Source organism: Arvicola amphibius, chromosome 8 (genome assembly GCF_903992535.2).
Source record: "Arvicola amphibius chromosome 8, mArvAmp1.2, whole genome shotgun sequence".
NCBI classification, from domain to species: domain Eukaryota; kingdom Metazoa; phylum Chordata; class Mammalia; order Rodentia; family Cricetidae; genus Arvicola; species Arvicola amphibius.
In genome coordinates this window covers 366,605-490,375 of record NC_052054.1, presented here as the reverse complement: position 1 = coordinate 490,375, position 123,771 = coordinate 366,605, and the positions used below count along the sequence as shown (strand labels likewise).

Sequence of the window (123,771 nt, the reverse complement as noted above, 5' to 3'; positions counted from 1 at the left end):
GCATTTTCTTGTGTCCCCTTTCTGGTTAAGCTGTTGGGCAACTGGACACACTACAATGGACATCCTGCTTTAATTTTCTCAGAGTGAGAAATTATTTTGAAGTTCTGGTAATAGCTCTTGTGAAACAGAATTCAAGAAAAAAACACACATGGGCAAATGCGTAAATCTATGAAAACCCAACATACAGTAAAATGAAAATAAACTCCAGAAGACAACAAAAAATTCCAAGCAATTTAGTTCTATGTTGATAAAGGATCAATATCTTTGAAGAGAAAAAGTTCACTCTATAAAGACAGTATTGCCCTATTATCTGGACTCCTTTCATAACCATGGGGTAGATCCGAAGACAATCTTTTTCTTTCTATGACAGTAATATCCATAGCCAGACATTAAAATGCCTCACTGTCCAATATTCCTTATGATTCCTTGAAGCTAAAAGAGGGCAATAAGTTTAGTCTATATTCTTTTATCAGCACATTACTCTAACTATAGGAACTTTTAAAGATTGTCTTAGTAGCCAGATAATTGAACTTAATGTGATTAATGCAGTGTCTTTATCACATTAAGCTAATGCTCAATATTTTCTCGGTGTTTCATTTTTTAATATTTATGAATACAAAGAAAATTGAATCAGAAAATATAATGTGTGAGTTAGCAGAAATTTGGAATTTAGTATGTTTTTAAAATTTATAATCATTCCTTCTTGGTAGGCAGAATACAGGATGCTCTTGAGCCTGATATCATTTTTAAATTCAGATATATTTTTTAAAGTATATTTCAACTTCTCTGTCTTCCTTCTATAACTAGGACTTAGTTATTATTACCAGATCACTTTCTTTTGTTTTGTGACAGGGTGTCATGCAGCCAAGACTGACTGGCTTCAATTTCACTATACAACTGAGAAGATAACAACTTTGAACTTCTGTTCTTCCTGCTTCCACATCTTAACCACTGGGTTAACCGGTATGCACTATCACACCTGGTTTATATAGTGCTGAGGGTCAAACCAGGGTTTCATGAATGAGAGGCACATATTTTATCAACTGAGGTGCATCTCCATCTAAGTCTCTTTTTTTCCCATATATGGTACGGGGAGTATTAGCAGGGTGGTTAAAGGACTTATGGGAGTTGGCTCTCCTTCATCTTGTCCACCCCACCTAAATCATTTGACCTTACTAGATCAATACCTAACATTTGTGAGATTTGGAGCCAAGTATACATCATTTTGTCAATATGCTTGAGTCATGAATCAAGCTAATAAACATAAAATAAAATTGAGCTATTTCAAAAGCTGGGTTTTAGCCGGGTGGTGGTGGCGCACGCCTTTAATCCCAGCACTCGGGAGGCAGAGGCAGGCGGATCTCTGAGTTCGAGGCCAGCCTGGTCTACAAGAGCTAGATCCAGGACAGGCTCTAGAAACTACAAGGAAACCCTGTCTTGAAAAACAAACAAACAAAAAAAAAAAAAAAAAAAAAAAAAAAAAAAAGCTGAGTTTTGGTGTGCCAAAAATTCTACAACAGAATGCTTAGCCAAGGAAGTGCTCACTTCTGATCTTCATCCTTTGATCCTATGATCTCATCTCTCCTTTTATCAACTTGGTAACATACCCCACATGGACATGTAAGCACCATGGTCAAGTGCTGTCATTCACACCCAAAGCATGTAGGTATCCACTATTCTCCACCAAGAGTAAAAATGTGTAACATGGACCATCCTTAGGAGGACATACCTTATGGACTCTAAAAGTATGTTTTGGACCTTCTGAGCTAAATATCTGGTGGTCCTGAGAGCTGGAACTATAAGGTAAGTGAATACAATCCGTTGTCCCAGGGAAGAACACAATTGGAAGCAGCCCAAAGATATTCCTTCAATGCACAGGGAGCCGGACAAGGGGTGTTGTGCTGTTAATTATTGGTAAAACTGGGTCTTTCTTATTACTCTGTTGTCTTTGATTCATTAAGCTTATAAATGATAAGTCCAAATTATGGTACTATTAGTTCATTCTTCAACTTAGAATGAAAGCATCGCAATCTAAGTACTTCTTTAACATAAAAACTTTTGGACCACGTTAGATTCTTCTCCTAACTCACTATTTCCATTTGATTCATTAACTAAAACACCTCTATCACCAATAATCTCGTTCTAATTCAAATAGCTGTTATACAAGGTAAACTACTCTTTGTCACCCTAGATTATAATAACAATAGTTTCTTAACTCCATTTTCTACATATGCTATGCCCTGCCTCAATTCATTCCTTGCCATTTTAAGGATATATTGTGATGAAAATAATGTTATTTTTAAATAGTTTTATGCCCACTCGCTGCAGAAATAATAAACTGAGCATGTGAGTTCACCATAGACAGTTTCTTTTGCCATTCCTCCAGTATCTTCATTGAGATGGAGAAGGTCCTTCATCTTGACCTTCTTCATGTCTTTTTCTTTTACCACACTGGACTACACACCATTTTCAGAATAGTTCATTCCTTTTCACTTTTATTAATTATCCATGCTATTTCATCTACCTGGAATGCTATTCTTCAGTTCTAGTACATGTGAACTTTCTCATTTTCTAAGTCCTGTCTAGAATTTAATTATTCATGTGTCACTTATCTTTAGCTCCACTGGATTGTGTCTAACATTACATAGCATTTATGAAATTAGCATAATTCATTTTGGGTTTAATTTACATTAACATTCTTTTAATTTAGATTGCCCACAGAGGCACACCATGAGAAAAAGATTTGTATGGAAATAATTCATTTGATGCAGGAATCATAAATACAGAGTAAAAAGATATGGGAAGAAAACAATTCAGCCAATTTAAATCAAGCTAGTCAACAGTGTAGGCAAGTTTGAGATATCTACCCTCTAAAATGACATAAGGCAAAAACTCTAGATGATTAGAACTATCTAGGAAAAGCTAATTTATTTTTTATTTTAATAAGAAAAACAAAACAAAATTATTTATGGTGTAGTTCAAAAATAATATTTTCCAGTCAAAGGTCTGGTGTGCATAATCATTTATCATGTTCAAAATAAATAAATGAAAGAGGAAAGGGAAAAAATAAACTTAAGGAAGCTGTAAGAATATTAGGGAGATAGAAAAAGCTAAACAATAAATCCACCATTAAGTCATATGATAAAGACACTCCCAATGTTTTTTACTGAAAATAGATTCTTCTATCATCTGGTACATCCCACCAGTTTTCCCTTTCTCCACTCCTCCTAGCTCCCTACCACCTGCCTCCCACTCACATCCATTTCCCTTCCATCTCCCATCAGAAAAAAAGCAGGCTCTTAAGAGACAACTAAACACTACAAAACAAGATACAATAGAACAGACAAAAACCCTGATATTGAGGCTGGACAAGGCAACCTAATAATAGGAAAAGAGTCCAAAGAGCAAGCAAAAGAGTCAGAGACACACTCTCTCCCACAGTTAGGAGTCCTACAAAAACACCAAGCTGTTAAACCACAATACATATCCAGAGGACCTGGTGCAGACCTGTGGAGGCCTGGTATGTGCTGCTTCAGTCTCTGAACCATACATATGTATACTGCTTAATTGCTTTGGTGGGCCATGTTCTCCTGGTGTCCTCCATCCCCTCTGACTGCTACAATCTTTCCACCTCCTTTCCCTGAGATTCTAGCTCTAAGGGGAGGGACCCAATGAATATCTCTGATTTAAACTATCTTTGGATAATGTGTAGCTGTGGGTCTCTGAATCTGCTCCCATTTGCTGCTAGAGAAAGCCTCTCTAAGAATGACTGGACAAGGAAGGCACCAATCTATGAGTATAGTAAAATACCACTAAAAATAATTCCATTGATATTCTCTTACTTAGTGTTACAATTGGTCCTGAGAAATACCATAACCAAAAAGAAAGATGGGGAGGAAACAGTTTATCTGGCTTACACTTCCACATTGTTATCCACCACTGAAGGAGGAAGTCATAACAGAACTCAAATAGGGCAGGATCCTGGAGCAGGAGTTGATATAGAATCCATGGAGGAGAGCTGCTTACTGGCTTGCTTACCTTGACTTGCTCAAACACACCTTCTTCAAGAATTCAGAACCAATAGCCCAGGGATAGCACCACCCACCATGGGCTGGGCCCTCCCCCATTGATCACCAAATCCCCCATTAATCACCGAATGAGAAAATACCTTACAGCTGGATTCATCAAGGCATTTCCTCAAGTGAAGCTCCTTGCTCTGATGATTCCAGCTTTTGTCAAGTTGACACACAAAGCCAGCCAGTATGTTGTTTTTCTTTCCACCAGACAATCTTGGTTCTACCATAGGTCTCTGGGTTATCCAGTCTTCAGATCCCTACTATCCTTCTGTGTTGGGCATGGGCTTCCTCTTGTGGAGTGGATCTCCAGTTGAATCAGATATTGGCTGGCCACTCCCACAAGTTCTGTGCCACCATTGCCCCAGAACATCTTGCAGGCAGGAGAGATTATTGATCAAAGGTTTTGTGGCTTGTTGGTGTCCACATTTCTCTTTTGGTAGCCTTCCTGCATCAAAGAGAATAGAACACATGAGTGACGATTCCATGTAAGCAAGCAGCTTGACCTCTCCGATGAGTCATGTAAATGTTGTCCTTGGCAATGAGGTCTGGCTATAAGTTTGCAGAGATTAACCCTGTCCTATCACCAGCCTGGGTTGTTTAGGGATCTCCATAGGACCTCCTTGGCCAAGAACTCAACCAAATGCAAGACAGGCCCACAAGTGGAATTCTTGCTGGGCTACAAGAGATGGCCACTTAAGACTCCGTATCCCCCATTATTAGGAGTCCTCACTAGGATCACCTTCATAGATTCTAGGAAGTTTCCACTGCCTTAGGTTGCTGCACCACCCCTCAAATGCACCCCAGTTCCAGTTATTTTCTCTGACTCTCTCCTTCCATCCCATCCCCCTCCACCCCAATCTGGTCCTTCCCACTCTTACCCCAACCTGGCCCCATTCTGCTCACAAAATCAATTCTATTTCACCTTCCCAGGGAGCTTCATGAATCCTACCTAGACCTCTCTTTTTCCATCTCTGGCCTGTTTGGATAGTCTGTTGACAGGGAATGCCTGCTGATATTGAATATAGCTACAAATGGGGAAGAGAGGCAAGGAAGAAATGTTCTGTGGAATACACAGAATTTGTAGGCAGGGGAGAAGGAAGTCTGCAACTGATGTTCTGTTTCAGCCCTAGGGAAGAGTCTGATGGAGATTGGTCTGATGGAACAGAGAGAGTGGTGAAGGTATATGCACAGGATACCTTGTCTTCTGGCAGGTGTGGCTTGTAGTTGAACAAGAGATGTCCACCCAAGTTAGGGACTTGGATACCAGGAAAGGATGGTCTATGGATCTCCAGGAGACATGGACTGGGAAGGAGAGAGGATGCTGCTGGATTCTGTTGCAATGCTGGGGAAAAGCTGGAAGGATTGGATCTGGGAACAGAGAGGAGACATTCCTCTTTTTATCTTGTATGGTGCTACACTTTGCATTCAGAAGGCTGAGGCAGGAACAAACTAAAACAAGAAAACATTTATATAGCTATTTAAATTACGGTGCAATCTGAAGTATCCATAAAATTTCTCTGACCCATTTGTTGACATGTAAATCCTATCTGGAGTGCTATAACCAGCTGGGAACAACATTTGTCAACTTTTATACAGATTGTTTTAATTGTCTCATATTCTTAAATCTTTCTGTTGGATTTAATCTTTCTTTGGATAAGAAATGGAAGTTAAACATCATGAGGGTCTTTACTCATTTGAAATGGGCTAAGACATTTCTGGGGCACATGCATGTTTCCTAGAAGCCTGCTCTATATGAATGAAACACATAGGCATGCAAGTCATTTTATTTTTACACTAGAAAAACACAAAATCATTATCAGCTTTATTAAGCCATTATAAATATTTCTGCTTAAATGAAAAATGACAATTGAAAATCGTTAAAAATAAAATGAAGTAAAATAAAAAAAAGTTTCTGAACTTTCTCCATTCCCAACCATGGTAACAATCCAAAAGAAATGTTAGAAATATATAATTCAATATTTTTAAATGGAGAATTCCCAAAAGCCCATGAGTTATCATATTTAGTTGACCAGTTTAGGCCTTAATTTTTCTAGCAGTCTGTTCACTCATTGAACAAATATTTATGAAGCTTTGTTATTGATACGCCCTTGAGTTGAGCATCAGTGGCACAGTTTAGCATCCACTCACTGATGCATTTATTCTCATCATCCTAGATCAAAACTAGGATGATGGTTAATATCGTCAACTTACTAGAATGTACAGTCACAGAAGAGACAAATACCTGTGTGTGTCAGTGAAGACTTGGCTGGATTAGGTTAATTAAGGTAGGAAAATCCTCCCTAAAACTGAGTGATATCATTAGCTGAGCACCAATGGCCTGCATCATATCAAACTAAGACCAAATAAACCCTTCCTCTCCTATATTGCATTTGTCAAATGTTATGATAACAAGGAAGGTAACTAATATACTTAGTATCTAATTCAAGAAGACTTGATGCATAGCACAAAGTCCTATAAGTAGATATTATTTTACCTTTTATGGAACCTTTTCCATAAATGAATAAAACTCATAACAATGTTGAAACTGAGTTTATTATACTTCAGCTGACTAAATTCACATCACCACAGTAAAGAACATATTCTACTCCTGACATCATGAACTCCATTATCTTGTGGGGGCATCATTTTACTTCTCATTATATTTTCAGCACAAGTATCATTCCATATTATCAAAATCCTCCAGTCCTTAGTCTACTTTTTCACAATTGCAGTATGTTTGTTTATTTTCTCCACTGAACAGCCTATGATGCCTCTTTGTCAACTACTGCATTCCACCATAAACTAACATTTCAAAGATATTTGTTCACACTGTGAAGCAGAAGACTGTGTTAATAAAATCACCCTGGGATCGGGAGGCAGAGTCATCAACTAGTTGATAGGAATTAGCCATAGAGAGAACAGAGGAGCCAGAAAGATGGATAGAGAGATGCAAAGAAAGGAGCAGGAAGGACTTTGAGTTCCTTGATCATGTTTGTTCCCAATTGTTGAAGTGACACTCTTTTGCTGGTTCTCCAGCCAAAAACGAAGGTCGTCTGGCTGCTTCTAGGACTACCTGAAGTAGCAAATTTTCACCCCATCAGACTCCCAAGTTTTTATTTGTGAATAGAACATAGAGATTTAGTATAAAATTGCATTCAGTCCGAGTGGCTAAGTCAGTGCCAGTGGAACTTGAGGTACTGCCAGGTCGCAGCCTGAACAGTGGAGCTCTGACTGAAGGGCCTCAGGCCCACAGCAGGTAGTTGAAATATCAGTAAATTCAGCAGCGCCCTCTAAGCCAGTGGAAAAACTGAATAGATAAATAGATAGATAAATTAGTAAATAAATAAATAAATACAGTGATTTGAGTCCTAAATCCCAGTGAGGCTCCTAACTACTGAGAGGGAGAATCACATAAGCGGTTTTGTCCAGAGACAGCAGACTTCATACCTGGGTCAGATACAGCTCTCAGTTCCCTGTCATTACTGCAAATATTTTATAATGTATCAGAGTCCAATAATGTCAGACTCTTACCACTGACCACATTCACAACTTTAATCTATTTGACAATATTATTAGTTTCTAATCCTTTTCCTTTATCTACACAGTTTATCAGATCTGCTCAAAACTAAACTTCTGCCCTCCTCCTTAGAAGGTACTCCACTGGCTTCCTTCCCTTTCCATCTTCTACTTCCCAAATCTACTACATGCCCAAATCTCTACCATCTAATAATAGTCTTCAGACTTATAGGTGCCACAAGTCTTCTTAATTTGCTTTAACATTTCATCCCTTTATCTTCTTTTAGTTTTTGAAATGATGGATGTCAAACAATATATAAGAACATAAAACTGCAATCATTAGGTAATTTGTACTACTGTATTTGTTGTATAAACATATGATATATATATGTGTATCTTTAAAGATATAAATATCTTTCAAATATTTTTCAGCCTTGTAATGAAAACATTCAAATTCATAAACAGCAACCCATTATAATATATTTCCTCATACTTTTTACAATCTAAATTCTCAGGATTATCATCAACCTATAACTATCTACTTAAACCCATTTTCAATGACATTATCACAGTGACCTCTGGCAACCAAAGTTTATTTAATAACTTTTGTTTATTACACAGTTTGACATTGCTGAAAAGAATTCCTTCTTCCTTAATGCTCATAAATCCACTAAGCAGTGATTTTTCAAGTATTCCTATGAGACCATTCTTTTTTTAAAAACTGGGCTTGGAATCCAGGCCTTGTTCATGCTAGGCAAATGTTCTGACACTGAGTTACACCCTTCACTCTCAGACTATTATTTAATAGTGTCCTTTCAAGGTTCTATTTCTTTCATCCAAACCTCTATATTTCTGCTTACTTTGGCTCTGACTTTATTATTCTTTTTATATTAGATATTACATGTGACTGATTTTGTTCATATCATGAAAACCACCTGGCAGACTAATGCTGCTGACCACTAGTTTATAGACGGATGTTATAAAGTAGTACCACACTAGCTCAGAACTGAGTATAAAAAAAAATAAATGGTTCTTTATTTAGGAGTAGACTCACAGATGACAGCCCTTTGAACAAGTGGGGAACAGAAACCAAATCTAACAGTAGCCGGAGAGAAAGAGAGAGAGAGAGAGAGAGAGAGAGAGAGAGAGAGAGAGAGAGAGAGAGAGAGAGAGAGAGAGAGAACATGCAAGCTTTACAGCTATGTAGTGGGGAGCTGCAGGCTGGCTTCCCGCCGCCCTATGCCCCAAAATAACAACACACAAATTGTATTCTTTTAAACACTGCTTGGCCCATTAGTTCCAGCCTCTTATTAGCTAATTCTCACATCTCTTGCTTTAACCCATATCTAATAATCTATGTAACCGGGAAAAGATTCAGCACGTCTGACCTGGTGGCTGGCTTCATCGCATCTGGTTGCAGAGGCGGGGCAATTGTCTGAGCCATCTACCTCACTTCCTTTTTCCTGTTCTGTCTACTTCACCTATCTAAATCTTGCCCTATCAAAAAGCCAATGCAGTTTGTTTATTAGCCAATAAGAATCCTCCATCACAGCTGCATTTAAAGTATAAGAGACCATGCCCAAGTGGACTGGTATCTTAAATGCTATTGTCTGAAGAAGTTCCCATAGCACTAGTCTACCTAATTATGTCTCCTATACCAAAAGACTCCTACTATTCTACTACCTAATGGTCAAACAAGCTCCAGATAAGTAAATAATATTAAGAATTCACTGTGTGAAAACTACTTAAAGTAGGCACTGCTCTAAGCAAATGTTTAAATGTTGATTCATTCATTTTTTAAAATAATAATTCAATGAAGAAGTGCTATCATTATCCTCATTCTGAAGATGACTCAGCTAGAATAAGAGTGCTTACCCTGGGGAACATTACTCAGAACACAATTTTAACCAATATATTAAATAATCTCTTTAGAAGTCTTGCAAGGAATAAAAGCTAGAGACATGGAAATCCTCAGAACCTTCTCTGCTTCCCTCTACAGAATTATATGTGCATTTCCCTGCCTTCTTACCTAGAAACTTCTGTCTGTCTCCCACTCACTACCCCTCTTATTATCTGCTTAAGGCCCAGCTAAGACCCTTTACTTGTAAGCACCACTGAATACTGCAGTGCTTCAGATATAATAGGCATTTGATTTCAACAAACTTATTTTTAAATATTTACTGTAATACTTGAACAATAGTGTTACCAACCTATATAAGAAATATTCTTATTATAATGTGAATTAACACTAAAATGGCTTTTTTCTTTGCTTTGCAAAAAAAATTATTTGCATTTCGTCTTGCCATGAACAATAACTTTCAGTTTTATAAGTTTAAATCTTTTGATATGCAAATTTTCAAAAGGAAATTTTCAACACTTTTATTTTAGTCAGAAAAGGCATGTACATGTAAACTTGCACATATTACATATAGAGAGAAGTGGGGCTAACTCTCCACCAGTGTGGTAATGGTGGTAATTTTGTAGAATAAGATGGGAAGTTATTTTCCTTCATTACAAACATAAACATTATTTGCATGCTCTAAAAGAAGTATGTGTTCCCATAAACTTTGAGAGCAATTTCGCATGTTTTAAAACTTAGTAAGAAGCAAAACTTCGTTTTGTAAGGAACAAAAATATTTCAGAAGAGAATTTCAGCATTACACTGTGAATATTACAAGAGTTACCACCTAAATGAGGGATTAAATTTCCTCAGAGTGAGTCCGAAATGAGCCTGCTGGTGTCAAAGTCTGAAAAGTAATCATACATTTTAAATACATTTTAAAGAAACTGCTTCTTTTAACCTGTTGCTCACACACACTAAGGTCAAACAATAGCATTAAAACAATACACTTAATTTTGTTTTGTTTCATTTAAAAAGTGTTAGTGAAAAGCCTCCTGAGATAATTTTCTTCCAAGAAATTTCCAAAGCATTTGTTTCTATAATCCAAATGGAGTTTTAGAGTTCCAAATGAACAATAGTGTGTGTGTGTGTGTGTGTGTGTGTGTGTGTGTTTAGGCTATATACATATATATGTGTGTGTGTGAGTGTGTGTGTATGTATATATATATATATATATATATATATATATATATATATTAATTTTTTTTTTTTCTCATCAATTCTCCAGTTCTGGGCTCTATGTTTTCCTGAAGCCATCCAGGGGTTTGCTTTAGGTATTGAATGGGAAGATTTTTCTTCCCAAGGGCTCATATTTTGTTCAGTGCTCTGTCATGACTGCCCCAAGCCCTTCAGAATAGTATTGTGCAATGACCGCTTGAGGAAGAAGGGGTGTTTGCAATCGTGAAGAAACCTCAGAGCTGTGGTTCACCCCATAAGCATCTGAACACAGCTATGACAAGTCGTTTTGTCTTGTTACACATGAATGTCACTTGATATTCTGGTAAAAGGGAATGACTATCCGTTCACTTGTCTGAGGATGTTTTTATTACTTATGCCTCACTAGAAGTGGCCTGTGCAGTTATGTCACACCTTATGTAGCTTTCACCACTTATTTTATGAATTATTACTGATATTTATAATCAAACTATAAATAAAAACAGTTCCATTTATTATTTTACCAAGTTTTAGACAAACAACAATTCTATCCTACTAATGTCCCAAAATAATCATCTTCTATTCCAGTTTCTAAAGTCTTTAAACATAGTCTTAGAGAGCTTAACATAATATCTAAGAAGTTTATTGCTGTGAAGAGACCACAACAACTCCTATAAGAGAAACATTTAACTGGAGCTGGTTTATAGGATCAGAGGTTTAGTTCATTATCATCATGGTGGGAAGCATGGTGGCACACTGGCAGACATGGTACTAGAGAAGGAGTCATGAGTTCTACATGCAGATCAGCAAGCAGGAAGGAGAGGTACTGGACCCGGCTTGAGCATTTGAAATCTCAAAGCCTACTCCCAGTAGCACACTTCCTCCAACAACGTCACACCTTCCAATGGTACCACTCCCTGTTGACCAAGCATTCAAACACATGAGTCTATGGAGGCCATTCCTATTCAGAAGACCACATATAGTATGAATGAAGTTCACATGCAATGAGAATGCAGTGAATAGGAAGAGTAATCAAATTCAGTATGGAAAAAAGTAAGGAAACGACCCAATAAACAGCTGGAAAAATTACAAAGAAATTAGTCACAGCCTCTGGCAGAAAGAAATATACTGAGCACATGTCTTTCCTCTGGTAGAATTCCTTCTTCTCTAAAAAAAAATCAAAACCTGTTTAACCTCAGATACATACTTTTGAAGTGAAAATAACATTAAGGCTGGGTTACCTGACCTTTTCTTACATGCTTTTTAAATATGAAGTCAGCTTTTTAGGCCAGCATTGGACTGGAAACAGAGAGGAACAACACATTCTTGTAGTTTAGACTTTTCCCAGAAAAAAAATCAGATAATCCTAAATCAGGCTTCTGCCACTGTACTTCCTGTCATGACACAAGCTCCTGGCTTTGTACAGAGAATGCTTGCTTCTCCCCTTGTATTGTACCAACTATGGGACTGACACTTGCCATGTATCTTCCAGAAAGCCTAACAGATCTTATAAACACTCACTGTTTTGTGAGAAATGCATCAACATAAAAAGCCATGTTTTTAAAAGTTCATATTTTAGTACATGAAATTACTACTTCAAAATATAAACTATCCAGTAATACATGTAAATCATAATTCATGGCAGTCATAAAGTATGGAATAATAATAGTATCCGAAAGCCTACATAGGACATAGCTAAGAGGTAAGGTTCACTCCTTGAAATCAAAAGGACCCATTTTAAAAAGGATGAGCGAGGTTATCTCTACAAGTGCTAATCCTTTAAAGTTCCTTGTAGACATGTCTACAGATAAGACTGAAAGGGTGTAGGAGGTCCATCTGTCTTTGTGTTGCTTTCGTTGCTTAATAATAATAGGGCAGAACTTAGGTAGGTAGAGAAGACAGAACAGAATTCTGGAAGGAAGAAAGCAGAGTAGGGGAGAGACACCATGGAGCCACCAGAGACAGACATGCCAAATCTTTTCCAGTAAGCCACTGCCACGTGGTGATACACAGATTAATAAAAATGGGTTAAATTAAGATGTAAGAATTAGCCAAAAAGAAACTAGATCTAATGGGCCAAGCAGTGATTTAATTAATACAGTTTCTGTGTGGTTATTTTGGGGCTAAGCTAGCCGGGCGGCCAGGACAAACAAGCAGGCATGTTCTCTCCAACACATGTCTCCAGTGAGAAGTCTAGACTAGACTGCCCTTTCTACTCAGTCATGTTGACACAATGCCTTTCAATTCTAATCAGTCAGTCGACAAATGTAAAAAAAAAAAGTTAAGAACTTAACAACTTTACCATAGCATGTCTAAGAGAATTATTGCTTTGCTTGTTATTACATAAAGCTATGAGTCTAGAGAAAAACATGGGTGGTAGTAATTTATGTCTGCTGTTTTCTGTGTATCTAAAAGATGCAGAATTTGATGATAGCAGGAATATTGTTTAGGCTTTAGGTATTTGTCACCAAGAAAATAATTTCTTTAAAATTTTTCTAAGTTGAGTCATACTTTCCAAACCATTTCCACCTCTTTGGATATATTTCACAGTGTGTATTTATACTTATTAATTTTGTTTAATAGCTTCCTCCACACAGTTCAGCAACAGAATATGTTTATCCCCATATAAACATCTCAGTCTTATAGCTTGTAAAACCTCTAAAGACTTCAGGTAATATATATTGGATGATTCAGCAATACCCATGGAAAAACAAACACCACAATTTCCTAAACTATAAATCATATGTCATAAGAGGATTCCAAAAGTACCCTATGCATCCTAGGGGCTATGAATATGCATCATCTCATAAAGCTACTCTGAATCCAGAGCTATCAAGACAGAGGGTTAACTCTCAGGTTGGTCAAAGCCTGGTGGAAGAATTAAAGGGATATATTTCATTGTATTCTAAAGGAATGAATGTTTAGACTATCACCCATATCCAAGGAGATTACATTTTACTAATGGGATATAAAATCTTAACAAAATAAATTGGTCAAAAACTATTTTTCAGGTATGATATTGAGTCAAGGTTTTAATTTTATTAGAGTAGAAAATGCTGGCATAAAATAAAAAGAATTTCATAAATAAAATATTATATAGAGATAATTAATTCAGAGATGGTACTTTAAGTGATAATATGCTAAGTAATAAAGATGTAGAGAGCCAGTTGCTTTGCATCTGAGTCTATATGTTGTTTTCTTACCATATCAAGCTAAGTAGTTGTAATTTTATTTTATGAACACCTAGAACAAAAAAAAAATGTTTCTGAACATGTTAGGCCTTGTCTGAACTTCTATAAAAGCATTCTGGCAGACTATAAGAACCACACATGGTATACAAGAGGCAAAAAGTGGGTGAGATTTATTTTGAGAATTTGTTAATGACTATAAGAACATAGATCATTATAAAGTTTAAAAAAATAACCCAGTGGTCTTATAGATGAACCTATAAACTCAAATCTTCAAAACAAATTATAAATTTCTTTTACAAATATCAGAAGGCAGTATTAATCAAACTGATTTGATGCTGTGAATATTGACTATGTAGTGTATATTTCAGTAACTAAATAAAAACTTCTCATTATGTGTGTGATTGCATAAGAGATTACTAACCTTCCTTGTTTTATAAAGATGTAGTTTAAATCAAACTAACTTTATTTTTCCTCTCAACTTAGAACGTTAATAACAAGTCAGAATTAAGGCCTATGAAGGGATAAATAAGATAATATACAGATGGTATTGTAGCCAGGCGGTTTCTCCTGTAGCCTTTCATGGCAGTGAAGGAAGATTTACAAAGAGAGTGAAGCACAAAGCATGCTTTCTTTGGAGTGACTGTTAACTCTCACTGCCACTCACTTATTTGGCCATAAGTTATTGAGACTCACTTTGTACCAGACAGAGTGTGAAGTTCTGGTGAATACAGACCTCAAAGAGTTGAGCATGGAACTGAATAGAGGGCTCAGAAATGAAGAGCATGCATCGCTCTTTCAGAGGATCTAAGTTAGCTTCCTAGCATCCACAGCTGTTACTCCAGCTCCAGGAATGTTCAGCTACTGACTGCTCTGTTACAACAGAATAAGAGGCACGTTGAGTCAGAGGATAAAGATGTCACAAATAGCAGGAAGGAGTGGAACAACAGGAAACAGGTACCCACAAAAAAGGGGGTCACCTGAGACATGGTTAAGGAGAAGCAATTCTCAGAGAGAGAGAAGGATATTCAAAAAGGGGAGCGATGGGCTTGGTCTCTACGACAAGGACGGGCTCTGTGTGGGCCTTGTCAGCTTGGTTGATCACCTTCCTGGACCTGGAGGGAGTTGGGAGGACTTTGGACTCAACATAGTGTAGAGAACCCTGATGGCTCTTTGGCCTAGAGAGGGAGGGAATGGGGGTATGGGTGGAGGGGAGGGGAGGGAAGGGGGAGAAGGAGGGGAGGAGATGGCAATTTTTAATAAAAAATAAATAAACTGGAAAAAAGGGGGAGCTATGCCATATGGAAACACAGACAAGCAAGATAGAGACTGGCCCTTCCAGCAAGCTTCAACATTTCAGAAAGTTTGGAGTGAAAGGAAATACTAGGGAAAAGAAAGATAAAGCTATTAAGGGAAGACATCTGATATAGGGCACTAGGCAGCACTGGAGATTCTTCGGCGCATGCAGTGGAAATGCAAGTCAAGAAGTCTCTGCACTAAAGCATTAATAGAATTTTGACAGCTTTGCATTTAAAAGGGACCAAGTTTCACTATCCCAAAGTTGACTCACCTTCAATAATATATGAATACTGCCACAGTTTAAAAGGAATTCCAAAACCTTCATGTTTCTTAGAGTAATGAAACCCCTTCCTAAGTGTAGAGAACTTCAAACTCTTGGTGCTCATATTTGGAGCTGACTTATAAAAGAATTTAATACAGCTATGTAGCTAAATATACATACAAATACATTTTTTTCAATGATATACTAAAATTTTTGTTTCATTATACTAAAATACTCTCTAATTAAATGAGTAAAAAATACTCATTATTAAAGCATCGTACCTTCAGACAAAAGTGAAGCCACTAATTTTTCTATAGTGTGTTGTAAGTAAAAGAACTTTGCTTTAGTGCGATGCAAGGACAGAGGACACACAGTCTCTTCCCCATCCCTGATCTTTTTAACTTTGCCACAAATTGTGGGTTTTTTTTGGGGGGGGAGGATTATTCAGGAGTGAAAATGTATTTTATTAAGAATCAAAATTCTAGTGCTGAAGTATTTTCATTATCTATATAGAGCAACTTAGCATGTCTAGCAGTTGAAACTAAATTGAAGCTCTGAGTAACTAAATGAACTATATATTCACACAGTCAGCCCTTCTAAGTACTAGAAATAAAATCCAATATCCTCAAAGATCAGTATTTTCTTTACTGTTTAATTTGCTTTTGGTACTACTATCTTATAATACTATATAATTGCTTGACAAAATCTTGGCACAACTTAATTTTGAAAGCATCTTGAGCAAATCTACTATCTATGCTGCCAATATTTCTTTATATTTTGAGTCTGGGTAGTTATAGGTTATATTATTTCCTTTTACAAATAGGTTACAGATCTGTCTCCTTATTACTACTCTACCCTGCTGTGACCTAAGTTGAGCAGCATATTTGACCCTTATACGATTGACATCCTCCTGCTCCTGGTCTCTTTTTCCTCCTCCTTCAGTCTGTATTGCCTATACCCATTAGAATGATCCTTTAAAACTAAATCTCTGGACCAGTGAGACTGTTCAGCAAGTAAAGAAATATGTTTGCTGCACAAGCTGGGCTCCCTGAGTTCTATCCACACAGTGGAAGAGGAGATCAGACTCCTGCAATTAATCCTCTGGTTCTACAGTAATACAAACATACACATAAATAATTCCAGATTTTTAATCTATAATCTGGTCAAGGCCTGAAGTCACAAATCACTGCCTTCGAGTAAGAATCCAATACTTCATGACCTTACAGAATCTGGTCCTGATGATGTCTCCCACCTCCGTGCTCTTGGCACTCTGGTTCCTGAACTGGACATGCTGTTTCTTGCCACTTTAGTTATCTTTCCTTAGAACAGTTTTCTCCCCTTATATAATTAACTGACTCTCACCTCTCCATGTGCCCTTGGGTAAACTTTCTTTGGCACTCCTCCAACCCCTGAAGTAGTGAGATGCCTTACTTCTAAGATCCCAAAGCACCTTGGGCACAAATCAATCATGGCAGTTTTCCAGCTGCAATACAAATGCAAATGTGCATTCCTATCTCTGTCACTATTCTTGAACTTTCCAGCAGTAGGAGCCCACTTTCATCTCTGCGTCCATGGGGCTTTCAAGCACAACAACTGAGACTTATGACTGAATACATGAAGAAATGGTTTTAAGTGAATCCATGAAAGAATGAATACACTGGAAGGACTTCTATCTTCTACTAAATTTGTTCTTTGAGAAATTCATACATGCATATAATGTGTTCTGATTACTGTCACCCTCATACTCTCTGGCCTCCTTCCTACCCCAATGACTTACTCCCTCATCACAAGACCCCTTCCCACATTTGTGTCTTTTTCTCCAATAGAGTAGAAGTTCTATAGAACTAATACATAAAAGTATAATTAGTATATGACAAGCCACAGAAAAGGGTTCTGTTACAGATAAAAAGCCTAACAGATAAAAGGAATATGTACAACATTCTGTCTATGCAATTGCTAAAGAAAAGTCTGAATCAGCATTGTTCTATTTTTCAGTTGTATGTTACAGTGAACTTCACCTGCATTTTGGCTGCTTTGCTTCTGTTTTTATAGATTTTTATTGAGCTCTACATTTTTCTGTGCTCCCCTCCCAGCATCTCTCCTCCTCTTCAACCCTCTCACAAGGTCCCCATGCTCCCAATTTACTCAGGAGATCTTGTCTTTTTCTACTTTCCATGTAGATTAGATCTATGTATGTCTCTCTTAGTATCCTCATTGTTGTCTAGGTTCTCTGGGATTGTGATTTGTGGGCTGGTTTTTTTTTTTGCTTTATGTTTAAAAACCACTTATGAGTGAGTCCATGTGGTAATTATCATTCTGTGTCTGGGTTACCTCACTCAAAATGATGTTTTCTAGCAAAATTCAAGATGTCATTATTTTTTTTTCTGCTGTGTAATACTCCATTGTGTAAATGTACCACATTTTCCTTATTCATTATTTGGTCGAGAGGCATTTAGGTTGTTTCCAGGTTCTGGCAAACAATGCTGTTATGAACATAGTTGAGCACATGTCCTTGTTATGATTGAGCATCCTTTGGATATATATGCAAAAGTAGTATTACTGGGTCTTGAGGAAGGTTGTTTCCTAATTTTCTGAAAAATTGCCACACTGGCATCCAAAGGGGCTGTACCAGCTTGCATTCCCACCAGCAATGCAGAAGTGTTCCCTTTACCCCACAACCTCTTGAGCATATGTTGTCATTAGTGTTTTTGATCTTGGCCATTCTTAGAGGTGTAAGATGGAATCTCAGAGTTGTTTTGATTTGCATTTCTCTGATGACTAAGAATGTTGAGCATTTCCTTAACTATCTCTCAGCCATTTTAGATTATTCTGTTGAGAGTTCTCTGTTTAGGTTTATACTCCATTTTTATTGGATTATTTGTTCTTTTGATGACCAATTTCTCGAGTTCTTACATAAAGAACTCGAGAAATTGCTTTGCTTCTTTTGATGGTATTGTAATCCTCAACATAAAATGGAGTGGGAAGTCCTTCTATCCATGTGTTGCTTTTATTTGTTAATGTATAAAGAAGCTGTTTGGGACTATGGCAAGGCAGAATGGAGCAAAGTGGATTCCAAGCAGAGATAAAGGAGAAAAGAAGGTGGAGTCAGAGAGATGCCATGTAACTGCCAAAGGAGACAGACATCCTGGAACCTTACCAGTAAACCATGAGTCTCATGGTAAAACACAAAATAGTAAGAATGGGTTAATTTAAGATTGAGAGTTGTTAATAAGAAGCCGGAGCTAATTGACCAAGCAGTGTTGCGATTAATATGGTTTCTGTGTAATTATTTCGGGTCTAGGAGGCTGGGAAATGAACAAATAGCCTCTTACTACAATAAAAACGTTCAGTTTTTTTTAACATGTAGTCATGAGATCTGACTTCCATCCTAGTGATTAAATAGTGAAATTCCTGCTCCAGCCAAACATCATATAAAGAGACACTGGGGGAGGTTGTCTTCTGTGGCTGTTGCTCTGTACAAGAGCGATGACATTCTTGCATAGAAAGTATGAAGTATTTCTAATAGATACTATGAGAATATGACTGCAGTGCATAAGATATTCAGTCAAGAGGAAAGCAAGTGTCCTGTGCCACTTCAGTCTGTGGCTAAATGCGACAGAAAGCCTTCCTCTGATCTTTTCGGTGACCTTTTCAAATACTAACTATTTTTTTAATGTTCTATGAATACAAATACATTTGTCATTGCCCTTCTTATGATGCATTATAAGACATTAGCAAAGCAAAATAAATTTAATAGTGAAGGTTTAATTGCACAGCTTGTGCACACACTTCAATAGGCATAGCAAACCCTTCTCAGCAGGTGCACTATGAAATGAAGTGATTTTTCATGAATAATTCATTTTTATTACAAAAAAGCACTTCTGGTAAGATACAATTTGCAATAATGTCTTCCAAGATAGATCAGTGAAAATCTGAAGCTGTCATTGTCAATTTGTTTTAGCTCAGATTCGAAAGGTCACCTGCTTGGCACAGAGCAAACAAAAAATGCCCTTTTCCATTTTTCCATGTCAGCATGTTATGTTCCTTATTTTTCCTTTTGAGGTATTTTTAAAACCATAACAGTAAACAATTTTGCATTACCCAGTAAAAAATGTATGTTACCTCAAACAAAATAGAAATTTATAAAACTTTACCCATAAGTCATATTCAATACAATTTTCTGAGGAAATAGAAATCCTCCCAGGACCTCCTGCCATGAAGTAACCAGAAGATTTATATAAAACTGCATCTGACTCTTCTATGGGCCAGGTAGCTGTGATTCAAATTATGGCATGTAGAATGCTATCTTTAAGGATGTTGTAACTATGCATGCTTGAAATCCCAGCATTCAGAAGGTTGGGACAGGAGGTTTTTCCATTTCTATGTCAGCTTGAAACTACACAATAAGACCCAAAACAAAAACAAACAAGAATGAATAACCTTATAGTAGTTTTTTCTGAAAGAAACATAATAATCTTCTATAGGAATTTTTGCACGCAACAGACTTAAGTACCCTGATTATTGTTTAAGGAAGGTAGAACAAATAATAATGTAATTGTGCAGATGAGGAAACTGGCAGAAGAAAGATTCTGGACAATGCACTTAGAGCTTTCCACTGAGCAAAGTTCTAAACTCAAGAACTGCATCTGAAGTGCCTCCACCTACTGCTGGTAGTTGACTCAGACATCAGGGTGACTACCCTGTCATGTTTCCTTTCTTACAAAATACATTTGAATTTCAGGCAATAGTTTTTCAAGACAGGGTTTCTCTGTAGCTTTGGAGCCTGTTTGGACTAGACTTTCTATCTTTTCTCTAGGAGTCTGCTTAGCCTTATGTCTGATGACAGGTTTAGAGGCAACTATTGAATGGTCCTGAGGGACATCAGTTTTGCCTTTCCCGGCATCTCTTTCAGGGAAAGTCGCTGCTGGTTTAGTAAATGATGAACTATTTTTCTCAGTCAAAGGATGCAAAGGTAGTATTTTAGAGGGTGGGAGTATATCTTCTGCTAATGGTGGGAAGGTGACTTCCTTAGGTGTGATAAGACCTTGAGAATCTGAGGGTTCAAAGTTCTCAGGCTCAGTGGTGTCCTCCCACACATCTCCATTCCAAGCTATAAGATTCCATTCTTTACCAATTAATGACATTACTTTAACTGCTGGACACCTTCTGAGGCCTGGACTTAAATTTTCTTTGTAATTCGGTCAACCTTACAATGAAGGGCTTTGGATCAAATTTTTTTCATGACTTGAAATTTGTGGCTACTAGAGAGAAGATTCTCTTCAAGGACACACCTAGAAACCTTTAGACTACTTAAGCACATCTGGAGCTGGTCAATTGTAGTGGCATATTATTTTATTTTGATAAATAAATCTTGCCTGAAGACCAGAGGCAAAGCTAAATCACTAGCGGTCAGGCAGTGGTGAAACACCTTTAATCCCAGGTTTGTGGGACACAGGCAGATGGATCTCTATGATTGCAAGGCCACCCTGGGCTCCACAAGATCAATGCAGAAACAAATCCAGGAGGTGGTGCCTTACTTTTAATCCCAGTACTAGGGGGTTATACCTTTAATTCCAGCACTAGAAGGAATATAAAATGAGAGGAGAAAGAGGCTGGCTGCGTAGTTTATGGTCACCCAGTCTTAGTAGAGGTAAGACTTCTCTAGTGCTTGGCTGCTTTGCTTTTCTTGTTTTCAGGTTGAACCCCAATACCTGTCTCTGGGATTTTATTTCTTGTGATATGCTCATTCTAATCACAAAGTTCATTGTTTTCCTTCACCATATTCTGAGATGCTACAAGTTGGTTAATTTCTTTTCATGGAGCTCATTCTTTTCCTATGTCAACTTACCTAGGATCAACCAACTAGCATCACTATTTTTCTGTTTTCTATTTTTTAAAACCCTAGGATGTTTATTACAAAGGTAAACCCTGATCCTTGAGTTGGGCTTATCGGTAGGATTTCTGGTATCGAGCACGAGCACCAGGACCTCCGAACTTTTTGGATTCACAGCGCCGAGGATCAGCTACAAGCAGGGTCTGATCATACTGGATGAGGATATCTTTGATCTTCTTCTTAGAGGCCTCATCCACATACTTTTGGTAATAGACCACCAGGGCTTTGGATATGGACTGTCAGATAGCATAAATTTGGGCCACATGACCATCACCCTTCACACGGACCGGATATCCACACCAGCGAATCGCTCCCTGCCCAGCAGCAGAACAGGCTCCAGTAAGTTGTACTGTAGCATGCACGGCTCGATCATCTCCAGGGAACTTCCGTTCACCTTGATGAGTTCGTTTCCCCATTTGCAGTGCGCCATGGCTGTGGCTGTCTTCTTGCGTCCGAAGACTTGCACGGACTGCAGCTGACCCTTGGACTGCACAGCTGTGAGTATGAACACGAGGTCCTCACTGTGCGGCGCTATTTTTCTTATTATCACACAAATTATCAAAAGTTTTATATACGGAGTCACCAAATTCCTTACCTCTCATAATTGGTAAATCAGGGTAATCAAAAACATTTGTCTTGGTAAGTTTGTAAAATAGTTCATGTCATAGGCTTTCAGTACTCTTTTAGCTTTTAGGAGCGACTTCTATAACTGTGGTGGTTGGCCAATTGAAAAACCAATTCTAGATAATTAAAAATTCGTCTTTATACTTCTGTGGCTCTAAAACTACTTCCTGAACCAAAATCTGTATTAGTCAAGGTTCTTTAGAGAAACAGAACTGACACAATGAATATATTTATATAAAGGTATAAGAGGGACATACTAGAGTAGTTTATAGACTGTGGTCCTGCCAGTCCAACCATGGCTGTCTACCAACAAAAAGTCCAATAATTCAGTAGTTATTCATCCCTCGGGCTGTAGGACTTAGATGGTCTTCAGTAAAACATAGAATCCTAAAGAAGCTGAAGAAGAAGTCTCTACTACAAGGGAATGAATGGGCTTGTCAGAGTGTAGTGAGGAGCTGTTGGGCCGCTTCCCACCGCCCAGCTCCTGGCCGCCCAGCTCCTGCACGGCTAGCTTTACACGCGAAATAACATCACACAAATTGTATTCTTTTAAACACTGCCTGGCCCATTATTTTCAGCCTCTTACTCACATCTTGACTAACCCATATCTAATAATCTGTGTAGCACCACAAAGTGGTGTCTTACCAGGTAGATTCTAGCGTGCGTCCATCTTGGGCTGGAGCTTCATCGCATCTGGCCTCTCTCTCAGGAGAGGCACAGTGGTCTGACTAACTTAGGAGAGGCGTGGCATCTAACTGATCCTTCTACCTCACTTCCTCTTCCTGTTCTGTCTACTCCACCCACCTAAGGGGCGGTCTATCAAATGGGCCAGGCAGTTTCTTTATTAGCCAATGAAATCAACTCAAACAGAAGACTCTCCCACATCAGAGAAAGTGAAAAGGAAGCAAAAAGCAAAAGCTTCCTTCATCAATGTCCTCTTTGTACACTGCCTCCAAAAGGTATGATCCAGATTTAAGGTGGATTTTCCCAACTCAAATTTCTGGATTAAAGGTGAACAATCCCATTTCAAATGATTTAATTATGAAAAAACCCTTTATAGTTATACACAGCTGCTTAAGTTTTAGTTAATTCCAGATGCAGTCAAATTTACAACCAAAAATAGCCAACATACCAAAGCAAGTAATGTTATGTGAACTCAGTGAAGCCATGATTTAGGCATAGTGCTGCCTGGTTCAAAATAACTACTTCGTATATAATTGCTAATTTAATGAATGAACCAAGACAATAACATTTGCATTTTGTCATTCACCATTGTACTGGCTGGTTTTGTGCCAACTTGACCCAAACTAGAGTCATCAGAGAGGAAGGAGTCTCATAGTCTCATCTATGAGACCAGCTATAAGACATTTTCTTAATTAGTGATTAATGGGGGAGGATCCAGCATATTGTGGGTGGTGTCATCCTGAGGCTGGTAGTCCTGGGCTCTAGAAGAAAACAGGTTGAGAAAGTCATGTGCATGTAAAGCAAGCCAGTGAGCAGCACTGTTGTGAGATTCCCCTCTGTATGCTATGAATATGTTTTATTACCATTGGTTAATAAAGAAACTGCTTTGGCCTATAACAATGCAGAATGTAGCTAGGCATGAAAACTAAACTGAATGCAGGGAGAAAGAAGGCAGAGTCAGGCAGCTGCCATGTAGCCACCCAAGAAGCAAGATGTGAGGTAACAAACCACAAGCCTCATGGTAAAATATAAAATAATGGAACTAGATTAATTTAATATGAAAGAGTTAGTTAATAAGAAGCTTGAGCTAATAGGTCAAAAAGCATGTAACTAATTTTAAGCCACAGAGTGGTTATTTTATGTGACTTTGGGAACAGGCGAGTGAAGAAAACCCCAGCCAGGGGGACCAACAGTATGGAGAATATTTGTAGAAACACAGCACCCCTTCATGGCTTCTGCATCAGCCCCTGCCTCCAGAAGGCTGTCATGTTTGAGTTCCTGTCATGACTCCTTCAATAATAAAAGCAATATGGAAGTGTAAGCCAAATAAACTTTTTTCTCCCCAACTTGCTTTTTTTGTCCTGGCGTTTTGTTGTAGCAATAGAAACCCTGACTAAGACAGTCATCAGGTGTATTTTTCATAGAACAATTATATTTAGAAACCGTCAAGTAAGGGGTTCTTGCACAGCATGTGGAAGACACGTCCCCATCCTCAGATAATTCTGATGGATTGTAACTCCATCAGGATCCTCAAAAGAGGCTCAGAAAATACTCCGTGACCCCTCACTGATTTTCATTACTTAACACATCCAGTCCTAGGGTGACTGTGTCATGGAAATTTTTACACAGTGATGAAAGAAAAGTTGAAATAGTTTAATAATTGGTCTTGAAATGATTCTCCAAGAAGACAGTACTGTAAAATAAAGTATTTTTGAAAAGATTCTTTTTATTCAGTTCACTATATCTATGTTGCCAAAGCAAATATAGTTCTTAGGTATTTGCAGCAGAATGATATTTGCTCTTTACTAACAAATACGTTTTCCACCTGACAATTTTGGTGTGAAATTTTAATTTTTATCTCAAACTGTCATTTATGCTCTTAAAAAATTCACCTGAAATATTGGTTTCTATCTGCTAAAATAAAATCAGATTAACATTTGCCTATATCAGTGTGACCCTTTAAAATTTAAATTCCTTAGAAAATGACAATGTAAGTTTATATAACATGCCTACAAGAACACATTACCAAGCAATTGAGAGCAATTTAAAATACAAACGAATTCTGGTTGGGACACACGCTAGACAAGGGTTCGATCATTGAGCTCTACTCTCAACTCTAAGTAGAAGTTTTGAACTAAAAAAGCATATCCAACGTTTGAAGCATCTGCTGATATAACTACATTTTACCTTTGTAAAGAAAGGCAACATATACAAAGACCAAATGATAATAGAAACTCAAGACAACATGTAAAAATTATCTTATTACTAAGATAAATAAAATAATAAGATAATAAAACTTTAATTTTATGAATGAAATTTCTTACATTTCAATTTCACCTAACAGGAAATATATATAAAATCTCTAAACAAAAGAGTGGAATATTTAAGTCATTTCTAGGTAATATTATTAATCTTCTTTAACAGGAAAAATATGGTGACACCATATAGGCACAATGTGATGCTACTGATAATAGTCTTTTCTTATTTCATTTGGATACCAACATCTTGCTATGGGCTTCAAATCTGAAGGTATCCATAGCTAAATTCATTATTTGTATTAAGTCTTTAACCCATTATCTTGTGATATCTGTCAGAGTTAATTATATGACTACATACTATTCTCCTAACCTTCTCAAGAGTCCCACAAACTAGTATACCCTTTTCATTCTATGTCATTTCTCTCCTGCCTGGCCAAGCTTGCCTCTGTGTTCTCTGAATTTGTTTTATTGTCTCTCAAGTGGAGTGATGCATAGATTGAATAAACTACAAACCTCATCCCCACCAGTTTTCACTTTGGTAAAATACTTATACTGCTCGAAGAATTGTCTCCATAAGAGGGATTAGGCTTACGTGGATAGAAGAATGGGAAGGAAGGTAGGGTAAAGGAGGGAGCAAAGGGGATAATTAGAACTAAAAATGTTTGGGAAAAGCTATATAGAAACTTACTATTTTATAAGCTTCCTAAAGATACATTTTTCATATGAAAGAATTTATTACACTACATAGGGCATGGTGCTCCTCTCAGAAGCCATAGGCTTACCAATAACAGATATAGAATTCTTGGAACTGTTTGTCGGGGTGAACAGAAGACCCCATAACAACACCGGTTATTGTCACTTCTAATGGTTGCCCACCAGAACTTGACGGAAAGACTTTATTATGGAAGATATCACATACTTTGGTCATGGGACATGAATAAATCAAGTTGATACTAACCAGGAATCTAACTTCCCATGGTCTAGCTTTTTTATAATACCTGAAGATACTGTTCAGTCTCCTGGGGGAGAAAACTCCCTCATCACGTTAGCCTGTAGGCAAGCCTTTGGGAACATTTTTTTTATTAATAATTAATGTGTGGATACTAATCAACATTAGGTTGTGCAACTCCTGGGCAAAGGTCCAATTTATTTAAAAAGCAAGCTGAACAGGTTATATAACACAAGCTAGTAAGAATTTGGCCTGTGCTTCAAATCCTTGAACTCCTGCCCTAACTTCCCTTCATGATTTTATGCAAATTGTAAAATGAAATAAACTATTTCCTTCCCATGTTTTTTATCATATTATTTATTACAACAATAGAGAAACAAACTAGGACACCAACTCATGAAAGAAGAATTGAATAGGCATGGTACAGAATCACCTGTCCACTTCCTGCTGCTTTCTGATCAAGATGTAGCCAATACCATACCTACCTGCACAATGCCATGTTCCCCACCCGCTGGAGAACCTCCTTCAGCTAATAGCCTTTGAGATGCTGGACCACATTGGACATGGCTTTGGGTACGATAAATGTGTGTGCTCACACACCTGCTCTCTCTTTCTCTTTCCTTTCTCACCTGGCTTCTGGATTCAGTTCCTGCTCCCCATTCATGCAGAGTGATGTGATCTGTGAATCCCTCATGCTGTAGAAAATACTTCAGCCAGTAGCCTTTAAGTTACCCATCCACTTGGGCATGGCCTCTTATACTATAAATGCCAATGGAAAATGCACTCCTGCTATCTCTCTTCCAGCTGCTGGATTTGGTTTCTGTTCCCTGTTCAAGAGAGGACTGTGATCTTGGAGTCTACTCTCAAATAAATAACCCTTTTTATACTCAATTCTGAGCTAGTGTGAGATTCCTTTTTAGCATCTGTCTTCATCTGGTGCCCAACATGGATCCCAACTCCACACCTACCAGATTTCCCCTACAAGATTTTTAATGCAAAGGGAACATATTATCTCAGAATGGATCTTTTTGCCACATAAATCAAGTAAAAAATTAAAAACTTATGGGGTCTCTGAATTAATCATAAAAGGAAAACTGAGACTTCATCAACTAGCGGAAATCGACCCAGCAGAGATTATAGTGCCTTTTACTACTGATGAAATTAAAAATTATGAGAAGACAATGAACCTTGGAAACGAGCTTGTGTTAATTTTTAGGAGAAATTAATAGCATGTATTTCAAAAGTGAATTAACCTTATAGAGAGAACTACTTAGATTCTTCACCACATTGTACATGATACACCGATAACAAGAGCCCATACATTCTGTACTGATGAAAATAAAAAAAGGAAAGACAGGTTACAAATAAGAAAATATAAGTAAGGTAAAACAAAGCCCTTATAGGTCTGTGCAAAAGGCAGAATTATATGCTATTCTCGTGGTACTAAGGGATTTTAAAGGACCTTTCAATATAGTTACTGATTCACAATATGCAGAAGGAGTTGTCTTACATATTGAAACCATTGAATTTATACTAGATGATACAGAATTGACTTCATTATTCATACAGGCTCAAGTTATAATCAGGAATAAGCTTTGTCCCATATACATAACACACATCTGATCCCATATGAGTCTGCCAGGTCCTCTAGCACAAGGTAATACAGAAATTGATAAATTATTGATTGGAAGTGTGTTGAAGTCCTCAGAATTTCATAAGAAACATCAAGTCAATAGCAAAGGTTTAAAGAAAGAGTTTTCTATTACATAGCAACAAATTAAACAACTTTTAAATAGATGCCTACTTGTTTTTTCTATAACCAAACACCACTACCTGCAGAGACTAACTCAAAGTGTACTGAAAGGAATAAAATCTGGCAGGTGGATGTGTTCCACTTTGCAGATTTTGGAAAATTAAAATATGTACACCACACCATTGACACTTTCAATAGGAAACTGCTTTGATCTCAGAAAAGGATGGTTCAGCAATCACTCATTTATTAGAAGTTATGGTCATTATGGGTATACCTGCACAAATAAAGACAGATAATGGTCCAGCATATGTCTCTAAGAAAATGAAACAATATTTTGCTTATTATAATATAAAGCACACTACAGGTATACCAAATAATCCTACAGGTTAGGCAGTTATAGAAAAATCAAATCAAAATATAAAGGATATGTTAAACAAACAGAAAGGGATTGAAAATACCTCAGAAATGTATTACATAATGCTTTATTAACATTGAATTTTCTTAGTGCTAATGAGAAAGGAACAACAGCAGCAGAGAGGCATTGGAAAACAAAAAAAAGTCTTCTAAATTAAATCAGCCAGTGTATTTCAAGGATGTGTTGCCCTCACAATGGAAATCAGGTGATGTGTTATATTGGGGAAGGGGTTTTGATCTTGTTTCAACAGAAAAATAAAAGCTATGGATACCATAAAAATTAATAAAGATATGGTTTGAAAAAGAGAAAGCTCCTAACAAAGAGAAACGATAACTCATCCACAGAGGTGACCATAATTACAGGTGGTAAGAAAACCTCATAAGGTTTGGGACAGGGTTCTGTTCTTGACTCTGCAGGAAAATACTCATCTTCAAAAAGTCAAGAGACTCTGGACATCTAGATGCCTAAATAAGAAAAGTTAATTATCCAGATAGGATCACCAAGAAAAAAGAATTATGATTTATGAGGTCATCTGAGGATAAGAATCACTGAAAAAATATAAATATTATGTATTTATATATTATATATTTATATATTATATATTTATATATTATATATTTATATATTATATATAATGTATAAACATATATATGCTACCTACAATAATAATAGTCATGACTCACTTAAAAATCAAAGCTGGCTTTGGAGTTGGAAAATGGCTCTGTCCTTCTCTAAATCCAAGCATGTTGTTAAAAGAAAAATTCAGAGCTTCTGTCTCATGCTAGGAGCCATCTGATATGGTACAGAAAAAAGAAAGAATTTAGAAAAAAATTTACTTTTCTTCATAACTATTTTGTCTCTATTGTACCTTTCATTGAATATATGTCTGAAAAATAATGTTTAAGTTTTCCACAGTGAATAATGATTTTCCTGCATTAACCTTTGAAGTCTCCAGGATGAAGATGGGCCCTCAGAACAAAACTCCACCTGGTTGATATGATGATGTCACAATACTGATAGCACTATTATGAAACCTTTTTTAGGTATCAGCTGCTCAAGATGGTTCCAACTTGGTTAGCTGAAATGGTGCACCTCTTTACAATGTTCTGGCCAAAACCATACTAAATACTCAGAGACTTTGCAATCATAACAGACAGTAATCTTGAAACTTAAACATCATTTTACTTTAACAGGATCCCATAGAAAGAACATAGCCCCCATAACAGCTGGAAGTAATTCTAGAAGATGATGTCCCCTCTCCCAACAAAGTTTAGGGTTAGGGACATAAGTTAGGGGTTGATTATAATTGGTATAGGGTTGGGAGTTGGGGTCGAAATTATATAGGCTCAGGGATCTCTTTGGGAAAAAAAGAGGGAAATTGGATGGGATAATAGATTAGTGTGAGCTTACACTAATAATAATAGTAAGTAATAAAGTGATTACTTGTGAGCTATTATTTATAGGCAATTTACATGCTTCTACCTCTGCTTAAGACATCTTATATATTCATACAATTTTAGGATTTATTTATCATATTGCAATATACATTTCTAGCTCTGATCAAGATACTTATGCATTGTTTACATTTTGAGTCATTATCCTTATTTGTTCACAGTTGTTTAAAGATTATTCAGTATTCTAATATGAAGTCTTCGTCTTTAAGCTATATAGGTATTAAAATTATTGGTCAATAGTCATCCATGTTTTTCATACTAACTATTAGACTAATCAGGTTCTTTAGATACATAGAGAGTATATTCTGCATAGATAGGTAATCTTCAACCACTTCAAAGAGCTGTACAATATGGCATTTAAATAATTTAGGGTTCTCTTGACATGAGACACAATTGTTCCTGGCAGCACTGATCTATTCCTGAGAGAATTTTGAGCACCCAAGGCACTTGGAGCTTGTAGAACTGGCCTTTGGGCAAGGCACTTCCCATGAATGGACCACTGACAAAATGCATGATGTCCAGACAGGACCAGCAGGATTTAAAAAAAAAAAAAAAAGGCTGTCAAATCTTGCCAAGACAGGGTAAGACAGTTTTGAAAAGTTTCCTTTCTCTGAAAATGGTCTGTTAGTTACTCTAGGCCTTAGCCAAAATTGGTTGTTCCAATGTTGCAAATGAGACTTCGGGTGATTGCCCAGTAGCCAGTTGTCTCTGTCATTTGTTGCATATTTTGGAAGTTGCTTGATGGCACTTCCTGCTTATTCAAATAATATTATTTCCCTTCTTGGGTCTTCAATGGCATTGAAGACTAAATAGTTATAGTTACTTTCCTCTCATGCCCAAGTTATTTATAATACTAGACTTAGACTCCTTAGAATAGGATAATTATTGAAACATTTATAACATGTTTCTTGCTTCATATTGTTTATGCTGGCTGTAATTCTAATTTTTATACCTGATATTTGTTCTTATTGTATATCATTTGTATTATGCTTAGAACTCTCTTGTTTAAACAAAAGGAAATCCTTTGGCCAGTAGCCTTTAAGTTACTGCCCACTTGGGCATGTTCTCTTGTACTATAAATGCCAATTGTAAAGCACGCTCCCACTATCTCTCTTCCGGCTGCTGGATTCAGTGGCTGTTCCCCATTTGATCAGAGAACTGTGATCTGTGAGTCGACTCCTAAATAAATAACCCTTTTATACTCAATTCTGAGCTAGTGTGGGATTTTTATTTAGCATTGGTCTTTACCTCCCTAAATGAAGAACCCTTTATTATACTCAATTCTAAACTTCTGTGTGACTACATTTTTTTTGCATTCTCCTATACCCACCATGATGAAATGGACTAAACCTCTGAAATTGTAAGTTACCACCTCAATTAAATATTTCCCTTTATAAGAGTTGTCATGGTCAGAGTGTCTCTTCACAGCAATAGAAACCCTCAATGAATATTTTTACCACACATTATGTTAAATATGTTCTAGTCGTTTTGCAGATCATTATACACTCACATGTTTGAGATTCACTCCCTGAAAAGTACAGAGCTAATTGTTTTAATAAGCTAAACTCTTCCATGTCTAGTATTATTGGTGGAGCCAAATGGCAACATGTCTATAATCATCACTCAAGAGACTCAGCCATGTCCCAACAAAATAATTAACAGGTAAAACTACTAGCTCCCAAGTTTGATTATATGAGTTCAATCCCTAGGACCTATATGGTGAAAAAAAGAGGTCCAGTTCTGCAAGTTTTCCTCTACCTCAAATATGCATTATATTACATATTCTCCACACATACATTCATGCAGGCATGCAAAAGGCATACACACATACATACTTACAAGTGTATGTATCAAAAAAAGATTATAAAACTAGGTGCCATGAATGAGACATTTTAAAAGGAGTAAATAAGAAAAACCAATAAAAGATGGAAACATACCCCAAAAGAATCAAGGTTATAAGAATACCGTTGTCCCTAGACTGGAGAAACAGAAATAGTTCTTGGTTCCTGATAAAATTCTACCTCCTAGAGGAAGTTGTGTAAGACTATCCTTTTATATAATTTATAAATTTTTATATAGACACACAAAGTCATACAATTATATGATATGACATAAAAGTAGAAGTAAAACTGTTTGAAGATTTAAAAGTACAGTTGAGAATGGGGAGGACCAAGAAAAGTGAAGGTAGGGAGGTATGGGAATATATGTACATATATAGGCATGAAAGCTTGAACATATAGCTAAAAGTATAATAACTTCAAAAGTCACATTCATGTATCTGATTTATTAGACACAAATTACTATAACTTATCCATTTATGTCATTGGTAAATTTTCTACCAAATTACTCCAGATGCAAAAGTTTATTCCTCTAGAGACTCAATTAACTGAGTTAACATATTAACTAATATAAAATGGATACAATCATTGCAATTAATTAAGAGATATAATTTATAATTAAATATTTTTGGGAAATATTAACAAATAATGACCAAAAAGCTATTTATCCTGCTTGCAAAATTATATCAATTCAAACTTTTAGTTTGAAATATAATTAATAATAAGACTTCCAGTGCCTTCCCTTTAAATATGTTAATACCAAGACATGGAGCTACCAGTCAATGAAAATCAATTTTAAGAACTATAAGTTGATTTAAATAATTTTAATAGCTGAGTTAAAACTGTCTTTTTTCAGAGGTTTTCATTCTTTACATGTAAAATTCAACAAAATTAACACATAAAACATTATTGCTATAATGCAAGTTTATCCGGATTGGTCAGATAATTGTCAGATTATTATGAAGTAAAAATAGTGCAATATCAACTTATGAATATGTGGAAAGCCCATAGATGCTGGAGTTGTACTTCATACTATGGGCACTGTGCTAAATAAGAGATAAAACCCCTGCTTTCCTGAAATGTGCATTCTGGTGGAAGGAGTGACAGGGTTAGTGTATGAAAAAAAAATATCTAATCCATTGTAGCAACAAAAATGGGGTATCTCGACAGACCAAAGAGTATATTTGTAAAATTTTGTTGATGAAAGTTATGGAATGCTATTAGAAACCACAGCATCTAAATAAAGAACTGCTGCAATAGATTGATACTTTATAATAAAGTCAGTTCATCTTAAATGAAATGCAGCTACAACTAATAAATGATAAAGGAAACACCAGTAAAAATTAATATTAACATTTCTAAGGGGCCAGGATCTGAAGAAAGAGTACACCTTAAGAAATCAAGACTTTGGGGCCAGAGCAGCCCTCAGGCAGTGAACTCCATGAGAGAGGAGTGGATCCAGACCAGGGTCATTTGCAGAAGCAAGACTGGGCAGGTGACACAGGCCAAAGCAGGCCTGAGGGGGTAAGCTCCACAAGAGCGAGACTGAACCAGCTACCTAGGCCAAAGTGAGCCTGAGAAAGCGAGCTTCATGGGAGCTGGAGCAGATCCAGTTCAAGGACATTTGTGGACCAGGACTGAGCCAGCTACCTGGGCCAGAGCAGACTTGAGACAGCAAACTCCACAGGAACAGATAGAGGGGAGCTACCACGGAGCTAGTGAGCTACAGACAGAGACTGCTGTGGGTCCAGATCTGAATCTGGGACCTTCAAGGGAGTAGATCTAAGCCAAGACCTCTGTGGGGCTGGGTGTGCATCTGGGGCCTCCTAGGAACTAGGCCTGAGCCAGGACCTCTTCAGGTCTGAGCATGAATCTGGGTCCTCCGAGGAAGTAGGAAGGAACCAGAGATCGCTGGGGGTCCAAGCATGAGTCTGGGACCTCGGAGGGAGTAGGCCTGAGCCAGGACCTCTATGGGTCCAGATGTTGGTCTGGGACATCAAAGGGAATAAACAGGAACCAGAAACATCTCTAAGTCCAAGCGTGTGTCTGGGACCTCTGAAGGAGTAAGCTTGAGCCAGGTCCTCTGATGCACCTGAGTCTGGGAACTCTGAGGGAGTAGATCCAGAGTCCTTTACAGGACCAACCCCAAGCTAGGGACTTCTGCAGGAACCAGTCCATACAAGGGACATTTACAGAAAGAGATCTGAGCCCTAGAGCAGTCCTAAAACATCAAACTCCAAAGGAGTGGTGTGAAGCCTGGGAACCCTGAGCATTCTCCAGGAACGCAGACTGACCAACAGGGTAACTAGAACCGTGGCACTGACTGTACCACAAGGAACAACAATCCGAGCCTTGGATTCACTGGCACCTAGATTAATCAACAGAATCACAGAGCCCCGACCACACTTATTAGATAAAAAAGATGAGTAAAACAGGTAAGAACACACGCAACACCACACCAGTAAAATCTAAAGACTTACAACAGGCAGACTTGAACAACCAATAAGTGGCTTTTAGACATAAAACAAAGAAAACCAGCCTAAAATTCACAATCCCAGAGAACCTAGACAACAATGAGGACCCTATGAGAGAGATAAATGAATCTAATCTACATGGGAAGTAGAAAAGGACAAGGTCTCCTGAGTAAATTGGGAGCATGAGGACCTTGGGAGAATGTTGAAGGGGAGGAGAAAGTGAGGGAGCGGAGCAGAGATAAATGTATATCTCAATAAAATCAATAAAAAGGTTATACCCAAAAGGGTTACATTTGAAAAAAAAGTGGTTGTGAGCTGTCTTGTGTGGTGCTAGTAGCCAAACCCCAATCCTTCGTGAGAAAAGCAAACACACAACCACCAAGCCATCTCTGCAGCATTATAATCTGAGTCTTAAAATGTCAAGGACTTACTGACAGTGTCTATCAGCAGTAGTTTTTTTCTTTGCAGTCCTGGGTATCAAACTCAGGGCCTCACCCATACTAGAGAAGTACTCTACCACTGAGCTAAAAAATCAAACACTTTTTAATTTTTAAATTTACTTGTGTTTTGGTTTTTGAGGTGGGGTTTTACTCTGTACCCCGCATTGGCTTGGAATTCACCATATGAGCACAGGCTGCACTGACACTCATAGGCCTCTTAGTCTCCCAAGTCACTGTAACACAGGCCTGACCACTAACTGTAACTTATTTGGAAGTAGAAAAAGCATAGATTTGAAACATCAAGGCAGATAAGGCACCTGAACAACATAATGTCTCCATTTCACAAAGAGAAAACAGAAGGTCAAGTGAAAAAAAAAACCACACCTGCATTTCATCCCAGTTGATGACACGCCAGGTCTTCACTGGGCATTTGTGTCAAATTTGATGCTGGATGGTGAAAAGTGAAAAGAACCATAGTCTGGTTCTTAGGAAACACAAGAGCCCACACAAGCCATGGACTCTAGTTGTGCATTATCAAAGCTAGGAGACTTGTTACAGCAGTTCCTGGGGAAGCATAAGCATTGTTCACTAAAGTGGCCCACTGAATAATCTAGCTGTCTAGATAGAATTCACAAAGGTGAAAGAAATATTCTAACTTCTAAAATAGATATACCAATCTTTGTTCCAAAATACATGAAATACCTGAATTGTATATAGTTCATGTATGAATTAGTGAAATAATTTTAAATTAAAACTCTCACTTTTGTCTGTATTTGAGCCCTTTGTGATTAGTACAATCTTACCCTTTATAAATTAGTACCAAAACTTATGTAAGATCACTACATTTTTCCACCTTACTTTTAGAAATAAATTTCAACCACATAAAATTTTACTTGTATCTCTAATTCTGAGATTTCTTGAAAGCAAGACTCTGATTTTATTGTCTTAATTATTTTTATTGTTAATAACATATTTATGATAAAAGTAGACATTGTTATTGAGTACAATTCCTGTCTTTATATTCTTCAGTTTGATTTTGCAAAAAGAAAGACAGCAACATAAAAATAAACTTTAAAATAGTACATGAACCTATCATAGCTGGAATCTGTGTTGGTATCCTCTGCCCATTTTGCCAGCAAGGGCCATTTGTACACCCGTGATCTAGGCTGCCACCTAAGGCCATGTTGATTTCCAAGGGCCATGCTGTTTCCACGACCATTTTAATCTAAGTGGCCTGCACTGCCACTGGGATGAGCTTCCATGTCTGGATCCATCGTACTACTCCAGCTAGGGTCTGTATTAATGTCCCTGGCCTGTATTAGCATCAGTGGTCATGGTAGAGCTGACCCGGGTGTCCTGGGCATTATAGAACTCATCCCTCCCACCCCACTGGTACCTCAGTGGAAGAAATGGCATACCCCCAGCCCCCATACCCTGTCCAGGGTGAACTGGTCCCAATGGCATGGTCATGGGAGAGCTGGCCCAACCTTTTCTGGCCCTGGGAGAACTGCCCATCCTGCTCACCAGCAGTCACAAAGGAAGAAAACTCAGCTACCATCTAGGCACACATTGAGGACTATGAGTTGGCCCACCCCAACATCTACACCATCTATGACCTACTAGAGTGCAAGAAGGAACTGGTCCTGAAGAACCATAGCCACAAGATTTCCATGACTCAGGGCAACAGCAAGATATTGGGGAGAAGTTTTGGTGAGATTCTAGTATGGATGGTATACCAGAAGCTAGAGGTCTTAAACCAGACCAACAACTCATTGCAATGAATATTTGCATATAAAGCTATTTGTGTAAAAGGATATACAGTATGACACACCACAGCTCCTAAGGCCACTATGACAAATGAATATGTGATGGAAAGGCAGGAAAGATGGAGAAGTGAAACATTTTTTTCTTTTCTTCTTTTTTTTGTGGGGGGAGCTACAAGGGTGGAGGGTAGACATGAAAGGACTGGAAATTAGAGGGATTAGGGTATACGGTATGACGTTCCCAAGGAATCAATAAAAAGAATTATGTTGATTTTAAAAAGAGAGAAATAATCACTACATACAAGAAAACCCAGCATAATTGGAGAATGAGATCTAACACATAACTTCCAGGATAAAGCAGGAGACCATCTTTCTGGGTAGAGAGAGATGCTCCTTGTTAGCAGGGACCTGGAGTCATGCTGGTGGCATGCTGGTGACATTCTGGAGTTCCTTGAGAGAGCATAAAAACAGCTGAGCTGGACAGACTCCAACAGCCACCACTGTCGACACCCTGACTGTGGAAGAGGCACACAGCTGGCACCAGTGTCCCAGAGTCCTGTGGTCTCCTGCACAGACTAATGACACAGTGTAGCTTCAGTCTGAAACTCTTGAAATGTGCTCAGCATTTGTTGGGAATGCAGGGAAGTGTATTTGCTGTTAATAAAAGACAAACACTATTCTCTTTTTTTAAAGTAACATATGATTATAGAAAATATACCCAGAAATCTGGGCACAGTGGCACATACCTGTCATCCCAACACTGGGGAAGCTGGAACAGGAATCCAAAGTTTGAGGTCAACCTAGACTACAGTGCAAGATCTTTTCTGGAAAACAAAAAGCAAAAGCAAAGAAAGGAGGGGAGAGCGATAGTGAAAGCAAAAGATGGAAAGAAAATATACCACAAAAATATAATAATGTGTCATATGCTAATGATTATTTGTAGAACTATGGCATGGTTTTTAATATGCCTTTGTCATGTGTTCAGATGTTAATGTAGTCACAGCAGAACTATAAATAACGAACTGAAGCAGACAGTGAGACAAGCGGCTCCAACCATGTAAGGGGCTCAAGTGGGCAGCTTTCATAAAGAGATCCTGGGCTTGAGGCAAGAAAAATACATCATTATTTAAGATGGAAGTATAACTTTTTTGTCCTGGTTTGAAGCTAGTTGGTGGTTTTTGCCTTTGACAACTTCAGCTTCACATTCCTAAAATATAAGTTCAGTTCCTACTCTGAGTTAAACTGGTTTCAGCTTGCTTAGGAAGAGCACAGGGTATTAGAACCCCTTGGGCTAATGTACTCTAATTAATTTCAATAAGAGCTTGACTAAGAAAACTGTCAAGCTACATACAAAGAAATTGTTAGAATATTTTGAAAGTCAAATCATGAAAAGTCATTAAAAATTCTCCCCAAAATACAAAATAAGATACTTAATATCACCAATCATAATATACTTAAAATATTATTGTAAAAATGATAGAAATTTTAACATGCTTCTAATAATGATATCTTACATTAAAATCAATTTTCTCAAAATAAAATTGATCAAAAATATAATCACAGTAGCCACCAAGTGGACAAATCTTGGTATTGCATCTCAATCTCTTCACACTAGCTATACCTTCTGTGGGTATCATGAAAAGATGTACCTGAGAGCTTAACAACTAAATAGCACACCTTACATAATTAGCAAATATACTGTCACTGAAGAATAGAGAAAATAGCTATCAATATGGAACCTATCAAAGTTCAGGACCTAAATGAATGGACTTAAAAAACATTATGAAATAAATACTTTATAAATCAGGAGTTCTCAACTTGTGGGTTGCTACTCATTTGGCAAACCCCTCTTTAAAAATATTTAAATTAATACTCATAACAGTAGCAAAATTGTAGTTACAAAGTAACAACAAAAATAATTTTATGGTTGAAAATCACCACAGCATTAACTGTATTAAAGGGTAGCAGCAGAAGAAAGGTTGAGACCACTGCCTTAAACCAATTGAATAAATATAAAATCAATTTAAAGAAGAACACAGGTAAATGTCAATCCCTAATCCTATAATAATTTCCAATATTCATAGCTAATAAATTATTAAAAGGAAACAGTAAAGTACAATATCACAAATTCTATACACTGAAATATCCAACATCAAAGAGAATGTCTGTGATACCTCTGCACACAAAGCACCAAACATGGTAAGTACTGCCCAAAATAGGGTGCAGGTGCATCCCAGCTGTATCCATCCAGGTGGGCCTCTTTAGAATCCTGTCATTCAAGGAAGTAAGTTGTGTCTCGTCCAGGAAGTATATCCTGTCCAAAAGAATAATCACACCAATAACAGTATCCAATATCTAACAGCGTTTCTAAATATTTCGTACAAATTAATTAGTCCTCACAATAAGCAACTGTGATAAACTTAATAATATCCAACAAATGATATCACATCCTGGACCTTGTAAACTTTATATTATGTGCATAAAGAGTCTTTGCAGATGTGATTAAAAAAACCTGATATGATGAAGTTATCCCAAATAGATCTACATATAATCAAACTGTCTCTACAGGAGAAGGGCAACAGGAGATAGATACACAGAGAAAAAAAGATGCATAAAAAGGAAGGTAAGTGACAGAAGACAAAGGCATAGGCTGTCCCTTGCTTCAAGTCATCCTCCAACTTATTTTGTTCTGGAAAGTGGAGTTTCAATCAGTACTGGACAGAATAAAATAATGCCAGCTTATAGAGTGTTCCCTTTGATTGCCAATAACTTCACATTGTTTTATGCAACTTATTTACATAATAACCGAATTCTTTTCTGGAATAGACAAAATTTTCATTGGTTTCTTTAATAAAATGTATTTGCCAGTAAATCATCAGATAAAAACTAATTTGCTCCAAACTACTATAATTTCTCTTCATTAAGGATGTATCTATATGAATGAAAAACATTTGTTTTAAAAACTTATCATTTCTGCCACCTTGAATCACTCCAGGATTTAAGTAGGAGGACCATTAAAATGGCAAATTCAAGAGAAGGGTTAGACAGTTTATTCTTTATTTTACTTTTTTCCTGCTTCTGAACATTAACTACAACTGAGCCACTCTAAACTCCTTCCCTCTATGTCAATAGACAATTGAGTTAGGATGTTGGTTGGGGCACATGATCTAGACTAAGGGAGAACTAAACTACTCCAAAACTAGATGCTATCACCCCACCACTCTTGTGTTTGCCTGCTTGCCTGCCTGCTTGCTCGCTCACTCACTCACTCGCTTGCTTGTTCACTCACTCACTTGCTCACCCACTTGCTTGTTGGCCTACTTTTAGGTCAAGATCTTGTCAGAAAACTCACTATGTACCCCATCAGACTTCAATCTTGCTGACTTACCTTGCCAGAGACTGGAATTTAAAATGTGTACCATCATAGCTGACACTGTACTACTTTTCTAAGGAAGAATACCCTAAAATGCAGTAGACTCCTTTTGTTACAATGTGCTGAAATAGGTTACAATGAAAAACTGACCATATAGGCCTGATAAAGCCACATTTGGCCCAAATTCCTCAATAATGAAGGGTTGTACCATGCCATAAGCAGTCAAACCATCTTGGGTGCTTGTTAATGACAAAGAAGATATAAGCTGGTAATAGAAGGTACTTAGAAATAACACCTATGATCACATAAATATTCACAGAATAAGAACTATAATCCTTATAGAATTGTCATAGTTTTGTTATGAGTGTGTACATATATTAAGCAAGTGTCTGTTTTCCCTTAATTTTATCATATAACAAAAGATAGTGATGTCATATTGATATTTAATTACTACTAATTTTCATTATAATGTCTAAATTGCAGACTATCATAAGAGTCAACATCATTAAAGGATTTTCTAATTACTTTATTAGGGAAGGGATTGATGCAGTCTACTGAACACAGAACAGTTACATCACAATATGTAAAACTGTAACCTTGCTATTTGTGTCATTTATTTGCATGTTTTTTGAGCATGGTTTCACTCATAGCTCTTCCTAGTGTGGAGCTCTCCATGTAGGCTAAGCTGGCCTCCAACTCAAAAAAAAATCTACTTCAGTTTTTTGATTGCTAGAATTACAAGTTTAAAATGACATACTTGACTACTGAGGCTTGAGTTTTTCTTTTTCCAAGAAATTTTTATTGCAATATTTATTTCTTCCCTTTCCTTCCTTCAAACTCTTACATATACCCCCTACTCGCCTTCAAATTTATGACCTCTTTCTAATTGACTGTTATTACATGTATATATGTATATACATACATATGTATGTGTGTGTGTATATATATATATATAATCCTAAATATAACCTACTTAGTCCATATAGTACTTCTGTGTATTTTTTCAAATACACAAGTTGACCATTTGTCATTGACAAGCAATACAAGCAATAGGTATGCGCTTTCCTGGTGAAAACCACTTCTCCTGCTCCCAGCTTTCCTCAGTTGCCTGCAGTTCTTTATACTATAGGGATAAGTCCTGTGAACTTGTCTTGTCTACTTTGATGTGTCCATTGTTGTCATCTTTGTTCAGCTCACATACTTTTATTTAAAGGCTAAGTGTGACTTAAGAAAGTACACATGACAGACCAGTTAACTAGGGATGGACTTAAAATGGTTAATTTCATGTACCAGTATGATTAGACTAATATACACCTACATGTTAAAACATTAATCTGAAATTGTGCTTACATAACCACTGCAATCTAACCCTTGGGAGTCTGGGGCAAGAGAATCAAGAGCTCAAGGTCAACCTAGGCTACCGAAGTTGTATGATCTAGGCTTGTATGAAATACATGATACCTTGTATCAAAAAAAAAACAAACAGAAAATACATTTCCATTTGAATTGTTAGACCAAGTAAATAAGATCTGTCCTCATCATTGTGGATAACATCAAAGATGCCAGAAAAAAAAAAAAAAACAAAATTATAGAGGAACTCCCACTCTTCTTGACCTGAGACATCTATCTTCTCATGGCCATATACATCAGTGCTCTGCTTCTCTGAATATCAGTCTGCCAACAACTTTTGTCATTAGCTCCCTGGTTTGGGGACCTTCAGGCTTGGACTGAAATTTTGTCATAGATTTTTCTGCCCATTTCTCTGTCTGTTGTGACAGACAAAACTCTTTTCAGCCAGTGTAGTACTTTGAGCCAGTCCAGCATTAAAAAGTTATTTCTATTTATCACACAATTGTATATTTGTCTGTCTGTCTACCTGTCTATCTTTTTGTCTACATATCTCTCTACCACATTTCCATTTACCTCTTTATCTATCTTTCTATCCACCCATCTATCTTCTATTGCTTCTGTTTTCCTGGGAGCCTTGGCCAACATATTTACAAATATAAAAAATAAAACAAACATTTTTCTTTTAATTGTTGCACATTTTCATTACACCTCAATAATGAAAATAGACTAGAAAAATGTTTACAATGCTATCTTCTCATACTCTTCTAGTTAATCTTTTCTTTTTCTTAAAATTTAATATAAATGTTCTTCTAAGTACTATGATATGCTGAAGGGATATAATGCACTAGAATTACCAATTCATACTTTCTAGGTAAATCTTTTCTTAAATTTCTATGAAAAAAGGAAAGAAGGAACAAAGGAAGGAAGGAAGGGAGGGAGGGAGGGAAGGAGAGAGGGAGGAAGGAAGGAAGGAAGAGAAAAGGGAAATAGAAAACAAAAAATTTAGCAGACTAATTTTTAGATAATCAACTATTGCAAACTGCCATTTTACATTTAAATATAGAAACTTTTAATGTCTAATAATATTTTCAATTTTTAGAGTGAAATTTTAGCTGCACAATACTTGACTCTCTCTCTGATAATAACCTAACTTTGAGCTAAGTGTAGCTCCTGATCAGTCATACATTTGCAATGGTTTTTGCAAGTAAGCCAACAAAAGATGTCAAAGACAATATCCATAATTTGAGTGGTGATCACAGAGTGTAGCAAACACAACCTAAGAATATGACCAACTTGGCTAACTAGATTGGTTAAGCACCAAAGTAGAAGAGAATCCAGAGCTAGACTCTCAGGTCAGAAGAGTCATATTAGGTGTAAGGGAGACAGACTGGAGGCTCAAGGTGATATTAGTAGTTCTGAATAACCCTCCTCTCTGTCTAAGAAGGGATGTTTTTTCCATCCACAGATAAATTCAGGTTAGAATACAGGCATGAGTCATTTATACCTTATATTGTCTAACTGCTAGTCAACCTCCTGTAGAAAGAATGGTATGTTTTTGGTAATTCCAAAACTATTAAAAATACTTCACTAATTCTAAAAAATCATATAAGAGTTAAAGTTAAACCATTTCATCGTTAGTAACATCTTCACATCTGTCTTCTATGTACTTCCCATCAAAATGATTTATGATTTAAAGTTATTTTCCCCTAGTACAATGGCTTAATTATGCCACATAAATCTCACACTAATTTCAGCTACATATCTTTGTAGAACATAAAGGCAAGTTCCAATTCATATGGAATACAAACACAATATTGAATTAAGAGTTTAACTTCAAGAAGTGTCAAATAGTATTTTCATATCAAAATTATATTTCAAATATGGCCACTGGCAGCAATACTGTTTGGTGTTGAAGTATATTCGGCACCACTGTGAAACCTGAGACTATTAATAAAGTTAATCTTGAATCAGGGGGTGGAGCCAGCAACTAGTCAACAGGAATAAGTCATAGAGAGTATGAAGGAACCAGGAGACTAGATAAAGAGATGTGCAAGAAGTAGGGAGGGAATTGGAATTTTGCAGTCCTTTGGTTTGGGACCACTAGAAAGATGCTCTCTTGTTGGGTCTCTAGTCAGGAAGGAAAGTCAGCTGGTTGCTTCTCAACCACTTTGAGCTGGTAGATTTTTACCCAAACATCTGATTCCTGAGTCTTGTTTTTTTTTTTTTGATGAATAGAACAATGGAGACTTAGTTTGATATAGATATGAATAATTTTCATTGGTATGGATTTTGCTTTATTGATAGAGATTTTAGGTCAATTTCATTATATGTATATGTATTTCTGTTCTTAAGGTATTGTGATTGTGTAGCTCATTTAAAAATGTAATGTATAATTAGAAATATAGGTTAATGGATAATCATTGATAATAGTCAAGCTTGTAGTCATATTAGTTAGATTTTCTAGATATATAGAGATATATTTCAGTTAGATATGCATTCTTCATATCTTTCAAAGACCGCAGAATATGGCATTTTAAATGTTTTAATAACTTAGGGTTTTCATGACAATGAGACACGTCTGCTCCTGGCAGCACCGATCTACTTCAAGAGGAAGATGGGCATCGAAGAGGCTGCTTATGGAGTTGGTTAGCCATTTGGGCAAGAAACTGCTCTTGCCTGGACTGATGCATAGACTGGACATAAAGAACCCACAGAGAGAGGACTGCTGAACTTGCCTAAAGGTGAGATGGTCTTTTGGGGTTCCTGATTCATTAAATAGTCTACGAGACATCCTGTAGGACACAGCAGATAGTGACTGAACTGTCTTTGAAATTTCCTGCTTCATGAAAATGTCTGCTGGATATTTGTGGGCCTGTAGACCGAAGATGGATGCCCCAACGGTACAAAAGAACTTTGGGTGATTGTCCAGGTAGTGAGATGTCTCTGTCATTTCTAGACTGTTGGAAGTTGCATATGACTTGTTTACTTAGGTAATGTTATATTCTTCTGGAGTCTTTGATGGAGTTGAAGAATAAATAGATAGTTATAGTTTTCCATTATTATGATAAAGATAAAATAGATATAAATATTGTAACTGTAATTCTTACTTGATAACTGTTTTGTTATATGTAATTTTACTATGTTAAAGTTAAAGCCTTTCTTTTTTGTTTAAATAGAAAAGGGAAATGATGGAGGAGGGTCAACTGTCTATGTTACTTTTATTGGTTAATAAAGAAATTGCCTTGGCCCATTGATAGGATATAAAATTAGGTAGGTGGAGTAGACCAAACAGAATGCTGGGAAGAAGGGCAGTGAGGTCGATGCCTCAGTCAGATTCCATAGCTCTTCTCTCCGAGATGGATGCAGGCTAAGATCCTTCCCGGTAAGCCACCACCTCGTGGTGCTACACACATTAATAGAAATGGGTTAGTCAAGAGGTGAGAGTTAGCCAGGAAGAGGCTAGAGCTAATGGTCCAAGCAGTGTTTAAAAGAATACAGTTTGTGTGTTATTATTTCGGGTGTAAAGCTTGCCATGCGGGAGCCGGGCAGGACAAAAAGCAGGCCAACTCGCCTCATCACTACATTAGTTAAAAAACTAGAGAGATGGCTCAGAGGTTAAGAGCACTGCCTGCTCTTCCAAAGGTCCTGAGTTCAATTCCCAGCAACCACATGGTGGCTCACAACCATCTGTAATGGGGTCTGGTGCCCTCTTCTGGTCTGCAGGTATACACACAGACAGAATATTGTATACATAATAAATAAATAAATATTTAAAAAAAATAAAATTAAAAACTACATTTGGCAGCAGCAACCAAGCTGCAGCCAGCAGGTCTGGAAATCTCACCAGACCATGGTCTGAACAGCAGGGTACTGACTATGGGGCCTCAGGGTCACAGACAGTTGTCTGTCATTTCTAGAGTTTTGGAAGTTTCTTATGATGCACTCCCTGTCAACTTAGGTAATATTATATCCTTCTGGGTTCTTTTATGGAGTTGAAGACTAGATAGCATAACTATAGTTTTCCTTAGTTATGATAAAAGATAAATTAGATATGAAACTCTAGACTTGCAAAGATAAGATAGATGATGGAGTATTTTCTTTAATTTTGTCAAATATAAATAGATTAAATATTGTAACTGTAATTCTTGTAAAGCAGAGTTAGGAAGATACCAGAAGCTACTGGATAAGCAATATGTGAACCACAAGCCTTGTTTGTGGTAAAATATAGAATAATAGAAATGGGTTAAGTTATAAAAGTTAGTTAATAATAAGCTTGAGCTAATAGGCCAAAAAGTTTGTAATTAATATTAAGCCTTAGAGCTGTTATTCAGGAACTGGTGGTCAGGAGAGAAACTTTCAGTTATAGATGGTAGCTAATAGCAGCAGATTCACGTGTAGCTGCTAAGCCAATGGAAAAGCAACATCTGGCACCCAACATGGAATGCTAAATGGAGTCAGCCTTTCTTTGGAATGCCAGCTCCCAGATAATGACATGGAGACTTCTTATTAGGTGTGAAAGCTTGGCCTTAGCTTAGGCTTGTTCCAAACTAACTCTCATAAACTTGAATTAACCTAATCATATTAATCTATGTTTTGCCATGAGGCTTGTTACCTCTCCTCCATAATGTACATCTGACTTCTCCATGTCTCACTGGCAAAACCCACCTTCCTGATTCTTCCCGAACTTTCTCTCTCCCCTGAAATCCCACCTAGCCTCTCCTGCTAGCTATTGGTCATTTATTACTTTAGTAAACGGGTCAGAAGGTGCCTTAGAAAGGTGAGGTAAAACAAAGACATGATTACACAGAGTGATCAAATCTCCTGCAACACAGATGGGAGGTGATGATACCTCCAGTGCATCTTTTCTCATTCATTATTCTATTAGTGAGCCTGGGTTTCTGGTGTTTCCATATGAAATTGAAAATTGTCTTTTTAATTTCTGGGAAGAATTGTGTTGGAATTTTGATGAGAATTGCATTGAATCTGTAAATTGCTTCTGGTTGGATGGTCATTTTCACTACATTAATCTTACTAATCTATGAGCATATGGTAGATTTTTCTATCTCCTGTATCTTCTTCAATTTTTTTTTTTTTTTTTTTTTGGTTTTTCGAGACAGGGTTTCCCTGTAGTTCCTAGAGCCTGTCCTGGAACTAGCTCTTGTAGACCAGGCTGGCCTCAAACTCACAGAGATCCGCCTGCCTCTGCCTCCCGAGTGCTGGGATTAAAGGTGTGCGCCACCACCGCCCGGCTTCAATTTTTTTCTTCAAAGTCTTAAAGTTTTTATTATACAAGTATTTCACTGGCTTGACTAGAGTTACCCTAGTATATTTTTGAGGTTATTGTGAAAACTATTTTCCCTGATTTCTTCTCAGTTTGTTTGTTATTTATATATGTTTATTTTATATCTTTATATGTTTATTTGATTGTGTATGTTAATTTTGTATCCTAATACTTATGTAGAATTGTTTATCAGCTGTAGAAGTTTCTGCGTGGAGTTTTTAACACCCTAGCATTCATGGGGCTAAGGTAAGAAGATCATGAGTTTGAGGCCAGCATGAATTATAGAGTAAGAACTTGCAAAATAAATAAATGTTAATTACATTGGACTTTAAAATCAAAGACAGGTGGTGGAGAAATGGCTCAGTGTTTAAGAGTACATACTGACATTATGTAAGACCCAAGTTTTATTACTAAAATATGCCCCATAGCTCAAAAATACATAATCTCATCTCCAGGGAAATCTGATACTCACCTGAACACACACACACACACACACACACACACACACACACTTGAAATAAAAATAAATCTTTAATGTTTGACACACAGTATTTGAATTTTAACTCTAACAATCTGAGTTTAGGTAAATTACCTATCTTCTAAGTTATGTCTTTTATCTATCAAGTTGGAATAATAACAAAATCCCTCATAGTTTATTGTGAAGATTAAAGACTAACTTGAGGACTTAGTGGAATTCCTAGCACATAGTTAATGCTCAGTTAATGTGTGCTAATAGTACTAATATTCTCTTCTGGTTTACAGCATGGGGTTGACAAGGGGGGATCCTGAGAAACCTCTCTGGGTGCCTCATTTATGTTGGTGCCTGTGAGATAGGATCTATGTGAGAGTGTGTTGGAAAAGACAGCATATAACTCAGACTTTTACATACACATGCACACACAGAAAGATGCACACGTACACACACACACAAACACACACACACTTACACACTCAGCTCTGAAAATCTAAGCAGATTTCAAATGTGCTTAAATGGCTTTCTTGGCCAAGAGTCACATAAGTTGCCAACTGGCAATAAAATGATTTTCTATTCAAATTTGGCAGCAAAAAGATTTTTTAAAAAGCTAGGGAAAGGGCAGAGGAAAAGGAAGCATTATGCTTCCTTCCTCAAGGGCAGTTTTTAGACTATTTGGCATCAAAGAGAAAAAAATGTAAATGAGTAAATTCTGTATAAACATATTTATTTTTATCAAAAATAAGAAATTGTTAGTTAACATCAGTAAAAAATATGTCCTTTCTACCACCGTTTTTACATGCTGTGAAGTCCCTTTTTAAGTTATCAGGGTTTCTTCATTTGGGTACTCTCCTGCAAAGAAAGTGAATCTTGGGGCTGTAGGCAAGACATTTGACTTCAGTGAAACCATTAGAAGTTCTCTCTTTAGCATACAAAACATAAATCATCATCAAAAATATTTGATATTCTCCTCACTCTTGAGAGTCAAAGGAGAGAAACTGAGGCAATTTTGAATGGATTTTTTAAAAAAAAAATCTTCCCTGAGCAGAACCACAACTGAAAGTATTCTGATAATTTTTAACCAAACTAAGAAACTTGCAGGGATGAAGATATCATATGCCTATTGACTGAGACTTTTGTCCTGCCCGGTCATTAAGTCCCAAAGAAATCCCATAGAGGTCTACAATAATTATAAACTGATTGGCCTATTAGCTCAGGCTTCTTATTGACTCTTATAACTTATATTAGCCCATAATTCTTGTCTATGTTAGCCACATGGTTTGGTACCTTTTTCAGAGTGCCAGTCACATCTTGCTTGCTCTGTGTCTGACTTCCTCTGTGTCTGAGTGATGACTTCAGACTGACTGTTTCCTCTTCCCCAAATTCTCATTTTTCTGCCTCTACTTCTTGCCTGGTCACACCACCTATACTCCTGCCTGGCTACTGACCAATCTGTGCTTATTTAAAATTCAAGTGTCAGGGTACAGACCATTGTCCCACAGAATATGCTTCATCAGAAAAATAATACTCAAAAGCACTAACAGGAAATGTTTTCTTATTTATGTAAATATGGCTTAATTCCTAAACAGATTTTATATATCCTAAAATACACTAAAATTGGTTTCTTTGTGTCAGCCAACAATATGTGGGAAAACTCTCAACATGAACTGCTGGTCACAGTAGCCTGGGAATCAGGATGTTGATTTATACTCTTTCCTGTCCTCCACTGAAAATTCCTTCTCTCATCTCCAGGTCTGTAGCAGACCTCTTGCACGGGGTTGTCCTCCATTAGCCTCACAGTTAACAAAACTCTCCTCCTTCCATGGACCCTATGATCATCCTCTTCTAGACCATTCCTATGTCTTTCCACCAGACACCAAGACCTAGAAACACTTTGTACCTGGGATCCCCATTGACCACACCACATCTGGACTCAGGTAGTTGATTTCCACTCTCCTTCTTGCCCTCCAGTATAATTTAGTCGCCCCCCTCCCCCGCCAACTCTTTAGGAGACCACATGCAGGGCTTTATTCTCCCTGCCTACTTCCAATCCCTGGAAACCCTCCAAACCTTCTTGCTGACGAAGATTGTCTTTATCCTAGGACCCTCTCAGTTACCACTTCTAGTCCATCTACATTTTGTGTTAGCCTCAAATACATAAAAGTACATTCTACCTCAGACACCAAGTAACCACACATGGAAATGACTCACAAGCACTCTCTACCAGACCACCCAAGTCACTACACATTCCTAAGATACAGAGATGGCAAAAGAAACCAAAAAATGGAACACCCACCCAATAAAGACAAAACCAGATATCAACACCTACAATCACAATCATCCCAAATCCAGATGACTAGACACCAGCAAAACACACACACACACACACACACACACATTCTTTAACACTCAAGAAAGTACATCTCCGCCAAAACCCAACAACCCTACAGTAAGCCCTGGGAAAATACAATATAGTTGACACACACGACTAAGACTTAAAAATAAACTATCATGAATATGCTCAGGAACCTTAAAGAGGATAAGATAGTAAAGTCCGAGAAACACATATACAAAAATATTAAATGAAATGACAAAAACACTTTAAAACATAAAGATACAAATAGAGTCACTAAAGAAAACACAAACAGATAAAACTGGAAATGAAACATTTAGTAAGTCAAACAAACAAATGAACAAACAAACCCTTAGAGGTCAGCCTCACAAACAGAGTATAATGATGGAGGAGTGTCTATGTGTTACTTTCATTATTAATAAAGAAACTGCCTTGGCCCTTTAAGAGACAGAAAATTAGGTAGGCGGAGTAGACAGAACAAAATTGTGGGAGAAAAGAAGGCAGTGGGGAGATGCTTCAGGCAGTCGCCACGTCTCTGCTCTCCGAGATGGACGCAGGTTAAGATCTCTCCTGGTAAGCGACCACCTCGTGGTGCTACACAGATAACTAAATATGGGTCAAAACAAGATGTGAAAAATTAGCCAATAAGAGGCTGAAACTAATGGGCCAGGCAGTGTTTAAAAGAATACAGTTTCCATTTAATTATTTTGGGTAAAGCTAGCCGGGTGGCAGAACGCAGCCCTGCGGCTCCTTCTACAGTATAAGACACAGAAGAAATAATCGCAGACATTAAAGGTAAGATGAAAGAAATGGGTAACTCGATGAAAGAAAAACTGAAATCTAAAAGCATCCAGAAAAAAGGAACAGTACAAAAAGGAAAAATCTATGGATAATAATAGCAGAAGGAGAAGAAAATGAGGTCAAAGATACAATAATATTTTCAACAAAATCATACAAGAAAATTTCCCTAACCTAAAGAAGGAAGTGCCTATCACTTTTTGGGAGCATAGTCTGCTTGAATGCACACCTTCCTAGGCCTGGATGGAGGGTGGAGGGCCTTGGACTTCCCACAGGGCAGGATACCCTGCCTCTCTTAGGACTGGAGGAGGAGAGGGGAGGGTGAGTAGGAGAGTGGGAGGGAAATAGAAGGAGGGGAGGAGGTGGAAATTTTGAATGGTATTATTTATAAAGCAATAAAAAAGATAAAAAAGAAGTGCCTATCAAAGTACAAGAAGCTTATAAAACATCAAACAGACTGAACAAGAAAAGAAATCCCCCATAGTACATGATAATCAAAACATAAAAATTATGGAAGAAAGAATATTAAAAACTATAAGGGGAAATGACAAAGTACAAATAAAGATATGGCCATTAAAATAGCACTTGATTTCCAAGATGGAGGAAGGATTGTAGGCACCAGAGGGTCATGGACATCACAAGAAAAACAAGAAACATTGCAAGAAACAACTAACCAGGCTAATAGGAACTCACAGAACTCACAGAACCAATAGCCAGAGAGCTTGCATCAGACAGACCCTCTACATATATGTGACAGCTGTGTGGTTTGACCTATATGTGAGTCTTCAACAATGGGATCAGTGGCTGCCCCTAGTGCTTGACTGACTCTTGAGAACCTAGTCCTCATACTGGATTAGCCTTACTCCAATTTAATATGCCATGTTTTGTTGATACCCATGGGAGGTCTGCCCCTTTCTGAACAGAAACAGAGGAAGAGTGAATGGAGTGGGGATGAGGGGAAGGAAGGGAATGGGAGTAGAGAAGGGATAGGAAACTGTGGCTGAATATAAAATTAAAATTTGAATATTAAATTATTAAAAAAGGAATACCACAACTTCTCCATGCAAACTCTAAAATCCAGAATGGTCTAGACAGATGTAATTTACAAACTGTAAGAAACAAAGATGCCAGCCCAGATAAAAATATAAAAAAAATTCAGTTACAATAGATGAAGAAAGAAAAAAATTCCATGATCAAACCAAATTTAAGAAGTATCTATCTACAAATTGAACACTATAGAAGCTACTAGAAAGAAAACTTCAATATGAAAAGGTTGACCATTCCCAAGAAAATCCAAGGAATAAACAATTTTCAGCCAAGCAAATCAAAAGAGGGAGAAAAAGTCCACACCATAACAACAAAATAACAGGAATCTATGAGCAGTGTTCTGTTGTGGGAGGACGCTCATTTGTCCCCAGTTGCCCAGACCATGTAAAGTAGTTCTGTCCCCGGTGTCTGTCTCTGGCGGACAGCTATGTGGCATCTCTCTGACTCTGCTTTCTCTATATACATATATCTTTTAGCCTGGCTTTATTCTGCTAAGCCATTGGCTAAATGTAGCTTCTTTATAAATCAATGGCAATAAAACATATTCACCACATACATCACCTCCCATATCACTGTTCATCGATAACTCTCTACATCCATGGTCTCAATTCCCATATAAAATGAAAAGACTAACAGATTGGATTTGAAAACATAATCTGTTATTCTGCTCAACTCAAGAAACACACCCTAACATCAATGATAGCCATTACCTCAGAGAAAACAAGATAGTAAAAGAGATTTCAACAAATGAATCCAAGAACCAAGCGGTATAGTCATTTCAATATCTGAGAAAATAGACTTCAAACCAAAACTAATCAAAGAAACAAGGAAGGAGACTACATATTTATAAGATGAAAAATCCACCCACAAGATATTGCTATCTTAAATGTTGAAACACCAAATACAAGAGCACCCAAATTCATGTGTGTTTCTCATACTTTGGTGCTTTTTATCCTGTTTGTTAGTTTTATTTCATTCCGGTTTGATTTATTATTATTTGTCTGTTTCCTAAAAAGACAGAGAAAAAAGTAATGGCGTTGGAAGGGTGGGAAGGTGAGGAAGATCTAGGAAGGAATGAGGGAGGGGAAATCATGATCAGAATACACTGAGTAAAAAATTATTTTTTAAAATAAGGTTTATTTTCAACTGAAAAATATTTACAAAATAGACTTTTGAAAAAAAATCAGAGCACATCACCTATATACAAGCTTTTATCTCAAGTGAGATATCTGACTTTGGTAATCAAGATGATGAAATTTATTTTGAAACAGGCGATAAGTCCAACACACACACACACACACAGGGGGGAAAGGGGGGAAGGGAGGGAGGAAGAGAGGAATATTAAAAAACTAATATATTAACATATCACAGTAATATACTTTGTAACTAAAATCAATTCACTTATCCAGCAGATATTTACTGAAAGCATAGAGTTAATAATAATGACTATCATATGTCTATCTCATAATTTTATGTTTTTAAATCTTTTCTTCACAAATATAAAGGTTCTGGTGGCCCCCAAAAAATGTATTGTGTAAGTACACATTATAGTGTCTGTAGATACTGTAAAAGAAAGATACATCTTTAAATTCCTAAATGGGAGCCTCTAAGGTACCTCATTGATGTAGGATTCCCCTCTGTATGCTGTGAATACCATTGGTTAATAAAGGACTGCTTTGAGCCTATCCTTTGAGAAGAGCAGGGCAGAAAGAGCTAGGTGAAGAAAACTAAAGAGAATGCTGGGAGAAAGAAGGGTGGAGTCAGGAAGAAGCCATGGAGCAGAGACAGATGCGCTGAAACTTTGCTGGTAGGCCATGACCTCATGGTGATGCGCGGATTAATGGAGATGGGTTAAATTAAGATGTAAGAAGTAGCCAATAAGGGGGCTGGAGAGATGGCTCAGCGGTTAAGAGCATTGCCTGCTCTTCCAAAGGTCCTGAGTTCAATCCCCGGCAACCACATGGTGGCTCACAACCATCTGTAATGAGGTCTGGCGCCCTCTTCTGGCCTGCAGACATACACACAGACAGAATATTGTATACATAATAAATAAATAAATATTTTTTTAAAAAAGAAGTAGCCAATAAGAAGCTAGAGCTAATGGGCCAAGCAATGATTTAATTAATACAGTTTCTGTGTGATTATTTTAGGGCTAAGTTTCCGGGAACCAACAAGCAGCCTGCTGCTGTAGCTCATGAAATAAAGGCACTTACCACCAAGCCCAATGACCTTACTTCAATACTAGGGACCCACAAGTTGTCCTCTGATTCTACATGCACACTGTGGCACTCAGCATCCCCTTCCCCTCAGAAACAAACAGAATCAGAAACAGAGAAAGAATGAATAAATAAACAAGCAAACAAAACAGGGGAAGAAGAGAAAAGATAGAAATCTTCAATTTCTAAACTGAAACAATTCTTTAAATTTCTACATTATTGAAAGCATATGATAATTCTAAATAATTCCAGGCAACACTTTTTTATATAACAGTGAATTAATCTACATTCATCTCCAGGTTTATGAATAATACACAATTTGGAGAAGTATTTTGTCACCAAATAAAAAGTTATAACTATATGCTTTCGTATAGCCCCTTCCTAGTCTGCTTTCTGTTACTTTGATAAAGAACTGACTGAAACCAACTTGGAGAGGAAAGGGTTTCTACGGCTTACAGGTCACAATCCCTCATCAAGGTAAACCAAAGAGGAACCTAGAGTCAAGAACTGAAGCTGTGACCACTGAGGAACACTGCTTACTGGCTTGTCCCAGGCTTGTTCAGCTACCTCAGACAACCCAGGACCTCCTACCCAGAGGTGGCACCACCCAGAGTGCACTGATCCCTCTATAAATTAACAATCGGGAATGCCCCACAGACATGCCGACAGGCCAGCCTGAGAGGGCAATTCTTCACCTGAGATTTCCCTCTTCCTGGGTGTCTCCAGTTGTGGAAAGTTAACAAAAACTAGCCAGCACAGCCTCTCAACTTAAAAGTTAGCTACCAAATAACTATAAGTAATCAGACTAAATATACACCAATTTTATTTTGTTTAAAAGCATACTTAATTTCACCACTTAGTATCATTGTTTAAAAGCATTTCCATTTGATACAAGGTTTGAATAGAAACACAATAACAACAGCCCTGGAAAAAAAACAGCCCTGGAAACTCAAATGATATACTGCAACTTGGAATATTTTAAAAGAAAATTACCTAAACAAAAGACTTTTTATATACAGCTAGACAAGCAAGTGTATTTGTGAAAAGAAAGATACAGGAAATTAAATAAAAGGATTGAACTCTATTACAATTGCAAATTACTTTTCCAAAAGTATTGTAGTCATGATGCTGAATTAGTGATTAGATGGTTTCAATAAAAAATACTATAATTGTTAGTTTAATAGAATTATGTTTCTTACGACCAGTTTTGCTTTAAAGTCACATCTTATATTGCATTAGTTATCTTAGTAAACAAAGAGGAAGCGCTGCCACCGATTATGGAAGCTGTTAAAAGATAATATCATGTAATTTAATCATCATTTTCAGAAGAATCTATTAGCAACCAACACTGTTACTTCTCACTGTGTAATTGGTATTGTACTAAAGATGAAAAATTTATTCCTATTCCTGGATACCTTGAGTATTGAGGAGCTAAATAATGTTGCCAAACTTTAATTGTGTTTTTTAATATGCTCATTTGAAGGAAACTATTCATGTTTTAAATTTTAGGCCAACAAAATTATATTAATTCCAAACTACTCACTGGAAAAAAATGGGAACATTACGCACAATTTCCTCAAAACTAAAGGTTTTAAAGAAAGTTGATCATATCTACAAATCTTCTGATTTCAATGTGTTCTATAAATAAATTAAAACCTAAGGATACAGACCATGAACTTTCCTTGGGTAGGTCCCTCTACCTCCCAGCTGTTCTCATGGAGGGAAATCTCAGGCGCTATATCAAACAGACCTTTCTTGAATAAAATCCTTTGGTAACGTTTTAAATTGAAAACATATATGCAAGGAATAACTTTGCTTCCTTTCTATTCAGACACGTGCTATGCTGATTCCCACCACTAATCAGACATTCTCACTTGTCTTAGGGTTTCTATTGCTGTGATGAAACACCATGACCAAAATGCAAGTTGGGGAGGAAAGAGTTTATTTGGCCTACTGCTGCTTATCACTGAAGGAAATTAGGACAAGAACTCAAATGGAACAGGATCCTGGAGGCAGGAGCTGATCAAAGGCCATAGAGGGGTGGTTGTTTACTTGCTTGCTTCCCATGGCTTGCTCAGCCTGCTTTCTTATAGAACCCAAGACCACCAACATAGGGATGGCACCACCCATCATGAGCTGTGCCCTCCCCAGTTGATCACTAATTGAGAAAAATACCTTGCAGCTGGACATCATGGAGGCATTTCTTCAATTGAAGCTCCTTCCTCTCTGATGGCTTTAGCTTGGATTAAGTTGACACACAAAACTAGTCAGAGCATCTTTGGACAGGAGAGGGAGGGGGAGTGGAGGGGGAGGGGGGTAAATGGGAGGCGGGGAGGAGGCAGAAATTTTTAATAAAAAAAAAACTAGTCAGAGCACAACTATAAAAATATTTAGGGTTAAGTTCAATTTTTGTTTGGCTTTTGTAATCTGTATTCAGGTATTTTCCAGATCCTCAAACAACTAAAATTCATTCTTAAACCAATTACCCTATTTTACACTGAAAGATAAAGAAACTCCACCTGCTTACAAAATGAGAATTACCTTCATTAACAAAGCTTTTTGAACAAATTAAACTTAATTGTATTGCTCTAGTAATTCTAAAACTGATAATAGAGTGCTTAAATTTCTGTGCTATGTAATGTAAACATTAGTGAGAGCTCATCAAACTACCACAGGGGTTAGATTCTCCTCTTTCCTATAAATGAGCTTCTCATCACTGCCCAAAGGCCTTGAGATACTCCAGTTTGAATTACTGTGTCACAATCTGCCACCACCACGATGCCTACAAAATAGTGCTGTAATAACACTGTAATGTCCACTGGCTTATTTGTGCTTCTAGAATGTCAGTCCCTGAAAGACAAGAACCTTATTTGTCGCTTAACTGTATTTAGTAAGAAGATTTGGGATAAAGGGAGAGAAAATCAACAGCAGCTCTATCTCTTATGCTTTTTTTCTTTCTCCTATTTTGAATAATTCAGGCCATTATTTGTGACATGGTAGGAGAGCTAGATGTCTAGATACAACACCAGAAGAATGAGGATGTGTCCAGCATGCTTTGTAAGTACTTCAGGGGAGAAAGTAGAGATTTATGTAAGACGCCAATCTAATACAGGAAGTCAAAATCCAAGTAAGCATGATGCAGAGGATACCAGAGCCAGAGCAGGGAGTAAGAAATCCAGGGGAGTCAAAAGAAAGTCATCTCCAGACATGGAGATGACTCAAGCTAATGATTCCAGAGCCCTAGTTAACTGTGAAAAAAATCCAATGTGGAAAGTGCCTAAAATAGGAAGATAGAATCCACAATCTAAGGTGATTGTCGATATGGGAAGACAACCTATCACAAGGTATGTGAGCTCAGCCATAATGTGATAACATCCCCATAGAAGATCTGAGGGTTTGTGCATCAGTCTCAGCATACAAGCAAGACAGGTAGCCCCTTGTGAGATAAAAGGCTCAGTTGCTAGGAACAGCAAGACTGATAGCGATTAGATACAGGCAGTTTGAGCATAAGCAAAGTGAGAAATGACTTCCAAGAAGCTGGGAGCCTGATGCAAGGGACTGACTGAGTTCAGTGACTGAGCTGTGCAATAAGCAAGTCCTAAAATGTTGACACATCGACAGCAAAGCACCACAGAGACAACAGTAGCACTGATTACAGCTGGTGACGTAGAACAAACAACTAACTTAAGCAAAGATAGAACGCTCCAAAAGACTCAATTAGAAAGGGGGCAATATCACCTATAGAGATTGGTTCTTCCTTCTTTCAATTACCTTTACACTGGCCCACTCTTTATAATAAAAACAAAATTTATTAGAAGGGCTTACAGGCAATGGTCTGACTATTCTAACACTTACTGTCTCTTGACAGAAAGTCTAAGAATAAAATAGTTGTTTGGTCCATAGGACTGGATGTCTCAGCTTGTATTTAAATTGATAGGGAGCAGATGAAAATTCCTTTGTATAAACTCCAGTCTATTCTTGCAGCACTTCCCAATTCCTATCAAGTAATTCATTTTACTCTCAATAATTTACCTAGAAATCAATATATATTTTCCCTAACCCTGATCTCTCTTTTCTCCCTCCCTCCTTGCCATACTCTTATACCTTTGTGGTGGCTAACACACACACACACACACACACACACACACACGCACACGCACACGCACATGCACACACACACGCACACACACACACGCAATCTTTAAAAACATAAAATATATCTTTAAAAAAAAGACAGCCATCTTATAACTAGGCTTTCTCCTCTCAGAAAAGCATGAACATGTTTGTAGGCCAGAATTATGTCTTAATGTTGGTAAAATTTGTGGATAAAATTATGTAAACTCAAGGATATGGAGAAATGACTCATCACTTAAGAGAAATCACAGCTCAGTTCACAGCACCCATGTCAAGCAAATCACAACAATTCTCATCTTCTTGAAGGAGGTATATTTCATAAGGGATTTCACGTTTCAGGACCATAATGAATATACTGAAATATCATCATGTTGATTGACATTTTAGTTGTAGAATTTATTATATCTTTGGTTTTGGTGCCCTGTGTTCTCAAATACAAATTGATCTACAATTCCAGCTCTAAGGAATGGGGTACCCTATTCTGGCCTCCACAGGCATTAACACACATGTAAAGGCACAAATTCAGACATATATCCACATATGTAAATCATTAAAACAACAACAACTTAGGCATTATGGGGTATGAATATAGTTCCAGCATTTGATGGACTGAAGCAAGAAGATTCCAAGTCACTGATAAGTTTGAACTACATAGTTTGATTCTAAAAATAAAGGAAGGAAGAAAGGAAGAAAGAAAGGAAGGAAAGAAGGAAGGAAGGAAGGAAGGAAGGAAGGAAGGAAGGAAGGAAGGAAGGAAAGAACTTCAAAGAAAACTAAAAGTAAATATAAAAACTCAGACCCTGTTAATAAAACAGCTTTAGCAATCTTATAGCTTATCATTTGCTTCTTTTTTAAAAAAAGTTTAAATGACTCCTTAACAAACAAAATTTTCAAGAAATATCAACATAAATTTTAAAATGTTTAAGTATGTAACTACTTTATTTCATGTCATTTAGAAGCAATCTTTCTTTTGTGTGTGTATGTTTGTGTGTATGTGTCTAAGTGTGGATGTGGGCTGGAGAATGCATGTCTGCTTTCAGAAGGAAGCATACTAAAAATATTAATGAAAAATAAAATTTTTCTTCTGGAATTCAATAATTCTGACATTTAACATAATTATTTTTTAAATTTTGAGACAATATCTACTTTACTCATGTTCAATCAATTTATTTGAGAACACAGGCCACCATAACCAAAGATATCATAAATTCCACAACTAAAATGTCAATCAACATGATGCTATTTCAGTATATTCATAATGGTCCTGAAACGTGAAATTCCTTATGAAATATACCTCCTTTAAGAGGATGAGAATTGTATATTTGTTTAAAATTTTAAAATATATTTTCAAAAAGAAAAAAATACAGTAAACTCGTAGTACTAGCCTATGTCTAAAACTAACCTGTGAATCAACCAGTCAAATGCATGAATATGGTCTATAGACAGATAGACAGACAGACAAAGATGATAGATATAGGTAGATGATACATAGATAGATACAGATATATAGATCCATGCTCAATTCTTCATTAACAAAACAAGACTCTTCATCATCTCTGCCAACCCCCTGCTCTAAATGAAGAAAGCAAAGAGGAGGCTGCAATCAAACTGCAATCAAGGAATGGTTTATATATAATATAATAGGTGAATCCTAAATTACTCCCACATGAAATTTCTTTGAAAATTCAAGAACACAAGGTCTGCCAATTGATTTAACCTTTCTTTTCTTATAGTTGTGTAACAAACTGTCAACCTGAAAAGGAGCTACAAATACTATCCCTTAAGCAAAGAAGAAAAACTCACATGATGTGATGTAGTTTAATAGCTTAAGCCAACTTTGGGTTACCCTCATAAATTAAATAAAAAGAAAATGGAATTATTTTTCTTACAAGATTCTCTTTCACAAAAGCGAAGTTTAATTATGTTGGCAAGTATTATTTATTAAAATTGTTCTTGGACATTTTTAAAGAGTTTGAAATTTTACTATTTTTTTTTCATTATGTTTGTTAAATTATCCTAGCATGGGAAGTAATGGGTTAGTAGTAAGTGAAATACTAAAAAAGTGCTAAGTATCTCTCATCCTGTCCTACTTAAAGCCCCTTAAAGGTGAGCTGTCTGTGTAGTAAGCTAAAAGTTCACCACACAGAAATGGTAATCAGCACCTTATTCTTAGTTGTGGTCCTTGCACAGCTAATGCTAATGAGAAGAATGCCTCAGATCACAGCAGGAAGGCTCTTGGACAGGACAATCTCAGGGACAAAGCAGAGTCTCTAATTAGCAAATGTTTCTGGTCTGAAAGTAAAGAATTTGCTCAGGAAATAGAAACAGGCAGATAAATATGTAAAGCCTCCCTGGATGGTTTCAAGCACAATGTGGTTGCTGAAAGCTCCCTTCCATCTGCAAACTGACAGACGCAGGTGACAAAACAGTGACCTGTAAACTTGGCAAAGAATGAAAACATTTGATATATGATAGCATTCTCCAAAGCAGCATTCCTCTTTTGTCCCTGAATTAAGATGAAGCAATTTCATAGGCCATATTATTTAGTTGAGTTGCTTAAACAACAATAAAAAGATCTGAAAAGTTTTGTTTTGTTTTGTTTTGAAAACTTTCTTACATATTAGTTTTGTGTTAAGGAAACATATGGAAACTTAAGTAAACATCAGAGACGAAGCTCATATTAAAGGTTACAGTTTAGTAGAAGACACAAACATTCAATGGTGATAATTGTCTAGAATTACATATAAAGAATCTAAAATTGAAATTAATGAAAATTTAGCCTTTTTGCCTCCTGATGCAAAAAGGTTACTAGTGCTCCCAAGTTGTTTGCTTACATACATAAATCTTCTTTCTTCCTTCTTTACTTTCTCTCTTTAAATTCTACGATCTCATGTGATGGAGAAGTGTCTATGTGTTACTTTCATTATTAATAAAGAAACTGCCCTGGCCCTTTAAGAGACAGAAAATTAGGTAGGTGGAGTAGACAGAACAGAATTGTGGGAGAAAGGAAGCAGAGTTATGGAGACAATTCAGGCAGTCGCCATAGGCAGTTGCCATGCTTCTCCTCTCCGAGATGGATGCAGGTTAAGATCTCTCCTGGTAAGCCACACCTCATGGTGCTACACAGATTACTAAATATGGGTTAAAAGAAGATGTGAGAAGTAGCCAATAAGAGGCTGAAACTATGGGCCAGGCAGTGTTTTAAAAGAATACAGTTTCCGTGTAATTATTTTGGGTAAAACTAGCCGGGTGGCAGGACACAGCCCCACCGCTCCATCTACACTCATGAGGAAGAAAGGAAATAAACTCTTTTTTATTAAATTTAATTGAATTTGGAAAAGTACTTATTTTTGATTGTTTATCAAAATAATATACATTCTTTAACAAATAAAGTAGATAAATATTAATTGTTCATTTTCTCTACTTCACCCATTCAATGTGTTTAACCACACTAACTATTTTCTAGAATATTTATAAATAAAATAACATATATACTATTGTAAAAATACTATGCTTTTAAACATTCTGGTGATGCAGACTTGCCATCCAATATTTGTTTATGAACAATAAAAATTCTTGCCTCTGCAATAAAATAGTAGTTGTGTTTGTTGAATTACCCATATTCAGAATTATAAACCTCAAGTAAAACAAGTTAGTAGGTGACCAAAAACAGTCTTCAAGTGTAAGGGTTGGGGTTCAAATTTCAAGTGAAGATTACTATAAAACAAACATCTGATTTAAGTATTATCAAGCATCACCCATATAAATGCTAAAAAGTCCTGGATTATGAAAGGTGTCTGTCCTCCAATATTTTATCATAATGGAAATGAGAGGCTGTGAAGTTGCATATTCATATTAACAGACAGGACACCAAGAATTGAGCTTGTTATTCTCTCTTATATAAATATTTGAAACATAATGTGTGCCGCACCAGCATTGCAACTGTAGTTCTGAGCAAGGGACGTCGGGATTAATACACAACACAATTTCTGGTTCTGCAGACAAGCCTTTATTCCACTTTCTCACACAGTATATATAGCCCTCAGCAGGGGAGGCCTAGCCAGCAAAAGCAGGAAGCTCATCACTGTAACTCAATGGCTTATGGGTAACCATCTTTAGAAACATTGCTGGAAACAACAGATTGTTCCTGTTTTTGTTCCTGTTTTCAACCAACCACAGATCAAGTGGGGGTGTGAAGGCCTGTCCTCTAGGGACCCAACAAATGTGCAGTTTAAAAATATACTATTTCCTTTCCTTCCCTTGTAACAGGCAACACTCTCCTCTTGCAGTAGAACAGTGAAACTCTGCTATACTGAACTCCAGTAAAAGCAAAGGCATTTTATCTGCCACATCTCTTATAAGGTGGTAGATAAATTACATGCCGATACATGTTCAACAGTACCCTGAGACTTCCAGCAAGGAAAACATGTTCAACACAGAACACAGGTTCTGATTAACCAAAGTGTTAGGTAAATAACCTGGCTATTTAAAAAAAAATAAGCTAATGGAGGTAAGCTTCATTATCCAGGAGGAAATTACTAAATTTGAAAACCAACTGCTTACAGATACTAAATATAACCATTGAAGAGCATCACCAAGCTTCAGTTCTTTGTGATTACATAGCAACAAATGGTTGCTATGTCTTAGTCCGTGCACTTTATTTGCTAACATATCCTCAAAACAAGTTATACATCTGAAAGCTAATAATTGTATCTGATTTTGACCCAAGAATGGTGCTAGCCTTTATTACATTACTTCTTACCCAAATGTGTGTGTGTATGTTCCTGTGGTGTGTGCATATGAGGGAGATGCATGGGTGAAGGCCAGGAGCCACTACAGGTATCATCCTCAAGAACACTGTCCACCTCCTTTGAGACAGATTCTCTCATTGACCAGAAGACACACATCCCTGAGTCTTCCGTCAGCCAGCCTCAACCCTCAACCTTCAATTACCAATTATGGATAATAATTCCATATTCATCTGATACTTTTCCTTTATATCAACCTCACAATGAAATTTATATTGCCAGATATTCAAGGGAAAAACAAGGGTTAACTATGAAAGGCCATAGAAAATGGATTGAGACCAAAGATTTCTATTATTCTCTCTGCTTACCCGGAATTGGATTCTGGAGTATGCACTAAGAAGCACAAATGCATTTCTTGCATGATTGCAATTTGATCTTTACAGCATGAACTAAAGCTTACTGAAATCTGATGATTGTTCAAAATGTTTGCTAAAACACACATCTAAATGAGTACTGCACTTAAGGCTCTCGTTACTTTCTGAGGGCTGATACCAGACTTTTTCTTCCTAATTATATCCCTTCAGTTAAAAACACATTACTGTGACTCCCATCATCCTCTAGCACAGCACAAGGAAGTGGTAGTGTTTTCTTATTGTGTCTTTTCTGTCACCACAAGTGTTTTTAAATGTACCTCCTTTATAATCCAAAATACCAATTGCAATGAATCTTATTGTTCTATCTAGTCGTTTCTCTATTCATAGCCACCTTAGCAAACTAGGTTTGTAGAAAAATTAAAGGGACATACATTATTGCTGAAGTGCATCTTTAAAACTTAAATGTTAAAGTCCTACCCCTAATACCTGAAATAATACCTAATGCTGACAGTGAAGCATGGTCAATATGGTAGACCTTAACCAATATGAATTATAAAAAATTAGAACACAGTAATACATAGATGGAAAAAGTAGGAAGAAAACATATTTGTAAGTCAAAGTGGAAAGCCCTCAGTAAAAAACAGCCTGGGAATTCCTTGTTCTTGTTCTTTATTATGGATTTCTAACTCCTAGAACAAAATCATTTTTTTCTCAAGCAATAGTATGTACTTTGGTGTTATAGTAGCCTTTACAAATTATAATTAATATGGCATCCATACTATTATTTGCTCCATTAGCTTAACCAATAATCTTGACCTCTGGCCACAGTATATAAAATTTATTTTCTTTTGTTTTAAGATTTGTATAAGTTACTTTTCTTGTTGCTGTGACTAGATACCTTATAAGAAGCAACTTAAAGAAAGATGGATTTGTTCAGGTTTACAATTGAAAGCAATAGAGCCTGTTATGGTAGGAGAAGCATGAAAGAAGGAGCTTGAGGCAACTGGTCACATTGCTTCTGTAGCCAAGAATGTGAGAGCCAGCTATGAAATCTTAAGACCTACTCTTAGTGACCCATTTCTTCCAATTAGACTCTACCTCCAAAAGGTTATGCAACCTTCCAAAACATTGTCACTAGATGGCACCAATTCTCCAAACCCATGAGCCTGTGGGGGATATTTTATTTCAAGTACTGGTATCATAGATTCACATCCATCTTATAATGCAAAATGTACTAATTCCAAAATTAAAAATCCCCATATTCTTTAACAATTCAAATAGTATTCAAAAGTACAAAGTACAAGTATCTTCTGAGATTTTAAGCAACTTGTCAATCATGATTATAAAAATAAAAACAACTTCTAAGATACAATGGCATAAAATGAACATTCCAATTTAAAACATGAGTGACAAGATCTAGCAATAAAAGGTTGAGCCATGGAAGGAGTGATGGCTCAGAGCTTGCTATACTTTCAGAGGTCTGGAGTTAAATTTCTACCTCCCATATTAGGTGACAACTACCTGAAACTCCAACTCTAAAGAATCCAACACTCTCTTTTGGGTTCTGCAAGACCCTTCACATGTATGACATTCAATAACAGAGACACACATGCGCTTCGATCAAATAAAATATTTTAACAAAGTATTGAACTAAACTAAGGCAGAAATACAGCAGAGCAAGTATCAAACCTGCCAGTTTGTTTCCAGCATCTGCAGCTCATGTTGAAATCATCTGGACTTCAGTAATTTGGGGTAGTTTCAGATCTTCATCTCTCCTATCTGTAAAACATAGGATCTCTCAGTGACATCTTTGGAGGGTCTTTTTCTCATAGTGTTGTGTCAGTTTTTTTTAAACCTTACAAATCTTGTATGTATATATTATTCTTTCCAGTTTTGTGCTTTTATGGGATTCTTGAATGTGTGAACACGTGTGTCTCTGCATCTATATGTGTTTCTTGTGTTTTTTTCTTTGACTCTTTTTCTTCTGTTTTTTCATATTCTGATCTTTTTGTTTCTGTTTTATCTTATTTTACTTTATTTTATTATTGTTTCTTAAATGCCTATATGTTTTCTAATTAAAGACAAAAAGGGCTGTCTATCCCAATTTTCAATAGAGTCCTTTTTCCTTTCTGAAACATTATGAGCCAGGCCTAATGTCTGCACTTCTCTCAGCATTCTGTCTTATAAAAGCTATGCTCACAACATTCAACGAGTTTTCTTATTCATTCTTTAAATTATCCACTTAAAAAATAGTTCAAAGGTCTATGGACCACACTGTCAGATTTATAAAAGAAAAAAAAAAAAAACAATCCTGGTACCCATTTTCTGATTAGTTAAATTTCTTATTACTGTAACCAAATAACTGACAAAAAGCAACTTTTTATGATATGGGATTCTCCTCTGTATACTGTGATTATGTTTTATTGCCATTGGTTAATAAATGAGCTGCTTTCGGCCAATGGCTTAACAGAATATAGCCAGGCTGAAAAAGATATAGAGAGGGAGAAAGTCAAAGAGATACCATGTAGCTGCGGAAGGAGAAGCCACCTGCTGAAGTATGCCAGAATTTTGCAAGTAGGCCACAACCTTGTGATGATGCACAGATTAATATAGATAGGTTAATTTAAGATGTAAGGGCTAGCTAAAAATATGCATAAGCTAATAGGCCAAGCAGTGTTTTAATTAATACAGTTTCTGTGTGAAATTTCAGGTCTGGGCAGCCGGGAAACAAAGAAGCAGCCTATGACTACATTGATGTAAGAAGAGGGGTTTTTTTTGTTGTTTTATTTTGTCTTATTTGAGGGTATATACTTCAACAAGTTGAGGAAGGTATGACAAAAGCAGTAGAGGTTGTTGGTCACGTTGAGCCTGATGTCAAGAAGAAAAATGGACAGCACTTCAAGCTAATCTCTAGGGCCTCAAGAACTGAACCCAGTGGACAATATCTTTCATAGAGGATCTATGATTCTAACGATTCCCCTTTCAAAATAGTTCCACAATCTTGATAACAAGTATTCAAACACAAAAACCTATGCAAAGTATTTCATATTCAAACCAAATAACAATTTTTAATTCTTATACACATTTTCCTGAACTGAAAACACACATTTGGTGCCATTTATTCTCAGCCTCTTCCTACCTTTACATTGACATCCATTTGCTCAACATATTTTGCACATATTCCCCTTCAATCATGCCACTTAAATCAATAGATTTTATATTTAAGTTAAAAAATGTTGCAATTAAAAATATGTTTTATTTTATTTTGTAACTTAAAAATCCTTTTCAGTCAACTTGTATTCTACTTCCTTTTTTTTTCCTTTTTTTTTTTTTTTTTGGTTTTTCGAGACAGGGTTTCTCTGCAGCTTTTTTTTTTTTTTTTTAGAGCCTGTCCTCATATAGGAATAGTCAAACTTCATTTTGAAAATTATAAGCCGGGCGGTGGTGGCGCATGCCTTTAATCCCAGCACTTGGGAGGCAGAGGCAGGCGGATCTCTGGGAGTTCGAGGCCAGCCTGGTCTACAAGAGCTAGTTCCAGGACAGGCTCTAAAAAAGCTGCAGAGAAACCCTGTCTCGAAAAACCAAAAAAAAAAGAAAGAAAGAAAATTATATACAGAAAATATTTTGAAAGTTATATACAGAAAACATATTTATTATACTGGGCATTCTCTCTGTATTCTTTTTTTCAGAAATCTCAACATACGTGAATATGTCATAAGGAAATCCATTATTTTATATAGCTAGCCTATCCAAATAAAAAATAAATCTCAAGAAAACTCTAAATCATCCATATTAATGCCCTACTTTTAAATTTTATAGACATCGAAATATTTTTCTGTGCATTAATTTCAGGTAAACTCTAATATTCCAAGGTACTATTATTTAAGATAATATTTTAAAAGGGTTATCCCAAATAGAACAAACAGTAGGCCAGTCAGGTCTGTTATTATGACATTTGGGAAAACATATATGTCTATAGGTAAAAGAAAAATCCTTTGAGCTAAAATAAACAAACAGAAATAAACTTTTAATACAAACACGCAAACATACAATTTAAACTCATTTTAAAGGTATTTTACAATGTTTAAAAGGCTTTTTTGAGTTGGGGAAATGGACTCAATGGTTATCAATTGCTCTTCTAGAAAACCTGAGTTTGGTTCCCAGCACCCATGTCAAATAGCTTACAACCAATGTAACTCAACTTCCCCAGAAATCAGACACTTCTAGCCTCTGCAGGCACCTTCTCTCAAGTGCAGACAGGCACACCCATACATATAGACATAATTAAAAATAACGAAAATATTTTAAAGGTGTATTATGGACTATTAATCTCTACTGATAAGATTATTATTATAAATAAAGACGCAAACAAAAAATTAGCAAAACAAATTGTTTTTATCTTTACACAAGACAAAACTTAGTTTTACATGTTACTAACTCCAGCATGTCTCCATTGACAGAATTATAGGCAATTACAGTGTCGATTACTGAAAATTGGATAATTTATGTTTTTATTATCTTGAAACAAATCTTTAAACAAAATAATTTACACTCTATTGACAGCATTTCAAATAAATGAATAAATACTAATTTCAAAGGCATTTCAGCAGATGTAGGGACTGTTAGGGGGAGAAAGAGGAACCAGCAAGGAGCATAAGAGAAGGCAAATAAAAACAAACTATGAGGTGGGGGTAAAAAACAACAAATTATGCTGGCATATTCATATGAAAAATATATCAAAGTCTGTAACTTTGTATACAACTTTTAAAAATAAATTGCAAAACAGAAAAAAGAAAAATGTCAAAAACCAATAACAAATGTTCTTCAAAGATATGTCATGAAAACCATAATTTAGATTTTCCTGGATTGCTCCATCATGTTGTACAAATAATAAATATTATAACATTCATTACAATTATTTTACCAATTTCTATATGTAGAGTTAAAATATTAGGCAAAAACTAAAGGAAATATATAAGTAGCAAAAGTCACAACTTACTGAGAAAATATTCTCCTACTAAAAGATGAAGAAAGGTATCATGCAAGTCAAGGAGACCATGGCTAGCCTATAAGTTTATTTATTCTTTAGTTGTAAAAAATAAATTCAATGCAAGAATCAAGTGTTTTTAAAGTAAGAGAAAGATTTATTGTCAAGAATAACTGAACTATCAGGGAGCACATTTATCCTAATCTGGGACTGAATGGAATGTAGAAGCATTTTAATACTTTTGGTCTTTATGTATTCACTTAATTTTCTTTTATAAAAGAAATAGGTTTTGAATAATATAATTACATTTTTTCCTTTTCATTTCCTCTATCCAAACCCTTCCATGTACCCTCCTTGATCTTCCCAAGTCCATGACCTCTTTTTCTTTAATGGTTGTTAAATACATAAATACAACTAGCTCAATTTATATAAAGCTATTTATGTTTGTTTTCAGAGTAACCATTTGGTAACCAACTGGCATGCTCTTCCCTAGGGAAGACTATTTCTCCCACTCTCAACATTTTTTAGTTGCCTGTATGTATCACTAAATCTTCAAGTACAACCCAGAAATCTCTGAGAAACTTTAGAATTGCCTTTGAATCTTTACGACCCATAAGCCTCAGTATTCACATCAATGAGCTCAGAAGAAAAGGAAAGCATATACCCCAACACTCCTACCCAAATGACCCAAGGTTTATTCAGTTTTGGTCACATCTTATTGGAGTGGTGTGCTCTAAATGGTGGGACCTCACTGAGTCTTACCTGTGGAGTTCAGCATGAGATCAACCCAATAACAAATACTGTAGGAGGAGGGAGCGGCACATTGGCAAACTACCATAACTGTTGAGATATAATCATGTGACAGCTTGCACTTTTCAAGAAACCCCTTACACATGATATTAAAGAACTTTACTTTTCTACTGGGCTTCTCCCACTGCATAACAACTTTATATTCTTAAAATATTACCTAGTCATTATACCTACATATTATCTTACAGTTGTTATAGGTCCAAAGTGTAAGTGTAACTAAAGTTTGTTCGGTGTATCACAAAACTGAAATAAAGGTTCTATCTGAGATTCATTCTCATCTGGAGCTTGGGTCTATTTCCACGATTACTGGTTTGGGCAGAACTCAGTTTCTTGTGTTTATAGAACTGGGCAGTTTTTCTGTTCTACTAAGGACTGCTCTCAACCACTAGAGGCCACTGTAAGGTCATTGCCTCAAGGTTCCTCTCAAAACCATCAATGAAGACTCTCTCTTAAATAGAAAACCCATTACTTTTTCAATATACTTACCGAGCTTCTGGCTCTGATTACAAGACACAGATTTTAAATCGTTCTTGTGGCTAAGTGAGTTCCTTTAGAAAAACAGTCTAAAGAATCCCTTTGCAGCAAACATAAAGGCCCAGAAATCTTTAGGATGATTATAGATTTCTGCCTGTCACACTAATAAATTCTATTTGTTTTAAAGAGAATGAAGTAAACAGGCTAGATAAAAGAGATTGATATTTTGTATAAGAAATCTATTTGTTTCAAGAAAAATTTTAAAAGAAGAGGTGGAAGATGAAGAAAGAGGAAGACACAAGGTGGAAGAAAAAGAAGAGAAAGAAAGAAGATGGCTATGGCACAAGAGGAATCATCTAAAATGTAATAATAATAAATATAATGTTTATTGCAATTATTTCACCAGTGTCTATATCTAGATTTAAAAGGCTAAGGGAAACTATAAATAACAAGAGTTATGGGGATAAAATATAAAATTGAAACCAGAAGACACACAAAATTCTCTGTGGTTTTATTTTAGTTGGATTTTTAATTTTTTGTTTGATGTCTAGTGGCAAATACGAAACCTTAAGTGAAATAGATTTTAGAGGTAGAGAAAATTTATTTTGCAGAAAATAGAGCTCAGTTATAAAATAATGAGAATAGGTTAAGCACCTACTACATATTCTTAGAAAACAAGAAGAAAAACCAAAAATATTGTCCTTAAAATTCCAAATCAAATATTAGCTTATGGAGGTTGTAATCATATTGATTATTTTCTTGTTCAAAATCTATCTTATTAAATGACTGTTTTGAAATGAGAAGTGATGAGAGGCTACAGGAACCACATCCAGCCTTTCAGGAAGGCAGCCCTCATTCCAAGGATTTGGGATGCAGAAGTGGAGCACTGCCCTCTAGAGGGACAAGCATTTCCTAAAGCGGGTAGCTATGTTGTAGCAACCAATGCAGCTTTCTTCACACCACATCCAAATTTCAAATAAAAGACTTTCTATGTGTTAATAATGGGAATTGTAATACTTTTAATAAGACTTTTTTTTCACTGTTAAAATTTATTTATTTCACATACCAACCACAGTTTCCCCTCCCTCCTCTCATCCTGTTCCCTCCCCCACCTTCCTTTTACACCCCTGCCCCCATTCACTCCTTTACTTTTAATAAGACTTTAAAGAAAATATGTACAGTAAAAACCTATCTATGTGGGGAACCCTGATGGCTCCTTGGCCTTGAGAGGGAGGGAGGGGAGGTATGGGTGGAGGGGAGGGGAGGGAAGGGGGAGAAGGAGGGGAGAGAAAGGGGAGAAGGAGGGGAGGGAGGGGGGAGGAGGAGGGAAGGAGATGGAAATTTTTAAATATAAAAAAAAAATAAACCATGAGGAAAAAAAAAAAAAAAAAAACAAAAAAAACCTATAAAGGGCAATCTATAGGATACGGAAGATTTCTTCACATGCCATGAAAATTACTCCTTCAACATATCAACCACCTTATGCTGACTTACATAATTAAGCAGGGCACTTCTTACTTCTGTCTCACCCAGAGCACCATGCTATATTTGCAAACCTACACATGTGTTTCAAAATATAAGAGTGAGAATCTTTAATGATCTACTAAGGAAAATTACTAACAAAAGTTCTGGTTTGCTGTGTTGTTTTTCCATGTGCAAAGAATTAAATTAGTCTTTTACAAAATGGTGATCTGTCAAGCCTCAGCTCTTCCTCATCTAGTAATAATTTTGTTCATACAATATATTTTGATCCTAGTTTCCCCTCCCTCATCTCCTTTTAGATCCTTCTCACCTCTACACCCATACAGCTCCATACCTTCCTTCTCTGTCTCTTACTAAAAAACAAACAGGCAAACAAAAAAAAAAAATAAAAGAAGTACTAGAAACAGACACACATAAACACACACATGCACACAGACACATCCACATACACACAAAACTCATAAAAGCACAAAATCAGAAGCAATATAAAAAGCAAAAGGCCAGCAATATTTTTAATGCCCAAACAATATGAAGGAACAATATTTTAAAATACCATTGAGTTCATTTTACTGTGAGTTCATATGAATCAGTCCTGTTGTATGGGAAAGGCACTGTTTCTTTGGTACCATCCATCCTCTCTGGCTCATATATATATATATATATATATATATATATATATATATATATATATATATTCTTTCTGCCTCTTCTTCTGCATAATTCCCTGACCCCTGAGGGGTAGGATTTGATGGAGACATCCCATTTAGGACTACAGATTTAAGAGAAAAGAACATTATATCAACTGCCATTATTACAGTCACATAGGCAAACTATGGGGCAAATTAAATATATTACAACAGAAATGCCAAAATTTAATCAAGTCTCTGTAAATGAAAATAACAATATCTAAACTGAAAAACACACTGGAAAGAATTAACAGCAGGTCAGATAGTATCAGAAAAAATTTCTGAAGAACATGTGATAGACACCATTAAAAATGAAAAGATAAAAATAATGAGATCTGGTGCCCTCTTCTTGTGCATACATACATAATAAATAAAGAAATCTTTTTTAAAAAGAAATGAAAAAACTTTGAAATAAATCCTGAAATATTTTTAAAATTATAAACTATAAACTCAGAGATTCAAGAGCCTTTTAATCCCAAAACAAATGAGACTTGAGGATACTACTTGTAAGTATATCAAAGAATGTAAACCAAACAATAAAGAGAAACTCTTTGGTCCTTCCTGAACATAAATGTTCAATAAAATAATTTTTGTCATGGTCCTAGTTCCTTAAAAAAGTTTTATTATTGTCATATTAATTCTGAATTAGCAACAGTATAAAACCTCTTTTATACACACCATTCAAAAGTGAGGAAAAGTATGTGCAGAGACAAGAAGTGCTTCAGTGATATAAAATTCAGGAAAACACAGTCTTACCTTGTTTTGGGCTTTTGCCACACTCAGTAGAAAATCCTGTTGATGAAGTCACTGATAACACCAGTAGTTCTCCATGACCTGGCTTTTCTTACTGATCTGCTTTGTGTTCTAGAAGCTCTTTTCTTTTGTAGATTTATTTACTTATGTCATGGGAATGCACATGTATGTGAATGCCAACAGAAGTCAGGAGATGGCAATGGATCTCTTAGAGCTGGAGTTAGTTATAGGTAGTTGTGAATGCCTAACACCAGTGATGGGAACTCTGGTCTTCTGCACAAGCAGGAAGCCCTCTTAACCAATGAGACATTTCTGCAACCCAGAATCTGTGCTTTTCAAAGAACATTTAAAGCTTATATCAATCATTGATCAACAATAAATTCAATGGGAGGGTGGATCATGTGTTCTCCCTTTTATGTAGCCTAGACTGGTCTCAATTTCAAAATTATCTTCCCTCAGCCACCTTAAATACTGAGATAGCAGATAAACACCACCATGCTAACTAAATTCAACACAAAGTTTAGACACTATTGAATCGCATAAGAATCCAACCTAGTACATATACAGAATCCTTCCTTCAAAGTACTCATGTCTAGCAAGGAAAGTTAAACACTGAACAATTACCATTAAAAGTGCTATGTTCTAAGCAACAAAGACCAGATGTTGTAAAAAATATATAAACCTTTAGGCAAGATTCATCAAACAAACTGGCTATCTAAAATCTACCCTTTATTTCTCCTTGACCCCCGTATAAATTTAGGAATTCAGAATCCAAATACTCAGATAAATACAGTTCCCAAATATCTGAAATGTTTGGCTTTACTTCTTTGAACTGTGACTTTCACAAGAGGAAGAAACATGATACAAACTCAAAGAAACTCCTCACTTCATTCCATAGTTTTTCCTTCCTATCATGTGGTTCTAAGGAACACTAGATGACAAATACTTCTAACCTTAAACTACACTGAAATGGAAAAGATATACTCTATTAGAAACACCCCATCAAAGATGAGTGCCATATTTATGTCAAAATATGAATGATCAAAATATCTAATGTAACGTTTACACTTTTATGAGATTGTTTTGAAGTGCTTTTAAAAACCATAATTTCTAAAAATAAGTAAAACTTGAAAGAGTTATAATTATGGAAACATAGGAAGAAAAGAAAAGTGGGGAAGCCGGGCAGTGGTGGTGCACACCTTTAATCCCAGCCCTCAGAAGGCAGAGGCAGGTGGATCTGGATGAGTTCGAGAGCAAATGCCAGGACAGGTTCTAAAAGCTACAGAGAAACCCTGTCTCACGACAAAAAAAAAAAAAAGAAAGAAAGAAAAATGGGAAAGCCTCAGTTATTCAAGAGTTAATAATGAATGCTTTCATTTACCATCCTGTTAACTTTCATTCATCACAAAATAAGTAGATATAGATTTATGAATAAGAAAATATAAGTATATTCTAAAAATACAAGGTTATAATTTAGCACTTGTTGGGAATAGCATTGCAATGATTATCAAAAATCTCTATTAAATACTACCTTAGCTGGAGAAATCATAAACTTGAGACAAAAACCTACTACTTCCATTTTCCTAAACCAATACAATGTCTAACTGTACTTTCAATGCATACCCTGATAGTGTAGCTCTACCCCTTCAAAGAATCTTCTTTTTTCAATAGATAGAGACCCACAACTGGTCAAAAGGCAGAAAGTAAGGGACTCTGGGATGCCAAACACCAACTGTTACATGTGTAACACAACCCTTACACCTAACTCTCAGAGAAAAACATGGAAGAGGGGACACAATAAATTAAGGGCAGGGGTTCTGGACACCTGTTACTAGATACTTCCCCTGTGCATTTCCCTATTAAGTGGAATTATCTACATATGAAATCTTAACAATACATTGTCTGAACAAGTATAATGACAATCATAGACAACATGTGTCAACATAGAAAAGAGAAACTCCATGTGTTTCCACATCCGGATAAAGAGTTAGCAATAGTCAGTGGCTTCTGAGAAAGAATCTCCAGGGGTGAATTCCAGTATAAGATGTTGGATCCTAGGTGGTTACAAACTTCATTTACATCATAAAAGAAATTTTAAGTCATTGAAATAAAAACTATTTTGTGGATCTCCTAGACTGCTTAAACCCAAGAGTATATGAAGTCTTGAGAAAGCGGGCTGGAGAAATGGCTCAGTGGTTAAGAACCCTGGTTGTTTTCCAGAGTACTTCAGTACAATTCGCAGTACATGGTGGCTCACAACCATCAGTAAGTCCAGAGAATCCAGTATTCTCTTCTGGGTCTCCACAGGCACCAAGTTTACATACAGATTACAAGCACCTATACACATTGAATAAATAAATAGATAGGTAGATAGATAGATGATAGATAGATAGATAGATAGATAGATAGATAGATAGATAGATAGATGATAGATAGATAGATGATAGATGACAGATAGATGATAGATAGATAGATGATAGATAGATAGATGATGATGAAGATAGGTAGCTAGATAGATCTATAGATGATACGATTGCTAGATAGATAGATATAGATAGGAAGAAAGATCGATAGATGATATAGATAGATGATTAGACAGACTAGATAGATAGATATATGATTAGATAGAGATAGATTAGATGATAGATAGATAGATGTAGGATAGATAGATGATAGATAGATAGATAGATATATAGATGATAGATAGATAGATAGATAGATAGAAAGAAAGATAGATAGATGATAGATGATAGATAGATAGATAGATAGATAGATGATAGATAGATAGATAGATAGATAGAGATAGATAGATGATAGATAGATAGATAGATAGATGATAGATAGATGATAGATAGATAGATGATAGATAGATAGATAGATAGATAGATAGATAGATAGATAGATAGATAGATAGAATTTTTTAAAAAAGAAAAAGAACTCCAAGAAAATAAGAACAAATTCTCTGGACCTTCAATGCCAATGTCATAAACTGACAGGGCTACTCTATGTAGTAGCCCTAACTGTACAAGAACTTGTTCTGTAGACCAGACAAGGCTGGCCTCTAATTCAAAGATCTGCCTGCCTCTGCCTCCCAAGTGTTGGGATTAAAGGCATGTACCATCACTGGCTGAACTCTTGATGAAGCAAATTTTGCCATGTATTCTGGAAAGTGGAATGAAGTTTAAATGTTACCAGAACACTTTGCTTTCAATAACATTGCAAGATGTGGGTGTCAAGAGAAAGGCAGGTGATTGAGGGCACCTTGCAAACCTTTGAGGATATTTTTTGTCTTGCTCAGTAAACTACAAGCTCTATAAAGGTAAAAGATAGCATAATTTAGCCATCATACCATACTCAGCCCTAACACATGGTTAGGTATACAATATTTTAACAAATGAGTGAAATAAAAAGCACATTAGATGCTAGTACATATACTATAAATCTGCCAGATATCATAAAACAGAATTTCTCACTAAATAATAGAAACTAGGGAGTCTTGTCAAGGAAAGACAGCTTTAAAAATGCAAAGACTTTAAAATCTGGTTGATGATTTTCCTTCCTAGATGTTCCTCTTGAATGTACACCCTTCCACTTCCATTTTTCCATTGTGTTGTGATACATAATGAGGCCCCTTGACAGAAAGTAAATGGATAATGACCCATGCTCTGGAACCTCTGAACTGTGAGATAAACTTTTTTTTTTCTCACAAATTACCCAGCCTCAGGTAGTTTGGTATTCTAAACCAAATGTACTAACTCAAGAGCCTATAACAATAATAAGTAAGCTAAGTCAGAAAGAACAGGTAAAGCCCATGGCATAGCATGTGATCAAAATTACAGTCACTATAATTTGAATAAATAATAACTTTAATAACTATAGTATAAAATCCATTCCATCAGTCTTTTGTTGCACCCTTTCATACTTCAAAGATCTTCTAAGGTTTTAAGTTTGAACTGCTAATAACTAGAGAATAGTAGCATAAATAGCCATTAGCAAAGACTTAACTGCTAACATTTCAGGGAACAAGGTCCTTGTAATACACTGAAGGCCTCTGCACCAATCCACATGCCAAGGACCTTAGGAAAAAAATTGTTTAAAGAGTTCATAGTTGGAAAGGGAAGACAACTAATGATGAACACAAGTGTAATGCATGTATATCATTAAATCAAAACTATCAAAAAAAGGATGCATTAAAGAAGATGGGGAGTCCAGTGTAGGTGGGGAGAAGCAAGTATCCTTGCAAATTCAGCAGTCAGAGGTTTCCTGAGAAGAGATCATTCAGGGACATAATCAAAAAGGAGAACGAACTTGGCCATGTGGATATCATTCTGAAAAAAAAATGTGTAAACAAGTCTGTCAATTTGTTGATTAACTATATTAATTATTTTCATTATTTCTTCATAATAATTTACCCAATTTTCATTCATATCTAATTTTTCATACTTTAAAAAATAGTTATTCATGAGAAACAATAATCAAAAAGAAATCTTAAGTTGAGAAACGGCAGTGCCAGTATCTCAGGAGGCTGATGCAGGAGGATGACCTGAGTTCAGGAACTTAAGTCCAGCTTGAGCCACATAACAAAAAACCATCTAAATAAAAATAAATAAAGATTTACAATTTTCCACTTAGTGAGCACTCAATAAATATTTTAAGTAACTATCTTTAATGAGGCAAATTAAATTAGCATGTTTGAATTTCAGAGACCACCCTTCACCAGCTCCAATGTCTTAACAGAATTCATATAACAATGTTGTTTTCCTAACACCGGTTTAATATGTGGTCAGTATTTTTACCATGATATAAAATATGACTATGACTCTACATAGGCTTACCAGCATACTTGTGGCTCTTGTGAAGCAAGGAATATATACTGTACAGTTTCTATAGGAAAGTATAATAAAAAGAACTGATAAATAAAAGTATTGGGAAAATTAAATGGATTGTTTTTAGTACCCAGATCTTGGTATGTGTTCCAAAAAGAAGAAATTATACAACTAGACTAATAAAATAATAATTCAAAAAATTCAAGAGAAATAGAGAAACAATAAAAATTATTTAAGACTAGAAATAGTCAAGAGAAAAAATTAATCATATAATAGCACTGAACTCTCAACAAGGTATGAAAATGTTCATGTTGGATTATAAAATAAACATTCAAATATATATTTTAATATCCTCCCTCATACATTTTAGTATTTCCCTGAACCACTTTTATTCATGTATAATTTATGTTTCTATGTCAAACACCTGCATGTTATAAATATATTAGTACAAAAACCTATTTTAAGGTTTTTATTAAATCAGAAGTATGTATGAGTGCACTTTCAGTTGAAGAAGTTAATGCAAGAGTTGCTGGCTAGTTATGGTACAAAACTGAGCCAAGAAAAGCATTCACTTATTTATATACTGCACCACCTGAAAATGTCTCATTTACACTGTGCCCAGAACCACAAAATTTATCAAATAAATTTCCATACACCCCAATCTAAGCAAAAGCTACATTTCCAAATACACTGTGAAATTCACATTACCCTAAAAATAAAATATTAGCACTATGCAGTTGTATCCACATACAGGAAAAAGAAGAGGTCATATTCTATAAATTTTGAAAACAATAACCTTCAGAAGATTTTTATCTAAAAAGTACCTCAGACTTAAAAAGGGGCAATAATGAAACTTATTAAAGCTTAAAAATGAAGGGTCTGGGTATTAAATTAATTGATGGTATTGTAAAAACAAATACTGGAAACATCTGCTTAAATTAGTTATTATAATACCTACAACCAGTCTTTTATATTAGCATGGAAAAACTATGGTATCTTGACTGCTTTTATCAACTCCATTAACATACAGAGATAAAGTCCAACTAAAAGATTGGTTATTGATAATTTAGTATACTTCAGAACTATATGTAACTTTGCCCTCTTCCCCAGGAGATATTTATCAATGTCTAGAGACATGGTGAATTATCATATGGGGTGGAGAGGGAGAGGGGGGAGGTGGCAGCACCACAGTACCTAGTGCCTCTCTCTCTCTCTCTCTCTCTCTCTCTCTCTCTCTCTCTCTCTCTCTCTCTCTCTGAGACAGGGTTTCTCTTAGTGCCTGTCCAGGGACAATCTCTTGAAGATAAGGCTGGCCTCAAACTCACAAGAGATCTGCCTGCCTCTACCTCCCGAGAAATGGGATTAAAGGCTTGCGCCACCACCGCCAGGCACACCCTAGTCTCTTGTTTGATATAGCCAAGGACTATTGATAAACATGTTACAGTGAACAGAACAGCCCTCCAAAATATCCAACAGCACCTATAACTATCTATATATTAACAGCACTGGATTTTAGACATTCAGTGGCTTAGTTGCTTTTCTGTTACCATAATAAAATATCTTGACAAATGCAATTCAAAGGAGAAGGAATTTATTTGGGCCTACAGTTCAAGGTTCATCATGATGAGGAAGACATGAAAGAATACAGGGAAGGCATGGTGGCAGGAAGAGGAGAGTGGTTGATAACATTGCATCCACAGTCAGAAAAATGAACAGGAAGTAAGGTTGGGTTATAAAACTTCAAGCTCCATCTCCAGTTATCCACTAACTCCAGCAACACTCCCTCTTCTAAAGGTTTTAGGCCCTTCCCAAATAACACATCAGCTGGGGGCTAAATGTTCAAAGCATGTAAGCCTATGGGGGGCATTTCACATTCTAGCCACAAAACTTTGCTTACATGTCTTTGTTTAAAACCCAACCCCTTGCCTAGGACAACCAACCATGACAAAAATTTTAAGGTCAAATGAAACCAAGGCATAAACTTCATAAAGTAGTTCTAAGCAAAGGACAATTTATAGAAAATATACTGATCTGTATATGTCAAGATGATAGAGTACTATTTTACCTAATATCCACCCTTCCTACTTGGCTAAAAGACAATTTTCTACTCCTCTTTGTGTGTTTCTTTTTTAGTTTTTATCATGCAAAATCCAATGTATTTACAAAACAAAATAATAATACAAACCATACAGCTTTAACAAGTGTCAATACTGTGTCATTTTATAAAATCTATGTTTCTTTTTTTATTGAGCCTTACATTTTCTCTGCTCCCCTTCTTACCTCTCCCCTCCCCTTCAATCCTCTCCCAAGGTCCCCGTGCTTCCAATTTACTCAGGAGATTTTGTCTTTTTCTATTTCCCATGTATATTAGATCTATGTATGTTTCTCTTAGAGTCCTCATTGTTGTCTAGGTTTTCTGGGGTTGTGATTTGTGGGCTAGTTTTTTGTTGTTGTTGTTGTTTTGTTTGTTTTTTTGTTTGGTTTTTTTTGCTTTATGTTTAAAAACCACTTATGAGTGAGTACATGTGATAATTGTCATTCTGTGTCTGGGTTACCTCACTTAAAATGACATTTTCTAGCTCCATCCATTTGCCTGCAAAATTCAAGATGTTGTTAATTTTTTCCATTGTGTAAATGTACCACATTTTCCTTATCCATTTTTCAGTCAAGGGGCATTTAGGTTGTTTCCAGGTTCTGGCTATGACAGACAATGCTGCTATGAACATAGTTGAGCACATGTCCTTGTGGCATAATTGAGCATCCTTTGGATATATACCCAAAAGTGGTATTACTGCATCTTGAGGAAGGTTGTTTCCTAATTTTCTGAGAAATCATCACACTGACATCCAAAGGGGCTGTATCAGCTTGCATTCCCACCAGCAATGCAGAAGTGTTCCCTTTTCTGCACATCCTCTCCAGCGTAAGTTGTCATCAGTGTTTTTGATCTTGGCCATTCTTATAGGTGTAAGATGGAATCTCAGAGTTGTTTTTGATTTGCATTTCTCTTATGACTAAGGATGCATTCCTTAAGTGTCTTTCAGCCCTTTTCAGATTCCTCTATTGAGATTTCTCTATTTAGGTCTGTACTCCATTTTTTATTGGATTATTTGTTCTTTTGATGACCAATTTCTTGAGTTCTTTGTATATTTTAGAGATCAGACCTCTGTCTGATGTGGTGTTAGCAAAGATCTTTTCCCATTTTGTAGGCTGTCGTTTGTCTTGTTGACCGTGTCCTTTGCTTTACAGAAGCTTTTCAGCTTCAGGAGGTCCCATTTATTGTTTCTCTCAATGCCTGTGCTGCTGGAGTTATATTTAGGAAGTGGTCTCCTGTGCCAATGCATTCAAGTGTACTTCCCACTAGAAAATCTATGTTTCTGTCATTTTTTTGTTAGTTGATTTTTCTTTACCATTTAAAAGCAAATGCCAGAGGACATATTCCTTTACCAGCTGATATTTAATTTTTTTCAGTATTTACCCTTGAAGGACGCTGATCGATATGAGCTAGAGACAGTGAACCTAAGAAGAAGTAAAAGAGGATTAATCAGATGGCATGAGAAAGAGATGGCAGAAACCAGAGCATCTATCCCAAATGCAAGCTGATAGTAGGGTGAGCCCTCCAAGAATTTATGACAGGAGCAGAGGGCTCGACAGAAAGCTGTAAAGGCAGTTGCAGTCAGGCATAAATGCAATGTGTATGGATTTCTGGATAGAGGCAGAAGTGAGATGATGCCGCAGAGATACAAACAATAAGGGTTCTGACTCAGGAATGCTAATAAGTCCTAGTGTCTTCATAGTTTTAACAGTTTAACAGCTATATGGAGTAAGAAGATAAAACTGAGAGTCAAGGGAAGTGGAGAAAATGCACATCAGTAAAGAATAAGGAAATGGTCACACCTAAACCACAAGAAACCAACCGGGGTTTCTTGTTTAAGAACTGAAATAGTGAAACTTGGTATAGGAAATCTATAGTACTCCCCTACTATGCTCAGAGAATATTGCAGAAAAGGGGGCACAAAGAATGTAAGAGCCAGAGGAAGGGAATGGTATGGAATACTCACTTACAGGAATGACATGACTGTTTCATTCTTTAATTCATGACAGCTTTGATCAACTGCCCAAGACTGGGCCTGGTAACATTATGTCACAGAAGTGTGTGTGTGTGTGTGTGTGTGTGTGTGTGTGTGTGTGTGTGTGTGTGTGTGTCGGGGTGTTTACAGGGTCCCTTCCTCCCTGGGGATATATACACAATTAATGGTTGATAGGAAGAGAGATTTTCTTCAGTGGTATAACCATTGTTGAAGTTTTCATGCTCTTATATACAGCATTAATGAAACTTATTGTCAGAAGCACACATCCACACACACATAAAAAAAAGGGAATTAAAATAAAGCTACCACATTCATCAGGGAATATATGGCTGGTGCAGGAAGAGATCGGCTTTAATGTAGTTTTTCATTACAATACAGAGTGCCTTCCACTTCCTTCATCTGGCTTCAAGGATTGCTCAGGTAATGTTTGCATTTTACATAAATTCCCTCCTCTGGAGAGAGTTTTAAAACCAATGAGAAAGTCATTAGTTACCCCATACCAGAAAAAAAAGTATTATTTTTTTAATCTAATATATGTATATGACGTATACATACATGGATAGCATTATCATGTGCATGAATGTGGATACATGCATGCCACAGCATATGTGCAAGAGTCAGAGAAAAACCTCAGGTCTTGGTCCTTTCCTTTTGTCATTTGAGATAAGCTCTTTTTTTTAGTTTGCTGGTGTGTATGTTATACTAGCTTACCTATGAACTTGCTGCAGCTGGGCTGCTCTTTCACCAATAGCCTCTCCTAGGCTCTCTTCATGCCAAGCCTCAACTTCTTTGCGTGACCCCTTCAGTTCTAGGCCTTCAACTGCTACTGAGGTTGCACCTTCACCTATGGCCTCTCCTAGCCTTTCACAGTGCCAAGCCTCAGCTGCTTTCCATGACCCCTTCATGCCTTCAAAACTAGTAACACCTGGGTGACATACATTCCCAAGTCTGGCTACCAACACGAGGTACAACTATCACCACCTCTGGAACACAGCTTCTCCATGCTCTCAGAAAACACTCCCCAGAAGTTTTCACTTCAACAATGCTGGTCTCTTCCTAATTAGCACTAATTTCTTAGCTCCAGACAACCAGCATCAATTGTCTGAGTAACATAAAGGTTTAATTTTAGTAATCCTGGCATCTTTTCAATCACAGCTGATTATTCAGCCCCAGCTAACTAGAACCACAGAATCTTAACTCAAAATAACAATTGGCCTTGATAGAGGCTTTAAACTTCCCTCTAAAATTTCACAAGCCTGGCCTCCACCCTCTGCACTGCTTTCAACATTCTTATCTTCCAAACTCCCACAGAACATCCCTCAGAAGCCTTAATACTCAATGGTTCTTATAGCCCAGGTTTCAAAAATCCTTCAACAATACTCCCCAAAACATGGTCATATCTGTCACAGCAATACCCTACTACACTAATACCAATTTTAGTTAGGGTTTCCATTGTTGCAACAAAACACCATGACCAAAAAGCAAGCTAGACAGAAAAGGGTAATTGTGATAGCATACACTTCTAGATTATAGTCCATCATTGGAAGGAATTAGAACAGGAACCCAGGAAAGGCAGTAGCTGGAGGCAGGAGCTGATGCAGAGGCCATGGCGGTGAGCTGCTTACTGGTTTGCTTTCCCTGTCTTGCTCAGCCTGCTTTTTTATAGAACCCAGGACCACAAGCCCAGAGATGGCATTGCCCACCCCATTAATCGCTAATTGAAAAAAAAATGCCTTACAGCTGGGTCTCATAAAGGCATTTCCTCAACTGAGGCTCCTTCCTCTCTGATGACTCTAGCTTGTGTCAAGTTACACACAAAACCAGCCAATACACCACAGAATTCAGGTCACACAGCTTTATCGTTAAATGGATTCTCTATGAGGAGGGAAAGGTCAAAATTCATCACAAACACGCAGAATACATAAGAAAACATTTAAATTAGAGATGTTTTGAAACTTTTGTTCTTTGAAATCATTTTAGACTTTACAGGTGATGCCATTTTCTTTAATCTCCCTATTTTAATTACACTATCGTGGTCTATTTATCAAAATGTGAATTTAAAGAGACAGCACAGAAGCAGGAAGGGCAGTGAGAAGGAAGCAAAAGGAGAACAAAAGGCAAACCCATGGGGGTTCAGTTAGCACTTCTAGCTACTTAAATTAACATCGGGTTACATTGACTACATCAAATAAATACATTATGAAGATTTTTTTTAATGACATAGAATAATAAACCAAAGTTCAAACTTCACCAGTTTTTCCAACAATGCTCTATTTGTGTTCCAATATTGTTTAGTTTGGTGTCTCCTTGGTCTCCTCTCATCAAAGAGAACTTGCATTAAGCAAATATCCTATACCATGCTGAACTTATTAGTTCTGATCTATTTTTTCATGTGTAATATGCCTTGGAATTTCTGCATACAAATTATGTCATCTGTGAATAGAGATAATTTGACTTCCCTCTTCCTGGTCTGGATGCCTTATGTTGTCTTCTCTTGTCTAATTGCCTGTTTTATCCTCAGTATGAAGCTGAAGAGAAGTGTTTAGAACTGGCAGCTTTATTTTGTTGCTATTCTTAATACCAAAGCCATCAATCTTTCACTACTAGAAAAAATATTGGATGTTTTGTTGGGTTGGGGAACTTGGTTTGCATAAGCATTTTAGTCATGAAAGGAGGGGATTTTTCTTCATGTGCTTTAACTGCATCTTTTAAACTATCCTACCTGAAGTTTGTATTCCCTATTAAGCCTCATTATGACCTTCAGGATCAGGAAACTGTTGAAGTTATGAAGGTGGGAATGGAGGTGATTCTTAAAGGCAAGTTCATAGCACTAGTGCCTGCATGAAATAACTGGAGAGATCTCACAGTATTAACTGAATGTCTTACCTGAAAGCTCTGAATAACAGAAGAAATAACACTCCAAAGGAGTGGATAGAAAGATATAAATTTAGGACTGAACTCAATAAAATAGAAATTAAAAACAAAGAATCAATAAAACGAAAAGTTGATTCCTTCAGAAAAATCTATAAAATTGATAAACCCTTAGCCAAATTAACTAAAAAATGGAGAGGGGGTATTAAAATTAACAAAAGTAAAGATGAAAAGAAGACATAGAGACATACAGTAGGAAGTACAAAAACCATAAGGACATAATTGAAAAAAATCTGTGCTCTACCAAATTGAAAAAATTAAAGTAAAATGAATAAGTCTCTTGATATACATTACCTACTCATGTTAAATTAAGATCAGATAAGTAAATTTAAGCATTCATACCCCTAGTAAAATAGGGGAAATAACTAAAAGTCTCCCAACCAAAAGAAACCAAAGACCAGATGAATTCAGCACAGAATTCTACTAGACTTTTAAAGGATTAATAGTAATATTACTCAAATTATCCTGCAAAATAGAAAAGAAGAAACATTGCCTAATTATTTTTATGCGGCCACAATTACCTTGATATCTAAACCACACAAAGATTGGGGGGGAGGGGAGACGGGGGGCGGGGAGAATTACAGAAGTTTCCTTTACAAACATGTATGGAAAAATTCTCAATAAAATATTTGCAAACCAAATCCAAGAACACATCAAAAAGATCACCCATCATGACCTAGCAGGTTTTATCCCAGAGATGAAGAGATGATTCAACATACATAAATTGATAAATGTAAATGTAATCCACCACATAAACTGACTGAATAAAAAAACACACGATCAGCCAGGCTGATGGTGGTGCAGTGCAGACAGAAAGTGTTGCACACTTTTAATCCCAGCAGTCAAAGGCAGAAGCAGGTGGATCTTTGTGAGTTTGAGGCCAGCTTGGCTGACAGAGCCAGTTCCAGTAAAGCCAAGGCTACACAGAGAAACCCTGTATCAAAAAACAAAATAAATAAATTAATAAATAAGTAAGCAAACAAACAAAAAAAAAATCACATCACCATCTCATATCTGCAGAAAAAGCCTTGGACAAAATCCAATACCCCTTCATGATAAAAGTCCTGGAAACACTAGGGATAAAAGGGACATAATAAAGTCAATTTACAGAAAACCAATAGCCAACATCAACATAAACGGAGAGAAATGCAAAGCATTTCCACTAAAACCAGGAACAAGACAAGGTTGTCCACTCTCTCCATACTAATTAAATATAGTACTTGAGACTAAACTAGAGCAAACTGAGGAGATCAAGAAACAGGAAAGGAAGAAGTCAAAGTATCTCTATTTGAGGATGGCATGATTTTATACAGAAGTGACCCCAACACTAGAAAACTTCTATAGCTGATAAACACTTTCAGAAAAAGAGCATGACACAAAACTGAGATTCAAAAATCAGTTGCCTTCCTATATACAAATAACAAACGGACTGAAAAAGAAATAACAGAAACAATACCTTTATAACCTCTTTCCAGCAGTAGATGACCAACACCAAATGAACTCAATAGTATTTTTGGAGTTTTTTTGTTTCATAAAAAAGGTTTGGATAGGCCTTTTTTAACCTTACAGTTCTTTTGCTTATATATTATGGTCTCAAATTTTGTTTTTTATGGGATTTCTATGTGTACAAATGTGTGTGTGTGTGTGTGTGTGTGTGTGTTTCTTATGCTTTTTCTTTGGTTCCTTTTTTCCTATTTTTTGTTTGTTTTGTCCTATTTACTTGTTTGCTTTAGATGCTTGTTTGTTTTCTTTTCCTTCTTTATTTTTTTAATTTGGTTTTTCAGGGCAAGGTTTCTCAGTATAGTCCTGGCTGTTCTGGAACTAGCTCTGCAGAGCAGGTGTCCTTAAACTTAAGAGATCCACCTGCCTCTACCCTCCTGAGTGCTGGCATTAAAGGTGTGTGTCATCATGCCCAGCTGTTTTTTTTTCTAATGAAAGAGAAAGAAAGGGTATGGCCTTGGGTCAGTGAAGAGGATTTGGGTAGTTGAGGGAGAACTGTAATCATAATGTATTACATAAAGATTATTTTCAATAGAAATTACATTAAATTTAAAAATCCCATCTGTATTAGTGGAGTATGATTATTTTCATGTAATCAAAGATTCCACAGTCGCACAAATAGAGTGCCTTTCTCTTTCATGTGATAGTCAGAGTAAGCAGGTAAAGCAGAATGAGAAGGAAGCCTTCTCCATGAGGTTACCTAGGAATTAAAGTCCTACCTTACCTTTCTCATACATAGCTTTAGTCTAGTCACCTGCATGTTTGAAGCTGGTTCAGCCTACAGGAGATTAGAATAAGACACAGGAAAACATAAGCCCAATTTTTCAAATGCAAGACTCATGCTGTTTTTATAATTTACTGGCATTCCTTTAATAAAAACTTAAACACACAACCCAAAACTCACTCTAATAAGACTGGAAAATATAGTCACTGGCTCGGGGATCATGTGTCAAGTTCATAATCAGTTAGCTCTTACTGAAAAAAAGAAAATAATCAGTATTTGGGATAATTAACTAATCATGAATTAGTTCAAGCTAGATAATGAATAATAAAAAGGTTTAATATAAAATGTCATGCTATGAATGCACTTTTGTTTTTATTAGCATATATTCATTGCACAAAATAGTGGCTTTCACTGTGAAATTTTCACACATGCATTTTATGTGCTTTAATTATATCCAATGCCTATTACCCTCTCTTGTCTCTCCTCCCTTCTGTCTTCTCCCCAAATAGTAACAGTTCTACTGTGATGGGTTACCCAAAGGGAAAAACTACCAAGAGGCCTGAATAGGTATAATGGAGTTTTTATTAACCACCAGTAGGACTGTCGAAAACAGATTAGTAGGAAGCACCTGATTTCCAGTTGGTCTGAGTTTTTAATGGCAAAAATTTTTTTAAAAAAGAAACACAATTGTGATGTGTATTGTAAAATACTATTTTAAGGTATGTTACTTTTGCTTATGCTGTGGAACATTTTTTAATGATACAAAGATGTACTGTTTTTGTTTATGCTGCATTTGTTTAACCTGTGAAGCTGTGATTCTTTGCCTGTCCAAAACACTTGATAGTCTAATAAAGCGCTAAATGGCCAACAGCGAGGCAAAAGAAAGAATAGGCTGGACTGGCAGGCAGAGAAGACAAATAGGAGGAGGAATCTAAGAGAAAAAGGAGCACATAACAGGAACACTAAAAGTCCAGCTTCTAAGGTTTCCACCCAGGGTTCAATTAAAGGTCTCCACAATAAGAGAGGGGGGCAAAAGTCTGGGTCTCAGAATCTGAGGTTTAAGAAATTTACTCACAACAGGTTCCAGACTCTGTCTACCCATGTTTCTTTATCTTCTTTTCAATTCCACCCCATTACAAATGTTCCCAGCAATATACACCCTTAAAACCAGCAAGTACTCAGCCCTAGCAGGTTCCAGGGCCAGAATTCTTTTGCTCCTTAAAAATCAGATAAGAGTTTTCACACACACACACACACACACACACACAGAGAGAGAGAGAGAGAGAGAGAGAGAGAGAGAGAGAGAGAGAGAGAGAGAGAGAGAGAGATCCGTGGCTGTCCTTAATGGTCAAATTTAGTTAAGAAAGGAATTAAATCATCAAGGAATCCTAGAGGGGAAGGTTAGTCCACTACACTTCATTTCTAGGTGGTAGATAGAAGAGCTAAATGGTTTATTTTCAGTAAAATTATGAATAGGGCACGGATTGTATTTTAAATCAGTGCACTGCTTATTTTCTCCCAGCATTCATAGAGGATACCAGGCAACCAGGCAACCTCTGTAAACAGTCAGGGGGAAATTGATCGGATTAGCTCCTGATCTGATTAGCATTTCACCAGGCGCTGCAGTAAGGTCTGTTTTGCTCTAGGCAGTAGTGACAAAGAGGAGACCCAAGCCTCCAAATTATCAGTTTCAGGGTGTGCTGTTATCAGTCATTCAGATCGGAAGGTAAAACCAGAGGAGCAGCTTGGGAAAGTAGTAATTCTATGTCTGCTGGCCAATCAGTGTTTTATTAAAACAATACAACTGATAAATCTTTACGCGGTACAAATCATTGTCCCACAGCAAAGATAAATTTAGCACTTCAAATTTTCTTAGGAATATTTTCAAGTGATGGTATAACTGTAGTTCAGTAGCCCACTCCACTACTTCCATGTCTTTTTAAAATCCAGGTTCAGCACAGGTTATGTTTGTCTTTCTGAATCTGGCTTATTTTGTTAAAGTGATGATCTCTAACTCCACCCATTTTCATCTAAATAATATGGTTTCATTCATCTTTATGGAGGAGTAATATTCCATTGTGTAGTAGATATGTCATATCTTCTGTATCCATTGTTCTGTTTTAGGAATGTAAATTTGTCTTGAAATGTGAAAAACAGTATAAAAATTCCTTAGAAAACTAAAAAGAAATTATGAATCACAAGGTAGAAAATTAGCCAAAGCAGGAGCTGTAAGAGTAAAGCCCAAGACATGTTCAACATATTCAAACTGAATAATCAATTGTAGGATATTTGTACACTATATGAAAGTATATTTGCTGTGATTGCTGTAATAAGAAGGTAAGCAGCCAATAGCTAGGCAGGAAGTAGAGGCAGAATTTTCAGGGAGAGAAAGGAAGAGGAAGAGATGAATCTAGGCATGAGATACTCCAGGAGACATGGAAGAAGCAGGAGGGGCAGAATGTAAATTAATATAAAGGGATTAAATTGTTATAAGAGCTGGTTAAAAGCAAGCCTAAGCTAAGGCCAAGTTTTCATAACTAATAATGAGTCTCTGTGTCATTATTTTGGAGCTGGCACTTGGGATGGAGAAAGACTCACTGCAATCTGATGTTTCAGTGACTTTGACAACAGGTACAGAATGTACCAACACTAATATTTTTTAGAAATAATGAAAGGTCTAAGAATGGCCAACAACAAGCTATTTTTGGATAAACTCTATTGTGAAAGCTTTTATTTCATACAGGCATAGGCTATATTTGCTTCTGTAAAGCAAATCATCTTAAAAGGAACTAATAGTGACAACCACACATCAATTAATGGCAACCTTCAATTCTTAGCAAGGATGCCCCAAATTCAGAAATGAGTTTGGAGTATCAGGGTATTAGTGACTGAGGAAACCCCCTCACTGTTTTAAAAAACTGAGTCCAACATTTGCACATGTCTTTTGACTGTCCACGGCAGCTTTTAAAAGCTGAACATTTGAAGGAAACCAAGTTGTATTCATTGAAGAACTGCTTGAAAGGGGGAAGTCAGTCATATTTAAAAAAAAAAAAAAAAGGAAACTAATACAAACCTGTCTCAGGAACAGGGGCTTCCCCAAACTAGCATAGCACATCCTCATGCCTAAACTTTCTAGAATATGTTGGAGTTATAATAGATTAAGTAAAATGCTACAGATCCCCAAGTGGCTGCAGTGGGCAGTGGGCCATGAGACCATGCCACAGGTCCTCGAAGTGGCAGCAGGCAGTGAACTGTGGGTTCTAGAGCAGCCAGTCCCAGGCAGGGACAGCCCAATTCCCGAGTGGCCGCAGCGGGCCACGAGTCCCAGGCAGGGAGCTGCGTGGTGGGTGAGAGACCTCCATGGGGCAGTCAGTACCACAAGAAGAGACAGATGGATGGGCAAGCCACGAGACCACGCCACAGGTCTCCAAAGGCAGCTGGTCCCAGGCAGGGAGCCACGTGGCAGGCGAGAGACTGAGACATGGATAGGCACGCCATGCAGAGTGAAGTTGGAGGGGAAGGAGAGAGAAAGGGAGAAGAGGCGAGAGACAGAGACAGAGACAAAGACACAGAGAGAGACAGAGACAGAGAGACAGAAGTGGGAAGGGGAGAAGTAGGAAGAAGGGAGAGACAGAAGCTGCCTCTTCAATAGGGAGATGGAAAAGGAATGGGCTCAGGCTGGAAGCTGAAGATCAGCTTGCCTCAACAAACGGGAGGAAGTGGATATGGCTTGTCAATTAAAGGGACAGAGTAGATCACTACAGGAATTCCATCAGGTATTTTGAGGTATTTATAAACTTGCCTGTGGGGGAAATTGTAGTGTTTGGAGGTTTGCAATCGTAACTGCCTTTTACTAAATATAACTAGAACCTATTTTAGCAATCTGAAACTTAAGAATACTTTTGGACCAATTTAATTTTTGTTTTTGTTTTTTTGGGGTTTTTTTTGTGTGTGTGTTTTTGTTTTTTGTTTTCTATGTGTAGCCCTGGCCATCTGTAGACCAGGTTCTGTCTTCCTCCCAAGTGCTAACATGCATCACCATCACCCAGCTAAAGTTTTTTCATACATAATTCTCTATGACAAGGTTGTGACCAGTCAACACAACTGAATAAGTAACTACATATTTATGATTATTTTATGTTAACTGACAATTTATGTCACTGTTCCATTTTCTTGAATCTCACTTAAATTTTGTCTGTGTATCTGACCATTTATTACTGAACGTCTAATATTAGATTTTATATGAAGTCTACTTTCTTCAGAACTCCTTGTGAGCTAAAGTGGATTCTTATTCACATAGTCAGACCTATCTTCTTCTTTCTTCTTACAAATACCCCAGCACTATCTCATTTCCCACTCCCCTTTAGCTCTTCCTCCTCCTCAGTGAGTCCCTTCTAGTTTTATGACCAACATATACCATAAACACATATTCACACACATATACTATTTTGGCCCAGTGAAAAATTATTTTGTTTCCGGCTTTCAGAACTATGGGAAAATGAATTTCTACTGCTTTGAGTCACAAACATATGTAGAAGGAATGGCGGGCTGTGTCCCACCACCCGGCTAGCTTTACCCAAAATAATTACACATTGAACTTCTGACTAAAAAAGTTAGAATTTGCCAGGAAGTGGTGGTGTATGCCTTTAATCCCATTGGAAGAAAGAGACAGGTAGATCTCTGAGTCTGAGGCCAACCTGGACTACAGATTGAGTTCCAGGAACTTTAGACACTTCAGAACCTCACTTTATGAGAAGCAAGTATGTATGTGTGTGCTTGACTGTAGTGGAGAAGTCTGGGAAAAGGAAATTCAGCATCCTGAGTCCTTGGCTTTTCTATCACATCTAGCAATTTTGCTCAGTTCCTTCCCCATAAACTTGTTTTAAGGATTACTATTGCATTCCCCCAAGGCCTAGCAAAAAATCTGTTACCCATATTTGATAAATGGTGAATGAGCGAAAAACATTCTGCACTTTTAAGTCAGTGGTTCTCAACACGTGGGTCATGACCCCCTTGACAAACCTGTATCTTCAAAACAATATTTACATTACGATTTATAATAGTAGCAAAATTGCAGTTATGTAGAAGCAACAAAAATACTTTGAAGCTTGGGAGTCACCACATGATGAGGAACTGTATTAAAGGGTCATAGCATTAAAAAAGTTGAGAACCACTGGTTTAAGTCAATATGATGAGAGAGGAAGAATGAACTTGAATCCCTTACTCATAAATACATTTATTACTGAGATAATTTTACTTAAAAATAAACAATAGAGGGCTGGAGAGATGGCTCAGCCTGCTCTTCCAAAGGTCGGGAGTTCAATTCCCAGCAGCCACATGGTGGCTCACACCATCTGTAATGAGATCTGGTGCCCTCTTCTGGCCTGCAGGCATACATGCAGGCAGAATACTGTATACATAATAAATAATTTTTTAAAAAAAGAAATTTACAAAAAAAAAACCCAGTACTGAAAAGTTGAGAAATCTGGTCTGATCCCCCCTGCTATTCCAGAACTTGGATCCAAACCCACTTAATTGGTGGTGGCTTTCTGAAGCAATGCTGAAAAGAGAAAGACTGACAACCAATGTAGCTTCTTCAAACTTTTTGTTTTTACACTGCCTGTCTGGAGCTCGCTCTGTGTATCACGCTGGTCTCAAACTCACTGAGATCGTCCTGCCTCTGCCTCTCAATTGCTGGGATTAAAGGTGTGCGCCGCCACCACCAGGCATTTTTACATTTTCTAGTGTTACCACAGAAAGAAAAATTCCATTAAGTGGATTTAGTTAGGGCTTAATTAGTTAAGCCCAATTAGAGTCCTGTGCTCAAGTACAAAGACCCCAAAGGTAGGGGCACAGAGATGACAGAGGATTGTTTTTCTATTTTGATTTCATGAGTACTTTAGCGGTAAAGACATTGGACACCATAGCCTTCCTCTAAGATCTAGCATCTGATTTGCGAAAGAGCTAGCGTTCTGGATGGAACAACATACTAGCACCACTCTCGAAAAGGAAGAAAGCAAACATTGGTTCTTAAGGAGTGGGTTATGGGAAGAACTTGAAAGTATATAAATCTTAATACTTAACGTCAAGTTGGTATATAATACCCCCCCAAACAAAAACCAATTACACACCAATGACTGGCAATCTCGTCAAAGATAAAGCAGATCATAACCCTAGACGACAGACAGTATGTAGAACCCAAGCTTAACCTATGAGCAGACCAAAAGATCTGCTGCTTGGAGGCTTAAAATAAAATTCGTGAAGTCAGAAACAAATACTGAACGGCCACACTGTTAAGCAGCTCATGTCGTGAAGAAGGTACGGTATAAACATCCTTGTCTTGGGTACAGCTCCACGGTGACAGGTAGGCACAGCGCGCAGCGAGGAGCTGCAAGTCTCCCATAAAGTCTTTCCATTTCTCCTGGACCCCCAGAAACAGCAAAACGCGAGCTTCCTTTAGAAGCTTGCACCAGAAGTAAGGACAACAGCTTCGGCTAACCAGAGCTCAGCGGGGACAGCTGAGGCCGGCGGGCGGCGCCCTGTCGCCTTCCTTCCAGGGGCTTTGCTGGCCTGGAGCCTCGGCTTGGCCATTTCCCTCCCTTACTTTACGGCAGACAATTATTTCTCTAAAAGCAGGCGTGACCCAAAGCGATAAAATCTGCCCCTCCCCTAACCTGAGCGTTGTTGCTTCCGGAAGTGGAGCCCCATTTCCGGTTCAGGTCCTGGCAGCTCTGAAAAGTGACGTGGCATAGTATGAGAAACAGTTGCAACTCGCGAGGTTAGGCTCGTGTTTAAAAAAAAAAAACTACAAGAAGACTGAATAATCTCTATTTGGTGATTTTTTTTTCTGTTCTAAGTCCAGAAAATAGAGCAGTTTTCAATACCAGTCAAGCACGAGTTCTTACCTACTAATAGGAACCACAAATAGAGAGCGCCTGCGCCGGTCCGCAGCCCGCGGAAAGCACGCGAGATTACCCAGCTGCTTAGCGTGTTGGGTGTGCGGGAGCTCGGCAAGCATGGGGAAGGTGAATGTAGCCAAGCTGAGGTACATGAGCCGCGATGACTTCAGGGTTCTGACCGCGGTAAGAAAAACGCCTTCCTCGCCTGTCCATCCCGGCGGCGTCCTCTTCCTGCTCCTCTGTAGTCGCCGGAAGCTGAGCGTGAGGACCCTGGTGTGTGGGTTGTGGCCGAGTCTGCGATCTGGGTAAAGGGGTCCAAGGTCTGACTTTCACTAAGCTTTTGTGGAAAAAGGTTTCTTTTCCTAAAGACTGCAAAACCTTTCTTACCGCTCCTCGTTTTGCTTCAGAGGCTCTCGCGTCTCTGCTGCTCCGGAAACTTCAGTGATCCTTGGCCTCCAAACTAGGCAGAGTCTTTGAGGGAGGCCTGGCAGGTTCCCAGTAATAGCCTCAAGCCACGTAATGTCTCCACTCAGAAAAACACGCTTGTCCGGTTTTAGTAACAATTTAGGCTCTTCAACAGAGTACAAACAAAACAAACGGGGAGATACCCTTCGACGTCAAGTAATCCAGTAAGAAAGTTAATAATGTCATTATCAAGCAATAAGGATCGTGAGGGTGACGAAGGATAAAATAGAAAGTATGCATGTGGTGGAAGGTGGTACTACTGTCTTTGAGTTGTATAGTGAGTGACAGAGACTGCCTAAATCCAAGAGTACCCCTATTTTAATCAAACGACAAAGTTGGTTTGTGTCCTGTCGCCAACCCCAAATCGGGGGTCTATTACCTACAGAAGTGTCCTTGGAGAGAGTTGGAAATAAAAGAGCAAAAACCCAGAGATGCAAAAGTCTTCAAACAAAGGAAAGACCAGTGTGACTGTGTCTAATAGTTGAAGATGTACATGGAAAACTTGAGAACCAAATCATGTAGACCCTTGCCCTTTCAGGCCTAGTAAACATTACATATGGAAGCCAGTGAATGTTTTATTTGGGAAAATAACAAAATTTGATTGTGTAGCTTTAGTCTCATTGCACAGAGATCAGGACATACATCTAAGATTATAAGAAGTCAATTTTTGTTTAGGAGTCTCCTTTTGGTAAGGAGAAGAATCTGTTACATAGTTACATAATAGGATATGTAATGTGAGTTGTCTGGTTCATGTATTGTTTTAAGCCTTTGTAGTCAAGGTTTTTGGAATTTGTATTTAGTAGGTAGCATTTAAAAATTTGTCGAATGCAAGATCCATAATAAGATTGGCATGCACTTTCTCCGATAGCTGCCTTAATTAACTTACACTTATTCTTTAAATGGTATTTTAAAATAATGACTTTCCATATCTTCTCAGTACGTGCACTTATTTTCCAATGTCTGACAAAAATAAGGTAGTCAAGAAGTGTATTAAAAGTTTGGAGAAGCAGAAACAGAACTTTAAAAATGAGTTAAAAAGTCCTAATTGCTTAGTTATGGTGAGCCTTCAGAGGAACAGATTTTTCCTCCATAATTTCTAAGGTCCCCAAGAAATTACCTAGTATTGGATGTAACATTCCAGGCTCAGATGGATGCTGCCAGTGTTGTCTTCCTCGCCCTTTTTCTGTGAACTTCCTTGCCTCTATATCAATGATCTCAATTATGCTTAATATCTGGAATATCTGTAGCTTTTAAGACAGGTGTTTAGGTGTTAAGTATTTTATTATCAGCCATGTGTTTTTCAAGAATTAAGTTTTTACTCTTGAAGTTAAGAGACAGTATCAGTGATTAACTGTATTTATTAAGAAGGAATTTAGGTGGAGACGAAAATAACTGTATTGTAGAATTATAGTCATATAGTGCCTTAATCTTTTTGTTTGGCCAACAGTCCCCTAAGATCATTCTATCTAGTGACAGTATAACCATGTTAATGCCTATTAATACTTTATAGCTTATATTTTGCTTAACAGCACATTTCTCGCTATCTGTTTCTGTTAGGCTACACTTCTGAGGCTAGAGATCTACTTAGCTGGGAAAGTTTCAAGAGACTAATATCTTAGCAAAGTTTTAGTAGACAAGGCTTCGTGTTGCTTATGGCATCATAATGATTCCTTTAATTTCAGGTTGAAATGGGCATGAAGAACCATGAAATTGTTCCCTGCAGTTTGATTGCTTCTATAGCCAGTCTGAAACATGGTGGCTGTAATAAAGTTTTGAGAGAATTAGTGAAGCATAAACTTATAGCTTGGGAACGTACTAAAAGTGAGTATTTTATGCTACATTATTTGTCAGTTTTCAGCTAATTGGCTTTCTATTGAGCCAACCTTCAAAGGGCATGAAGTACAGGTTGCTTGATTAGACAACCAAGACCTGACATATTGAATTGGTCAAAAACAATCACAGAGTCCACTCAAATCAAAGAGGGCAGATAAAGTAGCAAGACCACACTACAGAGCAAAGAGGATAGTCATACAGCTACCATCACCTTTGGAAAATACATCCACTCGCAGGTCTCTAGAGCATTTCTTCTCAAGCCTTCCGTGATGAGGGTTGAAGGTTTAAAAACCTGCCAGAGATCTTTTATTAATAGAAGAGAAAGTAGTTACTGGAAAAAGGAAAGAGGATAATGGTTATATAAAAAAATAGGCATAAATTCATGGTCAGGTCAATATAAAATATCCTGAACTTAAATACCGTTGTGTTTATGTGCATATCTTTCCACAGACCCTTAAACTGATGTCCATACAGGAATCACACTTTAAGTAGTTCTGTAGTAGAGAAAAAAATTGGGAATTTACAAGTTTGGGTAATTTATCTTTCTCTTGCTAAGACTTTGATCTTTAATGCTTGACTTGAGTCGATGTATCTTGTTGCTGCAGTACAACTAAATGATGTTCTTATCTAATTTTTGTCCAGCTGTCCAGGGCTATCGGTTGACAAATGCTGGTTATGATTACCTAGCTTTGAAAACACTGTCTTCTAGACAGGTAGTTGAGTCTGTTGGAAACCAAATGGGTGTTGGCAAAGAATCAGGTATGTATTAATAGTATTGTTGAAAGAATTGTCTTTGCTTAAGTTTTTATTTTACTTTGTGAAAACATTCTCATTTTGTTACATAGTCTAAGTAAACAGTAAGTCAGAAAGTTGATCGTTAAGCCAGTTTGTTGTATTTGTTAACAGTAATTTAGTAGGGTATAATTACCTTCATAAATCCATTACTATCATTTTAGTAATACCAAGAATTTCCAGGGTTCATACATGCTAGCACATGTTTTGCCACTCAGCTACACTTCAGGCCCTAATATTCTTTTAATAGCGTACATCTTTGGTAAATATTGTATTTGCTCTTATTTTATATTTGATAAAGTATACATTTGCAATAATTAAAAATGCATTTCAAAAGAAAGTAATAGAAGATAGTAAGTATCAGTGCCACAGGTACATTGTTCTGTCCCAGCAACACAAAACCAAAGATTTTTAAATATTGTATATACATTTGTTTCCTCTGTGAGAGGTGAGGGACAGGAATAAAGACAGAAGATGAGTCTTTGAACTGTAGCCTCCTGTACATCGTTTTTGTTAGTTCTTTCTATATAATGTATGGGGAAGCAAAATTAAACTTGGAAATAATTACTAAGAAACCTACTGTAAAACCTATGAGACTCTCTATGATTAGTGTGCCTTCTGTATTTATATCTTAAGTTGTGGTATGTATTTAAGAAGTAATGCTAGGCTAGGCGGTGGTGGCACAGAGGAGAGACAAAGGCAGGCAAATCTCTTGAGTTCAAGGCCACCCTGGTTTACAAAACAAGTTTCAGAATAGGCTCCAGAACTACACAGAGAAACTCTTCAAAAAACAACAACCCTCCCCAAAAAAGTGAAAAGAAATAGTGCAGACAGAATACTAAGTTTGAGTGGGGAGATGAAATATGAATGTATAAACACAGTGACTATCCCTCTGGGTAACATAACCTTCCTGTTCGTTTTTTCTTTCAGTCGTTACTTTTGAATTTTAAATTATGAATTAACTATTGTAAATACTTCAGTTATGAAAACTAAGTTGTTATGAAACATTCTTATTTTTTAATTAATTTAAAAAATTAATTGGATAGTAAAATGATAAGCATTAACATTGCAAAAATAGAAAAGTATAATAAAATCTAATCTTATTTCAAATCCACATTTCAGATAATTTTCTGTTGATATCTCATAGCTAAGACTTTCTTATTTAATCTGAGAAATTTTCTGTATAAGAACAGCTCCATTTATGTGTATTTGGAGTTATTTTTGTGTTCACATGAGATCGTAGCCAAGGGTGAAAGTAAACATTACTCAGGATCTTATGCCCTAATTTTTGTCTGTTCTTTACTCTTGTTGACATTGTCTGCCAGCAGGTATCTTTCTCATTATTGTACAGAGTTACGGTGGAATGGTTGCTCTTTGATTGGTTTTTACCAGTTTCTGAGCAGTAGTGATTTGAGTTTCATTTATTCTTAGTTATGAGTAGTAATGGAAGTTCCTTTCTTTAGGTAGATACATTAAAGTTTAGTGTTTCAGTGGGGGAATTTTGAGGAACACCATTCAGTCCATAACAGGGTAGAAAGTGTATAAATTTTATTATTACCAAGTTTCAGAAATGTGTAATGATTTATATTCTGTCAATAAGGTATGGTAGCTTATTTTTAATATAAATTATTAAAATTTCTGAATGTACTTAGAACGTTCTAAATGTCAGCATTACAAATAACTTACTTTAATAGTTGATAAATTACTTAGTAAGAAAATCACTAGTTTACTTGCAGAATTAAATTCTAACTTACTGGTCATAAAAGCAATTGAACTGAATGTGTTGAAACAGAAGGTGTTGAATCCCTTTTCTTGGACTGAGAATGTAATCTAGGATAGAGCACTGGCCTGCTGTATGCAAGGCCTGTGTTGGCTCCCTAGCACAGTGAGTTTCACTAGAAATGCTTTTTCGATGAACTGAATGATTGTTTTGACATAATGATAAATGTAAGTATTGTGCATCTTTGAAAGCAGTAGTACCCTTTGGCTAAGTACATCTCTGCTTTCTTTTACAGTGAAACATATGAACAGATTCTGGGTTGTCAGTTAGGATATGAAATGTTTTACACAAGAAATATTAGGAAAGATAGCAGATACAATGAAGACAGATAAACTGTTGAACCATTGTAGTTACGGTGTCCTAACAATGCTTTTACAATTTTTGCTCTAGATATTTACATTGTTGCAAATGAAGAAGGGCAGCAATTTGCACTGAAGCTTCACAGACTAGGAAGAACCTCCTTTAGAAATCTGAAAAACAAGCGTGATTACCATAAGCACAGGCATACTGTTTCTTGGCTTTATTTATCTCGTCTCTCTGCCATGAAGGAATTTGCCTATATGAAGGTATATTTTTAATGAAAAAGGTTAACCTGTAGCTCATTATAATCAACCATTACAAAGACCTTAATGATTCCCCACTCAGTCCCTAAGTCCACTTGAACTCCGTTGATTTTGTTCTTTTCCTGGTGGCTTCCTCCTCTTATAGCTTCCTTAATGAAGGCATTTTGTTGTTATGCAAATTTATGTTTGACTATATAAATGTCCTTTTTATTGAAAGCAGTGTCTGGAAATTTTGTTTCAGATAAAATGACTAGTATTTTTCTTTAACATAATGAGAAAAATATTAATTTACATATTTGTATAATAAAATGGTATCTTACCTTTAAAAATAAGTGCCACATAGATTTTTAAAAATATCTTTAATACTTAGATATTATCAATGACTAAGTTTAATAGAAAATGATGTAGTTATTCTGTCTAGTACAATTTGTTAGAGTTTATTCATTGTTTTTAGTTTTTATTTTACATTTTAATATGTATGTGTGTATAAATTGCAGGATTCACTTATTTCTTCCATCATGAGTCTCTGGGATGGAAGGCAGGTCTGTTATATAATGCCTTTACCCTCTGGGCCAGATGGCCCGGGTTTTTGTTTGATTGATGTGTTTGATTTCCACATAACAACAACAAAAAAATTCTTTTTAGTTGCTTTGAATTACTGTAGTGTGAAAGCAGCTGCTGCTTGGAAGCCCTATTTCTTTGAATAGTTTATTTAATCTGATCCTTTATTTGTTAGTAAGTGGTAGGAGAATTCTTAAGGCAGTATAAATAAGCAATTCTGATACTGTAGATTACCTTTTTTCTTTCTTATACTATAAGGAAGCATCTTGGCAGAAATCATTAGCTATTTCCTCCAAAACAGTAGTGGATGCTTCTTAAGAATATTCAGATTGAAGGTACAGAAAGAGAACCGGGTTGCACATAGGTGCTCTTGAATGCATTGATATTTTCCCAAAAGGAAAAGACTAAGGTAAAGCTGTGACTTGAGAGCTGCACTGTAACATAAACTCCAGACCAGTGGTTCTCAGCCTTCCTAATGCTGCCACCTTTTAATATAGTTCCTCATGCAGTGGTGACCCCCAACCAAAAAATTATTTTTGTTTCTACTTCATAAGTGTAATCTTGCTACTGGTATGAATAGTAATACAAATATTTGTGTTTCCAATGGTCTTATTTGGCTTTCTGTGAACGGGTCCTTCAGCCCCCAAATGAGTCACGACCCACAGGTTGGGAACTGTTGTTCTAGACAAATGTTTATATGACCTAGGTTATAATATGTTCTCATGCTGCCAAGACTTGTTAAAACTGGTCTGTATTAATACACAACTCTTTAAAAACAAACAAAAATTTCTGGGAACTATTTCAGTTCCTATTCACAGAAAGTAGTGGCTGAATAGAAAGCTTTTAAATTTAAATACTGTGGTAATACAAGGTAAAGGACTGAATAGTTAGTGTAGACTGATTTAAAGTTGGGAAGATAACAGACACAAAGAAAAGTTTATATGTTAAAGTAAACGTGAAGAGGAAGATATGGTGAAGTGAATGGGAATTGAGTGGATGTGTAAAGATGGATGTGACTTTAAGGAAAGGACTTTGCAGAAGATCAAGTATAGGCCAAGATACGAGTGGATGTGAGCCCTGTGTATAGGTGGTTCTGAAGTGACTGACCTGGCTATACTTTGAAATCTGGGCAACAAAAATACAAAAGTGGTTCAAGATGAAATAAAATATTTACATCCACTGTAGATACTTTTAAAATTATGCATTTGCATAAGCATCTGGTCTGATACTGGTCCGTAGGTAAAGATGGTGTTAGGAGAGGGACCACTAGTGGAATAGTAGAAATACTGGCATTCCAGATATCAGAGAGGGAAGGTCTGAATGGTCTAAGGTAGCATCTGTGTATACTTGTTGCTTACTGTATCACATCATGTATTCTAGAGCACTATATCAGTGATTATAGACTAAAATGCCTAACCTTCAGAATGACTGACTTCTTAAGCCAGAAAAATCAAAAATTGTTTCTATTGCAATAGTGTGAGCACACATCAACAAGTGATAGGAACTTTAAAAACAGAAAGGAAATTTTCTAAGGGACTATAAACCTTTTTTTCCCCGTAATCACAGTACAGAATATATAGTAATTATACAATTTAAGAGGGAAAATTAATTCAAAGAAATTTAAATTTATTTTTATGTATGACTAATACTTGCAGTAAGTAAACTACATTTAATACCCTTAGGTTGACTAAAACTTTGGAAAGCCTTGTATAAAAATGCATTCTTTTCTTTTAAAAAACAGATTTTATTAGCTTTTCGTGTTTTTACATTTTAGGCATTGTATGAGAGGAAATTTCCAGTTCCTAAACCAATTGATTACAATCGCCATGCAGTGATCATGGAACTTATTAATGGCTATCCCCTGTAAGTATTCATTAAGCTTGAAAGCATAGGTTCTAATAAATGAATTTAAAGTTCATGTTTTTAAGTAAAACTTACTAAGTTTTTGGAATGTAAGAGGTAGGCAAAAAATATGTTGAAAACTCAGTTTTATTCAGTTCATCGTCTCTGCTATTTATGAATTGGTTTGTTCAGTATTTATGAAGAATCTGTTATATACTTTCAAGTTCAACAGTGAACAAAAAAGTTCCTGCCCTCAAATTGAACAAGGAAATACATAGTATATCTAGTATATCAATAAACTCTATTGATAAATGTTAAAGGAGCTGCGGGCAGGCCTGCTTTTCGTCCCGCCTGGCTCCCACACGGCTAGCTTTACACCCAAAATAACAACACACAAATTGTATTCATTTAAACACGACTTGCCCCGTTAGCTCTACCCTCTTACTGGCTAACTCTCATATCTTGCTTAACCCATTTCTATTAATGTGTGTAGCACCATGAGGTGGTGGCTTACCGGGAAAGATCTTAAACTGCATCCATCTCAGAGAGGAAAGCTATGGTGTCTGCCTGAGGCATCTGCCTCACTGCCTTCTTCCCAGTATTCTGTTCTGTCTTCCCTGCCTACCCATGTTCTGACCTATCAGGCCAAGCAGTTTTCTTTATTAATTAACCAATGAAATCAACACAAAACAGAAGACCCACCTACATCAGATAAAGATCAGGGAAGAGGCTGGAGATAGGAAATTCCTGTTTAATATAAGATAGGAAAGTGTCATTCACAGGGTGGAATCTTAGGAAACTAAGGCAATATTCCAGGTAAAGGAAGGGCTTTGGTCCTTGTGTGTTCACAGCCGTGGTTGGAGAGAAAACAAACCAGAGTGACTAAGGTGGGGTGGGCAGGAGGGAGGGAAATGTGAACAGTCAGATCCAAGAAATAGTCAGGGAATAAAGTTAGGAAACGTATAGCAGTCCAGCCAATGATAATATCTTTAATAATACTCATAAAGAAAATGAAAAATGCTCAAATTCTCAGTATGTTCCACAGGTAGCAACATGAATTATTTTGAGATTTAATTTGAATGTGAAATAAGTAAGAAATTAATGATAGTAAGGACTAAAATCTGAAAGGTATACTGCATGATAGTGAAGTGAAGAAAGTATTTCAAGGAAAGGAAAGAAGTCAGCTGACTAGAAATGGAAATGACTAAGAATTTATGCCTAAAAGCATAGAAGAAATTATCTTGTTTTTTTTTTTTTTTCTTCATGAGGTGGAAGGAAATCTGTTGAAGGTAGAATGAGTCCTATTTAAAAAGAGTTGAACTGTAAGGAAGATGTGAGAAAGGAGTGGCAATAGTAGACAGACAGAACCGTGGCATTGGGTGGTCTTTCAGTGGTTGAGACACAGATCTGATGAGAATGAGGAGGAAGCTGGGAAGGTTGGGAAGTGAAAAGGCACGTGCATTTTTATACTCATTAAAATCATGAACATGTACAAATAACCTACTTATAATTTCCTTACTTTTAGGTGTCAGATACATCATGTTGAAGACCCTTCATCAGTTTATGATGAAGCTATGGACCTAATAGTCAAACTGGGAAATCATGGGCTGATTCATGGAGATTTCAATGAATTCAATCTCATATTGGATAAAGATGACCACATCACCATGATTGATTTTCCACAGATGGTTTCCACTTCCCATCCAAATGCTGAATGGTATGTGCTAAAACTGGTTCTAGTTGTGTATCATAGAACCATTTTTATTCATAATTTTCCAGTTTTCTATTTAGATCAGTAAATTGTTTCAATAATGGAAACTACTAGAATTTTCCCCATACTGAATCTTTTAGATTCAATTTTAAACCTTATCATTATGCTTATCTTGTGTATTCAAGCTCTAATATATAAACTACAATGAAGAAAGCAGAAGAATTTGTACTTAACATTCAAATCAAGCTTTCTTAGCCATGGAACCAATTTATTCAAATAGGACTTTAAGAAATCAGAGAAGCCAGGTTGTGGTAGTGCATTCTTTAATCCCAGCACTTGAGAGGCAGAGGCAGGTGATCTCTTGTGAATTCAAGGCCACCCTGGTCTACAGAGTTAGTTACAGGACAGTTGGGGATACATGAACCTTGTCTCAAAAAAAAGTCACAAAGCTTACTCAGAAGTAGACACAGGAAAAGTTATATGTCCTGTACAGAAGTAGATAAATAGACAGTAGATAGAAAAAATAGCATTAAAAACAAATGTTTACTTTTACAGGTATTTTGACAGAGATGTTAAATGCATTAGAGAGTTCTTCATGAAACGTTTTGGCTATGAAAGTGAGCTCTACCCAACCTTTAGTGACATCAGGTTTGTATTTAGTACTGCCCATAATGATTTAACTTCTTTGATAGATTTATTTGCTTAATTCTAAAGTTAATTCTTTTGTCTGAAATAACGTCTAGACACACAACACATAGTTGCTGTTGAGTTTCACCGCTCTACAGTACATAAATGAAACTTGAAGATTTGAAAATACTTGCTGTCAGTCCATTAAGATGCTACAATTGAACTTTTTGGATTTGAATTTATTTTCTTATGAAGTCAACTCTTTTCATTGTATTTTGAATGTTGTATCAAATGTTCATAAGAAATTTATAAGAAATCAGGTGTCAAATCTTAGTGAAAATGGTGTTTTGTTTTTTTCTTAAGATTTTACTGTTTATTTTTAATTATATGCATTTCTTGGTTAGGGTTTTACTTGTGATAAAATACCATGATCAAAAGCAGCTTAGGGAGGAAAGAGTTTATTTGGCTCACAGGTTACAGTCCTTCATCAGGGCAATCCAAGGCAGAGGGACCTTGAGACAGAAACTGAAGCAGAAGCCCTGGAGGAGTGTTGCTCATTGGCTTGCTCAGTTTACTTCCTTAAACCTCCCCGGACCACTCCGTTAGGAGAAACACTATCCTAAGTGAGCTGGGCTCTCTCACTTCAATCATAAATCGAGAAAATGCACAAGCTTGCTTGTAGACCAATGTAGTGGGTAGTGGGCACATTTCCTCAGTTGAGGTTCCCTCTTTCCATAGGACTTTTTAGCCTGTGTAAGTTGACAACATGCTAACCAACACATAATGTGTGCACATAAGTGCAAGGTCCAACAGAGGACAGAAGAGTGAGATCTGCAGCTGGCTGGGTGCTAGGAACCAACCCACCTTCACTAGAAAAGTGATGAGCCATGCCTCCATCCTTGTGTTTTTCTTTTTTTCAAAATATGTATATTTTTGAGTTAATATTTCTCTATTGGTTTTATGCACTTTTAAGATATTTCCTGGTTTGAGATTTGTTGTTTAAAAAGCAATCTTTTTCTTTTATCCCTTTATTTGAAGTATTTATAATTATTTTTTAATTAATTTGTTTATTCTTCCCTCATATATTACATCCTGACCCCAGTTTCCCCTCCCTCCTCTCCTCCAGATCCACTCTTCCTCTGTTTCACTTCAGAAAAGAAGAGGTTTCCCAGAGATAACAAGTTTCAGTAAGACTAGGTACATACCTTCGTGTGAAGACTGGACGAGGCAACCCAGTAGAAGAAAAAGGGTCCCAAAAGCAGGCATAAGAGTCAGGGACAGCCCCTGCTTTCACTGTTAGGTGTCCCACAAGAACACCAAACTACTCAAGCATAACTTATGTAGAGGACCTAGGTCAAACCCTACAATTCCCTGACTAGTACCTCAGTCTCTGTGAGCCCCTATGAACCTTGGTTAGTTGATTCTGTTGGCCCTGTCCTTCCCCCTCTACCATGGAATCCCTAAGCTCCACCTAATGTTTGGCCATGAGTTCCTATCAGCTGCTGGATGAAGCCTCTATGATGATGATTATGTTAGGCTTAAAAAGCAATTCTCACCCTTTTTGAAAATTAATTTACTAAGATAATAAAAATCAGCTGGTTTCTAAAATCCTTTTATTATTATGTTGCTTTTTAGTCATTGTATTCTTCAAATATCTTATATTTGCATAGTTAAGTAATTTAACTGTTTAAGATAAAAATGTGGAAGGCCATTTGAATTCACTTAAGAGTTTCATCATTTATTAGAGTGGTGCTGTTCATCTTAGAGATCTTCTTTGTCATTTGATGCTGGTACCTTCTTTCCCTAGGAGGGAGGATTCTCTTGACGTTGAGGTCTCTGCCAGTGGTTACACAAAAGAAATGCAAGCAGATGATGAACTGCTACATCCAGTAGGTCCAGATGATACAACTGCTGAGACAGAAGAGGAATCTGACTTCTCGTTCTCTGATGAAGAAGTATTAGAAAAACACAAAGTTTGTGTGTCAGAAATGGAAAATGAACTGAACCCAGTAGATGAATCAGGTGGCGACTGTTGCTTCTCATCTGGAGACCTCAAGCAAATAAAGGAAGACAGTTTATCAGAGCAGAGTGCTAATGTTTCCAGTTTTGAAGTGACTGAATTAAATCAAGCTTTAGAAGAAATGAAAAGTCAGGTTCTTACCCACAGTTCTGTTACTGGGTTTTCTGAGGAGAGCAATAGTACTGAAAATGACACCAGACATGACGGCCAGACAAGTGAGTGGAGAAGCCTTGCTGACTCTGAAGAGTGTGAGGACGAGTGCCCCGATCTGATTGCCTTGTCGCCATTGAACAAGGAGTTCAGGCCTTTCAGGTATAGATTCTTGTTTTCTTTTTGCCTTTAATCTTGATATCAGTATGTTCTTTGACTCTGATGAGGGAACATATTTGAAAAAGAACAAATGCTATGACATAATTGTGCTGTGCCATCCTGTGTAAAATGAAAGTTAGTTTTTTCATATTGAAACAAATTTGTCTCTTCAATTGATGTGATTCCAAATAGTCTGTTGACTAAATGTCACAGAATTCTGTCTTTAACTAAAACCAATGACTTCATAGAATTAATTAGAATTAATGCAGCTCTCTTAATAGAACTGTTTCTAGACACGGTAAGTTGTTTTGCTTTATTAATACACTTACTATGTGTATTAGGCTAGGACAGTGGCTGAGAAGATAAAGTCACTTCCTGCCAAGTATGACCCGGGATCAATTCCCAGGACCGACATGGTAGAAGGGGAGAACTGACTCCTGCAAATTGTTCTCTGACCTCCACGTGCATGCTGTGGCATGTACCATTCATACAGAAAGATAAATGTAAGTTTGAAAAATAGATGTTCCAGAAAAATACTGGCTATCAAAAGTTCATGTTTTCTTATACATTGTTTATATTAAAATATTGAGCACTGAAAAGCATAGATGTATCCATGATTATATCATTTATTGAAAAACACTAATGAATTGTGGGAAAATGATAAATTTCAGTTATTGAAACATTCTCTTTGGTAAGTTCGATGGTGACTTGTCAGGCATTTCATGAATGTTTAAATACAGTGGACTGAGTTAAAGTAGTTTCACTTTTTGCTTTAGTAAATATAATTCTGAGGCATTTCATCATAAGCTTCACTGCAAAATATACAATTTAATTTAATGAAGATAAATTGTGTATTTCTTAAATTTTGTTTTTTCTAGAGATGAAGATAGCATGAAGAGTGTTACTCAGCATAGAACAAGAACCCTGAGTATTACATCTACAGGCAGTATCCTAAGCTGTTCAACAATTCCTCCTGTAAGTTTTACAGATATACCAGCTGTTTGTTCCAGTGCTGTAGGGAGAGTAGTGAACTTAGGCATTGTGAAAGTTTCAGGTCATTTAGATACTTGGATCTCATATGTTAATGCTATAAAATTAACAGCACTCAGAAGTTTAGCAAGAGAGGCGAGGGTTTACTTTTACCTGGAATAAGCAGTTTCCAAGGATAAGGCGACATAAGTATTTTGGATCCAGGTGGGATTTTGTATTTTTCCATGTGATTCATTTGGTTTGTTTTTAATGATAATTCATTTACTTTTATTTTGTTTGCATTGCTGTTTTGCCAGAACAGATGACTGTATGAGCGTGTGAGATCCTGGAGTTAAAGACAGTTTGTAGCTGCCATATGGGTGCTTGGAATTGAACCCTGGTCCCTGGAGGAGCAATCAGCGCTCTTAACTGCTGAGCCATTTCTCCTTCCCTCCTTGATTTTTTCTTAACAAAGAAAGTTATATGATTTTTGCAGAATGGTAATGCCATAGCGATATGACTGAAATTTAAAGGAGTTCCATCCTCACTTTTTTACATTCTGGGAAGTAGGTAATTTTAAATGTATCAAAGTTTTGTTGGCTCCTTTGACATTTGGCAGACAATTTACAAAAGGGACATTTTCTTAACAGGACAATGAGCAAAATATTCTATCCCCAACTAAGGTTTCTGGCGTGTAAGCCACCCTTTGTTCTGACTTACCCAGAAAGAGGAATCAGTCTGGAGGTTATTACACCTCACAAAGCAAACCTCTTTTAGTGGCCTGTGGAGGAATTGTTCTCCCTCTCCGTGGTCAGGATTATGGATTTCATTCATTCATTCCTGACATTTGGAAAGAGCAGGATTTACAAGTCATTACTCCTGTAGGGACTCAAGCAAAACTATGTTGAGTTTGCTTACTTTCCCAATTCTCCGGCCAGCTACTGTGCATTTACAACCCACCCCCTTATTTCGGGATTAGGCAATGTTTTTGATGAGTGCTGTTTAATTGCACTTTCTAAAAATGATTTTCTGTCTAACATTAAGAAAGTGAAATAATAGTAATATATCTAATTTTTCATATATTAAAGTCATAATTGTGTTGGATTCTTCTATTTATGTAAATTGTGTGATATTAAAGATAGTGTTTTAGAAATAATTTACTCAGTGAACAATGAAGGAAACCATTTAGAAGGGAAGAAATGAGATGAAATGACTACATAGAAATGAATTCAAAAGATAAATAACTTCATTTTTCTAAAGTTATTAAAATTCAGATATGTCGTTAATGAGTTAGAATGTTTTATTTTGGATAGAATGAAATATTATAGTATTAGATGAGAGCTATCAGGAATAAAGTAAAAATTCAAGCTGGGAAGAGGCTTCCATGAGTTTGTATCCCCAGTGTCCACTTAAAATGCTAGGCATAGCGGCTGTGTCTATAATCCTGGCCAGCTAGTCAAGTTGGTGAGCTCCAGGTTCAGTGAGGTGGCCTATCTCAGAAAATAAGGTGGGGAGTGATGGAGTAAGATAGCATACGTGAGCGTGTCACAAGCATACCTGTGCACGTGTACACACAACAAGGGTGTGTGTGTGTGTATACTGTACATGTATGCACACACAAAAGAATAAAAGTAAAACTAGTTAACTAGTTTATATTATAGTTCGGGGGCCTTTCAGAAACCTTTAGAATTTGCTATACCAATGAAGGTAAAATTCTTGAAATGTAATTGCCTTCTGTGTGGCTCAGATACAATTGTCTGTGCATATTTAAGACGTTATTAAGCTGCTCTGGTCCTTTTCTCTTTCCCAGGCTCTTGTAGCTGATGGTTTTAGAGTCTTCAAGTCTTTTTGTCGTGAGTGCTGTGAATTGTAATATATGAGCCTGTGTTCTAAGGAGGGGTAAGACCCTCAGCCTAACTCCATGAACAAAGATTTCTGTGCAAACCAGGCTGACCTCAGACTCTGTGGTTTTTGGGTTTTTTCTTTAATTGAAAATAATTTTTTATATAATATATGCTGCTCACAGTTTCCCCTCACCCCATACCCTTTCTTTCTCTCTTGATTGTCGTGCCTCTGCCTCTCAACTGCTAGGATTACAGGCTGTACACCTAACTTCTTTTGAAATTTTTCTCATGCTGTTTTCCTTCTGTTTTGTTACAATGACAAGAGGAAAACTCTTTGTCGCCTCAGTGAACCTGGTGATGATTTGGGGATTTGTGCAAAGACAAAAGGGCTTAAAATCCTTGAAATTATAAACATAAAATCTGTTTCCTCTTTGATCATTCTGTTTATTGGACTTTTACATTGCTGGGGGTCAAATCTAGGTTCTTTTGAAAACTAGACATAAACTCTTAACACAGCCACTAGTCATTTGTAAATTCTGTCCTTGAGTGTAACAGAATTAAGTGATTAAGATATATTGCCTTTTAATAAATACACATGTTGCTATATCTTAATAGAAAAATGTTTTTACTTTTAACAACAAAAGAGGTGTTTTTATACATTTTTATGTAATTGCAAAAATAACTATATATTCTGTTCATTTGTTTGTTTTGAGGCAGGATTTCTCTGTGTAGCCCTAGCTGTCCTGGAACACCCACCTGCCCCCCCTTCCAAGTGCTGGGATTAAAGGTGTGCACCACCATTGCCTTGCTAACACGTAGTATTAGCATGTTGTATCCAGGTGTTTCTTTACACACACACACACACACAATTACCTTGTAGAATTTGTACATTGTTCTGAATTGGGGCTGTTGAGAAAGAAAAGATCATTGTGAACTGAATTTTCAATTTTTCTTTAAGTCTTCAGTCATGATTTGTACTTATGGCATTTAACTATGAGTGGTTTGAATTTTTGGTCATTAAGTATGAGATGATGTTCTGCATCTCTAGAAACCCTGTGAAGACTTCCCGTGAATGACTGCTGCCCTCAGTCCTGTTTTCAGTCCACAGCACCACGGGTGTGGCTATCCAATTCTAACACCTGTTGTGAGTGCAGGAGGATTAGAAGATCAAGGTTATCTGACTACATTCCTGTTTAAGGCCAATCTTGGCACCAGGCTGTGGGTGACTGACTGACTGAGTGAGTGAGGTCATTAATTACAAAATCATGTCTGTCTTTTACCAAGAAAGAATAGTTTTCATCTTGGTTTCCCCTCTGTGCTCATGATGACCACTAGGTGGCACTCTGGTGATTTGTAATTTAAACTATTACGCTACACTGACCCCTTTGGCTGTATAATTTGTATTTAAGTTTTCCAACAGCTTCTCCTGGTTTAGCTACTGTAAAAATTTATCTTCCACATTGTAAATTTGAAAGATACTAGCAATGTAAATTTTTACTTTAATGAGTTTCTGCTTCTTATCAGAATGGTTATTAGTGATACTAACTATAAAATCTTTCCAGGAGCTGGTGAAGCAGAAGGTGAAACGTCAGCTGACAAGGCAGCAGAAGTCAGCTACCAGACGCCGGCTACAGAAAGGAGAAGCCAATGTGTTTACCAAGCAGCGCAGGGAAAACATGCAGAATATTAAATCTAGTTTGGAAGCAGCCAGCTTTTGGGGAGACTAATATATTCCTGATATATATTTTTTTAAGATAATTTTGTATTTATCTACCTTTGATCAGTGGCCAAAGCCACTATATATAGAAATAAACCCTCTTTAAACTAAAAGTTGGTTTCCAGAGACTAATTAATAGTAGTTCTGCTAAGCATTCTGTTTAAGTTTTTCAAATAACTGTTAAATCTAAAATAACTTCTTAAATTTAACTTCATTAGCAGTATTTGCAAACTGTTAGTATCTTTCTTATTTCTACCTTAAACAGGTAGATGCAGGTTCTGACTTTACATGTAATAAATAATAGAACAACTTAAATCAAGCTGTAGTTTTCTCTTCCTTTCTCCTTCAGTCAGTCACTGATGAGTTAGTTTAAGGATTATATGAGACAATATACAATTATTTGGCCATTGGAGTGAATTAACCCCTTCTGTTTATTTAGATTTCATTAGTAGAGATAAGTCAGTAATGGATAATCAGCCTTCAGTCTATTCAATGCTGCTTTCATTAAATGTGTGTTCATGGGAAAGAAACTTCAGATAGCCCTACCAGAATTCAGCTTTCCTCAGGTTTGAGCAGTGTGGCTAATGGAGGTGGGAGAAAGGAATGAAGAATGAAATGCTCTTTCTCATTTTCTTACATGCGTGTTAACACCGCAGTATTAACACGTATTTAGTACGGGAAAGAAGCCGTGTTTCATTCCTCAAGCACAATCTAATTCAGAAGGATGGAGATGCATGTAGGTCTTCAACTTTGCCTGAACAGACCAGTAATAGAAGAGCCTCTTCAAGAAATGACCACCAGATGGCAGTGTGTGCCAACAGTGACCAACAGAATGTCTAGAGATAAATAGAAGAAATTCAATAGATGTTTTTCCATGATAAAGACATCAGATTCCCTTTTACCTAAGTGAAATTAATTCTTCTGGCTATTTGCAATAGATGGTTATCTAAATTCATTTAAATATTTGGATATAGGAATATATCAGATACAGTTTCTTTGAAAGTCACACTAATTTTGGAAGTGTTGACATAGTCCTGCTTTAAATTTTAGTTGTTTCTTTAAGCTGAGGTACTTCGTTTTAATACTTTGCCAAAAGTATTTTTATAACATAAACTAATGTTGAAGACAGCTTAATAAGACCACAGAATGTTTGTTTTGGAATACATTTTCATATATTCAAAGTGTTGAAAGCAAATTGGGAATAGAAGTGTATGACTTCATCTTGGCTTTACTCCATTGGCTGAGTTGACTTGAATACCTACTATATATAAAGCTCATTTCTATTTGATAAAATTAGAAGACAGATTTACATGGTTCTTACCCTTAATAGTCTAAGATTTCAAGTGACCTACCAAACAAATTCAAATCAGAAATAGAGGCTTTACCCTAACTGGACAAAGATTCATAGAAGCTACTAAAGCTTTAGTACTAAGTGATAAGGGGTTTGGATTTTGGAGGTTTTGTTTTATTTGGAAACCAAGATCTGATTGCAAGAGGGTTTTTTTTGTTATTTTTAAGATTGGGGGTGAGGGGTACCTTTCCAGACAAGTTCTAACCTACATGTTTCAAAATATCTGTAGCCAACAATTAAAAAGCAAAACTATACCTATTCCTAATGCATTAAATCTGTATGTTGTAAGTAAATACTCCTGGGGATCAGGATGTGCAAGACCTTGTTTGATGCACAGCACATGTGGGAAATAGTCTAGGGTTTCCAGTTTTAGATCTGTATCAAGTCCCTTCAGCCTTTCAGTTCATTCTTGTGATTTGGAAAATAGGAACATTTGACAGTATCAATCATAGAGTTATGAAGACTGGATGAAAGAATTTTTGTAAATATTTGTAAAAAGGATTAGGGATGTAACTCAGTGGTAGAGTATTTTTTTTTTTTTTACTTTTATGATAGTGTGTATACACACACACAAACTTTTACAAAGAACCAAGGTAGTAGTGCCTTCCTTTAATTCTAAGCACTCAGGAGACAGCCCAGTCTACTAAGGTCCATGACAGCTAGAGTTATGTAGAAAGGCCCTGTTAGCCAGACATGGTAGCACATGGCAGATGGATCTTGGAGTTCGAGGCCAACTGATTTACAGACTGTTCCAGAATAGCCAGGGCTACACAGAGAAACCCTGTCTCAGAAAAAAAGAAAAAAATAGAGCTTAAAGTTAATAAAATTCATTAGACTATCTTTCCTGTTTGATTTATAGTTAAGCTATGATCCTTTCTAATATTACCACAACTCAGACCAAATTAGGTAGATAGGTTTTGTATCCACCCAAACACACTCACCAAAACATGTCTGACAGAAACTTTGCTTTTCAGTTTCTTGAATAGTTGACTTTGTTCCCATTAAGCAAGCCTTTTCCATACAGTTGACTTAGATTTATACTAACCTGGTATTGGTAATCACTGATCTATTCAGCATGCAGATAGATGGCTTTTTTAAAGGGTTGTTTATGTATTTTATGTATATAAGGGCTCTGTCTTCATGCACACCAGAAGAAGGAGCTTGATTTCATTGCAGATGGTTGTGAGCCACCTTGTGGTTGCTGGGAATTGAATTCAGGACCACTGGAAGAGCAGTCAAGTGCTTTTAAATGCTGAGTTATCTCACCAGATATATGGTTTTGAAGTTAGTTCAGAACCATAATAGAGTATACCAATCACAGGGTTAGTGTAGCTTAAATTAACTATTCTTTTTGCTAAGTACTTGGTAAATTTTCTGACAAACAAATACCCAGTTAATCTCTTTGAATCTTCAGGTTTGCTAGCCTCTTCCAGGGTGGGCAGAGGCTTACTATCCATGTCCTTTGTCCCTCAGAACCTCTCAATAGAGCATTAGGCTATATCAATTTATCATTGCTATATGAAGTACTGTCTTAAAATAGTTAAGGTTAAAAAAATCAGAGAAGCTGGGGGCTGGAGAGATAGCTCAGTGATGAAGAGGCTGCTCTTCCAGAGGACCTGGGTTCAATTCCCAGCACTCATGTGGCAGCTCACAACTGTTGCTAACTCCAGTTTCAGGGGATCTGACCCCTTCATACTAATGCATATAAAATGAAATTCAATAAATTTTAAAATAATCAGAGTCCAGTGAACCTCACAGCTGTGTGATAATCAAGAATGTGAAAATAACTCCAAAGCCCAGAGAACTTAGAAAAATAGCATTTGCAAAGATACTTAGTATCATATTTTTAAGTATCTTGTTTTAGTATTGTAAATTGTAGATACTAATGTCATCAAAACATGTTAAATTGTTTAAAAATAAAATTAAATAGAAGTGCTTTATTGAGAAAAGTACTTCCTGTGCAAGCATGAAGACCTAAATTTCAATCTTTAACACCCATGTAGAAAAGCACATACTGTACTGCATGTCTGTAATTCCAGTGCTGAGATGGTGAGGGTTCACAGGTAGATGGGTCCCTGGAACAGGTTGGCTGGTCAGTTTAGCCAGAACAGCAAGTTTCCATTTCATTGAGAGGAACCCTCAATAAGGTGAAAAGCAATAGAGGAAGACAGTGTTGACCTCTAGCTTCCACATGTGCACACATAGGTGAGTGCACGCACATGTGCACACCACACACAATTTCATAACATGATCAAAGTAGTGTCAATGTAATTCTTTAAAGTATGCTTTATAATATAAATTTGTTGCTTGGTATGATTATCACAATAGATGCCTTCCTATAAAAAAAAATGACCATGACTATTTGACCATTTAGTCTTAAACACTGCTATAAATCTATAGTTTGTCCTATTTTAAGAAATAAAGGGGGGGAAGTATGTTTTTCCTACATCCATTTTCCAAAAGCTTAATAGTGTAAAGTAACCGGGGAAAAGATACACGGTGTTTTAAGATACAATTTGTAATTGATCACCTCATCTGGGTTTGGAAAGATAGGACTAGCAAACCAACCTATGACAGAAGGAAGATTCTAAAGACCCGGGTAGCAAACTGATGATGAGCAAATTTCAAGAAGTCTGAGGGGGAGGGCAGTATTCTGGGACAGGTAATCTGGAAGGGAGATTTGGTTGAATAGATAGACTGAAAAAGACAGCATGCAAAGGAGGAAGTCATGCAGAAAATTTGGAAGGCAGTACTGTGATTGCTGTGCTGTAGTCAAAAGGGACCAGATCACAAATGACTTCTGTGGAATGGAAAATGATGCGTTAGTGGAAAAACAACTAGGTTTCAAGCAACACAGTAACTGATTTTAAAGAGAATTAGGTGAGGCTCAGGGACACTTGTCAATGTTAAGAATGATTTGAAAGGAAACTGGACTGAAATTTAAAAGGCAGATATGCTGTGGAAACAGGGTCTAGTCTATTATGCCAAGGTTATAGAGATTCTCTGTGACCTCATTTTAATTATAACTGTAAACAAACATCTTTAAATGCCAAATTTCTTGCCTGAAGTTACAGAATGAGTAAGGTTGTGAGAGGCTTGATGGCACTGATGAACAATGAAAAGGCAAATTGCAGAACAACTGGTGTGGGGTGGTTTGGAACTTGTACGTGTAATGAATTAACCAGGCTAGCTCAAGAGTAAGAGGAATACTTTAATGAGAGAGAGAGAGAGAGAGAGAGAGAGAGAGAGAGAGAGAGAGAGAGAGAGAGAGAGAGAGAGAGAGAGAGAGAGAGAGAGATCTCCCCCGGTTTTTCCACCTGGACTTCAGGTGGCCACACCCTAACCAGATGTGATTGGTTGAGCTTCCCCATCATCCCCCCCTTTTGTCTAAACAAGATTGATCCAAACCCAATACAACTATATACAATAGGAACAGATACTAAATATAAAATTACAAGCAATAAACAATATTAAGCAAGGAACGCATAACAAAAGCTTTACTAACCATTCTATTTTAAGGAGTCCAAATAATGTATTGAAATTAAGTTTAGCTAAATCATGAGGAGGGTAACTACAATTTTCTAATCTTTAACTCCATCAAAGATCTGAGAAGGGAAGTAATATTACTTGAGTAAACAGGAAGTACAATCGAGAAACTTCCAAAATATGTAACAAATGGCAGAGAAAACTGACTACCTGGGCAATCACCCAAAGTCTCATTTGCAATGTTGAGGCAACCAACTTTGGCTAAGACCTAACATGACTGACATACAATTTTTAAAGGCAAGAAACTTTTCAAAACTATCTTACCCTATCTTGGCAGGATATGACAGTCCTGTTTTATCCATTTACAGATACTCTGTATCTCTGTCAGTGGTTGAGGTATAGGCATTTCTTTGCCCAAAGGCCAGTTTTGTCAAGAAGAAAGGCTCCAGGTGGTGTCTTTGGTGCTTAACATTCTCTCCGGGGTAGATCAGTGTTGCCAGAAGTGATTGTGTCTCACTACTATGGAACTCTAGGATAGATTAAAGGCCATTTTCTACAGCTCTTTGAAGAGGTTGAAGATTATACTATCTATACTGAATATAATCTCTATGTATCTAAAGAACCTGATTAGCCTAAATATAAATATGACAAATATAGATGACTATTGATCTATAATTCTCAATACCTATCTAACTTAAAGACTAAGACAATAAACAACTGTGTAATAAATGAGAACAGTGACCTTCAAATGTAAACAATGTATAAGTGTCTTGATCAGAGGTAGTAGTGTACACTGTCATATGGTCAATATCAATACATAAACAATGTTATAACAGGTAGAAGCATACATGCATACAATATTTAATATAATTTAACTTTGTATCAATATACAAGAATTGATACCAATATAATTGTCTAAAAACAATAACTCACAAAAACCAGTCTATTATCCCATCGCCTCTCTTTTTTTTCAAGAGGACCCCTGAGCCTATTAAATTCATCCCCCATCCCTCAACCATATACATTATAACCAACCCCTAAATGATATCCCTAAATCTGAGGGCAAACTTTGCTGGGAGAGGTGTAACAAATTAACCAGGTTAGCTCAAGAGTGATAGGAATACTTTAATGGTTAAAGAGGGGAAAAACTTACACTACAAGAATGAGAGTTCCAAAATCTGAGTGAGAGAGAGAGAGAGAGAGAGAGAGAGAGAGAGAGAGAGAGAGAGAGAGAGAGAGAGAGAGAGAGAGGAGCCTGCATCTCCTGGATTTTCTACCTGGGATTCAGGCGGCCACACCCTAACCAGATGTGATTGGTTGAGCTTCCCCATCATCTACCTGATTAGGGTCTCTGTAGAGTCACTTGGCACCACACCTGTCTTGTCTTACCTCACAGGCACTAAGTGCAAGGAGACAGTCTACACAACCAGATTTTGATGTCTATCCTACCATACTCACTTTTTACGAAGCAAAGCCTTTCTTTATATTACATATCCAAGAAAAGCCCATCTCAATAGAAATAGAACATTCTCAGAGTTGGGGATAAGGAGCACAGGAGGGAGCACTTTCTCCCTGAGCTCAAAGTTACCCAGGTATTTTTAGAGGAACAGAAGAATTTATTATTTTGTACTTTGGACTGTCTCCAGTTTACAACTTTTGGGAAAATAGGATCCCTTCGTATGCAGTTTAATATTCCTCCTTAAACAGATTTTGAAAAGGCATAGTTCTTTGTCAGCAGAATGCTTGCTAATGCAGTACTCTGGTCACAACAGGAAGTACGTGGAAATTATAGTTTACAGTGTGAAATGGAAGGGCTTGAGACTTTTATCTTAATGTAAGCATATCTATAAGCAGCTGGAACTGAATTAAGTGTCTACTTATGATTCAACCTTTACAGGAAACTTCATCTAAAATAGATGGAGCTGTGAAATTACTTGTTGCTGGAACCTGGCATCGTCAAATCTTTTAGTTAAGTCATTTGTAACCAATATAAACCTTCCCTGTGTTTGTTTTAACCTAATACCTTTTCTCCTATTCTACATATATTCATTTAAAATTACTCATTATTTTTGCAAAATCTAAGCATTCTGCACAACTATACCTATACAAACATGATTTTTTAAAAAATGGTGTCTCAGACCCCAGCACTCTCTGTAGAAGACCCACCCCCATCCTCTTCATTTGAGAAGTGGCTCAAAGACTACTGGACACTGGACTTCAGTAGCCTCTTTACAGACAAAGCATATCACTCCATAGCCACATCTTGTGTCAATTTTTTTTCAAGCAACCAACTTTATAAATCTCAGTCCTGGAGGGGAGGTTTGAGAGAAATGGGAGAACAGGAACTAATAATTAGATAAACTTTGAAAGAAAATACCATAATAAAAGCCATTGGCAAAATCTACCCCATAAAACAAAATTTTTAAACTATCAATTTCAAGACATGAATTGTTCTGGAATTCAGCCAGCCACCATTAAAGTATCAGTTCAGTTTTCACAGACACATATTTAATGACCAAATGGCCTGACATCATTATCTCCAATCTTATAAAATAGAACAGCCAAATTCTTCCAGCTTTAAACAATTCCAAGCTTATATCAAAGCTATTAACCTGTGAGCTAAACCTTCCCTGATATCGTTGACTTGTAAAGTATTTCTTAAAGAATAAACTGTGCTTCTCTTGGAGTCCAAATTCTAAGATAGGGTGGGGCAATTGGTCATATAAAACTGTAAGAACCCACAGGTCCATGCAAGAACCCCAAATATATTCACCAATCAAGGGGGCTCTGATAAGTGAAAACTTTATTGTGTTTTCTGGCTGTGAAGGTGAACTCAGATATCCCTAACAAGGATAAAAGGCACTTTGTAACTGCTTTTTACAAATCTTTATATAAAATGAAGAAATATCCATCTCCTTACTCTGCAGATGGGATATTCATTATTTCTCTATTAATCATGTGGTCCAACAATTACTTATTATCGGCAGTTCCCTAATGTGGTTGAATTATCAATGGATGAAAAGTCAAGTAAAATTCTATGTTACTTGTGTTTTTAAACTTTTGTCTGTAGAAAATGTCAGTAATTACTTTTTCAGCTGTCTCTCATAAATGCCTTCATACAAACATCTCTTTGATCTCCTCCCAACAGACAATAAATAAACTCTGAGAAGTCCATTCACCTCTTTCAGTCATTAAAGTTGGTGCTTAGCAGCCACTCGTCTTTCCTCCTGGCCTTTTTCTGAGCAAAACTGACAGAACCTCAACAAAGTTAGCTTCTGATTCTTCTTCTTTCCCCTCCCATTCTTCCTGGGAAACAATGCCAATCATGGCTTCAACCCTCTTGCTGGATCCCCATTTCACCTCTCCAGTTCCTCTTGCACATCTTCACTGGAATCTGTCAGTTTCTGTAAACGATTCATTCTGTCTTAACATTTTAACCCCATGCCTTTGATTCTTCTTGATTTCATGTATTTTGTCATAAACTTTTCAGCATCAAGGCATAGACAGATAAGTGAAATAATTATTTCAGGGAAGATAAGCATCCTAGCTATCACTTTTATATCTCGTTTTTTATAATTGTGTAATGAGTTATCTTAAACTAAGTGTGCTATTAAGACAAGGGAAACGAACTTTTCATAACAGCAAAGTTGCTTTCTCATTTTCTTTGTCCCATCCCCCACCCCAACTCACACATGGTCGTCATCTTATCATCTCATCCCACCCCCAGAAGGCTGGAATGTTCATAGATTCATTGAAGCTCTTTCTTTTATCACTGGGGACTGAGTTTTCATCACTGAGCATGTCATTTAAATGCCATTTCTCATCCTTTAAATTAGTACCCTCACAGAGTTTGTTAGAACATCATTTTCTTTACTGTAATCTTTTACCTTTTCTGTAGGCAGAGACAGCTCATTCATTTGTTGACTGCTCAGACCCAAATAATCACACAGAAATGATATTAATTACAACACTGTTTGGTCTATTAGCTCAGGCTTCTTATTAACTAACTCTAACATCTTAAATTAGCCCATTTCTATCAATCACTGTATCACTGTGAGGCTGTGGCCTACTGGTAAAAGTTCTGGGGCATCTGTCTCCTTCAGCAGCTACATGGCATCTCTTTGATTATACCTACTCTCTATATATCTCTGTTTGGATTTCCCACCTGGCTGTACTCTGCTAAGTCATTGGGTGAAACAGCTTTTTTATTAACCAGTGGTAATAAAACAAATTCATAGCACACAGAGGGGAATCTCACATCATCTCCCCTTTTCTATCTTAATAAAAGAGAAGGTTTTAACTTTAACAAAGTAATATTTATATATAAAAAACAGGTATCAAGCAAGAATTATAATTACAATATTTTGTGAGTCTAAAGTTTCATATCAAATTCTTCATCATAATTAAGGAAAACTATAACTATCTGTCTTCAATTCTTCAAAGACCCCAGAAGGATATTATATTACCTTTGAAAACAGGAAGTAAATTGTAAGCAACTCCTAAAACTCTAAAATTGACAGAGACATCTAGCTGCCTGGACAGTCACCCAGTTTTTCTGTATCATTGGGGCACCCATCTTCAGCCTACAGGCCCATAGTGTCCAGCAGACTTTTTCATAAAGCAGGAAATTTGAAAGGCTGTTTCACCTCTCTTGGCGGTGTCAGTCACTTTCTTTTGTATCCTTCAGAATGTCTGGCAGTTTCTTCTATGAAACAGGAACCCTGAAGGACCATCCTGTCTTTTGGAATGTTAACAGTCACTTTTTTGTGGGTTGTATATGTCCAGTTCATATAGAATATCATTAAACAGTCCAGGCAAGAGCAGTTTCTTGCCCAAATGGCTAGGCTTGTCACATTAAAGGCAAGTTTCATGATGAGCTTTTTCAAAGCCCATCAGCCTCTCTAAAGTTATTGGTACTGCCAAAAGCAGACATATCTCACTGTTGAGAAAAGTCTAAGTTCTTAAAATATTTAAATGTCATATTCCATAGATCTTTGACGTGTTGAAGATTCTTTAAGCGAAATATATCTCTATATATCTAGAAAACCTAACTAACATGAATACAACTTTGACTATTACAAATTCCTACCTATTAATCTGGAATTTTTAATTATACATTACATTTTAAATGAGCGTCCAAACACAATACCTTAAACAAGAACAAAAATACATATAACAAAATTGTATCAATAAACTATAAATTTGTATCAATAAACCAAAGTGCATATCAATGTGTTCATCTCTATATCATATCTCCCTTGTTTGATTTTTTAAAAGAGATTGACTGTGACCATTAACAATTTATACCCAACCCCTTTTAAATGAAGACAAACATTTATAAATAATTATTTTTGGAATTTGGGCATAGTTTTCCCAAAACCACATCCTGCTTTTTGTTGGGTGAAATATTTTTAGGGGTTCATGGAGACATTTGGGGGGATCTTGTTCTATCAAACCACACTAGCCTGGAAGGAATCCATAGGTTCTCATCTTCTGTGGAAACCAAAGCAGAACCTTTTTTCCAAAGCAACATATCCCTTAGACCCAAATTTTGAAGTCAAGATACCTTTACAATCTCCACAATCAAATGTCTCTCTGCAATCAAAAATTTGAAGAAAACACAATAATATACATGATTCTGATTGTCTGTGTTTATTCCATCTTTACATGGCTTATTTTTCTTTAGTCCTTTAATTTATGACTGCCTATACTCCTTTATATTGCTTTTACTGTCTCTTTAAAGTCTTTGTTTTATTTTTTAACTGTCTATACTCTTTTTCTTCTCTCTCCCAAGCCTATGTGCATTTATCCAAACCTGTAACCTATTTAGAGGTTTATCTCTGTCTGAATCTGTCTTTATATCTGCAATCATTTTCTGACCAGGAGTGCTTTTAAAATGGTAAGCAGCTTAGTTGCAGTAGCCCTGGATGTTGATTGCCTCTCTTGGCCTTTCAATATGGCAGAGGTACATTTACTGTCAACTCTTAGATTCATGCTCATTGCCCCAGCTCCAGGGGTACAGCAGATCTATGTCACCATTAATCAACTTGTAGTACTCTGCTCACAAACCCCATTCAAATGCTTCATAGCCCGACCTCTCAAAAGAGCCAGAGTCATTTGTTTGTACTGCCAGTACAAACCAGGAAGCCATTTCTTAAAGAAGCTATGCATGCAATTTTTTGCTGCTAGCACTGAGTCAGGAAAACTTCTCTTAAAAGAGCCGTGCCTCTGCTTGCTACCAGCAAACAAAGTCTATCTGAAAAATTCAGCTACTAAGAAGCTGTGCTTAACTCTGTTCCTTTGTGTCTAGAATTCCTTCCCAAACTCTCTCAGTTTTTATATGGATGTAGTTGCCCAATGTTGGTGAGCCATTTTGCAAGTGGAGATTGTGCATTCGTTTCCCAGCCATTCAGACCCAAATAATCACACACAAACAATATTAATTACAACACTGTCTGGCCTATTAGCTCAGACTTCTTATTAACTAACTCTTATATCTTAAATTAACCCATTCCTATTAATCTGTGTATCACCATGAGACTGTGGCCTACTGGTAAAGGTTCCAGGGCATCTGTCTCCTTTAGCAGCTGCATGGCATCTCTTTGATTCCTCCTACTCTATGTATCTCTGTTCAGATTTCCCACCTGGCTATACTGTGCTAAACCATTGGCTGAAACAGCTTTTATATTAACCAGTGGTAATAAAACAAATTCACAGCATACAGAGGTGAATCCCACATCACATTTCCATATTTTAATTGTACCTTTGGCATAACCTTCAGGTAATCAATGCTCACAGTGAAAGCCATAAATCCCTGTTAAAAATTAGACACATTGCTCAATGTTTCTCTGTCCCTTCCATCTCCATCAGTTGCTTTTTACATCAAAGTAAGAAACCGCATAGTAGTTTTTTGACTGTTATTAATGGAAGTTTGATCTAAGAAATTTTTATGAGCATTCAGAGAAGAATGTGTAAGCAGAGGCGTAGGAAAACTTTTATTGAAAGATTGCATTTAATGAAGAAACAATGCTAACTTTGATGTTGTGTAGTCTGACTTCATTAAAGTTACTGTTTTCATTGACTAATGTGAAAGACCATGTTTCTTTGAGCATGGCAAATTTGCTGTGAGGGTCTTTATTAAGATCCTCATAGCTACTGGGTGGCGGTGGCTCACACCTTTAATCCCAGCACCAGGGAGGCAAAGACAAGTGAATCTCTGTGAGTTCAAGGCCAGCCTGGCCTACAGAGTGAGTTCCAGTACAGCCAAAGCTACACCGAGAAACCCTGTCTCAGGGGGAAAAAGAGAGAGAGAGTGATGTTCATAGTTTTTTTTTTTTTTACAAATTCCTATGTGTCAGTGAATATCTTTTAATTTTTATTTTATTGACTTCTGTGTCTCCTATGAATGGTTAAGTTGCCTGAGACTAGAAGTGACTTTCTGAATATCAGTCTACCATTTGTGAAATGAATATATGATCTTCTAGACATCTAGAAAATCTGTGCAAACGTTTGTGTTCATTTATAAGCATAAAGTCACAGGCGTTAGAATGTAAATAGAGCATTCAGAACAACTCTCTGATTTTATGCAAGAGAAATGTAAACTCAGAGATGAGTGGCTTTTCACAGTTAGATGACAAAAATATAATTCTAGGCCTTATTGAGCCCACGTTTATTGTTCCTTCTGCTATGCTGTTTGAGTCTCAAGAGATCACTGGCCACTCTTCCAGAGCGCTGACTGCTTCTCCAGAGTATCCAGGTGTAAGTCCCAGCATTCATAGACACCAGGTAAACATGCAGTGCAAAAAAATAAATGCAAGTAAAACATTCATGCATATAAAATGTTTTAAAGAATTATTATATTCAATTTAGGTCTACAGGAAAAGCCTATTTACTGATCAAAATCTAGGCATGAATCATTTCTAACTTTTCTGTTTCCTATTATCAGTGTCATTCCTTGGGGAAATCCATATTATTTGTCCTGGTTCTATAATGAGAACACTAATTGTCTTGGTTTCCAATACTATGTTATTCTCAAAGAACTTACATTCATTCATACCATGTGTCTATTCTCAGGGTAACAGGGTTGGTTTTCAACCACCAGTCACCCAGTTTATTTTTGAAATTAGGAACTTCTTTCCTCCAAATAAAAAATAAAATTTGAACTCTTGGACAACAGTAACTAATATTTTTCTGGTCTGAAGTGTTGCTCAACAACAGATTGCTTGTTTAGCCTGTGCACATCTCTGGGTTTGATCTTCAGCAACATAAACACATGCACATTCACACACACATACTTGCTCACAAATTAGCGCAGGCCATATAAAGTATACTTTGTGACCCAAAGTAAATATCTTCATGTTAAGTTCAAGCATACATAGGAAATATACATAGATCTATATGTAATTTCACTTAATGTTTTTGTCCATGGAGCAACCTTGAGTTTCTTCTGTCCGTGGCCTATATTTCCTGTGGGTATTTGCCAGAAAATAGTCATTATAATAACAATTACTATTACTGCTAGATTTTCCTCTTCTTCATTTTTAAGCCCTCCCTTCTATAAGTAGCTGAAGAAATTTTCACATGAAAGACATTTTATTTATACACAGTATTTAAAGGATGAGTTTCATAATAATAGAATGTAAAAATTGGAAAGAACATTATAGAGAACAATCTGTAGTGAATGCTATGTAACAAGACTTAAACAGGGGCTCAGGTGGGGAGACTTAAAGAAAAGAGGTCTTCCACAGCTCCTCAACAACTAATAGCCTACAGATGTTAAAATCAGTTTTTTTTTAAATTTCTGGAATTACATATAATTACAATGTTATCAAATAACATGTTTGTCTCTTGTCAAAATATTATTTTACACATAGTTATGGATGCTGTAGAGATCATAGGAAAAATCTGATTTATGATTTTTTAAATGATGTTTTATATTCTTTTAAAGGTCTTATTTTTTGCTCTTGCTCACCAGAAATTCTTGTCACTTTTGTTGCTGTTGTTTTGGTGTTGGTGTTGGTGTTGATATTGCTGCTGTTGTTGGTGTTGGTGGTAGTGCTATTGTTGTAGGTGGTGATGGTGGTAGTGATGGTGGTGGTGGCAGTAGTGTTGTTGTTGGTGGTAGTGCTATTGTTGTAGGTGGTGATGGTGGTAGTGATGGTGGTGGTGGCAGTAGTGTTGTTGTTGTTGGTGGTGTTGGTGTTGGTGGTAGTGCTATTGTTGTAGGTGGTGATGGTGGTAGTGATGGTGGTGGTGGCAGTAGTGTTGTTGTTGGTGGTGGTGTTGGTGTTGGTGGTGGTAGTGTATATAGGTTCATGCTCAGAGGATGATGTTATATAACCTCTTTTGTCACTCTCCACCTTATTTTTTACAAACAGAGTATTGCTGTGAATAAGAAACTCCCTATTTCTGCTAAATTGACTGGTAGACGGGTTCTGGGATCCATCTGCTTTCCTACACTAGTGTTACTTGTACATGCAGCCATGCCTGGCTTTTACATAGGTACTGAGGATTTGAACTCAAGTCCTCTTGCTTTTACAACAAAGGTCATTACACACTGAGCCATTTCTCCAGACCCTTACCCTGTTATTTTTAATAGAATGAATTATTATGAGTGAGTGATATCACAATTAATTGTCAGTTTTAGGAATGGTT

General features: G+C 36.7%; 1 protein-coding gene and 1 pseudogene across 3 annotated transcripts; one reads left to right on the top strand and one right to left on the bottom strand.

The window, feature by feature from the left end:
* Positions 1–21,291: 21,291 nt before the first annotated feature.
* LOC119820670 lies at positions 21,292–85,361 on the bottom strand (annotated as a pseudogene).
* Positions 85,362–92,340: 6,979 nt separating this feature from the next.
* On the top strand, positions 92,341–109,599 carry Riok2 (RIO kinase 2). Of its 3 annotated transcripts, XM_038340320.1 has the most exons (10): positions 92,341–92,430; positions 94,395–94,533; positions 95,188–95,304; positions 97,508–97,683; positions 100,016–100,104; positions 101,609–101,800; positions 102,350–102,442; positions 104,229–104,753; positions 105,629–105,725; positions 109,126–109,599. In XM_038340320.1, the coding sequence occupies exons 1-10, from the start codon at positions 92,365–92,367 to the stop codon at positions 109,288–109,290; spliced, it is 1,659 nt and encodes a 552-aa protein (XP_038196248.1). In that variant the 5' UTR covers positions 92,341–92,364; the 3' UTR covers positions 109,291–109,599. The 3 variants fall into 3 exon arrangements, with proteins under 3 accessions (XP_038196248.1, XP_038196247.1, XP_038196249.1); XM_038340319.1 differs by lacking the exon at positions 109,126–109,599 and having other exon boundaries at positions 105,629–108,532; XM_038340321.1 differs by lacking the exons at positions 92,341–92,430; positions 109,126–109,599 and adding an exon at positions 92,442–92,567 and having other exon boundaries at positions 105,629–108,532.
* The last annotated feature ends 14,172 nt before the right edge of the window (positions 109,600–123,771 follow it).

Coding starts and splice junctions, on each gene's coding strand:
- Riok2 (XM_038340319.1), top strand. CDS start 92,365: ATGGGGAAGGTGAATGTAGCCAAGCTGAGGTACATGAGCCGCGATGAC. Junction 97,684..100,015: donor AGGAATTTGCCTATATGAAG/GTATATTTTTAA, acceptor TTTACATTTTAG/GCATTGTATGAGAGGAAATT. Junction 102,443..104,228: donor CCAACCTTTAGTGACATCAG/GTTTGTATTTAG, acceptor TTCTTTCCCTAG/GAGGGAGGATTCTCTTGACG.